The 144,179-nt window shown below is 39.5% G+C and overlaps 6 protein-coding genes and 1 pseudogene across 7 annotated transcripts; 5 read left to right on the top strand and 2 right to left on the bottom strand.

Moving 5' to 3' along the window:
* The first annotated feature begins 37,523 nt into the window (after window positions 1-37,523).
* LOC127430919 (olfactory receptor 14J1-like) lies at window positions 37,524-38,495 on the top strand. The gene has a single exon (XM_051681060.1). The coding sequence runs from the start codon at window positions 37,524-37,526 to the stop codon at window positions 38,493-38,495; it is 972 nt and encodes a 323-aa protein (XP_051537020.1).
* A 31,241-nt stretch (window positions 38,496-69,736) lies between these two features.
* Window positions 69,737-70,639, top strand: or61a1 (odorant receptor, family 61, subfamily A, member 1; the record flags this gene model as incomplete). Its single annotated transcript, XM_051680525.1, has 1 exon — window positions 69,737-70,639. A coding segment is annotated over exon 1 (903 nt), but the record flags the coding sequence as incomplete, so codon positions are not given.
* An 8,552-nt stretch (window positions 70,640-79,191) lies between these two features.
* On the top strand, window positions 79,192-80,299 carry defbl1 (defensin, beta-like 1). The gene is made up of 3 exons (XM_051680526.1): window positions 79,192-79,320; window positions 79,621-79,744; window positions 79,864-80,299. Exons 1-3 carry the CDS (start codon window positions 79,266-79,268, stop codon window positions 79,886-79,888), a joined length of 204 nt encoding a protein of 67 aa, XP_051536486.1. The 5' UTR covers window positions 79,192-79,265; the 3' UTR covers window positions 79,889-80,299.
* Window positions 80,300-83,724: 3,425 nt separating this feature from the next.
* Window positions 83,725-94,590, top strand: LOC127430626 (DNA polymerase delta subunit 3-like). The gene is made up of 12 exons (XM_051680521.1): window positions 83,725-83,863; window positions 84,262-84,317; window positions 84,417-84,519; window positions 84,622-84,661; window positions 84,788-84,920; window positions 85,046-85,295; window positions 85,522-85,594; window positions 85,687-85,864; window positions 88,183-88,295; window positions 88,586-88,674; window positions 93,258-93,336; window positions 94,001-94,590. The coding sequence occupies exons 1-12, from the start codon at window positions 83,807-83,809 to the stop codon at window positions 94,201-94,203; spliced, it is 1,374 nt and encodes a 457-aa protein (XP_051536481.1). The 5' UTR covers window positions 83,725-83,806; the 3' UTR covers window positions 94,204-94,590.
* Window positions 94,591-103,662: 9,072 nt separating this feature from the next.
* LOC127430627 (chordin-like protein 2) lies at window positions 103,663-113,853 on the bottom strand. 2 transcript variants are annotated; one of them, XM_051680522.1, is made up of 11 exons: window positions 113,696-113,853; window positions 113,318-113,430; window positions 112,255-112,348; window positions 111,908-112,053; window positions 111,355-111,448; window positions 111,110-111,174; window positions 110,797-110,965; window positions 110,502-110,690; window positions 109,160-109,336; window positions 108,283-108,375; window positions 103,663-105,399 (listed from the first exon to the last, which is right to left on the bottom strand). In XM_051680522.1, the coding sequence occupies exons 1-11, from the start codon at window positions 113,778-113,780 to the stop codon at window positions 105,266-105,268; spliced, it is 1,359 nt and encodes a 452-aa protein (XP_051536482.1). In that variant the 5' UTR covers window positions 113,781-113,853; the 3' UTR covers window positions 103,663-105,265. The 2 variants fall into 2 exon arrangements, with proteins under 2 accessions (XP_051536482.1, XP_051536483.1); XM_051680523.1 differs by having other exon boundaries at window positions 110,797-110,932.
* Window positions 113,854-114,585: 732 nt separating this feature from the next.
* xrra1 (X-ray radiation resistance associated 1) lies at window positions 114,586-131,241 on the bottom strand. The gene is made up of 18 exons (XM_051680520.1): window positions 131,040-131,241; window positions 130,240-130,353; window positions 129,346-129,500; window positions 129,130-129,201; window positions 128,960-129,032; window positions 127,595-127,692; window positions 126,613-126,761; window positions 126,224-126,328; window positions 125,771-125,943; window positions 125,629-125,678; window positions 125,423-125,554; window positions 125,217-125,310; window positions 117,083-117,201; window positions 116,658-116,924; window positions 116,407-116,554; window positions 115,712-115,827; window positions 115,488-115,593; window positions 114,586-114,923 (listed from the first exon to the last, which is right to left on the bottom strand). The coding sequence occupies exons 1-18, from the start codon at window positions 131,134-131,136 to the stop codon at window positions 114,763-114,765; spliced, it is 2,229 nt and encodes a 742-aa protein (XP_051536480.1). The 5' UTR covers window positions 131,137-131,241; the 3' UTR covers window positions 114,586-114,762.
* A 428-nt stretch (window positions 131,242-131,669) lies between these two features.
* On the top strand, window positions 131,670-142,946 carry LOC127430629 (sialidase-3-like; annotated as a pseudogene).
* Window positions 142,947-144,179: the final 1,233 nt, after the last annotated feature.

Genomic DNA, 144,179 nt, shown 5'->3' with positions numbered 1-144,179 from the left:
GATAAATACCTTAGTCTGATGTTTATTTAAGTTAAACATATGGTTTGGTGCTTTGTAGATTGTTTTCCAATTTGAGGTGAGTAATTTCATAACTCTGTATTATTGGCACAGGGTGGCTCGTCTCGTTTGACGAGTACGTATGAAATCATTTGGAGTTTGTGCCTGGAAGTTGGATTTAAAAGATTTGTAACTATTTTAATTACTACCATTTGCAGTAGTGAGATTAATAAAATGTCTTGTTATATTGATGGCCTGTAATAATTCTTCAGAAAAACTGAAATATTGTGAGTATGAAGCAATGTGCAAAGCAGAATCATCCAGCATAGTTTTAAACCCATTATTTTTTAGACTTGGGTGGAGCGTAAGATTGACAGATTGTTGAACGCTTTTAAAGTCATGTAGCAAATAGGTTCTATGGTCGAACTTGTTAAGGATTTGTAATCCAATGGTTTGAGCAAAAGCAGAGAAGACTTGTCTGTTAGAATAAAAATAATGAAAGGTTTACCTGCGTGAAGCATTTATCCAGGGTGGGAGGAAAGTCGTGTTATAGTCTAAAGTTTGTCGAATAGCTTGCTTCATGGTTATCAGGCTGCGCTGCAAGGCAGACTCTGATGCTGTGAGAAGGTGAGACATGTTTGCGGAATGATTATGAATGGGTTGCGATGCTCTTGTTGATCTGTAATCGGCTCGTGTCTGTTCGGACAGAAGCTGTATATAGCTGTAGAATGGTTGGAGGAGTGGGTGCTGCTGCAGCAGAGTACTCACGCTAAAAATGTCTGCGTTGATTTGAAAAGATGTTTGTAATGACTCCACAAGCAGAAGGGAAGGAGGACACAGGAAAGCAGGTTTTTCCAGACTCAGGTAAGGCTTTTAATCGGCCACTTCAATGCTTTACAGCTTCAAAACTCAGTCTCAGTCTCACGTAGGCACTCAACTCATTAGCTTCACATAGGTAAACACATTAGCTTCATAAACATAAACAAATCAGCCTCCACGATCACTGTAGGCTCTCTCGTGTCAGACTCTCTCTCTCTTTTGGTGGTGGCATGGCTGTTTATATGCCGCTCTCCCCAAGCTCACTGGAATTAGAGACAGGTGTTAGACATAATTTAGCTCAGGTGTAAGTGCCCTCACTGATATCTCTCCGGACAGGTGCTCGACCATGCCCCCGTTGCCACATATCCCCACCACCCGACTCAGGCCAGGGAGCCATCTAGCCTGTCTACCACTCCCCCCCCATTTCTGGAAAGGAAGTCGGCCATCTGCGCCCCCAGTCTGAGGACCACCTTGAATTTAAAGGGCTGGAGAGCCAGATACCAACTGGTGATCCGCACGTTGGTATCCTTCATGTGGTGGAGCCATTGGAGTGGGGCGTGGTCCAAGCAGAGGGTGAAGGCACACCCCAGCAGGTAGTACCGGAGGGTGAGGACCGCCCACTTGATGGCCAGACATTCCTTTTCCATGATGCTGTACTTCGTTTCCCTCAAAGAGAGCTTACGGCTGATGTACAGCACCGGGTGCTCCTCCCCCTCCACCACCTGCGAGAGTACGGCCCCCCAGCCCTATGTCTGAAGCGTCTGTCTGTAAAAGGAAAGGGAGAGAGAAATTAGGTGCATGCAAAAGCGCCCCCCCCCCCCCCGCAAAGTGCGTCTTTAATCTGCTTGAACGCCTGTTGGCACTGCTCCGTCCACTGGACCGGGTCGGGAGCCCCTTTTTTAGTGAGATCAGTCAGCGGGCTGGTGACATCCGAATAATTAGGCACAAACCTCCTGTAATAGCCAGCCAGCCCCAGGAACTGTCTCACCCCCTTTTTGGTCTTGGGTCGCAATCGCCGCAGTCTTGTCAATTTGGAGCAAGTGGAACCCCAGATACCGTACCTCCACCCGCCCAATCACGCACTTCTTGGGGTTTGCTGTGTGCCCCGCCTGCCGCAGTGATCTCAGGACCGCCGTCAGGTGCTGCATGTGCCGCTGCCAATCATTACTGTAAATGATAATGTCATCTAGATAGGCAGCGGTGTAAGCCGAATGCGGTCTGAGGATTCGGTCCATGAGACGCTGAAACGTAGCCGGGGCCCAAAACAAACCGAACAGAAGCGTCACAAATTGGTGCAATCCAAATGGCGTGGAGAAGGCTGTTTTTTCACGGGAAATTGGTGTCAAGAGGATCTGCCAGTAACCCTTTGTCAAATCCAATGTCTAATAAAATTGAGCAGTACCTAACCAATCAAGCAACTCATCAACGTGGGGCATTGGGTACACGTCAAATTTAGACACCGTGTTGACTTTCTATAATCTACACAGAACCGTACAGACCCGTCGCTTTTGGGAACTATAACAACCGGGCTGGACCAATCGCTGTGGTATTCCTCTATTACCCCCATATCAAGCATCACATCCAGTTCTTCCCAAACTATTTTCTTTTTGTGTTCGGGAAAGCGATAGGGTCTGCTTCGTACCACCACTCCCGGTTCGGTCTCGATGTGGTGTTGGGTGAGGTTCATACAACCCGGTAGAGGGGAGAACATGTCTGCAAATTCTTGTTGCAACTTGGCAACCCCTGCGAGCTGATACGGTGAGAGGTGGTCTCCGCAAGTGACCGGGGTGTTATGATTAGGTTTTGTATTCACCTCCGACCCGAGCTCTGCCCTCTCCGGAACTACAATAGCCAACGTCACAAGGACCGCCTCCCTCCATAATTTCAGGAGGTTAAGGTGATATTTTTGATGTGCGCCCCCTCTATCGGTTCGCTTAACCTTATAATCGAGATCCCCCACTCGTCGTGTGACCTCAAAGGGTCCTTGCCACTTGGCGAGTAATTTGGAGCTTGATGCGGGGAGTAATACAAGTACCTTATCTCCCGGTGCAAATTCCCACAGCCGAGTTCCCCTGTCATAGAGTCGGCTCTGTTATTCTTGAGCTTGGAGCAAATTCTCCTGTGTTAGTTGCCCCAAGGTGTGGAGATTTGCTCTAAGATCAAGAACGTATTGAATTTCATTTTTACTGGTTGAAGGTCCCTCCTCCCAAGCTTCGCGTATGACATCCAGCACGCCGCGCGGCCATCGCCCATACAGCAGCTCGAATGGGGAAAAACCCGTGGAGGCTTGCGGGACCTCACGTACTGCAAATAACAGGGGATCAAGCCATTTGTCCCAATTTCTAGCATCCTCATGCACGAACTTACAAATCATATTTTTAAGGGTTTTATTAAATCGCTCCACCAGGCCATCTGTTTGTGGATGGTAAACACTGGTGCGGATTGATTTAATGCCCAATAATTCATAAAGCTTGTGTAGTGTCCGTGACATAAAGGTTGTGCCCTGATCGGTGAGGATTTCTTTCAGAATCCCCACCCGGGAGATTATTTTGAAGAGTGCCTCCACAACACTACGTGCTGAGATGTTGCGCAGAGGCACTGCTTCCGGATATCGCGCTGCATTGTCCATTAGGACCAATACAAAGCGATGTCCGTATGCTGACCATTCTAATGGCCCGACAATGTCCATGCCAATTCTCTCGAAGGGGACCTCGATCAACGGAATGGGGTGCAATGGCACTTTTGGGGCTGCCAGCGGATTCACCAGCTGACGTTCACGGCAAGCCACACACCACCTGCGGACATTGCCGCCAATGCCCGGCCAATAAAACTGGGCTATTAGACAGTTTAGTGTTTTCCTTTCCCCTAGATGACCCGCTATAGGATTATAATGAGCCACCTGGAACACCATTTCCCGGCGGCTCCGCGGTATAAAGAGCTGGGTTGTATCTTCCTTTGTTTGAGCGTCCTGCATCACTCTATACAACCGCTCATTTCTAATTGCGAAATAGGGATATGAAAGTGCGACACTTGGCTGGAATTGTTGACCATTGATCACTCTCACTTTGTTAAAGGCGTGCTTGGGGGTTTCATCTCGCGACTGCTCCAAAGGGAAATCCCCTTCGGGAAATCCCCTGAGGATGGGAGGGGCTGCAGCCTCTCCCCCCCCACGTCATCCTGATGTGGAGCTGATGAAGATGGTCCCGGCTCCGCCTCCCCTGCCAGAGCATCGCACATTTCACATCTCAGCGCTTTTATGCAGGACCCATCTGCACAAATTCCCTTCAATACATTTCTGAATTCAGGCCAGTTAGTCCCCAAAATCAGCAGATGGGTGAGACGGGAACTAACCGCAGCCTCCACTCTATGTTTTGTCCCCCAAAATTTAATCACAAGGGTCACCACAGGGTAACTGTGAATATCCCCATACACACACTTCACCCTCACCCTTTTGGTTGTGCCCAATGCCCCGCATTAAACCAAGCACTGGTGAACCATGGTTTGATTACAACCTGTGACCCCCCTTGATTCTTACCAGTATCCGGTACGCTCCGGCTCGGTCAGGGGCAGCCTGCGGGGCGTCAGGGATCCAGACCACCCTCCCCAGCTCCATCACAGGGCATTGATCCCGGAAGTGCCCCAGATCCCCGAAACCCCAGCAGACCGGCCCAGATGCCACACCCGCACCTGCGTCGGCGGGCACTTCCACCTGAGGGGGAGAGCGGCGGGGAACTGTAGAGGTAGGGGGCGGTGTCCACCTCCTCAGGCGAGGAACTGGCCTTGGTGGCAGAGCTCCCCACCTCCGCGGGGCAGGAACGGGCCCTGGTGAGAGAGCAGAATGAGAGGGATGGGGGAACACACAGGGGGAGGGGGAAGAGAAGGAGAGAGAGGAGGGCTCTTCCACCCTCGGGTACGCCACCAAGTGGTCCTCCACAAGCTGGATGGCTTCCTCCAGCGATGCCGGGCGGTGGCACTGGACCCACTCCGCTATCCCCTGCGGCAGTCGATGAATCAGCTGTTCCAGTACCACCTGGTCGATCACTCCCCCGACGTCATGATTCCCCGCCAGCAGCCATTTCCTGCACACGTCTCGGAGCCGTTGGGAAAAAGCAAACGGCGGTCAGTCTTCCCCAGCTTCAAGGTCCGGAACAGTTGGCGATACTACTACGGGCTACGACCCACCCGCTGCAGGGTGGATTTTTTTAGGTCGTCATAAGCCAGGAGATTAGCCGCCGGTAACTGTTGAGCCGCAAGCTGGGCTTCCCCGGACAGTAGTGGGAGGAGTCCGGCCGCCCACTGGTCACGCGGCCAGCCCCAGATCTCCGCGGTCCTCTCAAACAAATCGAGGAAGGCCTCGGCATCGTCCTCTGCACCCATCTTCAGGAGTGTGGGGGGAGGCAGTTGGCTGTGGTGGTCCGGGGTTGCCGCTTGTTCTCTCTCCTGGCCGAGGAGGCTTCGGATCACGACACCTCACTTTCGAACATTCACACCTCTGCTTGAGCTCATAGGATCTCAAAAAACCATTGTTCCTGGTCTTGGCGAAGCTCAAGCAGGGATTTCTGGTTGGACTGGTGCAGGCTGGCGAGGGACTGGAGGATCTCGGCCACCTGGGAGGACTCCATGGGGCATACTTCGAATTCCCAGGTTTTGGCACCAGTGTAACGACTCCACAAGCAGAAGGGAAGGAGGACACAGGAAAGCGGGTTTTTCCAGACTCAGGTAAGACTTTTAATCGGCCACTTCAATGCTTTACATTTTCACAAACTCATTAGCTTCACATAGGTAAACACATTAGTTTCATAAACATAAACAAATCAGCCTCCACGATGACTGTAGGCTCTCTCATGTCAGACTCTCTCTCTCTTTTGGCGGTGGCGTGGCTGTTTATGTGCCGCTCTCCCCAAGCTCACTGGAATTAGAGACAGGTGTTAGACATAATTTAGCTCAGGTGTAAGCACCCTTACCACTCTCTCTCCGTATGGGTGCTCGACCACGCCCCCGCTGCCACATAGTTGTAATTAGAGAAGCGGTCGTTTGGGAGGGAGTTTGCTTGTTGCATGATTTCCCCTGTGTTCCGAATGGAATAAATAGCACTCCGAAGGGCACTTTGGAGGGAGAAACAATCGTGATAGTCATGTTGGAAAAAATGAAATCACTGGATAGAACACACCCTAAATGAGCTGCATGGTGAGGTAATGAGGCTGACAGGAATCACTTGTCTGGAAGAAGCAGATTAAAACACTGAGGGGGTTGAAATGGTGGTTGAATTAAATAGTTAATCTGGTTTCTCTCACTTTCGAATAAAGCTGTAATGGAACTCGAATGGCATGAAGTCGGAACAGCGCCCATTTGCGGAGGCAGTTCACATGATGGACCGCTCCAGGAGGAAAGTTAAGATAAAAGAAAATATGAGCAGTCATAGGGAGCTTTTTCACATGTATACAGCGCTGGAGCGGTCGGCGTGCAGAGGCGGGCTCACGCAGCTGGCTGCTCCGGGTGAGAAATTTAGATAAGAGAACATATAAGCTGTTGTAGAGAGCTTTTTCACATATATATACAGCACCGAAGCAGCCAGTTTGTGGAAGCAGCTTCACGCAATAATCTGCTTCGGCGAATAGAGATTAGGAAGAAAGACAGAGTAAAAATAACACTTAAAGCTGTCAGTGCTGTAAAACGAATAAGCTGCTGCAGCAGCTTCTGTTGAGAAATGGGATGATTTAGGCAGAAGAGCTGTTCTGATGAAGGCAAATGCTTTGCAGCGAAGTTGCATTCGATGATCCGAGTCACTTGCATGGGTCTGTTCGGCAATGGACGGGGCCAAATGCCGGAAACTGTCAATGCTACGTAGAGGTTAGTTATGGGTCATTCGTGAACGATTCATTCATTTTGAACTAATCTTTTACGTGACTCAGAAGAACGAGTAGTATCAGAGAGTGATTCGTTCATTCTGTGTTGGTTCATTCATGTGCATTGCCCAACCTCCGTTCATTTGTTACGTGAAAACCGCATAGGCGATGTACAGGAAACAGAAATTATTTGTTCTCCTTTCAACTCTTTTGGTCCGAGTTTTTCATTCTTTTGTCACGTGACAGCCGTATATGCTATGCATTGCTCACACAGGAAAAATAAATAATTATTTCACCTCTCGAGTCTTCTAGTCCGAGTCGTTGTTTTTTGTCACATGACAGCCGTATACGCTATGCATTGCTCTGCATTGCTCACATATGGATTGCATCATATCCTGCAACATCTGGACAGACTGGGGAAATATGCAAGGATTTTTGTGTATCTGTCAGTGGATTACCAGCTTTCTGACAGACAGGAAGCAGCTTGTGAGACAGGGGAAATTCACTTCCAGCACCTGCACAATCAGCACTAGTGCCCCCCAGGGATGTGTGCTCTCCCCACTACTCTTCTCCCTCTACACCAATGAATGCATCGCCAAGGACCCCTCTGTCAAGCTCCTGAAGTTTGCAGACGACACCACTGTCATCGGCCAGTTCTACTCAGCAGTCATTGAGTCTATCCTCTGCACTTCTATAACTGTCTGGTTTGGTTCAGCTACGAAATCGGATATCAGAAGACTACAAAGGACAGTTCGGACTGCTGAGAGGATTAGTGGTTGCCCCCTGCCCTCCCTTCAAGAGCTATACACTTCCAGAGTGAGGATAAGGCTGGAAAAATCACTCTGGACTCCACTTGCCCTGCCACTACCTTTTTGAACTGTTGCCTTCTGGCCGTCGCTTCAGAGCTCTGAGCACCAGAACCATTATGCACAGGAACAGTTTTTTCCCCCAGGCTATCCATCTCATGAACAGTTAAAACTGCCCCTTTGAGCAATAATTAATGTGCAATACACAGCTTAGTCTTTTTATATTATCCAACACATCCTACCTCTTATGCCATTACATTCCCTTGCACTGTATATAACCGATTTGTATTTAGATTCGCACTACGTATGTGTATGAATGTATGTGCGTGTCTGTATGTATATGTATGTATATATATTCATATATATGTATATGTATATATATATATATGTGTATGTGTGTATGTATGTGTGTGTGTGTATATATATATATATATATATATATATATATATATATATATATATATATATATATATATATATGTATATATACACAGTATATATTGTCTATTGTGTATTCTATATATATACTTTTTTCTTTTCAATATTTATCTTTTTTTTATTCAATTTAATTATTTTTTAAAAGTCTTGCAGTTGCAGTTTTTGTATTGTTGTGTACTGGAAGCTCCTTTTTTAATTTTATTTATTTATTTATTTATTATTATTATTATTACAGAACAAGAACACTTACAACAAAATATACATACAATGATCATAATGAACTCTGATACAATTATAGTAGCAACAAAAAGTAAAATTATAAAGAAAGAAAAAACAATAACAAATAATAATAATTAACCGAATAAAACCAGGGGATAACTTAAAATGAATTAACAAGAGAAAAGGTTTCAAGTATTCTATACATTCGTTTTGCCTTTTTATTTCTTATATCTTTTAGAGTCTCAATATAATGCATTAGTTCAGTTTTAAATGGTATGATGTTAGGTTTATTGTTTGCCCATTTTTGTTTGTGTATATGGTATTTTCCATACATAATTAACAGATTTATCACCAAATTTTGTTCCAAACTCTTATTCTTAAATAATAAAAATATATCTTTACCAGTTAGTCGAATCTTTAATTTTGTGTGTTTAAGTATTAAATATTCAATATCAATCCAAAAAAGTTGGGTAAACACACATTCAAAGAATAAGTGTTTTATGGATTCTTCCTCTAAGTCACAAAAACACATGTAGTCTTCGTGTCCTTAAAAAATCTTGAGACTACTTGTCTCACTGGGTAAATTAAATGAATAATTTTATATGTGACTTCTTTAACTTTATTGGTGAGACAGTATTTACTAGGTAACTTCCAGACCTTTTTCCATTCAATCTGATTATACAATGAATTCCAATATGGTTTGCATTTAGGTAACGATGTATTTCTGCATATTGTTTTTATAAATAAGTTGTTAAATTTTTTATCTAAAATCTCCACACCATTAATACTTATCTGAGTATTATATACAGAAATACACTCAGAGGATATATCACCCGATAAGAGTTGAATAAGGCCACCAGGAATGGCATCAAAAACTATTGCAAACTCTTTAGTGGTCACCGGAATCTTATAGTAATTAAGGAATTCACAATAATTAAAAAGTTGTCCATTACTCTTAAATAACTGTCTCACCAGTACAATACCTTTATCATACCAGTTTCTAAAAAATAAAGATTTGTTTTTAAACACAATATTCTTGTTATTCCATATTACAGATTTGTGTGGAGAGAAGTTATGTTTATAAATGAGCATCCATAACAAAAAAGTCTGTCTATGAAAACAAGATAGCTTTATCGGAACCTTGTTTACATCAAAATTGCATCTCAAAAAAAATTCCAAACCTCCCAACTTTCCAAAAATCAGGTCAGGGATAATGTTCCATATTTTGTCTTTAAAGCATAAATAATTCATTATCCATTTATTCTTAAATACGCAATTAGCAGTATTAAAATCAAGTACATTCAGACCACCTTCTTCAATTGGATTGCATAGAATCGTCTTTTTTAAATAGTGCGGTCTGTTCTTCCAGATGAAATTAAACAAAACAGTATCTACTTCTTTTATAACTGATTGTGGAACGTCTAATACATGAGCTTTATAAACTAAGCGCGATAACCCTTCAGTTTTAGATAATAATATTCTACCTTTCAATGATAGATCTCTCATTAACCATGAATTTAATTTTTGTTTAATTTTCCCAATAATTGGTGTAAAATTCAAATTATTTCTCTCCTTCTGATCTTTACAGATCTTGATACCTAAATAATCTACCACCTCCTTCACTGGTATACCATGTATGTTATCAAGGTTACAAGTTCTCAAAGGAAACAAAACACATTTTTTGATGTTTAAAAATAAACCAGATACAGATGAGAAAGTATGAAGACAATTAATAGCTTTTTTTATTTCAATTTCATTTTGCAAAAAAAGGGTAGTATCGTCCGCTAATTGGGAGCATTTTATTTCTTTCTTCAAAAGTGTAATACTGCAAAATTTATCTCTTTTAATATGTATGGCCATAGTTTGTGTTACAAGTAAAAAAAGAAAGGGTGAGATTGGGCAGCCCTGTCGTATGCCTCTATTGATTTTAAATCTTGATGTTGTTCCATATGTCAACTTAACTGAACTGTTACAGTCAATAATGACTGTATAAATAAATAATATATAAATAATGTTCGAATAGCTCATTTAAAGAATTCTCCAAAAGCAAAAAAATTTAAGGTCTCCAACATGAAATTATGATCAATAGTATCAAATGCTTTAAAAAAATCAACAAACAAAATAAAACTATTATCTGTAATAAAAATCGTTGTAATCAATTAAATCCAAAATAAGCCTTATATTATTACAAATGTGCTGACCTTTCATAAATCCCGACTGACAATCATCAATAATGGGATCAATACAATCCTTTAGTCTTTCAGCAAATATACTTGCGAAAATTTTTGCATCATTATTAATCCATGTAATCGGGCGCCAATACTCTAAAAGTAATAAATTTTTATTGGGCTTTGGTAATAAAGTTATCAAACCTTGTCTCAGTGAACTTGGTAAATAACCGTATTGTATAGCCTCTCTAAATACAGCTAACAAAAAAGGTGACAACTCGTTTTGGAAATATTTATAAAATTCACTAATTAAACCATCATTCCCGGGTGACTTATTGTCTTTAAGTTTGTTAATACAATGAAGTACTTCATTTAGAGATATCTCTTGGTCACACATTTTCATAGAAGACTCACTTATCCTTTTAGCATCCTCTTTAATAGAATCCAAGAATGACTGTGCATTACTCAATTTGTCATCATAAGAATACAATTTCTCATAAAATTTTGCCACATATCTTGATATTTCCATAATATTTTCTGTTAACTGTCCATTAATATTCAGTTTGACCATAGAAGTGAGTTCTACATTTCTTTTTTCCATGTTAAAAAAATATTTTGTACTTTTTTCTCCTTCCTCTAACCATTTCTTCCTTGATCTAATAAAGGCACCCTTTGCTTTATATTCATATATTTTATCTAAATCTAATTGTAATTGTAATAATTTATTTTTCCCTTCTTGATCTAAATTGCAATTTCCAGAGAGATTTATTATTTCACATATAATTTTTTCTTCATTTTTTTTTTCTCTTCTCTGTTTTGCCATTTCTTTTCCTCTCCTTATGGCTAAAGCTCTTATTTTATATTTCATTAATTCCCAATTTAAACCGAAAGTATTTGTTGAATGTGCCTCATTCCAACAATCTATAATAATATTTTTAACATCCTCTCTGAACTGCTCATTGTTGGGCCTCATGTGTTCAGATAGAAGACAAAGGCAGGCCTAACAGTCATAAAAACATAACTCAAGCCCCCACCTTCTAAGTCGTAAATTTTACTGATAAAAATCACGCCAAAATCAAACAAAGGGAGTCCAAAACAGACTACAGATCCATGAAGCCTTGCCCTCTAAAGGATCGAGCTCTCAACTCCTATTGGATGAGGCACACCACAGAACGTCCCTCAAACATGACATCATCAGGACTTCAGATAATTCTGAAATGCTTCCAGAGTTGCTTCCAGCGACTTAGTTTAGATTCTCATCAATGTTCTATTGATTTTTATAATTAATAATTATCTTTGGTAATTCCAAAATTCTAACGATATCTACATCTTGTTGAAGTTTGCTGGTAAGTTCTGGAAGAACTGCACAACAAATATCTACCACTCGTGCCTTTATGTCTTCGCCTGTTCCACTAGTCCATACAGTCTCAGATTCCATCTTCTTTTGTAACGTTCTACCTCGTTGAGCCTGGCTTCAATCTCCGACATTTTCTTACCATGTGCACCGCTGACCTCATGATTTATCTTCATCTCCTTGAAACACAAGAATAACACGCTATAATATTCTATCTCTGCCCAGACGTAATTTTTCTCATTTTTCATGTCTTCTTTGACGTCTTTTACTTCATTGAAGAGGAATTCTGTCGTTTTCTTCAGAGCTTCAATGCTCACCGTATTTGCCCTTAAGAGTTCCTCTAATCCGTTGACTCTCTTTTTTATACTAAGCTTCACACTTTTCTGTTCTCCTGCTGTGCCTCCCTGAAGATCATATTTTTATTGCACACTCTCCTTTTGTGATGTTTTGTGCTTGTCACATAATATTTTGTATGGATAGTATGTGAATATAATAAACAAAATATTTTAACCTATTTTTATGATTCATGAATTTCAATTTCATATCAAAATACCATCAAATTGAACTGTGAAATGTTTAACAAAATTAAAGCTGCACTTTGTAAGATTTCACGTGGCTTGTTGAGTGCGTTGCCATGGAGACATAGCGTGTGTGGAGGCTTCATGCCATCCATCGTGGCATCCACACTCAGCTCACCACGTGCCCCACCGAAAACAAACCACATTATAGCGACCACGAGGAGGTTACCCCATGTGACTCTACCCTCCCTAGCAACCGGGCCAATTTGGTTGCTTAGGAAGCCTGGCTGGAGTCACTCAGCACGCCCTGGGATTCAAACTAGCGAACTCCAGGGGTGGTAGCCAGCGTCTTTTACCACTGAGCTACCCAGGCCCCCCCACAATTTGCCATCATTGATTAAATACATAAACAATCAGTGTTCAAAACAATGTCCTTAGCTTACACCGATTCATTTCGGTAAGCCTATCCACCTTATTTTGCAACGCGGAATTAAGCAGAGCTGCATTTCCGGCAAATGTGACAAAGTTCCGCTGGCATTGATTGCAGTGTAAATAACTACAAGGTTATAATACCTTAATTTTGTGATATGGGCTTATAAACTCACACAACCACAGGATGTACAGCAGAATTATATGCCAATGTCGGACAATTTTCTAACGTCAGCATTATAGTAAAAGAGTAAATAAATCATTCACTTGTTGCTGTGTGTTGTTATATTGAAAAGACGGTATAAAATCTGCTTCTTACTTTACCGAGATCATGACGATGCAGTCTTTCTTGTCTCCATGTAAACCTCCATTCATATGTATTTGCATAACCTCCGATGATGCCTTTATTCGTTTATTTATTTCCAAATGTGATGTTTTCATAAGCCATGCTGAATGCGAGATCTGCATGTCTGTTTATTATGCTCCACTAAGAAAGAGAGAATGCTCTCTGACAAGAATGGAGAGAATAATGTGCGTTTATTATTTTGTCAAGATGAAACAAGATGCAGTTTTGGTGCAAAGAAAGTTGAAGCAGCATTTTCCCGGCAGCTTTCTGCTCTCTGCTGGTTGTGTAAAATTTGTGGAGGCATGTCAGATGGTGCAGATGACTGTCCAGTCAGCACCTGATTTCATTCATTCTGCCTGTGCACAGTGTGTGATGAAACGATTGCAAAATGCAATAAACGGTAAAACTATATGTGCTCAAAACCAATGAGTTTATGAAAATCGTAATTAATGATAATAATATGCCGACATTTATTGCCAGCCTGTAATATAAAACAGCATAATGTAGTATTTTTGTATAGCTAAAATAGCTGGAAGTGGCTTATACTGGAAGTGGTCCACATTCAAATCAAATCAAATAAAATAAAATCACTTTTATTGTCACACAGCCATATACACAAGTGCAATGGTGTGTGAAATTCTTAGGTGCAGTTCCGATCAACATAGCATTCTTGACAGTGATGAGACATATACCAATTTACAATAACATCAAATTAACACAACACAATTTAAAGTCTAATATACACATAATTACACACAACAATATACAAATAATAACATACACTGTACAGTATACAATACACACAATATAGATACACATTATTCAATAAAAATAAAAAAGGTATATATAGTAGTATATATAGAATGTACAGTAGGTTGTATTGTACTGTATTGACATTCAGGCTGTCTGTTGATAGTAAGTTGTTAAGAGAGAATATAATATAATAATAATATAATTTATGACAGTCCGGTGTGAGATATAAGAGTAATAAAGTGCAGTGCTGATGTATTTTGATCGTGGGAGATCAAGAGTTCAAAAGTCTGATTGCTTGGGGGTAGAAGCTATCATGAAGTCGGCTGGTGCGGGTCCTGATGCTGCGATACCGCCTGCCTGATGGTAGCAGTGAGAACAGCCCATGGCTCGGGTGGCTGGAGTCTCTGATGATCCTCCGAGCTTTTTTCACACACCGCCTGGTATATATGTCCTGGAGGGAGGGAAGTTCACCTCCGATGATGTGTCTGGCAGTTCACACCACCCTTTGCAGTGCTTTGCGGTTGTGGGCTGTGCTATTGCCATACCAGGCGGAGATGCAGCCAGTCAGGATGCTCTCTACAGTGCAGGTGTAGAACCGTGTGAGGATGTGGCGGTTCATTCCAAACTTCCTCAGCCATCTCAGGAAGAAGAGGAGCTGATGAGCCTTCTTCACAACGACTTCAGTGTGGATGGACCATGTGAGTTCCTCAGTGATGTGGACACCCAGGAACTTGAAGCTGCTGACTCTCTCCACTGGTGCTCCATTGATGGTCATGGGACTGTGTTCTCTTTTCTTCTGAAGTCCACCACAAGCTCCTTTGTCTTACTGACATTGAGGGAGAGGTTGTGCTCCTGACACCAGTGTGTCAGAGTGTGCACCTCCTCTCTGTAGGCTGTTTCTTCACTGTCAGTGATCAGACCTACCACCGTCGTGTCATCAGCAAACTTAATGATGGCATTGGAGCTATGTGTTGCCACACAGTCATGTGTGTACAACGAATACAAGAGTGGGCTGAGAACACAGCCCTGTAGGGCTCCAGTGTTGAGGGTCAGTGATGAGGAGATGTTGCTGCCTATTCTAACCACCTGGCATCTGCTTGACAGGAAGTCCAGGATCCAGCTGCACAGCGAGCTGTTTAAGCCCAGAGCCCGGAGTTTCTCATCTAGCTTGGAGGGCACTATGGTGTTGAATGCTAAGCTGTAGTCTACAAACAGCATTCTCACATAAGTGTTCTTTTTTGCCAGGTGGGAGAGAGCAGTGTGTATTGTAGATGCAATGGCATCATCAGTGGAGCGGTTGTTGCGGTAAGCAAACTGCAATGGGTCTAGAGAGAGAGGCAGCACAGAGCAGATGTAATCTCTGATTAGTCTCTCAAAGCATTTGCTGATGATGGGGGTCAGAGCAACAGGACGCCAGTCATTTAAGCAAGTTATTTTTGATTGCTTTGGAACAGGCACAATGGTGGATGTTTTAAAGCATGTGGGGACTACAGACAAAGAGAGGGAAAGGTTGAAAATGTCTGTAAAAACACCAGCCAGCTGGTTCGCGCACGCTCTGATGACGCGGCCCGGAATGCCGTCCGGGCCCGTGGCTTTGCGGATATTCACCCATCGTGAACTAACCTCTGTAGCTTCGGCCGCGAGAGCTCTCTCCGCGAGGGTGGTGTTATTTCCCTCAAATAAAAAATACATAAAAAGTATTTAGCTCATCCGGGAGAGAGGCAGCGGTGTTCATGGCAAAATTTTTATTCCCTTTAAAGTCTGTGATGATGTTAATTCCCTGCCACATGCTTCTAGAGTTGGTGGTGTTAAACTGTCCTTCAATCTTGTTCCTGTACTGGTGTTTTGCTGTTCTGATTGCTTTTTCAGAAGGCATAACTGGCTTGTTTATGCTCCTCCGCATTCCCGGAATTGAAAGCGGAGGTCCGCACATTAAGTGCCGTGCGAACATTGCTATTTATCCATGGCTTCTGGTTTGGATAGATCCATGTTGTTCTGGTCGGAATGACGTCCTCCACGCACTTTTTGATGAAACACATTACGCTATCAGCGTAAAGCTCGATGTCGTCATCAGAGGTGGACTGGAACATCTCCCAGTCCGTGTGATCAAAACAGTCCTGTAGCATAGAGTCTGATTGGTCCGACCAGCACTGGATCGTTCTGAGAGTGGGTGCTTCCTGTTTCAGTTTCTGCCTGTAAGCGGGCAGAAGCAGAATGGAAGAGTGATCCGATTTGCCAAATGGTGGGCGGGGGAGGGATTTGTAGCCATCCCGGAAGGGAGAGTAGCAATGGTCCAAAACCCGGTCCCCTCGTGTGTTGAAACTAATGTGCTGGTGGTATTTTGGTGCGACTGATTTGAAACTGGCTTTATTAAAGTCCCCAGTCACAATGAACGCGGCCTCAGGGTGCGCGGTTTCATGCTCACTTATACTCCCATACAGTTCCTTGATTGCCCGGTCTGTGTCAGCTTGTGGCAGGATGTACACAGCAGTGATAATGACCGCTGTGAATTCCCTCGGTAGCCAGAATGGTCGACACAGAAGCACGAAAAATTCCAGATCAGGAGAGCAGAAAGACTTGATAGAATGTACGTTCCTCTGATCACACCAGGATTTGTTGATCATAAAACATACACCACCACCTCTGCTTTTACCTGAGAGGTCTTTCGCTCTGTCCGCTCGGTGCACGGAGAACCCCGCAGGTTCAGTGGCTGAGTCTGGTATCTCCGCAGACATCCAAGTTTCCGTAAGGCAGATAATGCAGCAGTCCTTCGTCTCTTGTTGGAAAGAGATCTGCGCTTTCAGCTCGCAAAGCTTGTTATCCAGAGACAGAACATTTGCCAGTAGAATACTGGGTAGCGGGGGTTGATTTGCGCGGCGTCTTACTCTGATGAGAACGCCGGCTCTGTTTCCCCTTTTCCTCCTGCATTTCCGCGGCCGGACTGCCCAGACAAAGGGCTCCGCTTGTGTGTTTGTAAACAGCGGGTTGGCATTGAGGAATTTGAAGTCCGGTTTACGGTGTGAAATTGCTGAACCAATGTCCAAAAGTGTTTGTCTGTCGTAGACAATAAGGCAGACAACATTCAAAACATAAGAATTGTGAACAAAACAAACAAAACACTACCATGTTGTGTCGGAGCTCGCAATGCAGCAGCCATACTCAGCACCATCTTGAGTCACGGTTGATAATGGGGGTGCCCTAATTTAGCTATATATAAAAATAATTTTTATTTTGAGCTGTCTGGTCAGATTTGGCATCAAATGGCTGGCTTATGTCATTCTTCTGCATCATGTCGTCATGTCCGTAAACACAGGAAAGAAGTGCCAGCTGTCACCAGCTGAGGACGCATTTCAAGTTAGTCAGTCACTGTCACACAGTTTAGGATGGCATCGCTGCAGTCTGGATGGATGTTTATCTGTTATCCCTTTGGTGAAATTGTTTACCTGCTATAATGCTTGGAATTGGGTACAGTATGTTGTCTGGTAGGGGTAATGCTTTTATGAATCGAATATTACCCGTGTGTTTACCAATCGCGATCCGTTGTCAGGGGAAGTTACGCAACGCAAATTATGATTATTCTGACTAGCATAATCATTTGATTCAAATTCACATGTTCATTTGTTTCGTTGTGTAAGTTGTTCCATAAATGTTGTGGATATATTGATGAATCTCATGAATAAATAGGATGCATTTAAAGCGGTTAATTTTGCTGGTGTTAGCAAGTTCAACTCACTTAGCTCAAGAGAGATCCCACACTGGATTAATGGATTAAATGAATCCATATCTAATATCTTCTATTTACAGATTACAAATTATCCTTCTTCTGTTTATATCTTGCACTGTTAATATCTTGCAGTATATTTCTTATCGTCATATTTTTATCAACGGTATGCTTTAATAAAATAATTTAATAATCTTCATGATGCGCCTTTTTCGTCTCATCTTCGTTATCCTTGACAAAATCAAAAAAACCTTTCATCAACAAACGTTTTCATCACTGATTTCGTTGAGAAGATTAATAATGTAAAAATAATTAAGTCTTACATTGAAATCGAATCAGCAGTATCACGAGTTTCACCTCTTAAATTGATAATACAATGCAAAACAAACATTACTAGTCGATAAAACACTTACAGAATACAGAATATTGTTTTAAAATATACTTGTAACTGGTGGTGATTCAGTCCCCTGTTCTCTATGTATAAGCGCTTTGAGTGTAGTGTCAGAAAAGTGTACAGTTCATTCATTCAAAATATGTAAACTAAGAGTGTTGTTTATCTTCATCAAAGCAAGTAACATTTAATTTTTAAATGTTTAATCATATAACATAATTATGTCAACATGAAAATAGCATGTTATAACTCTGGCTCTGAATATCTTCCAGTCATGATCACACAGGAGATATCCAGGTAACCTTAAATCATGAGATTAATCCGCCAGAGCAGTAGTGTCAAAACACGACTGACGTAATGTATTCTTCCGCAAATTGCTTGCAATTTTAAATTTCAACCACAGATGTCACTAGAGTACGGAGCCCCTAAAGAGCACAAAGCAACGTAGTGCAGCTTTAAATTCATAAAATAAAACCATTTTTCTTTTTTTTTTTTAGTGTGGAGACTCGGGGCTTGTTTCTCCCTTCACATAGCCTGATATGTGTTCTTATTCATTTTATATTATGACTATCTTGCCATTGACACACAAGTGCCAGCTTTATAGGTCACATATAGAGGTTGCACTACAAATATCTGATGGACTGAGTTGTAAAATGTCCATCATGGTCTATTTTTATCCGCCATATTAGTTTATGTTTCCCTGATATGTACTGTAGTATATTTGATGTTGTCTCGATATAGTCAACATTTTCAGTTAAAAATGACAATGTGTGGTGAGCTGGAGTCTGAAGAAACAGGTGTTATATTTAATAATTCGCTGAGTTGGGGAATGTACATTTAAAAGTGTATGGTTATTGATGTTTCTGGTTGAGAGGGACAGTTGCAATCTCACAAACTCACACATACAGCGCGCATGCAGATAGTGAGTGGGCGGGTGAGCGAGAGAGAGAGTGTAAGCAAAATCTTTGAAAGAGTGTGCGCTCTGTCACTCTCATTCAAAATAATCATCACGTAACGACACATAAGCAGGGTTGTGGAGTAACGGAATACATGTAACGGGATTACGTATTTAAAATACAAAATATAAGTAACTGTATTCCACTAGAGTTACAATTTAAATAATTGGTATTTAGAATAAAGTTACATTCAAAAAGTATTTTGATTACTGAAGAGATTACTTTGCATTTTATTGTCATTTGTTTCATTTAATATTTATTCCTTTCAGATGGAAAACATTATACATATACACTACTGGTCAAAAGTTTTGAAACACACTCATTCTTTATTATAATTATTTTTTTTCACATTTTAGAATAATAGTAAAGTCATTAAAACTATGGAATAACATAAATGGAACTATGGGAATTATGTTTTGACTAAACAAAACCCAAAATAAATCAAAACTATATTTTAGCATCTTCAAAGTAGTCACCCTTTGCCTAGAATTTGCAGACATGTACTCTTGACATTTTCTCAATCAACTTCTTGAGGTATCACCCTGGGATGCTTTTTAAACAGTACTGAAGGAGTTCCCATCTATGTTGGGCACTTATTGGCTGCTTTTCTTTATTATTTGGTCCAAGTCAAAAATTACAAAAACTTTTTTTTTTAATTACATTTTAGTTTTATAATGAAATAAATTAATATAGTAGCACAATTATAATTTTGTCTACAAAACTAATTTCAAACATTTAAGCATACGCCTTCAGATCAAAAGATTTTTAAGATCATGAGAAACATTTCAGTCAAGTGTTTCAAAACTTTTGACGGGTAGTGTAAATGATGCGATCCAAAGTGCATTTGAACAGCGGTGAAACACTTTCTTATGATGTGTTACATTCATACGAGCAGACAGAAAAGTATGTTTGAAGTAAGTTTGGAGCACAAGAAATAGAAATAAACCTTGTGTAAATTGTCAGCTTTACGCTAAGCTAAAATGCTATTTCTAGCCATTTTACATGCACGTTACCAGGCACGATCATATTTTTTTATCAAGAAAATTCATGTTAGATCATAATTTCTTTTTTCTAGTAAGATCTTTGATATTAGGGCAAAAATCGTATTCTTGATAATATTTTTGTATTGTTTTCCTGTAATAATATCTAAAAATCCTTAAAACTTTGATTTATCTTGTTTTAGAAACAACACTGCATAAGATATTTAGGTTTTTCAGAGAATGTATTTTTAACATGTGTATTTTGTCTTACTGTACTGACAGAGTTTTTATAGTCAAAACAAGTGAAAAAATTTTCCAGTGCTGAAGAAGTAATCCAAAGTATTTAGAATACGTTACTGATCTTGAGTAATCTAAGGAAATACGTTACAAATGACATTTTACAGCAGGTATTCTGTAATCTGTAATCTGCAGTGGAATACATTTCAAAAGTAACCCTCCCAACCCTGCACATAAGCATGTAAAAACTACTGTGCGATAACAACCGTCTAACTGTACATTATTCCTTACGTATCAAATACACAGAATGTATGAATGTCCCAACTGTAGAGAGCATATAAATATGAAGACAAAGCTAAATCCCAGACATTTTAGCCAATTCTGAAATTCCATCCGGACGCTTTTTTCAGGTCCGAACAAGAGGACATGTCAGAGGAAAAGAGGATGTATGGTCACCCTTAAAAATGGAGAATGTTGTATAAACAATCTGTTGGAAAAGTTTAAGCAAAATCAGACTTGACGTTGTGAAATGCAATGTATATGTAATTATGGCATATCATGGCTCAGATAAAGCAATGGTGACACCGCTATCCACGACAGCTCAGAACCCATCTGTTTCTCACCCACACCTATCATATTGCTTTTGAATATATGAATTTAACCCTAGTCGTATGAATTGATTTTATGCTACCATTATGTGCTTTTTTGAGCTTCAAATTTCTGACCAGCATTGTATGGACCTACAGAGCTGAAATATTCTTCTAAAACTCTCTGCTGAAGAAAGTCGTACACATCTGGAATGGCATGAGGGTGAGTAAATGATGAGATAACTTTCATTTTTGGGTGAAATATCCCTTTTAGTAAATATTTTAAACATAAGGGGTGTAACAGTTCGATTTTCTGATTTAGATCAGTTCTGTTGCCACTATGATTGTCAACTTACAAACACCACGAGTGTTCAACATCATATACACCAGAGATGTGTTCAAAAACAAGAGTGATATATTCAAAATTAGCACCACAAGTCCTTCAGTGAAAAGTCTTAAAGATTTGTTCACCCCTTTAGCATTTTGCTTCAAAGTAACCCAGATCACTAAAAAGCATTTATGTGAAGCCGTCTCAACGCCGTCACTGCTGGAAATTATTTCCTGTATTATTTTTCTGTAAATACTGTTGTCATGACGAGTATATATCTCTGATGAGCTATTCAAGAGATTGGAAAGTTTCGCACCGTGTTGATTTACTCTCAAGTGAGATTGCGAGCGCGCATGTAGCCTACTGTGTGAACGCTCGCGCAGACTGACCGCCACTCTCATAACATCAGCCATGCTCTGATAGTATTTTTTGTTTTGTTTGTTTTTTTTTATTTGTAACATCCTCTTGCAGTTGAATACCCTCTCTAACGTGATTCAGCAATGTAGAGGACTAGCGTAAATTCTCATAAAAATGGACACCTCATACAGATTCATACAGATTTGATAGGCTGCTGACAAATATATTTCTGATGATTATATCATAACGCGGGCCGCAAAAGATCGTGTTGAGTAGCGCTGGTCTAATCTTTGGATTAAATATCAAGGCAGTGCGTAAAGAGTTTTTTCATCATGCATTCCAACAAGAGTAAATGTTTATCAAAACTCAAAGCTTAAAAAAGGCATAAAACCTAATTAGTTACTGATACAGTATATGCACATCCATTGCTAAGACAAATTGGCTTTATCAATAAACTTTTAAAATGTGCAAGAAATAATGTTTGACAATTGTATTTCTTGTGTGATAAATGTAAAACAGTCACATTACATAATACACTACAGTACAGTGCATAATGCCAAACATTTTTACTTTCAAACTTTCACTTTTCGAGTACCCACTGATTGAATGTCTTGTTAAGACCCTTTAATATCTTTTACTTAAGATTTTTTTGGACTTTGGATTTTTACATCTCATTTATGTTGTTTGTCTAAATTACTAACAGCAACAGTAATTGTAGCATAAGATTTTATGAGATTTTGACCAACCTGGGCCTGTTATCACTGGCATTTTGATACCATGCTTCAAGCATAGCAAACAATGTTAGAACCCTGTTACTACAGATCTAAATGACTTTTTCTTTTCTCCTATTTAAGGATTTTTTTTGTGTATGCTATTTGCAGCTGCTTCTGGCAGACATTTGATCCCATGTTTCCAGTAATACAACAAAATAGAACACTGCATGTTTAAAGTAATAAGTAGCATTTGACTAATGCATTAGGTATTTAATGTTATAAGGTACATACAATTTTAGGGTTACAAAAACAGTCAAACAACTTATGCTGTATTTTACATGTTTTTAACAGCTTTTCCTCACAGAAGCTTCTTTAACAAAGAGGGAATTTTGTTGATGCCTCATGATGCCTGATCTGTGTTCTGTATCTTCATTTATTTTATGTTATCATGGTATCGTTTAGAAATTGAATGGTAAATAAACAGTTTCTTTGCTTTTAATTACATTTTTCAAGAGTTTTTATGTTAGGTAAAAGAGGAAGTGTCTGTCTAAAATGCTGGGGAATAAATCACTCATTGCCAGTCCAAGGGAGTCACATGCCACTTGAAATGTTTAATATAATTTTTTCCCAAAACACTTTACTTGCATAGCACTCTTTTTAAAAAATAAAATAAATAACACTAAAAGAGTTGTCAAAATGTCAAAGCTGCTCTTGTCCGTACAACACAATGATCTGGCTGTCAATTGCAATTTTCCGTTTCAACAGCCTTGGACACGAAGGAGCTGATGAATGCTGATCTCCTGGAAGCACCGATAGGGTTTTCGCAATCTGGAACATGCAGATATACAGCCCTTATTTCACCGCAAGTTTCTTTATCTGGAACACGCAGATCCATGAAACTTGAAGAGAAGGTTTTCTCACCAGAGCTAAACCTTGTCGCTGTAGTTACCTCCCTGGTATAGGGATTCCAAACTTAGCATTGCAATAGTCTCTTGTAGTGATACATGGTACTTGGTCGATCTTCTGCTCTCTCTCGGATAGAGGGTAAGAACATTGGATGATCTGTTACATCTCCTACCACTCAGGATGGAGTTTCAGAATATTGATGTGATCTGTTATTGTCTCTCTCATGGAGTGAGACCAGAATGGAGAAGTGTTAAAGAAGGTTATCCTGTTAACAGCAATCTGGACGGGGACTCAGGACAAAGGTGTGGCTGTTGTTAGGATGCTTTATACCCTCGTGATGAGAAGGATATTTCAGATTGGCACCTTCCTGTTTCCATGTTCTGAATGGGTGTTAAGATCAGATGTGGGACCCAAAGTGTGGCTATGCATTGTTCCTTTTTAAACCTCTTAAAAAATACTCTTGGCATTTTTCTTACGATATAGAGACCAAACATGATATAGAAAGATTAAATATCACGTACGCATAACAGTTCAATTTGTGTTTACTATTATGTTAATCAAACAACTGCAATTTACATAAATTGTTCTGTGAACAAACATGGAGTGGATGTGTTGCAGTTGGTGACCATGTTAGGAGTAAAAAGTATGTATATTTCTGTCTTTCTTTGTGGCTTTTTTGTTCAGCTTTTTCCACATGGTAAGTTAATATTGCTTGGAGAGGTCTTGAATAATTTTTATGGTCCTTCTCATCTAGAAGGCAAACCTTAGGATGGGGGGTATGAGGGGTTGCTAAGAAACCACAGATGGACCAATGAGAAGTCTTTTCCAAAGTGTTGGAAGGTCCAGGGCCTTACTTTCTAAAGAATCTGGTAGTTGTCCAAGCAGCTTATCTGATGGCTGTGCTTGGCATTTGTTTGTGTTGGACCTGCCACACTGTTAAAAATTTTCCCGTAAAAAAACAGTAAAAAACTGGCAGCAGGGTTGCCAGCAAGTTACTGTAAAATTAACAGTATCTTGCTGTAGCTGAAATTTACTGTTTGCTACTGTTTTTGCAAATACAGCATAAAGCTGTTATTTTAATACCTTTACAGTAAAATACTGACAAAAGGATTAGCAGTTAATTACTGTTTATTTGCACTTTTTCACAAGAGGTATATTTGCAGGATTTTACTGTAAACTACAGTAAAAATACACTACATGCTACTGTATAAGCTATTGAGTAATGGACTGCTAGCAAAAAGGACTACAATGTGTTTACTTTTTTCTAAACCTTGTGATTTAATAAATTATTCCTTAGTCTTGCAATAAAAAATACCATGTTTTAATAGTGTTTTAATAGTGTATAAATGTAGCCTTTGAAATAGTGACTTAAACATTTGAGACAAATAATACAGCTTCAAAGTGTCTTTTCAAAACGCTCTCTTTATTTGCAAAACCCCATTCTTGTAAAACAGCTGTACAAAATTATAAGGCAATTGGTAAAACAAAGCCCAAAGCTGATTTGGGTAAATAAACTTACATTTCAGCCATATAAATAATAAATACATATTATAACAAATAATAACAAATCTCTGTCTGTCCAAACACTGAACTCTGGACACAAACACTCAGTAAATAACTGAGAAAGTGGCTGAATGAATGACTAAAACAGTGTGTGTGAGAGTCTGAGAAAGTGTTTGTGTGAGTTTGTGTGTGTGTTAGTGTCTGAGAAAGTGTTTATGTGAGTTTGTGTGTGTGTGTGTGTGTGTGTGAGTGTCTGAGAAAGTGTTTGTGTGAGTTTGTGTGTGTGTGCGAGTGTTTGTGTGTGAGTGTGTTTGTGTGAGTTTGTGTGTATTGAGTGTGTGTGAGAGAGAGTGTGTGTTGAGTGTGTGTTGAGTGTGTGTGTGTGTGTGTGTGTGTGAGAGAGTGTTTGTGTGTGTTGAGTGTGTGTGTGAGACTGTTTGTGTGTGTGTGAGAGTGTTTGTGTGAGTTTGTGTGTGTTGAGTGTGTGTGTGAGAGAGTGTTTGTGTGAGTTTGTGTGTGTTGAGTGTTTGTGTGTGAGAGAGAGTGTTTGTATGTGTGAGAGAGTGTTTGTGTGTGTGTGTGTGTGTGAGAGAGAGTGTTTATGTGAGTTTGTGTGTATTGAGTGTGTGTGTGTGTGAGTGTTTGTGTGTGTGTGTGTGTGTGTGTGTGAGAGAGAGAGAGTGTTTGTGTGAGTTTGTGTGTACTGAATGTGTGTGTGAGAGAGTGTTTGTGTGTGTGTGAGAGAGTGTTTGTGTGTGTGTGTGAGAGTGCTTGTGTGAGTTTGTGTGTGTTGAGTGTGTTTGAGAGAGTGTTTGTGTGAGTTTATGTGGGTTGAGTGTGTGTGAGAGTGTTTGTGTGAGTTTGTGTGTGTTGAGTGTGTGTTTGTGTGTGTGTGAGAGAGAGTGTTTATGTGAGTTTGTGTGTATTGAGTGTGTGTGAGTGTGAGTGTGTGTGAGAGAGAGAGTGTTTATGTGAGTTTGTGTGTATTGAGTGTGTGTGTGTGTGAGTGTGTGTGTGTGAGAGAGAGAGTGTGTTTGTGTGAGTTTGTGTGTACTGAGTGTGTGTGTGAGAGAGTGTTTGTGTGTGTGAGTGTGTGAGTTTGTGTGTGTTGAGTGTGTTTGAGAGAGTGTTTGTGTGAGTTTGTGTGGGTTGAGTGTGTGTGAGAGTGTTTGTGTGAGTTTGTGTGTGTTGAGTGTGTTTGAGAGAGTGTTTGTGTGAGTTTGTGTGGGTTGAGTGTGTGTGAGAGTGTTTGTGTGAGTTTGTGTGTGTTGAGTGTGTGTTTGTGTGTGTGAGAGAGAGAGTGTTTGTGTGAGTTTGTGTGTTTGTGAGAGATAGTGTTCGTATGTGAGTGTTTGTGTGAGTTTGAGTGAGTGTGTGTGTGTGAATGACTGCGTTCACTGACTTATATGAAGTCCCACTCAAAGTCCATTAGTTTCTTTAGTAGACTGGAGACACGAGGGTTGACTGATGTCATCTTTTTCTGGGCGACTTTCCCCATACGCTTTGACAGGACTTTGCCTCGTCCAACCTTGGTGCCTCTCTCAGGATTTATTCCGATGAAACGCCTGAAAAACAAATGTGTGTATTCATAATTAGTGTCAGGAGAGCTTTCTTAAAGTAATAGATCACCCAAATATAAAAATTCAATCATAATTTACTCACCTTAATGCCATGCCAGATGTGTATAAGTTTCTATCATCATCAGAACACAAACGTTGCCTGTCATTTTTAACGCGCTACAGAGACAACAATGGAACATCATTTAAATAAAATTTGCAACGTTGTTTGAAGGCTGCACTTCGCAGAATAAAAAGAAGTTACGTTTTTATGAATCTCACCCTGTAATATGGAAGATCCATTTCAGAAATCCAGCTGCACTCGGTGTCACAGTTACAGCTGGTTTCCCACTGAAACAAGTGTTTAAAAAGTTAGATACAATTCCAGTATCACCAATGTTTTCAGATTAAAAGAGAAGGAATATCATGCATCCCTGCATAAAACTTAACATTATCAGCTGTACAGCTGCGTTTCCCAAAAGCGTTGTATACTTCGACTTCATCGTAAGTAGATTGTAGAAAGTACTGTCACCAATGGTTTCTACAACCTATTTAAGCTTACAATGCTTTTGCGATTTGCAGCCCAGATCTGAACGTTAAAGTTGTTAATGGTATCTGACCACACTGACCACCTGAGAGGTGTTTCTGCACTGTTTTGTGTGTCAGCTCAGACTCCAATCTCAAATCTGACATGCAAATTAACAAATTAACCCAAATCCAGTGCATTATTCAATGTGACAACAAATCACTTAAAGAAAACAATTTTAGTAAAAGAAACAAAGATCTTGGGCTTAAAGACAGAAATATAACGTTACAAACAGCTTATTTAGTTGATATTGGGATCTGATGGCAGGTAGGCTACCAAAATCATCACAGCACAATATGAGTTGAACATAAATGTAATGTTTTATGGCTATGCTAAAAAGCAAAGCAAAAGGGTACTCACCTATTAATTCAGAAGATGAAGATGGGTGAAAAAAATCACCCCTTAAACACGTGTGGGCTCACTGTAGTCTTGTGTTCCCAAAATGCAATGCAAAAAATACTGTAAAGTACTGTTTTCTTTCCTTTGAGCAATCAATACTGTAAAATACCCTAATATTATGTCTAAGTCATTTAACCAACCAAAATTAACAGTAATATACTGCATTTAAAAATAACAGGATTATACTGTTGATATTTTGAAGTAAATTAACAGCAATTTTTAAGAGTACATGATCCAATCAAAATAGAGCCACTCTTCTTTGCCTTGACAGTTAGGGAGGGGCTCTGCCATAAACTGGCTCCTGGAATGTCATCTGGTCTGACTGTTCACCACACTCAGAAACCTGATCACGTCCACATGAATTTTCATCCTTTGTAGTGGATGGAAAAAGCTTTGATATGGCTTTGCCTTCTTGCTGTCCATGGTTCACCACATGGAGATGGAGGCAACAGAAAGTGCATCCTGTTTGTTTTCTGTATTTTACAAAAGCACAACATTTTTATTTTTATTGTGAGTGGACACAAATAAAAGTAGACCCTTTACAGTTATGAATAATGTCTTCCTCTTATCTGTATGACCATAAATGGAGTATTTTAAGCCATTGCCGTTGATATAAGAAAAAAAAACAAGTGATCGCGCCTCCATCGCAAGCCAGAAATAAAAGTGTGTCTTCTTGTGTTTCTCCGCACTCATGCTACAGTTCAGCCGACAGTATGTCTTTTTCTTCACTGGGCAAACCAGACTCTGCCCAGATCACACCCAATTTTGGTTAACCAGACTCAAGCCATTGTTCAGCCAAATTAATCCCTATCTTTGCTTTGTTTCTTTTGGTTGACCGGGACTCACACCAGACTTCAGCCAAATGCTATTTCACACAAAGGCGTTACAATTCACTGCCAGAACGAAACCAGAAGTACCAAAAGTACGCCAGATTTGGCCCACCTTTTGTTGCTATCTGGGGTCTTTGAAAATCATATCTTGATAGACTGGGCTCCTTTCACCACTGTCAGTTGAGAAAACACCCAGCTCCTGATCTGTGGATCCGTTGATTTAATTGTGACTGTACAAGTGTAAATGTAACTTGGTTTGTATGGTGTGTAATGTAACTGGTTTGTCATAAATCTACAATACTAGAAACCAAGATTTTTTTTAAATGTTTGCGGTGACACAACATTGTCCATTATTTGTCCCAGTTTTCATAAATAATTAAAATTAGATTTTTTTATGCCAGAAAATGTGAAACATGCCCAAGTGTGCCATGCACTAATTTCTGAAGGAACTTACAGACGGTGACTGAGTGACACTAGCAGAATGAATCCTCATTTTCACCTCACAATAATGGTAAAATATAATTCTTATTTGATTTATTATTATTGATACTCCTAAATTACTTAAATTAAAGGTGCACTCAGCGATTCCTGAGAAACACTGTTGATATTCGAACTCAACTGCCAAAACAAACACACCCCTCCCTTCAGTGCTCCTTTGGAAGCTCCGACCCTCAAATTCATGCAAGCGAGACGGTTTTAGGCTCAACATCTCCAGACACTCACAACTCTCCTGCTGCTAAATCTAACATCACAACAACAGCATATATGGGTTCTGTGAAACATAGCAAAATTTACGTTACCCACCTATCGAGAAGAAAAAGAGCAACTTCTGCATCTGTCTTCAAGCCTTTTACCTCTCGGAGGTCTCTCCACCGCTGAAAAGCCCCGCCGATGTTGACGCGGCTCCTAGCCCTTGACTTATCATATTCCATCTTTTTTAGTTTATATTCGTCTGACATTTTTCTCTATTTCTCAGCCATTTGTCCTCCTTGGAGTTTAGAAAGTTTGCATCAGCCAGATTTGCCGTCGCTCTTCTCCTCTCACTCTGCCCCCACCCCCCATCCTGTGCAGGTGCAAGAACCACCCCCTGATGCTCATTGGCTGGAGTAGTGTTGTGTGGATCGGTCTGTTCCACTTTGTTTTTGTCCCAATTACAGAGCCAGGGCTGTGTATAAATCAGGGCTGGATTGGTAATCTGGCATACCGGGCATTTTCCTGGTGGGCCAATGCACTTTGGGGCCGATCAGGGGCAGACTGGCTATTGGGAGAACCGAGCAGGCCGCGAAATGGGCCGAATGGGCCGCAATAAACTGAAATGAGCTGCCGCGTTATGCAGAACAGGGCCACAAAACGGCGCCGCGATATGCTGAAGGGGGCAGCGATATGCAGAAAAGGACAGCGACCCTTTTGAGATAGTTTCTATGTAAAATCCCAGGCCGATTTCTCTTCCCAGTCCACCCCTGGTACAAATACTAGATTTTTTTCAGCCCACCCACAGAATGGACAGCTAGCAGACTGTGAGGAGATGTTTGCAGAATTTGACAAAAGTGTATTGTATTAGAATTACTGAGTGCACCTTTAAGTCATCTTTTATTTTAAAACTAAACCATTGCTAGAGGTTAATTAATATGCATGCAGTTAAATGCACTTAGTTTTGCCAGTATTTATCTAATACTACATGGATCAAACAGTTATAAAGTTATTACATGGACGCTATGTGGAGAAATATCTTTGTCCATTTTATTATGCTGCGCCTGTGACAAGCAGCCCTCCCACAATGTTTTAAATACACAAGCCATACTGATAAATGATAGTAATAACAGAAAAAAAAAAAAAAAAAAACAATTCAATAAGACATTTATTAACTTATGTGTAAGAGCTACATCTTATTTACACTATACATTTCAGCCATGGTGAGCACTTTTTAAATTAAAAAATGTGTCTATTATTGAGCCTAACATCTTACTCTTTCCTTACAACTCATTAAAATATCAAAATGACTCATTTTAATCTATATATATATATATAATTATTCTGTGAATTTTTGCTAGGGATTCTGATAGGGATTCTTGGGGAGTCGTATGTACTTCTGATGTAATTCATCATGGTTACTGGTGTAACCTCCGTTCCCTGATGGAGGGAACGAGACGTTGGTGTCGATGTAGTGACACTAGGGGTCACTCTTGGGAGCCCGAGACACCTCTGGTCTTGATAAAAGGCCAATGAAAATTGGCGAGTGGTATTTGCATGCCACTCTCCTGGACATACGGGTATAAAAGGAGCTGGTATGCAACCACTCATTCAGGTTTTATGCTGAGGAGCCGATATAAGGTCCGGACATTTCAGCGGGTAGTTCAGCGTTGTGGCAGGAGGGACACAACGTCTCGTTCCTTCCATCAGGGAACGGAGGTTACACCAGTAACCATGACATTCCCTATCTGTCACTCACTCGACTTTGGTGTCGATGTAGTGACACTAGGGGTCCCTATTCAAAATGCCACAAGGCTGAACTGTGTTACGTGAACTGGTGGTGTGTGGTGTGCAGACTTGCTGTGTGCTTCATAGCCAGCACACCAGGTCGACACGTAACCTTCCCCAACACAGTTATGAGTGTCGAACGGCCCTTTTTGGGGACAAGTCTACTACCCAAAGATAGAGACAGGCTTAACCCAGTCATGGCCTCTTTTCCCTTACTCTTTTTCCACTCCCTAAAAAAGAAGGGGGATTATCCAACTGGGCCGCCAGGTCTAGTCGGGGGGTGTCCCTCCCAAGGGGAAGACACCGCGGAGACCACACCTCGCCCAAAGAGAGGGGGGGGGGGTATTTAAGTGGACGAATACGTCACATGGTCTTTTCAACCATGTGGAGAGCCTTCAAGGTAGATCCTGCCCAATGGGGGAGGAGTTACTACAAACATGGAGACAGGGGCAGAGGGGCTCTGCCCATGGAAGACGCAGTTTGCCAGCAGGGAAACAAACTAGCGGAAGATATAGATCGCATGGGGTTAGCCTTACAGGGAACCTCCACATGCAGAGCACCTACCCCAGAACAGGGCTCTTAGTTAGCGTGTGTACTGGGCCGGCAGTGAGTCTCTCCTAAAACTTGACTGCCACAGGGCTCGGAGGAAGTCAACCAGGGAACAAAGTTTGTGAACACTACTGGGAATTAATGGTGCACGTCTTCAGCTCAAGGGAGGTGGAAGGCGCTATGTGCAAGCAATACACCCGGCCAGCTATCCCGGGCTTATCCGCTTGTGTTGCGTGCCACTACCTGGGATGAAACCGGTTCCACCCGGAGGTTGTAGAACCTTGCACAGGTGTTGGGTGTTGCCCAGCCCGCTGCTCTGCAAATGTCTGTTAGAGAGGCACCCCTGGCCAGGGCCCAGGGAGCCTTTACACCCCTGGTAGAATGGGCTGGTGGCCCTCCCGGGGGCGGCATGTCCTAGGTGACATATGCCATAGTTATGGCGTCAATGAGCCAGTGGGCGATCCTCTGCTTGGAGACAGCGCTTCCTTTCCGCTGTGCACCAAAGCAGATAAAGAGCTGCTCAGAGATTCTAAAGCTCTGCGTGCGATCCAAATAGATGCGTAAAGCACGCACCAGACACAGCGACGACAGGGCTGGGTCTGCCTCCTCCTGGAGCAGCGCTTGCAGGTTCACCACCTAGTCCCTAAAGGGGTGGTGGGAACCTTGGACGCATAGCCCGGTCAGGGTCTCAGGATCACGTGAGAGTAACCTGGACTGAACTCCAGGCACATTTCGCTGACAGAGAATGCTTGCAGGTCACCTACCCTCTTGATGGAAGTGAGCGCAGTCAGGAGGGCAGTCTTCAAGGAGAGTGCCTTAAGTTCGGCTGACTGCAAAGGCTCAAAAGGGCTCTCTGTAGACCCTGAAGAACTACAGAGGTCCGATGAGGGAACGAGGTGCGGTCTGGAGGGATTCAGCCTCCTGGCGCCTCTTAGGAACCTGATGATCAGGTCGTGCTTCCCTAAGGACTTACCGTCGACTGCGTCATGGTGTGCTGCTATGGCAGCAACGTACACCTTCAAGGTGGAAGGGGACAGCCTCCCTTCCAACCTCTCTTGCAGGAAGGAAAGCACTGATCTGACTGCGCATCTCTGGGGGTCTTCCCAATGGGAAGAACACCACTTAGCGAACAGACGCCACTTAAAGGCATACAGGCGCCTTGTAGAGGGGGCCCTAGCCTGTGTGATCATGTCTAACACTGCAGGTGAGAGACAGCTTAGGTCTTCCGCGTCCTGTCCAGGGGCCAGACATGGAGATTCCAGAGGTCTGGGCACGGGTGCCAGATGGTGCCCCTTCCCTGAGAAAGAAGGTCCTTCCTCAGGGGAATTCGCCAGAGGGGAGCTGTCGCGAGGAGCGTGAGGTCTGAGCACCACGTCTGGGCGGGCCAGTAGGGTGCTACCAGGACGACCTGCTCCTCGTCCTCCCTGACATTGCACAGGGTCTGTGCAAGCAGGCTCACGGGGGAAACGCATATTTGCGCATGCATACCAGAGCGGGCAGTGGGGAGGATTCTTGGGAGGTGAACAGGTGCACCTGTGCCTGTCGAATCGACTCCAAATCAGCTGGACCACCTGAGGGTGGAGTCTCCACTCTCCCCTGAGGGTAACCTGTCGTGACAGCGTGTCCGCTGTAGTGTTGAGGTTGCCCGGGATGTGAGTGCTTGCAGCGACTTGAAGTGCTGCTGACTCCAGAGGAGGAGACGGAGGGCGAGTTGTGACATACAGCGAGAGCGCAAACCACCTTGGCAGTTGACATATGCTACCGTTGTTGTGTTGTCTGTCTGAACTAACACATGCTTGCCCTGGATCAATGGCCGAAACCTCCGCAGGGCGAGCAGAATTGCCAACAACTCGAGGCAGTTGATGTGCCAATGCAGTCGCGGACCCGTCCAGAGGCCGGCGGCTGCGTGCCCATTGCAAACAGCGCCCCAGCCCGTTTTGGAGGCGTCTGTCGTGACCACGACGCGCCTGGGGACCAGTTCTAGAGGAACACCTGCCCGTAGGAACGAGAGGTCGGTCCAAGGGCTGAAAAGACGGTGACAGACCGACGTAATGGCCATGTGGTGTGTCCCGTGGCGCCATGGCCGTCTCGGGACTCGAATCTGGAGCCAGTGCTGAAGCGGCCTCATATGCATCAACCCGAGTGGGGTGGCCACTGCCGAGGATGCCATATGCCCCAGGAGCCTCTGAAAACGTTTCAGTGGAACCGCTGTTCCCTGTTTGAATGCCTTCAAACAGGCCAGCACCGACTGGGCGCGCTTGTTCATAAGGCGCGCCGTCAAGGAGACTGAGTCCAACTCCAAACCGAGAAAAGAGATGCTCTGAACCGGGAGGAGCTTGCTCTTTTCCCAGTTGACCCGAAGCCCTAGTCAGCTGAGGTGTGAGAGCACCAGGTCCCTGTGTGCTCATAACACGTCTCGAGAGTGAGCTAGGATTAGCCAGTCATCGAGATAGTTGAGAACGCTATTGCCCACCTCCCTTAACGGGGCAAGGGCAGCCTCTGTGACCTTCGTAAAGACGCGAGGAGACAGGGACAGGCCGAAAGGGAGGACTTTGTACTGATACGCCTGACCCTCGAATGCGAACTGCAGGAAGGGTCTGTGTCGAGGAAGGATCGAGGTGTGGAAGTACGCATCCTTCAGGTCTACCACTGCCAACCAATCTTGATGCCGGACGCTCGCCAGAATGCGCTTTTGCATCAGCATATTGAACGGGAGACTGTGTAAAGCCTAGTTCAGAACTCACAGGTCCAAGATTGGCCTCAACCCACCGCCTTTTTTTGGTACGATGATGTAGGGGCTTAAAAACCCCTTCTTCATCTCGGCTGGATGGACAGGTTCTATCGCGCCCTCCCGTAGGAGGGTAGCGATCTCCGTGCAAGGTAGCAGCGTTTTCGTCTTTCACCAAGGTGAAGTGGACACCGCTGAGCCTGGGCGGATGCCTGGCGAAGTGAATCATGCAGCCGAGTCGGACGGTCCAGACCAGCCCTTGCGATGGACTGGAAAGCGCAAGCTGGAGCAAAGGGAAAAAGTCATCGGACGTACCGGCAGGTGGGGCCTCGCGGCGGGGCAGAGCTCGAGGTGCCACACTACGTCGTGGCCATGCTGAGTCTAAGGACATCAAAGCACTTACCTGGCTCCTTGTGACCAACCCCGGAACAGCCTGGGACGGGGGAGGAAGAGGCCTGTCCTGGTGACCCGTGGAGACTGTCGCATCAGGGGCGGATTTGTGCCACAGCTGGGCGCTCAGGGGCGGGAGACCGCCGCTGGAGCGCCAAACCTGCCAAATAGAGTGGTGGACGGTGGTCGTGATGATGGCCATACACACCGGATACGTGACCCAGGGAACAAGGAAACCACTCTTGCTGAGCTCTTGAGAACTGCAGCCACTTGGGCATGCAGCGAATTAAATGCAAAAGGTAACAAAAACATGGAGATCTGCTTACCAGCTCCAGAGCAGCGGGTTTCATTGTCCCTGGCTCAAGGGTGCTTTGAAGCCTTTCATGGGTTCTGGGCGGCCGCGAGATGGGTGGCGTCTGCTTCCTGCGGTGGGCTGCACGCCGGGGCCGGGCCCGGGCCGAAGGGGCAGCTGTGGCGGAGCCGGTGCAGTCACCGCAGGGGGACGCCCTTGGCGATGAGTAGACGGGGTGCGGGATCTTGAGCCGTGCCGGGGCAGGATATGCCGGCTAGCATCCATCTACTGCTCTACCATCGAAAACTGCTGGGCAAAGTCCTCGACGGTGTCACTGAATAGGCCTGCCTGGGGAATGGGGGCAGCAAGGAATCGTGTCTTGTCAGCCTCACCCATCTCGACCAGGTTGAGCCAAAGGTGGCGCTCCTGGACCACTAGTGTGGCCATCGTCCGCCCGAGAGACCGCGCCGTGACCTCCGTCACTCGGAGAGTGAGGTCAGTCACCGAGCGCAGTTCCTGCATCAATCCCGGGGTGGAACTACCCTCGTGCAGTTCCTTTAGTGCCTTGGCGGACTTTCAGGAGAGCCATGGCGTGCAGGGCGGAGGCGGCTTGTCCAGCGGCACCGTAGGCCTTGGCCATCAGAGACGACGTAAACCTACATGCCTTGGACGGGGGCTTTGGGCACCCGCGCCAGGTGGTGGCGCTCTGCGGGCATAGGTGCACCGCGAGCGCCTTTATCCACCAGGGTATTGCCGAATAGCCCTTGGCCACCCCACCATCGAGGGTAGTGAGGGCGGGGAAGCTGAAAAGATCGGGACCGGGCTGTAAAAATTCCCTCCCACGACCTTGTCAGCTCTTCATGCACTTCCGTGAAGAAAGGAATGGGGGCGGGGCGTGGCTTTGAGTGGCGCCGTGAGCCCAGGAACCAATCACCGAGCCGCGAGGATTCAGGGAAGAGTAGTGAGTTCCACTTTAGCCGACGCTCGCGGCTGCCCGGGAAAGCATGTCGTCATCTCCGCGTCAACCTGTGACTGGGCAATCGACCCCGAAGGGAGGAGCCCAGCTGAGGCTTCTGACTGGACGAGCCTGCTCTCCGATGCTGCGCTCGAGAGCTCATCACTTTCGCGGGCTCCAAATAAGAGGTCGAACTCGCCGTGAGACGAGCCGGCGGACTCACCCGGAAACCCGGCGGAGGCGGTCCCATTGGGGTCCCCAAATCGCCCCCAGTGCTAGCCACGCTGGCCTCATACCCGTGGATAAAAGGATCGAGGCGTTCTCTGCAGTGCACCAGTGCAGAGGAGGGAGAAGCCGTCAGATCCAGCAGAGGAGAATGAACAGTAGTATTCAGCTCAGTGAGCATGACCGTTCGGCTCCGAAGAGAAAATCTGAATGAGTGGTTGCATACCAGCTCCTTTTATACCCGTATGACTGGGGGAGTGGCACCACTCGCCAATTTTCATTGGCCTTCTGTCAAGACCAGAGGTGTCTCGGGCTCCCAAGAGTGACCCCTAGTGTCACTACATCGACACCAACGTCGAGTGAGTGACAGATAGGGAAATTCAGTTTAAACGGAGTAGACAATCCCGTGCTTTCACGGCTACCAAGATTTTCGCTCAGAGCCAAAAAGAAGATCAAAAGAGCTGAGCAATAACATACTGTTTGCGAACATTTAGACACCAGCCATGATTCAGGAGGAGGCATTTAGAGGTACATTTCAGAGGACGCTCAAGACGTCCTGTAAAACATCAACTAATTACATTAAAATGTGTTATCAATGACTTCATGCCTCATTCTATAAGTAGAATTTACATAAGATCAGTTAAAGAAGTTGCATTAACCAGCTGATCATTATTTAAAGTAATATATATGCAGTAGATAATGTGTAATTTGTAGTATAACTTATGCATTTATGGCACTAATGGGCTAACACGGTATACGCAGCCATAATATGCGCTGCTTACACCGTTATTGTAATTTATGATGCACTGTTACTAATGTCTCTACACGAATGATCGTACAGATGAAGGTAAGTTTGCAACAGCTCACTAATAACTCTGCATGGCGGTGTGTTCACGTTGACTGATCTTAACTGACTGAATGGTATTTAGCTGTCGGCCTCAAGTAGATGGAGCTCCAGGTCACACCCAGCGGTGACATGGACCAATGGCAGTAAGAATGTGTTAAACCATCGGTAAAAAGTTTTCCTGAAAGTTCGCCTTAGCGAGCTGTTAGGAACCACCAAAACAAACTCAAAAAGGTCTTCTTTTTGGCCAGATTTGGTTCTAAATGATGTCACAACAGTTTGTTCTTCCATTTCATAGGAAGTGTACAGAGGCCTTTATGGTGCCTTAAGAATCAAAGTAATTTATACAGTATATACATATATATTTCTCTATACAGTATATATGTTTTCATGCCTTAAATGTGATTTTATTGTCAATGTACATATTCTTGTCTTATATGTGTGTAAATAGGATATACTGTAGCCACAGGACTCTATCCTAAAATGTGAATATATACCAGACTTGTGTTTTTATGTATAAATATGTAAAACTACCTCATGATTTGCCTAGTGTTTTTCAGATTTTTTTTAAGTTCTCCACTGACATTCACTTTTATTTCACAAGACACTCTAAGGACTTACATCTTCCGTACTATCGGACATCCCAAATCAATATTCACTGAAATACAGAGGACCTTCTCTTTGGAACAATCTACCCTCATTATTACAATCTGCATCTACATTATCTTTATTTAAAAAACATCTGAAAAGGACTCTAATTAACAAAGATTCATAACATTTTATTGATTTCATTGTTATGGATTTCAATTTTGGAGATTTTACTTCTATAGAATTTTTTACATTTCTATGAATATTGTATTTCTGCTTAGATCTCAAACAGAAATTCTTATGTAAACGGTACTTCTATCATCTTTGTATTGCAGCTTAGACTTGAAACTGAAGATGCACATTTTTTTTTTTTTTTTTATAGGGGAGGTATCTCTATAAGCCATTTTGGCTTCAACCCTCTCCTGTACAGTGTTCCCCAATGTTACACAAAAAAGTATAAAACCAACCACAGTCTTGTCACTTTCAGTTATAACACACCCAGCTCCTGATCTGTGGATATGTTGAATTGCTTTTTTACCTGACTGTGATCTATCACTGTTGTTCTGACTATGACTGCCTTATTTCCTGCAGCAACAATAACAACTGTATCTTAATGACAAGTCTACTTTATTTACACTTTGGAGTTAAATTTGATTCATATTGTCTTGTGTTCCATTTGTACAGCAAATATTTCTTAGTTTTGTGTGATTTGAGGGACCATCTATACCACGATGGATAACATTTCTTATCCTGTGAAACTGACTCTTATGGTGCCCAAAGAATCAAAGTCATATCGGCATATCTATTTTATTTGTTGTCTTGCCTTATACGTGCTTATATTGTCAATTAATATTCGCCTTGTTATGGTCATAATCATGGAGAAAGCTCTTCATGAACCAATGTACATATTCTTGAGTCATCTGTGTATAAATGGGGTTTTTGGAGCCTCAGGATTCTACCCGAAATTTTTGTCTGATATAATGCTAGATTCATATGTGATCTCCTCTCACATGTGTGCTCTCCAAACATATGTTATCTACAGCTCTTTATTTTGTGAAATTTCAATTTTAACAGTGATGTCTTATGATAGATATGTAGCCATATGCAGACCTTTAGACTATCATTCCAAATTAACTACATTCAACTGTTGTAGATTAATTATTTTATCCTGGATTGTACCCAACTGCTTTGTGGTTCCAGGAGCCCTGTTATCAATCTTGAGGCCATTTTGCAAATATCACATTGATAAATTATACTGTGATAACTGGTCAATTGTAAAGCTTTCTTGTGCATCATCTTTTGTTAATAATGTATTTGGATATGTCATTACTGTCACATTTGTTAGCTGTGCAGTTATTATTGTAGTGTCCTATATTAAACTGATCGCTGCATGTAAAGCATCTTTAGAGAATAGAAGGAAATTCTGGCAAACATGTTTGCCACATATATTTTCACTCATAAATTTCACTTTTGCTATGCTTTTTGATGGCTTGTATAGCAAATATGGTGTAAATGACATTCCAGAGAGCCTTCGTAATTTCTTGGCTTTAGAACTGGTTATTGTCCCACCTGTTTTTAATCCTCTAATCTATGGATTAAATATTAAGGCAGTGCGCAAAAGAGTTTTCCCTTCATGTGCTGCACCAAGAGTAAATGTTTCTCAAAACTCAAAGCTCAAAGCTCGCAAAAGGCGTAAAACTTAATTAGGTGTAAAACATGTAAAAAAAAAAATTGCAATGGCAGTTGGGTTTAAAAATGAATTTATAATGTATTTATAATGTTTTCGCAAGCATATTTCTGGTGTGATACAGTATATGTACAAACGTTCAGAAGGACGTAAAAGATTGAGTTACATTTGGCATAGTAGTGTCTAGATAAAAAACTTCTCTGATGATTTGTAATGGCTTACACTTGACAACATACTGACTTAAATGGGTATTTGTTTCTCATGTATGTTTTTTGTCTAAATTATCAAAATTAACAGGATTTACGGTACAGCATATGATCTGTTGTGTATCTAACAACTCTCTAAGCATGTTACAGTATTATCACTGGTATATGATCCCATGTTTTCAGTTTTACACTAAAATGTTAGAAGACTGCACATATAAATAACTAGGCTACCACTTGACTAATGCATTGTGTAAATAAAGTTTCTTGGGGTTACAGAATGTGGAATGGGTGTAAGGCAGAGCTTAAAAAGAACAATGCAACAACTTTAGCTGTATTTTATTTGTATTTCACAGCTTTTCCTTGCTTAAAGAAAGCTTTAACATTTGGGGATGTTGCTGATGCCACATGATGACCATTTTCTGTTAAAGTCTTAATTTCTTTTACGACTCATGTTATTTTGAATAAAAATGGTAAATTAACGTTTCTTTTCTATTCTAATTCAAGTCCAATCACACATTGTATTTTGATGACAGTATGTTCAATTTAAGTTAGCAATATCTGCAGTATGTTCAGTATGTGGGGGCATTAAAGGGATAGAAATTTCATTTTTGGGTGGACTTTCATCTATTACTCACCCTCATACCATCAAATCAATCAAATCAAATCACTTTATTGTCACACAGCCATATACACAAGTGCAATGGTGTGTGAAATTCTTGGGTGCAGTTCCGATCAACATAGCAGTTGTGACAGTGATGAGACATATACCAATTTACAATAACATCAAATTAACACAACACAATTTAAACATCTTTTATACACATAATTACACACAACAGTATACAAATAATAACATACACTGTACAATATACAATACACACTATATAGATACACATTATTCAATAAAAATAAAAAATAAAAATATAAATATATAAAAAAGTATATATAGTAGTATATATAGAATGTACAGTATTGTACTGTATTGACATTCAGGCTGTCGGTTGATAGTCAGTTGTTAAGAGAGAATATAATATAATAATAATATAATTTATGACAGTCCGGTGTGAGATATAAGAGTAAGGGTAATAAAGTGCAGTGCTGATGTATTTTGATCATGGGAGATCAAGAGTTCAAAAGTCTGATTGCTTGGGGGAAGAAGCTGTCATGGAGACGGCTGGTGCAGGTCCTGATGCTGCGATACCGCCTGCCTGATGGTAGCAGTGAGAACAGCCCATGGCTCGGGTGGCTGGAGTCTCTGATGATCCTCCGAGCTTTTTTCACACACCGCCTTGTATATTTTTCCTGGAGGGAGGGAAGCTCACCTCCGATGATGTGTTTGGCAGTTCGCACCACCCTTTGCAGTGCTTTGCGGTTGTGGGCGGTGCTATTGCTGTACCAGGTGGAGATGCAGCCAGTCAGGATGCTCTCTACAGTGCAGGTGTAGAACCGTGTGAGGATGTGGCGGTTCATTCCAAACTTCCTCAGCCGTCTCAGGAAGAAGAGGCGCTGATGAGCCTTCTTCACAACGACTTCAGTGTGGATGGACCATGTGAGTTCCTCAGTGATGTGGACACCCAGGAACTTGAAGCTGCTGACTCTCTCCACTGGTTCTCCATTGATGGTCATGGGACTGTGTTCTCTGTCCTTTCTTCTGAAGTCCACCACAAGCTCCTTTGTCTTACTGACGTTGAGGGAGAGGTTGTGCTCCTGACACCAGTGTGTCAGAGTGTGCACCTCCTCTCTGTAGGCTGCTTCATCATTGTCAGTGATCAGACCTACCACCGTCGTGTCATCAGCAAACTTAATGATGGCATTGGAGCTATGTGTTGCCACACAGTCATGTGTGTACAGGGAATACAAGTAGTGGGCTGAGAACACAGCCCTGTGGGGCTCCAGTGTTGAGGGTCAGTGATGAGGAGATGTTGCTTCCTATTCTAACCACCTGGCGTCTGCTTGACAGGAAGTCCAGGATCCAGCTGCACAGGGAGCTGTTTAAGCCCAGAGCCCGGAGTTTCTCATCTAGCTTGGAGGGCACTATGGTGTTGAATGCTGAGCTGTAGTCTACAAACAGCATTCTCACATAAGTGTTCTTTTTTTCAGGTGGGAGAGAGCAGTGTGTAATGTAGATGCAATGGCATCATCAGTGGAGCGGTTGTTGCAGTAAGCAAACTGCAATGGGTCTAGAGAGAGAGGCAGCACAGAGCAGATGTAATCTCTGATTAGTCTCTCAAAGCATTTGCTGATGATGGGGGTCAGAGCAACAGGACGCCAGTCATTTAAGCAAGTTATTTTTGATTGCTTTGGAACAGGCACAATGGTGGATGTTTTAAATCATGTGGGGACTACAGACAAAGAGAAGGAAAGGTTGAAAATGTCTGTAAAAACACCAGCCAGCTGGTTCCCGCACGCTCTGATGACGCGGTCTGGAATGACGTCTGGACCGGCGGCTTTGCGGATATTCACCCGTCGGAAGGATCAGGTTACATCCGCGACAGAGATGGAGAGTGAACTAACCTCTGTAGCTTCGGCCGCGAGAGCTCTCTCCATGAGGTCGGTGTTATTTCCCTCAAAACGAGCATAAAAAGTATTTAGCTCATCCGGGAGAGAGGCAGCGGTGTTCATGGTGGAGTTTTTATTCCCTTTAAAGTCCGTGATGATGTTAATTCCCTGCCACATGCTTCTAGAGTTGGTGGTGTTAAACTGTCCTTCAATCTTGCACCTGTACTGGCGTTTTGCTGTTCTGATAGTTTTTCGGAGGGCACAACTGGCTTGTTTATGCTCCTCCGCGTTCCCGGAATTAAAAGCGGAGGTCCGCACATTAAGTGCCGCGCGAACATCGTTATTTATCCATGGTTTCTGGTTCGGATAGATCTGTATTGTTCTGGTCGGAACCACGTCCTCCACGCACTTTTTGATGAAACACATTACGCTATCAGCGTAAAGCTCGATGTCGTCATCAGAGGCGGACCGGAACATCTCCCAGTCCATGTGATCAAAACAGTCCTGTAGCGTAGAGTCTGACTGGTCCGACCAGCACTGGATCGTTCTGAGAGTGGGTGCTTCCTGTTTCAGTTTCTGCCTGTAAGCGGGCGGAAGCAGAATGGAAGAGTGATCCGATTTGCCAAATGGTGGGCGGGGGAGGGATTTGTAGCCATCCCGGAAGGGAGAGTAGCAATGGTCCAAAACCCGGTCCCCTCGTGTGTTGAAACTAATGTGCTGGTGATATTTTGGTGTGACTGATTTTAAACTGGCTTTATTAAAGTCCCCGGTCAATGAACGCGGCCTCAGAGTGCGCGGTTTCCTGCTCACTTATAATCCCAGATGTGTATGATTTATAATCCCAGATGTAGATGTGTATGACACATCCCAGATGTGTATGACTTTCTTTCTTCTGCAGAATACAAACGAAGATTTTTAAAAGAATATTTCAGCTCTGTTGGTCCTCTCAATGCAAGCGAATGGTGACCAGAACTTTGAAGTCCCAAAAGGCAGTATAAAAGTAATCTATAAGACTCCAGTGGTTAAATTAATATCTTCTGAAGAGATATGATAGGTTTGGGTGAGAAACAGATCAATATTTTAGTCCTTTTTTAACTGTAAATCTACACTTTCACTTCCTGGTGTGGAAGTGACTTTCACATTCAGCCACCTACTGGTTGGGGCTGGTCAAAGGTGGAGATGGATAGTAAAAAAGGACTTAAATATTGATCTGTTTGTCATCCACACCTATTTTATTGGTTCAGAAGATATGGATTTAACCACTGGAGTCATATGGATTACTTTTATGCTTACTTTATGTAATTCTTGGACCTTCTGAGTTCTGGTCACCATTCATGCATTATATGTACCTACAGAGCTGAGATACTCATCTAAAAATCTTCATTTGTGTTCTGCAGAAAAAAAGTCATACACATCTGGGATGGCATGAGGGTAAGTAAATGATGAGAGAATTTTCATTTTTGGGTGAACTATCCCTTTAAGACAAGTGATAGAAGTGATGATGTGGACAAGAAGTCGACCAGATGAAGTCAACTGACCTGTTTCAGTAGGTGTATTCGACTTCATGCAGCGCTGCGCAGACCGATCGGTGCCGACTTGAACCAGCGCCACTGCCGTGTCATCGTTAAGTATGCCATCATAGTACCGCGAGAGCGATTCAAGAGCAGCTGCCTAGCACAGCCTCTGCAGTTGCTCCAGAGCGGCAGCACAAGCTCTGAATGATGACACAGCTTATTCACGATTGGCCAGACTTACAACGTTACAACGGTTACATGTGTTTCAAGGGCTGCATTAGCAATTGCACACTTCACATACTACTCTTACTACTTCTGCTATGTCAGTCTATGGCAGAAATAAGAGTAGTATATTAGTAGTATAGTAGTATAAACCTGCCATTACCAGTTTGGCAAAAACTCCTTGTATACAAGGACTTTCTCCTTGTATACCAGGAGGTACTGTATTAGGCAGCACATAACCTTTTCAAATGAACATACTGGTTATTTTATGTAAAATTCAAACCTCTGTCTATCTGAATTCCACTTCATCTATAATAAAGATGCAAACATTGCTTGATCTTCCATGACTGCAATGGCAAATCGAGAAGCAGTTCAATTCGAACACACCTAGTGTCTTCTTTTCTCCACAGCCGCCATATTTGTGACCATTAGCAGGAGGAAACAATGTCGGTGAATGGAAAAACATCCAGAAAACAATATCAAGAAAAAAGATGGTTTTGGCAAGATGGCAAGCTAGGCACACGTTTCGCTGAGCTCTGGCATATTTTGATATTGTATTATTTGCATTTTTCTCATCTACCACCCAAAGAAAATAAGTAGCCAACTTAAAAAGTTAGTATTGCTCCTTTTTTGCCAATTTAATTAATGTGTTACTGGTCAATTGTAAAGCTGTCCTGTGCATCATCTTTTTATAATAATGTCTTTGGATATGTAATTACTGTCACATTTTGTTGCTTTTCAGTTTGTATCATAGTGTCCTCATAAGGAAGATGCAGTCGAGGTACGATCCATGTGCAAAGCTTTAATAGACAAACTCGTAGTCAGATACAGGCAGGGGTCACACCAGAAGAGCAACAGGACAGGCGAACAGAATCCAATACAAAAGGCAAAGGGAGAATCAATAAACAGGCAGGGTCATAAACAATGTAGCAAAACAAACAGTGGAAAACGCTTGGAATCGCAGACTATAGAAGAACTGATGAGACTTCGCAGAGAACTGTAAGGGAAGACTGGTATATATAGCAAAATTCTTGATGAACAGGTGTGTGTGATCATGAAGATAGTGATGCTGGGATTTGTTGTTCAGTATGCTGAAGAAGTGGATCTTGTAACAGAAAGAGCAAAAGGGACAGGAACAGCTGATGGTGTGACATTACCCCCCCATTCCATCCCCCTGGCGAGTAGGGGGTCTACCAGGAGGTCTGGGAGCTGGACATGGAGGATGGCTTTGATGGAATTATTTTATTCCGTCATGGAATTCCGTGATTGGCGCCATTCTTCCAATGCCACTTTCATGGTGAGCAGTTCGTGGTTGCCAACATCGTAGTTCTGTTCGGCTGGATTGAGCTTTCTGGAGAATAATGCACAGGGGTGCATCCTTGGTGGATCACCTTGACGCTGTGAGAGGATGGCCCCCACACCCAGATTGGAGGCATCAACTTCAACAATGAAGGGTTTCTGAGGGTCAGGATGTCTTAGGATGGGGGCAGAGGTAAAGCACTCCTTGAGGTTCTTAAAGGTGGCTGTGGCCTCACTAATCCAAGTGAGAAGTTTAGGTTTACCTTTGAGCAGTGAAGTGAGAGGGCTTGCTATCATGCTGAAGTTTCAGATAAAACGTCAATAAAAATTGGCAAAGCATAAAAAGCATTGGAGCTCCTTGATGCTTGTAGGTAGAGGCCAGTTCAGCACCGCATCGATCTTGTCTTGTTCCATGGTGGCACCCTCGTCACTCAGCACATAACCCAGGAAAGAGACAACATTGATGTGAAAGACACATTTCTCAGGTTTGGCATATAGGTGATTCTCAAGGAGACGAGAGAGTACTAAACGTACCTGTTGTATGTGGGTATCCAGAGAGGAGGAGTAGATTAGGATATCGTCGATGTAGACAATTACACACTTATTGAGAAGGTCACGGAACAGCTCATTCATGAAAGCCTGAAACACTGAAGGGGGGTTGGCTAGTCCATACGGCATGACCCTGTATTCATAATGACCAGTGGTTGTGAGGAAAGCAGTTTTCCATTCATCTCCCTCTTTGATACGAATGAGGTTGTAAGCATGTCTCAAATCCAGTTTGGTGAAGATGCGAGCCTCACAGAGCTGTTCTAAAACTGTAGGTACTAGAGGAAGAGGATATGGGAATTTAACGGTGATTGCATTGAGGCCCCGATAATTGATACAAGGTCAGAGACCACGATCCTTCATTTCAACGAAGAAGAATCCAGCTGTGGTGGGAGATGTAGATGGTTGAATAAACCCCATCTGAAGAGCCTCTTCAACATAGGTTTCCATGGCCTTTGTTTCAGGCAAGGAAAGTGGGTATACCTGGCTCTTCAGTGGCTGTGTACCTGGAAGGAGGTTGATGGAACAATCACAGGAGTGATGGGGGGAGGGGGGTTGGGGGCTAAGAGTGGTAGCTTTCTGTTTATCAAAGACTGCATGAAGGTCGTGGTAGCAGGAGGGTATTTGGAAGAGGGGATTCTGGTCTTGAGGTTGTACCTTAATCAACAGTAGATTAACTGGTGTAGTAGGTGAGATGCGTTCAGAATGGCGGTTCAGACTCCACTTGATTATCTCCCCGTCAGGCCAGAAAATGCTAGAGTCGTTTTGCAAGCCAAGGATATACCAGAATTAATTGTTTCTTAGGCATGTGGGTGACAAGACACTGGAGAGTTTCGGAGTGTAATGCACCAACTTGTAATGTGAACGATTGAGTGATCTTCTGAATAGAGCTGGAGGTCAGCGGTCGGCCATCTGTTGCTGTAACAGATACAGGGGGAACACAGGGAATGGCTGCAATAGACAGGTGGTTGACAATCTGTGAATCAATGAAATTACCCACTGCCCCTGAGTCTATGAGAGCTAAGGCTTCTAGATGAGTGTGAGCAGTAATGAGCATCACTGGAGTAAGTAAGCTTCTACTGGAAATGTAGTTAGAAGAAAGTTCACTCACCGAAGTAGTTGGGGGTCAGGCTGGACATGTAGGGCAGGATGAGATGAAGTGGCCATACTCTCCACAGTACAAACATAGGTTATGCCTCATCCGACGGTTTCTTTCCTTTCCGGACAGACGTGTATAACCCAACTGCATAGATTTGGGGATAGACGCGGGCGGTGCTGTGGGTAGAGCCATCGAAGCATGTGGAGTATGACTTTGACTGAGATTATCCAGCCATATAGAGAGAAGGATGAGTTGGTCAAGAGTTAAATCTTGATCATGACTAGCAATTTCCGTTTGGAGGGAGTGAGATAAACCATTTTGGTAAAGAGTATGGAGAGGGACATCTGGCCAGCCAGTTTGTGCCACAAGGGTGCGGAAGTTGAGGGCATATTCAGCTGGGGTGGATTTACCCTGCTTAATATGGGTCATTTTGATTTCTGGCATTTGTCCATCTTTGGGGTGTAAAAACACATCCCTAAATCTGGACTTGAACACAGTGATCGAATCACGCAGTTCAACATTATGATTCCAGACTGCAGTGGCCCATTCTAGCGCTTTACCAGATAATAAGCCCACAATAAATGCAACTTTGGATATGTTGGTGGGAAATGCCTGTGGTAATAGTGCCATATAAATTTCACACTGGAGAAGAAAGCCTTCGCACTGACCTGGATCACCGTGATTTTTATCTGGAAGTGTGAGCCGCAGTGAGTGAGAAGCAGCTGATGTCATCGTGGGCATCGCACAACCGGCGGCTCTTCCATCCGGTGTCGGTGTGGAGTTGGTGGGCTAGCGGTTGAAGCTCCCATATGAGAACGGAGAAATCCCACCACCTCATCCATGACAGTGGACAGTTTTTCAAGCTGTTGATAATGTTCAGCGAGGAGAGATTTCTGAGATTCTTAATGAACAGATGATGAACAGGCGTGTGTGATCATGAAGAGACTGATGCTGGGATTTGTAGTTCAGTAAGCTAGAGAAGTGGATGGAACAGCTGATGACGTGACAGTCCTATTATAAATTGATCGCTGCATGTAAAGCATCTTTAGAGAATAGAAGGAAATTCTGGCAAACATGTTTGCCACATATATTTTCACTCATCAGTTTCACTTTTGTTATGCTCTTTGAGAACATGTATAGCAGATAAGGTACAAATTACATTCCAGAGAGCTTATGCAATTTGTTGGCTTTAGAATTGGAAACAGTCCCACTTGTTTTTAATCCTCTATGAATTAAATATTAAGGCAGTCCGCAAAAGAGCTTTTCCTTCATGTTTTGCACCAAGAGTACATGCTTTTCAAAACTCAAGGCTCAAAGCTTAAAAAAAGGAGTAAAACTCAGTGCCCAAAGTCATGAGCCAGTACACTGTACCGGCAACAATGACAAAATTATGTCACAGTACTGGCAGCAACTGTTGTGTACTGGCAACTTTTCTGTGGTGGTGGTATTGTCCCCCTGGATGAAGAAAAGCTAATTTCAAATCACTCATTGTATCTGATTTAATGACTGTATATTCAATATTCTAAGTTAGCTACAGTATATGTCTCTGAAATATGTTCAGTATGTGGCAAAAAAATGTCAGTGCTTGGCAAAAGCCTTCCCACTGACTTTTTTAAACAATAAAGAGATATTGCTAATTTTTTGTTAAATGTCCATTTCTTTTATGGGTCTCACATTATTGTTAAGACATTGAATGGTCTTTGCTTTTTTATTCAAGGTCACTTGTATCTGATTTGATTAGTTTATGTTCAATTTAAGTTAGCAATTGGTCTCTGCAAAAAGTTCAAGTAGCACCCCAAGGCAACTGATACAAGCGATGTGCAAAACTAAGTAGACTAGATGGATACAAAGATAGGGTTAATCTCATTTAGCTAACATCTATAGGAATAAGCAGTTTTGCTGAGATATGCGAGGTAGAATCATTGTACAGCAGAAGCAGTCACATTTTAATAGCATAACTATGTGTTCAATTTCACACTTTAGAATATATACTATGATCTCTTTCAAATATACTTTATAAAGGCATTTTTAACAGTGACTTGAATAATTTATGATATTAAAACTTTACTGAATGAGTCAAGTTTTAGTGAACATTTGTGAATTTATTACAGTGTCAAATAACTTTGTCCAAACAATTAAGTTACTTTTAAAAGTGTAAGAAAACCTGTACTACTATATAGTACTATACTATATATGTAGTTTACTTTAGAGAAAAAGCATGCAGGCCCAACAGCAGATCTAGACATTCCACAGATGTGAGACAAGTATGGGGCTCAGCTAAACTATTAATGATTGCAGAGCATCTGAAGAATACATCTCAATTCAACCTGCCCCTGATTATCACATGATCATGTAGTTTGACCAAACTTATTATTCTCATATGCTGTGTAACATTTTCATCGTTCAGTGGTAAGAAGCTAAACTTAGAGCTAGAGCTGGGCCTGGTTGGGAGGGTTACTTTTAAAATGTATTCCACTACAGATTACAGAAAACATGCTGGAAAATGTAATTTGTAACATAATCCGTTAGATTAGTTAAAGTCAGTAACATATACTAAATACTTTGGATTACTTCTTCAGCACAGATTTTTTTCACTTATTTTGATTTAAACAAGTTTATTACAAGTGAGAAAATCTCCCAGTTCAGTAAAACAAAATACACTTATATTAAAAATACATTCTGTGAAAAAAGCCTAAATATGGTAAGCAGTGTTGCTTTTAAAACAGGATAAAGTAAATGTATCTTGTTTGAAGTATTTTTTGTTATTTTTACATAAAAACAATACAAAAACAATCTCTTCAAGAATGAGATTTTTGCAGTGTATCTTTACTCTAATATCAAAGTTCTTACTAAAAAAAAACAAATATATGGTCTAACGTGGAATTTCTTGATAGAAAAAATGTTGTGCCTGGTTACAGGTGCATGCAAAAGGGCTAGAAATAGCATTTTAACTTAGCATAAAGCTAAATGTTCACATGACAATTTACTCTTATTTACAATTTAAGGGGCAGTGGTAGCTCAGCAGTTAAGGCTCTGGGTTACTGATCAGAAGGTCAGGGGTTCAAGCCCCAGCACTGCCAAGATGCCACTGTTGGGCCCTTGAGCAAGGCCCTTGACCCTATCTGCTCCAGGGGTGCTGTATCATGGCTGACCCTGCACTCTGACCCCAGCCTAGCTGGAATATGTGAAAAAGAAGAATTTCACTGTATATGTGCAAATGTATAGTGTGTGATAAATAAAGAAGAAATTATTATTTTTACTCAGACTTAACTATTTCTGCTGCTCTAACATAGATAAGTGTGTTTCAAACTTAGGCAACTTCAAAACCCCACAGAGAGTACACAACAAAATAATTTTCTGATTGTATAAGGATTCTCTCTATTATTGACCTGTTTCAGTGACGTCACTTTTTCCTCGCAGATGCTATATTTGTTACCATCAGCACGAGGAAGCAATGGCGGTGTATGGAAAAACACCCATAAAACGATATCAAGAAAAACATTAAAAAAATACCTTTTGATCCATACCAAGTCCCAGGAAAAGTGTATACAGGTCTGAAGTCAGCACAAATATTTCTAAATTTGACTTTCACTTATATTTAAATATTTTCTATCCATAATTCAATTCCGTACACCGGCGAGTCTGATGTGTGACCGACGAGTACACACACACCAAGCAGTACATCACCCTAAACATCTCTAAATCAGAAGTAACAAATATTTTGTGTTGTTTTCTGGTCTGATTTGGTCACAATATTACAAAATGTCTGTGATGATCCCGTCTGTATAAATATAAGAGCAGCTTTTAACTCTGAATACACAGAAAGCAACTGAGGAATTTTAGTGCACATTGTAGTCTGGTGGTCTGTGCTTCATGTTCTTATGATGTGTTGTTTATTGACTAACATTAAAATATACACATTAAATAGGGTATAAAGGACTGTATATTGACATTATAGTGCTTTTTATATATTTCAATGTGTTACAATTATGACATACCTTTATACAGTCTTGGTGTTATTTATTTTAATATAGCTTTATTTTTCCCAATTGTGATACAGAAAATATGCATGACATTACAACAGACATTTCTTTTATAAAAAAAGAAACTAGAAAACCAAGAACCCCAAAAAACAAAACAAAATACAAAAACAAAACAAAAAACATATGCAATCAAAACACACCGTACAGCGTGGATATTACATACATATATGAAAATTGCTGTACCAATCATTAGCGTAGGACCATAAGAATGGTATTGTAATTAATTTGTAGTAAGGGAGGGTAAACAGTCCAGAAAAGAGCCCCAAACTTTTTCAAAAGTCTCTGGTGTTTTCCTAACGCTAAAAAGGATTTTCTCAGGAGTGCTGTATGAAATAATTTTGTTGATCCAATGCCTTCTTGATGGGGGTTGTACAGACTTCCAGTTCAATAATCTAATTTTTTCCACAGCAGTTCCAGCCAGAAGCGTGAAATACTTTTTATGATGAGAAGAGTCCAATAAATCCGTATCAACCAATAACCAAATTCTAGTATCATCACTTATGCAGGAACCTATAACCTTTGAAGATACATCAATTATATATTTCCAAAAGTAATTTAATACAAGGCAATCCCTAAGCATGTGAAGTAAATCACCTTCAGATGGTGAAGTCCCACTCTACAGGGTCATATGTACAGGCAAGATCTCTTTCCCATTTCTGTTTCAAGGTTATGCTGTCAATGGCTTAAAATGATTTGTTACTGTACTGTAGATTACAGAAGTAATTCCTCTTGGGGATGACATACTCTTGTTAAACATAATGCTTTCAGGCGTCAACAGTGCTGGAATATCTGGAAATATCTGGGGAGTGATCTCTTTCACCCAATGTCTGATTTGCAGATATTTAAAGAAATTATGTTTTGGAATTTTATATGTCTGAGATAGCAGATCAAAATTCATTAAGGAATCATTAGCGTACAGGTCCCCCACCACCTTTATACTTTTACTTGTCCATGCCTTTAGGGTACTATCAGCAATACCAACAGGTATAGTGGGTGTGTGTCTGAGCGGAGTTACACTAAGGCCAAGTAATTGATGCGATTCCAACCAAGCAGAGAAAGTATGAAGTATCACAGGATTCTTAGTGAATTTAGACAAGCTTCCTTTTGACCTCAAAAAGGGAACAACCCTTAGTGGAATGGAATTCAACTCCCACTGTTCTACTGATGTCCAGCCAATATCAGCCCTATCAGAGTGCAACCAGATCCATACTGGGTGAAATTGTGAAGCTAAATAGTAGTGTCTAAAATTAGGGAGGTTCAACCCACCTTTATTATATGGTGCTTTAAGTTTGAGAACTTTCACTCTAGGGTTTTTACCTTTCCAAAGAAAGCAGGAGAGCATCTTATTAAGTTCCTTAAAATAAGACTTAGGAATTTTCAAGGGGAGACATTGAAACTTATGCATATATTTAGGTAAGATGTTAATTTTAATAACATTGATTCTTCCAATTAATGATAAGGGTGATTCTTTCCATTTTTGCGTATCTCCTTTTACTCTGTCAAGTAGTGTGGAATAATTGTTCCCTATCTGTCACTCACTCGACGTTGTGTCGATGTAGTGACACCAGGGGTCACTCTTGGGAGCCTGAAACACATTCTTTGATAAAAGGCCAATGAAAATTGGCGAGTGGTATTTGCATGCCATATGGGTATAAAAGGAGCTGGTATGCAACCACTCATTCAGATTTTCTCTTCGGAGCCGAACGGTCATGCTCATTGAGCTGAATTCTCATGACTGTTCATTCACCTCTGCTGGATCTGACGGCGCATTTCAGCAGTTTCTCCCTCCTCTGCAGTGGTGCACTGCAGAGAACACCCCTGGGCGCTTCGGCAGAAAAAAGAGACGCGTCTTTTTAAAGATGACTTTCCAATTGTGTGTTATTCCTGGTTGCGGTCGTTACCTCTCAACTTCAGACGGTCACGATCACTGTCTTTCGTAAGAAAGCAAGCCACCCCAGCGGCTCCCCGCCTCAGTCCTTCTACCTATGGTTTGAGGCCAGCGTGGCTAGCACTGGGGGCGATTTGGAGACTCCAATGGGATCGCCTCCGCCGGGTATCCCCCCACAGACCTCCCATTCCCCAGCATGCTCGTCTGCTTGTCCAGTCAGATGCAGAAGCCTCAGCTGGGCTCCCCCCTTCGGGGTCGATTGCCCAGTCACAGGCTGATGCAGAGATGATGTACATGCTTTCCCGGGCGGCCGCGAGCATTGGGCTGGAGTGGAACCCTCCACTCTCCCCTGAACCCTCGTGGCTCGATAATTGGTCCCTGGGCTCGAGGCGCCGCTCAAAGCAGCCACGCCCTGCTCCGGTGCCTTTCTTCCCGGAAGTGCACGAGGAGCTGACAAAATCGTGGGAGGCACCTTTTACTGCCCGGTCCCGATTTCTCAGTTCCCCCGCCCTCACTGCTCTCGATGGCGGGACGGCCATGGGCTACACGGCAATTCCCCCGGTGGATAAGGTGCTCGCGGTGCACCTATGCCCGCAGAGCGCCGCCACTTGGCGCGGACACCCAAAGCTCCCGTCCAAGCCCTGTAGGAACACGTTGTCCCTGACGGCCAAAGCCTACAGCGCTGCTGGACAAGCTGCCTCTGCCCTGCACGCCATGGCTCTCCTGCAGGTCCACCAAGCCAAGGCGCTAAAAGAACTGCACAAGGGTAGTTCCACCCCAGATCTGATGCAGGAACTGCGCTCGGCGACCGACCTCGCTTTCCGAGCGACGAAGGTCACGGCGCGGTCTCTCGGGCGAACGATGTCCACATTAGTGGTCCAGGAGCGCCACCTTTGGCCCAACCTGGCCGAGATGGGTGAGGCCAACAAGACATGGTTCCTTGCTGCCCCCATCTCCCAGGCTGGCCTATTCGGCGACACCGTCGAGGACTTTGCCTAGCAGTTCTCGACAGTGAAGCAGCAGATGGAGGCTATCCGGCATATCCTGCCCCGGCGTGGCTCAAGATCCCGCACCCTGTCTGCTCGTCACCAAGGGCGTCCCCTTGCGGTGACTGCACTGGCTCCGCCGCAGCCCGCCCCTTCGGCCCGGCCCCGTCATGGAACCCACCGCAGGAAGCAGACGCCACCCGTCTCACAGCCGGCTGCTAAGAACCCACGAAGGTCGTCAAAGCGCCCCTGAGACGGGCGACCCAGGGTCGATGAAACCAACTGCATTGGAGCTGGTAGTAAGACCACTCCATCCCCCGGTGGAGGGCCAGGTGGAGAATCTTTTGTTGCCTTTTTCTTTGATTTTGCCGCATGCCCAAGTGTCTGCGGTACCCAACAGTTCAGCAAAAGTGCGGTTTCCTCCTTCCCTGGGTCACATACCCAGTATGCACGGTCGACATCACGACGGGTTTTTCCTTGCAGGATTGGTGCTCCAGCGGTGGTCTCCCCGCCCCTGCGCGCCCAGCTGTGGCACACATCCACCCCCGATGTGACAGTCTCCACAGGTTGCGAGGACAGGCCTCTTCCTCCCCCATCCCAGGCTGTTCCGGGGGTGGTCACAAGGAGCCAGGTAAGTGCTTCAATGTCCCTAGACTCACCATGGCCACAACATGGTGTGGCACCTCAAGTTCCGCCCCGCCGCAAGGCCCCACCTGCCGGTACGTCCGACGACGTTGTCCCTTTGGTCCCCCTTGCACGGAACTTGGATGCATGGCTTGCGCTTTCCAATCCATCGCAATGGCTGGTCCGGACCGTCCGACTCGGCTACGTGATTCAGTTCGCCAGGTGTCCGCCCAGGTTCAGCGGTATCCACTTCACTTTGGTGAAGGATGAAAACGCTGCTACCTTGCACGTGGAGATTGCTACCCTCCTACGGAAGGGTGCGATAGAACCTGTCCCTCCGGCCGAGATGAAGAAGGGGTTTTACAGCCCCTACTTCATCGTACCGAAAAAAGGCGGTGGGTTGTGGCCAATCTTGGACCTGCGAGTACTGAACCGGGCTTTACACAGACTCCTGTTTAAGATGCTGACGCAAAAACACATTCTGGCGACTGTCCGGCATCAAGATTGGTTTGCGGCGGTAGACCTGAAGGACGCGTACTTTCACGTCTCGATTCTACCTCGACACAGACCCTTCCTGCGGTTTGCATTCGAGGGTCAGGCATGAGGGTCGTTGTATGTCACAACTCACTCGCTGTCTCCTCCTCTGGAGTCGGCAGCACTTCAAGTCGCTGCGAGCCACTCACATCCCGGGCGACCTCAACACTACAGCGGACGCGCTGTCACAGCAGGTTACCCTCAGGGGAGAGTGGAGACTCCACCCTCAGGTGGTCCAGCTGATTTGGAGTCGATTCGGACAGGCACAGGTAGACCTGTTCGCCTCCCACTGCCCGCTCTGGTACGCCTTGACCGAGGCACCCCTCGGCATAGACGTGCTGGCACACAGTTGGCCTCCTGGCCTACGCAAATATGCGTGTCCCCCAGTGAGCCTACTTGCACAGACTCTGTGCAAGTCAGGGAGGATGAGGAGCAGGTCGTCCTGGTAGCACCCTACTGGCCCAGCATGATGTGGTTCTCGGACCTCACGCTCCTCGCGACAGCCCCCCCTGGCGAATTCCCCTGAGGAAGGACCTTCTTTCTCAGGGATGGGGCACCATCTGGCACCTGCGACCAGACCTCTGGAATCTCCATGTCTGGCTCCTGGATGGGACGCAGAAGACCTAAGCGATCTATCACCCGCGATGGTAGACACGATCCCTTAGGCTAGGGCCCCCTCTACGAGGCGCCTGTATGCCTTTAAGTGGTGTCTGTTCACTAAGTGGTGTTCTTTCCGACGGGAAGACCCCCAGAGATGTGCAGTCGGATCAGTGCTTTCCTTCCAGCAGGAGAGGTTGGAAGGGCGGCTGTCCCCTTCCACCTTGAAGGTGTACGTTGCTGCTATAGCAGCACACCACAACAAAGTGGACGGTAAGTCCTTAGGGAAGCACGACATGATCATCAGGTTCCTGAGAAGCGTCAGGAGGCTGAATCCCTCCAGACCGTGCCTCGTTCCCTCATGGGACCTCTCTGTAGTTCTTCAGGGTCTACAGAGAGCCCCTTTGAGCCTTTGCAGTCAGCTGAACTCAAGGCACTCTCCTTGAAAAGCGCCCTCCTGACTGCGCTCACTTCCATCAAGAGGGTAGGAGACCTGTAAGCGTTCTCTGTCAGCGAAACGTGCCTGGAGTTCAGTCTGGGCTACTCTCACATGATCTTGAGACCCCGACCGGGCTACGTGCCCAAGGTTCCCATGACCCCTTTTAGGGACCAGGTGGTGAACCTGCGAGTGCTGCCCCAGGAGGAGTCAGACCCAGCCCTGTCGTTGCTGTGTCTGGTGCGCACTTTACGCATCTATTTGGATCACACACAGAGCTTTAGGATCTCTGAGCAGCTCTTTGTCTGCTTTGGTGCACAGCGGAAAGGAAGCGCTGTCTCCAAGCAGAGGATCGCCCACTGGCTCATTGACGCCATAGCTATGGCATATCACGCCCAGGATGTGCCACCCCTGGTAGGGCTACGAGCCCATTCTACCAGGGGTGTAGCGGCCTCCTGGGCCCTGGCCAGGGGTGCCCCTCTAACAGTCATTTGCAGAGCAGTGCGCTGGGCAACACCCAACACCTTTGCAAGGTTCTACAACCTCCGGGTGGAACCAGTTTCGTCCCAGGTAGTGGCACGCAATACAAGTGGATAAGCCCGGGATAGCCGGCCGGGTGTATCGCTTGCACATATCGCCTTTCACCTCCTCTGAGCTGAAGACGTGCGCCATTAATTCCCAGTAGTGTTCACAAACTATGTTCCCTGGTTGACTTCTTCCGAGCCCTGTGGCAGTTGAGTTTTCGGAGAGACTCGCTGCCGGCCCAGTACACGTGCTAACTAAGAGCCATGTTCTAGGGTAGGTGCTCCACATGTGGCGGTTCCCTGTAAGGTAAGCCCATGCGATGTATATCTCCCGCTAATTCGTTTCCCTGTTGGCAAACTGCGTCTTCCTTGGGCAGAGCCCCCTCTGCCACAGTCTCCATGCTTGTAGTAACTCCTCCCCCGTTGGGTAGGATCTACCATGAGACTCTCCACATGGTCGGCAAGACCATGTGACATATTTTTCCACTTAAATATCCCCCACCTCTCTTTGGGCGAGGTGTGGTCTCCGCGGTGTCCTCCTCTTGGGAGGGACAACTCCGACTAGACCTGGCGGCCCAGTTGGATAATCCCCCTTGTTTTTTTTAGGGAATGGAAAAAAGAAGGGGAAAAGAGGACATGACTGGGTTAGCCTGTCTCCATCTTTTGGGTAGTCGACTTGTCCCCAAAGGGCCGTTCGAAACTCATAACTATATTGGGGGAGGTTACGTGTTGGCCTGGTGCGCTGGCTACGAGGCACACAGTTGTCTGCCTGTCACACACCGCCAGTTCACGTAACACAGTTCAGCCAGTTGCGGCGTTTTGTATAGGGACCCCTGATGTCACTACATTGACACAACGTGGTATTTAGACAGATGGCGAGGCTTTTTAGGTCAGGTGGAATCTGTTATCTCTGATCCAGTTCGTTTCCTGGCTTCCATGGCTGCAGCACGCAGTGTTGTTTGCCTGCAAACTTGTTCAAATCGGGCAACCCGGCAGTGTCGAAATACTATTGGTTGTGAGTAGTGGGCGGGATCACAAAGGCCAAAACATAAACAGAAATTCTGGCCTGGAATGGAAACTTAGCATGTTTCCTAATTCTCTAACGACTTATTATGGTCATTTTATGGTTTAGTACAGTAAAAATATTACATATAGCACCTTTAAGTACATGAAATAAGGGGGAATAGAAAATTGTGGATTGGTCAAATATATTAACAGATCATTGGCATAAAGGGATAATTTATGTTCTATAATGTCAAATTTAATGCCATTTATTGCAGAATGGGACCTTATTGCAATAGCAAGGGGTTCGATATAGGACAGTCTTGCCTGCAACCTCTTGACAGTGTAAAACTGCTTGACATAACACCATTAGTGAGTAATTGTGCTTTAGGACGATTACATTAAAAAAAACCAAAAAAAAACATATCCAATAAACTTAAAGCCAACACTCATGGCTTCTAAGGTTGCAAAAAGAAAACTGGGCTTGATTCTGTCTAATGCCTTTTCGGCATCCATAAACACGGGTATGGGCCTCTGAGTGATATTAATTATATGAAGAAGCCTTCTAATATTATCAGAACATTGTCTATTCTTAATAAAGCCCATCTGATCTGAATGTATTACATTGGATATAACAGTTTCCCATCTAAGAGCAAGCAATTTGGTCAAAATTGTATAATCAGCATTGAGGAGACTTAACAGCCTACACGACCCACATTTCCGCCAGTCTTTATAGTAGTATAAGTAGTATTATTGCTGTCAATTCTAGAGAATGTGGAAGCGCTCCTCTCTCAAACGATTCTTTAATCATGTTTATTAGGGGAGGTAGCAATATATTTGAAAATACCTTAAAATACTCTATTGGGAAGCCATCTGGGCCAGGGGCCTTGTTGTTTCCTAGTGCATTAATAGCTTGGAGGACCTCATTCTCAGTTATGAGTTCAGTAATTTATTGTCTTCATCATCGATCTTGGGAAGCTGTATTTTAATTAAACATTTTTTAGCACCAACATTTGGTTTGTATAAATTTTCATAAAAATCCCTAAATAAAGTATTAATTTTCTTAGGTTCTATTATTTTTCTACCATTATTCATTTGAATGGAGTGAATGTGTCGATCAGATTCTTCTTTTTTAATTTGCCATGACAACAGCCTGCTAGTTTTCTCTCCAAATTCATAATAATGATATTTTGTCCTTGCCACGATAGATTCGGCTTTCTGAGTGCACAGATTATTATATAAAACCCATTTCTGAATAAGTTGTGTCAAACATTCCTCCTTGTTAGTCAAAGAATGCTCTAATTCCAGTGATCTTATTTATTTTTCTAATTTTGTTAATACAGCCCTGTTTTCTTTCTGTTTATGTGCCCCATATGAAAAAATATTTTCTCTAATGAATGCTTTAAGTGTCTCCCAGATGCTTGAATATGAGGCCGAATTAATGTTAGCTTCTAGAAAAATCTGTATCTGAGTGGTCATGAATTTAATCAAATCTGGATCTTTGAGCATATAAGTTTTAAATCTCCAATTTTTTGAGTGGGGCAGAGCAGTTAATGGCTCCAACATCAGTCTGACAGGGTTATGATCGGAGATAGATGCAGGAAGATAAGTACAATCCTTTACTTGATAAACTATAGATTGTGATGTTAAAAAGAAATCTATTCTTGAATAAACATTATGTACATTTGAGTAAAAGGAGTAGTCAATTTGGTTTGGATAAAGAGTCTGCCATATTTCATACAGCCCCAGGTCAGTCATTCCCTGACTCAGAGTAGTTGCTGCTTTTGACTTTAAAGATTTCTGTGAGGACCAGTCCTTATAAGGGTTTAAGACTAGATTAAAGTCACCTCCAGTAATATAATTTCCCTCGACAGCAGCTAATCATAACAGCAATTTACTAAAAAATTCAGGATCACCATGGTTTGGTTCATATAAATTTACCAGAGTTATACGTTCTTTATTCAACTCGCATTCTACAAGCACATATCTACCTATATTATCAGAGTCTGAGTCATCTTTCATATATTGTATATTTTTTCAATAACATTGGAAATTGTAAAACATTTTAAAACTAAAAACTTTTACAATTTTAAAAATTAACAAATTTTATAACATAAAATTCCGAGCAACAATTGTCCATCTTACCTTCCAGAGTTTTTTTTGCAGTGCTCGCAGGTGAAATGAGGTGCCCAGGGTTTGTCTTGATCACCGACAGTCATGCCGAAATATGCCTTGTAGGCCTCACACATCTTAGCAGATGCTTCTACGGAGTACTTTTTCGCTCTTATTTTGATAAATTGGCCGCAGACACAGCAAAATGCGTCTGCCGGATGCTTGCAGACTCTTGATGCCATCTCAGAAAAATGCAGATATGTATCCACTTCCAGGCAGCTGGAACTAAACTGAACTGGTGGGCTTAAGGCCCCTGTATTTATGCTACTATTTATATTACTGGAAAGTTCTAGAAAGTTCTAGAAGTTACTCCAAGTTTACTCAGCAGTGAATCTATCTGGAATGTTCTGGAAAATAGGTACATTTCAAAATATCACTGTCCTGGCCACAAAAGCAAAGTTTGTGGGGAATAATAGCTATTTTCTATACTTTTGAGGCATAAGCAATTAGGAAATAACACTTACTACCCAGAAACCAAAAAATAAATAAAAATGTGTTACACGGTGTTAACATTCTGTTCTCATGTCACCATTGCCCTCTGCTGGGGTGATCTTTTGTCCCACTCCATGCCCTATGGATAATTTTACTCTTTAATGATGAGCATTTTTTGTTACGTTTTACAAGTTAAGCAACTGTTTTGCATAAGTCCTGAAAGTAATAATAATAAATTTAAACCTAACTTTTTATGATTCAGGCTTTGTTCAAAGTTTTGTGAGAGTAAAGAATCATTAATTCAGTAATGTAAATCAAACCAAATCCTTACACCCTTTATCATTTCAGTTTTTTTGAAAAATCATATTTTAATAAAAAAATACAGGAAATAAAATTGCATTTTTATCCAATTAATCGATTAATCGTAGAAATAATAGATTAATCGATTATCAAAATAATCGTTAGTTGCAGCCCTAGAGTATTGCCAATTGTATTTTACGTCCTTTTTGACGCAAAATGCGTTCTGCCATAAACAATACTGACATTAAATTAGATAGCAGTCCAAAAAATTCTTCCAATAAGGAAAATTAATGAGGATTACTGACAAATAATGAAGCTAGCAAGAGGAGCTCACTAGCACACGTCTCACCTCGTCGCCTGCATCACGTGACTCCCTTGGTGTTATGAATTTAACATCGTCCTATGTGCCTTTCCAGTTTTATTGTATCTGACTCGAATATGTTATAAATTTTTTAGACACGTGTAATGACTATACATGTCTGAATAAATGAGCAAAAACTAACAAATCTTTTATCCCTGCTCTCCCCTTTCATCTCTGCTTGACTTGGGCGAAATTGATTGTGTGTCGCAAAGAAAAATACGATTTTGGCTATTGTAAGTAACAGCGGAGCACATTCAAGGTATTTAGAAATTTGGTTCAAAATATGGCGCCATGGTTATTCAGTCATCGTACGTATCACACGTTGTACATGACGTCATATCCACCTTTCCACTTATAACAGTGTCAAAGCACCCTCCGTCAGCTTGTATGAATGTAAAACATTACAAGAAAGTGTTTCACTGCTGTTCAAACGCTTTCTTTTGATCACATAATTTATATGGACAAATGTTTTCTAACTTAACTGACTAAATATTAAATGAAACAACTGACAATAAAATGTAATTGCTTCAGTAATCAAACTACTTTTTTAATGTAAGTGGAATGAAGTTACAAATATTTTGTATTTTAAATACATAATCCTGTTACATGTATTCTGTTACTCCCCAACCCTGGGAATATGTAATCAGATTACAAAAATGTAGTACTTTTTCTTGTACAACATTACATTTTAGAATATACATAATCAGATTACAATTACTTTGTCATGTATTACATGATTACATTATTGATTACATACAAATCAGCCAACAGCAATAACTAGCGTAAAATTTACTGATTAGGCCTATGCTTCTAAATTTTAAAACATTGTGACCTGATCTGTACCATCAGATTTTAAGCCCGAACCAGACCTGAACCCGAAATCACAATCTTTTTTTATAATTTCTTCTCCAACCAAGTATTGTAGCAATAGGCTGTATTTTATGTAAGTATCATAGGCAACATTCGGAACAGTACAGTAAAACAAATCACTGGATTACTGTTTATGAAGTGCCGAAACTTTGCTTGGTGCCATACACTGGGCCACATGATTCCAGATTGTAACAGTCACATGAAGTCCTCTTTGCAGCATAAACTTCTTCAGAATGTGAAATCTTTGACACCTGTGCTAAAAACAAGCAAGACAGCTGACTGAACAAATTTATCTTTACCTTACAAAAAATAAATCTGTTGGAGATCTTGGTATTGATAAAGCTGGATAATAAAAATCTGACCCCTATTCCTAATTTCAGTTCGGTTAAAATAAAAAAAATATATAAGCATGTTCTTATTTTCTTTTATATTGGGATAAAAGTTTGGTTTTTCATGACTTCAGGCGCTTTTGTTTTACACAGCAGCTGACAAATAGCAAGTTTCTGTTTGAATTTGTTTACTAATGTTAAATGAAAGGGGTGTTAATTGGTCTGAAATGCGTTTAAAATTAATTATTAGATTTTCATCAATATGTGCAAAGAGTAATCCAAAAGTAATTGAATAAAATGACCTAAAACAGATTACGAGAATGTAAAGGATTACTAAAATCTAAAAGATTACGTTACTGTTTACAATTTAAGTCATATAATTTGTGTCCAACACCAGATTCAATTTCATCACACGGGAAGTCGTCGGCATGCTTTCAAATGTTCCAGGCACCATAATGCCATAATTGTCAGCAGCCTTATCACCTTGAAGCTCTAGACCAGTTGTCCACTGAAGCTAAGCAGGGTTGAGCCTGGTCAGTACATGGAAGGGAACTAAGGTTGCTGCAAGAAGAGGTTAATGAGGTCAGCAGGGGGTGCTCACTCTGCAATCTGTATGGGTCCTAACGCCTCAGTATAGTGTCGGGGACTCTGTACTGTAAAAAGCCACCGTCTTTCGCGATGTTAATCCAAGGTCCTGACTCCCTGTGGTCATTAAACATTCCACGGCAATTCTCGTAAAGAGTAGGGGTGTAACCCTGGTCTCCTGGTCAAATTCCCCACATGGCCCTTATCGAGCATGGCCTCCTAATCATCCCCATACATGAATTGGCTCTGTCACTCCACTCTCTTCTCTCCATCAATAGCTGGTGTGTGGTGAGCGTACTAGCACGCTATAGCTGCTGTCGCATCATCCAGGTGGATGCTGCACACTGGTGGTGCTTGAGGAGAGTCCCCTGTTCACCATGTAAAGTGCTTTGAGTGAAGTGTCAGAAAAGTGCTATATAAGTGTAACGTTCATTCATTCATTCAATGCAGAGTTACTGACTAGGGCCAGCTCCCACCACCTTTTGCATCAGTTCAAGCTGGTTTACCTTCTCCTGTGGTGTAACCGGAATTGGTTATCACCAGCAGTGTGGGAGACCTGTGGTCTCATTTATAAAAAGTACGTATGATCGGATTTGATCCTAAATTACATGGATTTGATTCTACGTCAAAAGTGTGGAACAAATCAGGATTTATAAAGACAGAAACTGATGTGAAAATGTTCTTATGCGTACGTCAACTGACAAGCATGGGTATGAAAATTTTTGTGCTTATGCTCTGATGTGCCAGTGCACACTGACTTGATTTTTTTATTTTTAGTGATGCAAATCTAAATCAGTGACTGACTGAATATTTTAGTAAATGTGTGAGCATGTTTACATGTACAAGAATGTTCTGAAAAGACTCAGAATGTGGTGTTATAGATTATGCTTAATATATATGTTTTATTTTGGAAATCTGCTGTAACAGACTGTTTATTTAGCCCTAACTGCACATTTCCATAATAAATTAATTTTAAGACCGATGAGATAACAGGCAGGTGTAATATACAGTATGTAATATGTTCAGCACATTTTTGGAGCAAGGAGGAGGAGAGATAGTTAAACATAGCTAAATCAGTTTACAGATTTAAAAAGCACAGGAACAGTCTCATAAAACTTGCCTACTTTTTTTTTTTTCCAATTAATCCTTCAGCCTCTTGTCTGCTTTTGTTGAGGACATGAATAAAAACAAATGATTTGACTAAAATGCAGCATAATCAATGGCAAGAGCGAACAGTGGGAAAATAATGCGCATGTACTGTATTTTATACAGAACACAATTGTAATGTAGCTAAGCTAAGCATATTTCATTATATGTAAACAAGCATTCAAACCTCTTTTTGGAATAAAGGTTTAGCAAGAACATGGACATTGGTTAAAGAAAAGAACAAACCATGGTTTACAGCAAAACTCGGGCAGTTTCGTCAGGACAAAGAGGATGCTAACAGAAGTGGGGATAAAATCTTGTGTAATCAGGCCAAAACCACTCTGACAAAGGAGATTAGAGCAGCTCAAAGAAGCTACTTTAAAAAGCTAGAAAACAAGTTTTCAGCTAACGACCCTGCATCAGTGTGGAGTGGCCTGAAAGACATTACCATCTACAAGACACCATTCCCCAACACTGTAGGGAATCAACAACTGGCTGACGACCTGAATGTGTTTTACTATAGATTTGAAAAGCCCAGCCTCAAACCCCACACCTGCTCTGAACTTCACTTCACACAAACACTAACACCTCCTGCAACCCCCCTCTTCCCCCCTCCTGCTACTCAACCTGCCTTAAGATCTGTGAAGAAGATGTGTGCCAGGTCTTCCAGAAACAAAAGACAAGGAAAGCACAGGGCCCAGATGGTGTTTCACCCACTTGCCTAAAAGCCTGTGCTAACCAGCTGGACCCCATCTTCACACAGATATTCAACACATCACTGGAGCACTGTGAAGTTCCCAGCTGCTTCAAATGCTCCACCATCATCCCTGTTCCAAAGAAACCCAAGACTGCAGGACTTAATAACTACAGACCTGTCGCCCTGACATCTGTGGTCATGAAGTCATTTAAGAGACTGGTGTTGGCCAACCTGAAGGACATCACTGGACCCTTTCTGGATTCCCTGCAGTTTTCCTATCAAGATAACAGGTAAGTAAGTAAATGTATTTATATAGCATCTTTCAAGAACAGACGTCACAAAGTGCTTAATAATAAAATACTAAAAAACAAATAAGAAACAGAGTAACAGACATTAAATGCAGACAACCAGATAAAAACATGAAACAAGACAAACAATATTTAACCAAAAGCAAGTCTAAACAAGTGGATCTTTAGCTGCTTTTTGAAAATGCTTTTTAAGTCCAATGGGAAAGAGTTCCAAAGTTTGGAGCTACAACCTCAAAAGTACAGTCTTTTTTTGTCTTGGGCCTAGAGTGAGGAAAATCCAGCAAACCCCGATCAGAGGACCTCAGTAGCTCTTTAATATAGGCAGGTGCCTGACCATGCAAGGCTCTAAACAAAATCACAAGAATCTTAAACTGTAAAGAAATCAGGACTGGTGTTACATGAGACCTTCTAGATGACTTGGTCAGAAGCTTAGCAGCATTTTGGACCACTTGTAAGTGGTTCAATTGTGTATTGCTAAGACAGATGAAGAGGTAATTACAATAGTCAATGCAGGAGAAAATAAATGCATGTGTAATCATCTCCATCTCAGCTATGGACACAACTTGCCTGAGTTTAGCAATATTCCACAGCTGGTAAAAACAGGAGTGAACCAAGCCATTTACATGCTGATCAAGACTCAAACCCTGGACCATAGAGACACCTAGATTACGGAGTGTAGTTTTAACAGAAGAAGATAAAAAGCTAAGACTTTCCATCACTTTCGTGACAATGCCAGCAGGGGCAGGAATCTGGACTTCTGTTTTGTCAGTATTTAGCTGTAGAAAATTATCTGCCATCTAATCTTTTATAGGGGTGATGCAATTCAAAAGAACAGACGGTTTTTAAACATTTTTAGGCTTAAAATAAATGTACAATTGAATATCATCTGCATAACAGTGGTAAGAGATACCTTTAAAATTACTTATCATTTTCCCTAGAGGAAGCAAATATTATGCAAATAGAATTGGGCCCAGAACAGTACCTTGTGGAACATCACGAGACAGAGATTCAGCTGATGAGGCACAATTATGAACAGTAACTGAGAAAGTCCTGTCTGTTAAATATGAACCACTCCAGGGCTGTTCCAGACAATACCCACCACTGCCTGAGTCTCTCAACTAATATACCGTGTTTTACAGAATCAAAAGCGGCACCAAGATCTAAAAGTACCAATACAGAACATTCTCCTGAATCACCCTGCATTAACAGTTCATTCAAGACTCAGTTTCTGTTGAATGCAGCTGACAAAAACCAGTCTGAAACTTATCCAAAATGTTGTGTTCATCCAAAACAGCTGTAAGCTGGTTAGCAACCACTTTTTCTAAGACCTTACCTATAAAAGGTAACTTAGAAATAGGCCTGTTATTTTGGGGCAAGGAAGGACAGCTGCTTGTTTGAAATAGGCTGAGACATGGCCAGATGTCAACAAGTTATTGATTATATAGAGCCCAGAAGGACCAACAGAATCAATGATATTTTAAAACAAAGCAGTGTCTACAATGCCAAGGGGGCAAGAGGATGTTTTCAATGTGCTAAACAGTTTGGTGCATCTTGTAGTGATATTGTAGAAAAACTCTCCAGGATTGTTGGCCGGGAAGGGCACAGTATTTTGGGGGAAAAAGATGGAATGATGTTTGCTCGTATGTCATTTATCTTACCAACAAAGAGAGAGAGAGAAAATTGTTGTACTCATCAACTGACGAAATTGGAGCAGCGAGTGATGCAGGAGAGACAATGTTACTAATGGTATCAAACAAGATTTTGGGATTACATCTACTATTTGACACAAGGTTAGAAAAATATATAATTCTGGCATCCTTAACCATGTTATTAAAATCCATTAAAAGTTATTTTAAATACTGATAGTGGACTTGAAGTTGGGTGGATTCCCACAAATGCTCAATTTTGCGACAAGTTCGTTTTAAAGAATGAATACTATTGTCCATCCAGGGGGAGGGATTTTTATGAGGATCCATTCTAGTCTTTATAGGAGCAACTTTATCCAGGACTGAAAGGCAGTGCACATTAAAAGCTTGTATTTGAGAATCAACAACAGTATTTGACATAATAACAGGACTACTATAAAAAGTATAATAAGTATAATAAAATTAATTTCTTGATGACAAGGTAAAATATCCAAATTAAAAAACAGGTCAAATATAACACAATTATGATCTGAAATAAAAAGATCCTCAGAAAAATAGAATCAATATTTAAACTAGACACCATTAAAGAGTAAAAACAAGGTCCAAAGTATGCCCTCTGATGTGTGTAGGGCCAGTTACATGTTGAGTATGATTAAAAGACTCAGTGATATTAACAAAGCTAGAAGCAAATTTATCAGAAACATCATCCATATGGATGTTAAAGTCACCCAGAATCACAAATCTAGATAGCTTGATAATAGATGACAAAGAAATCATAATTAATTTAAAAAGGAGCCGTTTGGGCTGGTGGGACTGTAAATTAAAATACCATAAAAGTGATTAATACATCCAACTTTAATCATCTGCAGTTCAAAAGAAGAGAAAGACCCAGTGCTCACCAACTGACAAGAAAAACGGCTTCTGAACATGGCAGCAAGTCCTCCACCACAGCCTGAGATTCTAGGCAGGCTGATAAACATATAATCCTTTGGGCACAGCTCGACGAGTATTCCATATTCCTCTGTCTGGTTTCAGTTACCAAAACATTTCTAAGTTAGACTGAATGATATCATTCAGCACAAAAGTTTTGTTAGTTATTGAGCGAGCATTTACCAGCGCCATCCTAAGAGGTCTAGAGTCACCGGGAGAACTGCGGCGAAAAGTACGTAGTTGACAGGGATTCACTCTGCTGCACAAGTAAACTCCACAAGAGTATCGGGAATACAGAATGGAGACAGGAGGATCTGACATTTCCAACCATGGACAAAGGGAAGTCAATCCACGGAGCAACAGGACAAGGCAAGATTCATCTGAAACGATCTGCAGCATTTTTCTACGACACCTCGCTTCCAGAGCCACCTCAGCTTCACCTGGATTCCGACCCTTCTCCCTCTCTTCTTCCGGTGTCTGCAGGAACTTTGGTAGTGGAAACCGCCGCAGGCATCACTGGCCGCAGGCATCACTGGCTGCAGGCAAAAATGGGGCCAGCAAAGATTGTGAAACATCTGCCCATGGAGATAAAACATTATGATCCACCATAGACGATCTAATGTATAAAAGAATCTGGCGATCATACACCCAAGCAGCAAGTCTATTGTTAACAAGCAGAAGAAATAACAGAGCAACACACAGGACAAATTGGACATAACGAGGTAAGCAGGCAGCGGCAAAGCCAAACACATGCACCATCTTGCACTGCATCATCATCGACTATACATTATCCCACAGGTCTGTGGATGATGCAGTCAAAATGGGACTGCATTACATATTGCAACATCTAGATAGACCAGGGACTTATGCAAGGATCCTATTTGTGGACTTCAGTTCGGCTTTCAACACCATCATCCCTGCTCTCCTATGGAATAAATTAACCCACCTCTCGGTTCCTACCTCTATCTGTCAGTGGATCACCAGCTTTCTGACAGATAGGCAGTAATTAGTGAGATTGGGGAAATTCACTTCCAGCACTGGTGCCCCCCAGGGATGTGTGCTCTCCCCACCCGGTACACAAATGACTGCACAGCCAAGGACCCCTCTGTCAAGCTCCTGAAGTTTGCAGATGACACGGCCTCATCCAAGATGATGACGAGTCTGCATACAGAAGGGAGGTTGATTGGCTGGCTCACTGGTGCAGTCAAAACAACCTGAAACTGAACACGATCAAAACAGTGGAGATGACAGTGGACTTTAGGAGGAACATCCCAGCATCGACCCCGCTCACCAATCTAAACAGCACTGTGGCTGCAGTGGAGTCATTCAGGTTCCTGGGCACTACCATCTCACAGGATCTGAAGTGGTAGATCCACATTGACTCCATTGTGAAAAAGGCCCAGCAGAGATTGTACTTCCTTCGCCAGCTGAGGAAGTTCAAGCTGCCACAGGTGCTGCTGATCCAGTTCTACTCTGCAGTCATTGAGTCTGTCCTCTGCTATTCAATAACTGTCTGGTTTGGTTCAGCTACCAAGTCAGACATCAGAAGAATTCAAAGGATAGTCCAGACTTCTGAGCGGATTATTGATTCTCACCTTCCCACCCTCCAAGAACTGTAAACCTCCGGAGTGAGGAAGAAGGTTGGAAAATCACTTTGGACCCCATTCACCCAGCACACTACCTTTTATGACTGTTGCCTTCTGGCAGAGCACCAGAACATTCAGGCACAAGAACAGTTTCTTCCCTCAGGCCATTCACCTTATGAACAGTTAAACCGGCCCCCAATACTCTCCATTTTGGCAGTACAATCATGTGCATATTCAACTATTCATTCATATTCCATTTATATTTATTTGACATATCCTCCCTCTTCTGCACAATACATTAAATCACCTTGCACATAACTGTATATCTGTATATAACATATTTGAACAACATTGTTGCCCTACTGTAGTTTCCTCTATATATTTATCTGTTGTATCTTATTGCACTGTTTATGTATATATGTTTATATGTATATTTCAAATGTTTGTATGTATGTGTTGTATATGTACATTATTCTCTTTGCACTGGAAGCTTTTGTCACCATGACTAATTCCTTGTGTGTGTAAGCATACTTGGCAATAAAGCTCACTCTGATTCTGATTCTGATACAGTAAACATGGTCAATTAATGTATTTATTATTGATAATGAACATGAATAACTGATGATGAGTTGTTGAATACGCTGCAATGTATGAGCAGACACTGGCAGCTGCACTCACTTTTTTAGAAAATCTTGGTCAACCGCACAAGAACATTCCATATAAATGATTAAATGAATGAATGAATAACTTGCGCATGCGCTTTTATTATATTCTGTCTCACCATATTAGGATGTTTGTGGGCGTTCTTTAGGCATGTGCATGTTCACATGCACATGTTTTTAAGTTTAATAGTGATTTATAAAGTGGGATGCATTTAGGAACATTTCTTTGTGAGATAGTTAAACATAGCTAGTGGGATTCATTTAGGAACATTTCTTTGTGCGTACAGACGTTTTATAAATCGTTTGTAGGAACATTCATGAAATTGTCCTATGTTCACATTTTTACGAACATCTTTATAAATGAGGTCCCTGGGTTCTTGTCATGCATTGAAACTAGGAAGTAATACCGTTCACATAATCAATGACTAGTGAAATTCAGAGGTTCCATTTTCCCTCTAAGATTGCATTTTTACTCCACTGATGATTAAGTTTAGGGTTGGGGTTTGGAGGTAGAGTTAATAATGCATTGCACCTCTCTTACATCCTTTACAGCTTAAAACAGCTTGCTTGACCACTCACTTTTGGTGCCCATCTGTGGGCATTTTACCCAGAAACGAGCTCACATGTGGCGTTATGTTGAAAAGCACTTCCTGCTTTGGCCACTGGGGGCAGTGCTTTGATTTGTGTAATGCATAGAGGCCATAGTTAAAAACATCAGAAGCGCTGCAAGACAATAGTAATGGGGTGACATCACCTTTTGGAGCTCAAATTTGCAGACTTAAAGCATGTATGCCCTAATTATAAAAGGACCAATAACCAACCCCTCCTCCCAGCTCCCCCCCCCCTTTTTGTTATAAAAAGATTGTGCAAATAATTCAGTCAGGGGTTCTAGGAAGTCTCCTTCAGAGTCACAGTTGTACAGGAAGGACTTTCCAGAGCACCTCAGAATCTCTTACATTCCCAATTGTTCTGTCAGGTACAAACTGTTGCAATTCTGTTGGAGTGCTTTAGTTGTTTTCTCATCAAATTAATTTCTTGCTTTAAGCTCCTTTGATGTGCTGCATTTCAACTTGAAGGTTGATAGTTTGACTCTATGAATGTACGTATGTTTATACAAAAAGGAAAATAATATGAGAAAATGGGATATGAGTATTGATTATGATTGTATTTTTCCTAATATGCTTTTCATTTGTTTCTGGTCTGTATTAGTTGGAATGGACAACATCACCTCCTTCTTGTTCTCTCTCACAGCTCTAAACGACTCCAACAGGTCTGGCAGGATTACTGTATTTTCCTTTGCCCTCCCAGGCTATTTTCTGACTGTTTTTGTCAATTCAGTCTTGATTTTTATAATTGTTTTGGAGAAAGTTCTTCACCAGCCCATGTACATTTTTGTGTGCAATTTATGTATAAATGGATTATATGGGGCCACAGGATTTTATCCACCCTTTCTGTATTATTTACTTATTGAAACCAATGTAATCTCTCTGGGAGAATGTGCCATCCAAAGTTTTGCCATGTTTACCTATGCAATAGGTGAGTTTACTAATCTGAGTGTAATGGCATTTGATAGGTACTTAGCAATATGTAAACCTCTGTACTACCATACTGTTATGACATCTATCACTGTTTGGAGGCTGCTGACTTTTATTTGGATGTTTCCATGCTGTACTGCAATACTGATACTACTGATGGCACTCAGGTTTCCATTTTGCATGAACCAGATAGACAAATTGTACTGTGAAACCTGGGACTTGGAGAGACTGTCATGCAGAGTGGACATTGCTCAGTTTGTGATCAATGGAATTTTAACATGCTCTGTTAATGTTCTGGTGTGGTTTATATTTTTTTCTTACATAAAAATAATCATTGCTTGTAAGCACTCGGTTCAAAATCACAAGAAGTTCATGACTACATGCCTGCCACATTTGATAGCGTTTTTAAACTATGTGCTGTGGTCACTTTTTAATAGCTTGTATGCACGGTTTGGTGGTGGCAGTATGCCGCAGGCTTTTAAAAATTTCATTTCAGTTTCCTTTGTGGTTATTCCACCACTGGTCAATCCCATAATATATGGGATTGTACTAACTCCTATCAGGACTAAGGCAAAGTATATGTTCCAAAGATTAAGATCAAAACATAAAACATTTATAATAACTGACTGATTATTGTTTATTAAATAAATACACAGCAGATGTGGCAAGTGGGGGCTGCATGCTTCCTGATAATTTATGATTAACATACAAATAAATACTATGAGTTTGTGATGAATTATTATTGATATTATATAATACATCATATACTGTATAAACTGTATAGTATCAACACTATTGATATTAAATTGCTAAATAATTAGAAATTAAACAAATGCATACATATCAATACAATAAACAAAAAACTGCGGTGCAAATATCATTTTACACAGACATACAGTACTTGCTGTACACTCACATTAATATTTGCATTTTCACTGTTCCCTTGATGTTTGGGCATTGCTGCTCATTTTGTAAAATGAACACATTAAAGACAGAAACTTAATTAGAAATCACCATGTTCCTTTGATCCTTACCCAGAAAATACAGGCAATTAGCCAAATTGTGTGTGTGTGTGTGTGTGTGTGTGTGTTTTAGCAAGATTCTGAGCATATGTTAATGAAAGATGTTCTTTGTTTATAAAAGCAAAACATAAGGTAGATTTCTGTGGAAGAAAGTAATTGTCCATGTCTGGCACTGACTGTATGTAGTAATGCAAGTTCAAACTTTGTTTTCTTATCTACTGTGTATACTGTATATAAATGTTGTACATGCTAATTGTGGCCTAACAGAATATAGAACATATCATCAGGGCATAAAGATACCAATTTAAAAGCAAAATTATTAATCATAAATGTGTTACTTTACAAAGTTATCTTAGTTTACAAAGCATGGTCAATTTAAATCATCAGAGCATTACAACAAAGCTGTAGCCATTATTTAGAAGCTAGTGTGTGAAGCAATTGGTTGCTTCTGTGGTTGTGCTCAAACAAAGGCAACAGACAAAGGTCTATGAGACAAAAAAATTGCATTCATAGTATTGATGGTTGGCAATTCTCGGAAAACAAATTGGTATTTAAAAGAACCCCAGAGAACTTTCTTGCCAATTCTTTCTTGTCAAACCAGTTCTTGCCAATTACAAAAAGGCAAATTTTTGGTCCTAGTTTTAAAATTAACCTGCAATTTAACCTGCAAATTTGTGACCTTAAGGAGCTATTTTTACTTTTTTTTATTTTTTATTTTTTTTTTATTTTTTTTGGTCTAACCTTTTGTAATCAGGTTTATTCAGTGATAATAATAATATTTTTCAATTGAATTAAACCAGCAAATGTAGATGAAGCATATTTTTTTAGGTTAACATGTACCTAATCTAGGACCTAATCAGTGTACCTAATCTAATCCTTAAATTAGTTTCGTTGATGTACCGTGTAACCTATAATGCATTAAGGTTGTTTATGACATGATGCAATCAAAGTGAGGTGCTCCAAAAGCATCCATCTGATGCATGTGTACACTGATGCATCCTTAGAAAAGCCCTTATGATAAATCTATCTTGGATAGACTGATGTATTCAATTGCAAAATGGATTGCTGTGGCCTGGCCAATAATAGGTTAATGTTCAATAATGTGGAAATAAATAATATATTATTGCCATCCCTTCATGTTCACAGACTCTTAGTTTGACACTGTCATGGACTTTTATGTTGTAGATTGTCCCCACACTACAATTCCCAGCAGGCACCATCATCATGGTATTCACCTGTTTCTTAGCAGCATTCACCTGTCATCAGTAGCGGATCCTGGCAAAGGCGATATAGGCAGCCACCTAGGGCAGCAATGTTCTCTGGGGCAGCACGACAGGGTACCTAGCGTTGCAAGCCTTGTCTGTCCCAGAGCTAGCGTTGCAAGCCTCGTCTGTCCCAGAACCACGGGGGGGAGAGACACTCTGGTTCCAGTGGTCTCCAGCTCCCTTCAACGGAGACCACTTTCTCTCTAGCCTCTGTGGTCCTGGAGATCTCCTTCATCGAGCCTCCCATGGCTCCGCCGCTCGAGCCTACCATGGCTCCGCCTTCCGAGCCTCCCACAGCAGTGCTTACAGCCATCCGGGAGAGGAGGAGGAGAAGAAGTGCTCTTACTTCCCTATCACTGCCTGTGCTCATGACCACGGAGGTCATTCCCCTGTCACTGCCAGTGCCTATGGCCACGGAGGCCGTTCCCACATCACTGCCCGTGCCCAAGGCCACGAAGGCCGTTCTTCTGTCACTGCCCATGTTTACGACCACAGAAGTCGTTTCCCTGTCACCACCAGTGCCCACGGCCATGGAGGCCATTTCCCAGTCGCTACCAGTCCTCCTGACCACGATGACTCCGCCCTCGGAGTCTTCCACGACTCTGCCCTCTGAGCCTTCCACGACTCTGCCCTCTGAGTCTTCCATGACTCCGCCCTCTGAGTCTTCCACGACTCCACCCACTCTTCCAGAGATTCCCCCTCCAGCGGCTCGGTCCGCCTCTTCTGAAACTCTTCCTCCAGTGGTTCCGCCCGCTCCTTCTCCCAAGACTCCGTCCGCCTCTTCTGGTAATCCTCCTCCAATGTCTCCTGAGCCGCCTACTACTCCAACCCCTGTGGCTCCACCTCCAGAGACTCAATTCCCTGAGCCTGCTGTGGATCCATCCAATTTGTCTCCTGCAGCACTTTCTCCTGAGCCACCTACTGCTCCAAACCCTGTGGCTCTGCCTCCAGAGACTTAATTCCCTGAGCCTGCTGTGACTCCACCCACTCCACCTCCTGCAGCGCATTCTCCTGAGCTGCCTACTACTCCACCCCCTGCGGCTCCATCTCCAGAGTCTAAATTCCCTAAACCTCCTGTGCTCCACCTCTGGCTCCTCCTCCTGTGACTCAAACCTCTGCCCCTCCTGCGGCTCCGCCCACTCCACCTTCAGCTCCTCCTCCTTAGACTCAACTCCCTGAACTAACTGAGGCTCTGCCCTCTGGGTTTTCATCAGCAGCGGCTCTGCATCCTGTGGCTTCGCCCCCTGACCCCCTGCCAGTTCCATCCTGGTGTCCTGATCCTCAGCCAGTTGCCTTCCTGGAGCCATCTCCCAAACCACCGGACCCTGTACCCATCTGGACCCCTCTCCCTTCCTGGAGGTTCCTCCCTGGCCTCCTGATTGTACGCCAGCTCCGCCTTGGCCTTACAACTATCTGTCTTTGGGCTTCATTTTTATGTTAACTTTTTTCAGTGTACAGTTATCAGGGTTCCTTTAGAATCACAGAAGTATAAGTCAACTAATAGTATAAACTGCTAAGTTCAAGCTTGCATTCTATAATTATTCCTAAATAAAAGACTGTTGTATCATTAGTATGTTACATATCTGTCTGTATATAAAGTTGGCTCATGCAGTTGAAACAACACTGAAGGGTTTGACCCCTTGAAGCTCATAGAGTCTGACATTACTTTTGCGCTTCCAGGTTACCTTCTGAATGTTGTCCTTAATGCCATCTTAATCATGATTCTTGCTTTTGAGAAAGCCCTGCATGAACCTATGTATATTTTCTTGTGTAATCTGTGTTAAAGGGATAGTTCACCCAAAAATGAAAATGATCTAATAATTTTCTCACCCTCATGCCATCCTAGATGTGTTTCTTTCTTTTGCAAAACACAAACGAAGATTTTTAAAAGAAAATTTCAGCTCTGTTGGTCCTCACAAGTCACTTCCACTTTCACATTCAGCCACCTACTGGTTGGGGCTGGTCAAAGGTGGAGATTGATAGTAAAAAAGGACTTATATCTGTTTTTCACCCACACCTATCTTATTTCTTCAGAAGATATGGATTTAACCACTGGAGTCTTATAGATTACTTGTATGCCTCCTATATGTCATTTTTGGACCTTCTGAGTACTGGTCACCATTCACTTGTATTGTGAGGACCAACAGAGCTGAGATTTTCTTCTAAAAGTTTTAATTTGTGTTCTTCAGAAGAAAGAAAGTCATACACATCTGGGATAACATGAGGGTGAGCAAATGGTGAGATAATTTTAATTTTTGGGTGAAATATCCATTTAATGATTTGTGTGGAACCACAGGTTTTTATCCAAGGGCTTTGTCATATTTGTTCATGGAAACCAATTTGATTTCACTTGAAGAATGCATTGTGCAAAGTGTTGTCATCCTCATCTATGGAATTGGTGAATTCACAAATTGATGTGTCATGGCATTTGATAGGTACATAGTAATATGCCAACTTTTACATTATGATAGTATTATGTCACCTTTAACTGTACTATGGCTGATTAATTTTATTTGGGTATTTCCTTGTTGTACAAGACTAATGGCAATTTTATTGGCTTTTAAACACCCTATTTGCAGACATAGCGTAAATAAATTTTGTGTGAAAACCTGTCCTTGCAGAATCTTAGATATAACACCAATTCCGAAAAAGTTGGGACAGTATGCAAAATGCTAATAAAAACAAAAAGGAGTGATTTGTAAATTATATTCATCCTTTGCTATGTTGAAGGCACTACAACTAAACAGTATATGATGTGAATTTGATTGTTTTTTTTTTAAAATGTACAGATAACTGCAACACACTCCAAAAAAGTTGGGACAGTTGTTACCCCTGTGAAACATCACCATTTCTTCTAATAACACTTATTAACCATTTAGGCACTGAAGACACAAGTTTAAGTTTAAAAAGTGGAATTTTCCCCCATCCATCCATTACGCAGGTCTTCAGCTGCACAATTGTACGGGGTCTTCGTTGCTGTATTGTGCGCTTCATAATGCACCACACATTCTCAATTGGAGATGGTCAGGACTGAAGGCAGGCCAATCTAGCACCTGCACTATCTGCTTATTCGGCCAGAATGTGGTTTAAAGTTGTCCTGCCGAAAATTACGGGACCTTCCTGGAAAAGATGGTGCTGGATGGCAGTATATGCTGCTCCAAATTTTTACATATCTGTCTGCATTAATGGTGGCCTCACAAATAGGTGAGTTACCCATGCCACGGGCACTGACACATCCCTGGCCCATACAGACACTGGCATTTGGACCTGACGCTGATAACAGCTTGGATGGTCCTTTTCCTCTTTGGCCCGGAGAACACAACGGCTTTGTTTTTCATAAAATATTTAAAATGTGGACTCATCAGACCAAAAAACAAGGTTTCACTGTTCTACTTTCCATCTAAGATGAGACAGAGCCCAGAGAAGTCAGCAGAGCTTCTGGACAGTGTTGATGTAGGGCTTCTGCTTTGCATAGTAAAGTCTTAACTTGCATCTGTGGATGCAGTGGCGAATGGTGTTGACTAACACAGGTTTACTAAATTAATCCTAAACCCATGTTCATGATATCCATTACAGATGAATGATGTTTTTTAAGACAGTGAATATCTGAGGGATCAGAGATCATACGCATTCAGAAGTGGTTTTCGTCTTGCCCTTTCCGCACCAAGATTTGACCAGATTCTTTGAGTGAAATGCCCCAAATCCTTCCAATTTGTCTTTGGGGAACATTGTTCTCAAAGTGCTGGATTGTTTGCTGAAGCATCTGTTGGCAAATTGAAAAGTCTCAAATGATCCTTGCTCTTGAAGGACTAGGCTGTTTTTGGAGGCTCCTTATATACAATGACACAATTGCCTCACCAACATCTCCTGTTTCACATTGCCTTGTTATTTTAACTCGGCAAATTATTATTAGTCTTAAATTGCCCCTGTCTCAACTTTTTTGGAGCATGTTGCAATCATCTGATTTGAAATTACTGTACATTAAAAACAACAACAACAACAACAACAAAAACAATGAAATTCACAAGGTGAAACATCATATAATGTTTAGTTGTAGTGCTTTCAATATGGCAAAGGGTGAATATAATGTACAAATCACCCCTTTTTGATTTTATTAACATTTATCATACTTTCCCAACTTTTTCGGAATTGGGGTTGTACAAGCTAGACATTTTTAAGGTCTGTTCAATGGGTCGATGTTTGTCCTGCTAACTATTTTGGCTGGTTTTGTAATATTTCCTATTTGAAAATTATTCTAGCTTGCAGAAAATCAAAATTAAATCAAGACTAAATCAAAAGTTCTTTAGCACATATATGCCACACTAGATTTCCTTTCTGAACTACATAGCCTGTGCACCTTTTGATTCTCTCCATGCAGAATTTAGAGGAAAACCATTGCCTCACAGATTAAATCCTTTTTTTCCCCTGTTATTTTCCTGACTATCCCCCTTTTTGTAAATCCTATATATGGTATAAAATTAGGTCCTGTTGAGGCAAATATATTGTATGTTTTCCAAAGTATAAGAATGAATAGCTTGTCTCATAACTTGTAGAACATTGTGTAAGTGTTGTGTTCAATTACATGCATTCAAGGCACATGACGACATGATGTGCATGGGCTGTTTTGTGATTAGATTTTTTTTATTTTTTTTTACGTCAATATTTTGTCTAATTTAGAGCTACTGTGTTTTGTGTCCTGATGCATTAGCCAACTTTCTGCAAAATGTGCAAACAATGACACTATCAAAAGTGAAAATGAAAAGTTTTATTTTGAGAGGATTATTCTTTGCTGCATTAATGCAATGATTAGTTCACATTATGCATAATGATATAGGATAAACTTAAATATAGGAATATTTGAACTTTAAGCTGTGGTATCAGTGTTGGATTTAATAGGCCTGGGAGACAAATATGTATATCTATACTATAAGTGCATGCAATACGTCTGTTTGCAGTTGGGGGAGAATATGTTTGAAGGTTCGCATTTGACTCTGCAAATGATATGATCTTTATGGCTATTAAGGACAATGAAGACCAAAACATGCCTTTTTCTCATACAGAGCACCTTTTAGGGATTTTATGAACATACATGCTTGAGAAAGCTGATATAAATGTGAATATTTGGTGCCATCTTCTGATAACAAGTTATAACTGCTACTCTGCACATCTGTAAGATTCACACTGGCAAGCATAATTTTAAAGCTATATATCTAGCATTAACTTATTTTATTTGTTCTTCCTGTGTTGATATTTTAAGCAGTTAACAAAGCTCCAAACCCTGTGGCTCTGCCTCCAGAGACTTAATTCCCTGAGCCTGCTGTGACTCCGCCCACTCCACCTCCTACAGCGCATTCTCCTGAGCTGCCTACTACTCCACCCCCTGCGGCTCCATCTCCAGAGTCTAAATTCCCTAAACCTCCTGTGCTCCACCTCTGGCTCCTCCTCCTGTGACTCAAACCTCTGCCCCTCCTGCGGCTCCGCCCACTCCACCTATACAAAGATATAGATACCCTTCCAGTATATCAAAGTGTTCCAACTAATGTCCCATTGTCAGAGATTTTTATATTAAAACAAGATGATGCTCTGAAATATACTTCAAAATCAATATGTGGATAGATCTTAAATATGCACTACACACAATGTAACATGCATTTTACTGCAGCATTCTATAAAGAAGGATGAGATAAATTCCTACAGAAATAAGAACTGCTAGAATCAGCTAATGTTGGACTGCATCTGCCAAACGGGATGTTACTTAGTACTGACTGAACTGCTCAAACGGTTCACAATGTGAATGTGACTGATAGAGTGTCCAAACATTCAAATTTCACAAACAACATTTACTGCATTTTTAATTGTTTAAATAAGTAATCGTAACAAATTGTAATTGGGTTTTAAAGGTTTCAGAAATAAGTTTACTATAATGTTCAGGGCAGTTAGCTTTTATTAACATTTACACATTTGGCAGATGTTTTTACCCAAAATAGCTAATAGCTAAGTTTACACTTTATTATATTGTGTTTCCTGAGTATCAAACCCATGACCTTGTGTTGTTAGTGTGTTGTTGTGTGCTAAACCCATAGGAACATAGTTTGCCTGTGAAGAACATAATTTGACACATTCCCTGAACCATCATTTATTTTCATACCTAAAAAAACAAACCAAAGCATAGGAAAAAAAAAAAAACTTTTATAATTATTATTAATTGGAAATAAGTATGTGTTAATATATGTTAATTGCATTTTTTTTTATACCAAATCAAGAGAAGGAGAAACATATTACTCAGTGAGCAATGGCTGTCAGTTTTCTGCATAATGACTTTTGTGAACAACACAGATTTTTAGTTTAGGTTCCGCCCTGTTTCATTGTTTAAGATTAAATATATTTAGCCACAATGATCATAATGACTCATTACATCCATACTTAGACCATGTTAATGAGCAATTAAATGACTGTCCTGTTAAAGTATATCCTAGTTACAATAAGCTATATAGGTAGTTCTAAATTGTATTCTTAGAAATGCATGATCCTGCATGGAATGGAATCCAAAAAGCCATCTTTCAGTGAGAATTCTAAAGATTTTTAAGATAACAAAAAAGTACAGCCGTCAGGACAAGCATGTGTCTCAGATCAGGTGATGATTTTCTTTCATATGTTGATAATTTGCTGTAGCCTAAATCTCGTGATGGTACTCTGTTATGAATGACTCTTGCATTTTAGGTATTTTCTGATTACACCAAATGGGATTAAGAACAGTATGTCCATTCATTCAGCTACATAATTAAATTTTTTACTTACAGTCTTATTAGAGTAACTTTAATTGAGTCACTCCTCCTTCTATAGTGACTTGGAAAATAAGACCCAGCCTGACCAGAATACTGTGCCAAAGTATCAGGAGTATCACCATCCGAAGAAACCAATATGAAACCTCAGATTGTACTTGCCTTGGTTCTTCTGGTCATTTTAGGATTGCACTGTAAGTTTTGTGTGTTTGCATTTGATGATAGATTTCCTTTTATAATATGCATGTGCTTGTGTAAACCTGAAACCTTTCTTTGTATCACATCCATGGGACAAAAATGCAAAAATAGACAGTTTTATTGTGATGTTAGTGGAAGTGACAGTAATATTCTGGAATTTCATTGGACAGAAGAACATTTTCTGCATACATCAGCTTGTATATTCTGCTCCAACCACTTTAGGCTTATTTTGCTAGATTGCTTTCATCTGTCAGTGTTGGTCTGTATGAAGTCAAAATATTTGTTTTTGGTTTTAGGCAAAGAGGCTGAGGCTATATCATTTCCCTGGAGCTGTGCAAGCCTCAGTGGAGTTTGCCGACAAGGAGTGTGCCTTCCATCAGAGCTTTACTTTGGACCCTTAGGATGCGGCAAGGGATTTCTGTAAGTTCCGATATACATTTAGGCCTAAGAATTATAACATAGCAATAGTCTGTCATGTCCATTATATATACTGAGTAACTTATTTAAATACATTAATATTTTTGTATGGTTCTTTGCAGATGCTGTGTATCACATTTTCTTTGAGAAGTAAAAACATATGAGGCAGCACCAACCGAGTCCACCATGTGAATCCAATCTGTTCTGTCATAATTCAGTTTTTTTTTTTTTTTTTTTTTTTTTTTTAACTCAACCCGTGCTTAAATGTTTGATTTAAGTTATGTGCATGGAGATATGTGTCAGAGATGCCTTTGTGAAATCTGCATAGATATTCTGCAAGGTTAATCTATTTTTAAATACTTGTATGTGTTTATAACACTGTTTGTCATCTAATACAGTAGCATCAGTTGTGTGTACAAGGATTTTGATTAGACCATCATGGTTAAGGAACAATACTGTTCATGACTTACAGAAGATATGTCTACAGACATGATAATAAATACATATTGTCTGTACATTTAATTGCACTAATGGAGCAATAAAACTAACTGACCATTGTTTACCTCTCTGTCAATTTGTAAAACCAAGCCTTTAAAACCTAATTCTTGAAGATATTTTAAGAAAACTTCATGTGTTTGTGATATAGGATCACCTGAAAGCTTGTATGAAAAAAAAAAAAAAGAAAAAAAAAGACATTCAAGCCTGCTGGGGAAAATAATAATAATAATATATTTTTTTTATAATAATAATAATAGTATATATATATATATATACAGGTGCTGGTCATATAATTAGAATATCATCAAAAAGTTGATTTATTTCACTAATTCCATTCAAAAAGTGAAACTTGTATATTATATTCATTCATTACACACAGACTGATATATTTCAAATGTTTATTTCTTTTAATTTTGATGATTATAACTGACAACTAAGGAAAATCCCAAATTCAGTATCTCAGAAAATTAGAATATTGTGAAAAGGTTCAACATTGAAGACACCTGGTGCCACACTCTAATCAGCTAATTAACTCAAAACACCTGCAAAGGCCTTTAAATAGTCTCTCAGTCTAGTTCTGTATGCTACACAATCATGGGGAAGATTGCTGACTTGACAGTTGTCCAAAAGACGACCATTGACACGTTGCACAAGGAGGGCAAGACACAAAAGGTCATTGCAAAAGAGGCTGGCTGTTCACAGAGCTCTGTGTCCAAGCACATTAATAGAGAGGCGAAGGGAAGGAAAAGATGTGGTAGAAAAAAGTGTACAAGCAATAGGGATAACTGCACCCTGCAGAGGATTGTGAAACAAAACCCATTCAAAAATGTGGGGGAGAACCACTACGCACAGACGTATGCAAGACATGGGTTTCAGCTGTCGCATTCCTTGTGTCAAGCCACTCTTGAACAACAGACAGCGTCTGAAGCGTCTCGCCTGGGCTAAAGACAAAAAGGACTGGACTGCTGCTGAGTGGTCCAAAGTTATGTTCTCTGATGAAAGTAAATTTTGCATTTCCTTTGGAAATCAGGGTCCCAGAGTCTGGAGGAAGAGAGGAGAGGCACACAATCCACGTTGCTTGAGGTCCAGTGTAAAGTTTCCACAGTCAGTGATGGTTTGGGGTGCCATGTCATCTGCTGGTGTTGGTCCACTGTGTTTTCTGAGGTCCAAGGTCAACGCAGCCGTATACCAGGAAGTTTTAGAGCACTTCATGCTTCCTGCTGCTGACCAACTTTATGGAGATGCAGATTTCATTTTCCAACAGGACTTGGCACCTGCACACAGTGCCAAAGCAACCAGTATCTGGTTTAAGGACCATGGTATCCCTGTTCTTAATTGGCCAGCAAACTCGCCTGACCTTAACCCCATAGAAAATCTATGGGGTATTGTGAAGAGGAAGATGCGATATGCCAGACCCAACAATGCAGAAGAGCTGAAGGCCACTATCAGAGCAACCTGGGCTCTCATAACACCTGAGCAGTGCCACAGACTGATCGACTCCATGCCACGCCGCATTGCTGCAGTAATTCAGGCAAAAGGAGCCCCAACTAAGTATTGAGTGCTGTACATGCTCATACTTTTCATGTTCATACTTTTCAGTTGGCCAAGATTTCTAAAAATCCTTTCTTTGTATTGGTCTTAAGTAATATTCTAATTTTCTGAGATACTGAATTTGGGATTTTCCTTAGTTGTCAGTTATAATCATCAAAATTAAAAGAAATAAACATTTGAAATATATCAGTCTGTGTGTAATGAATGAATGTAATATACAAGTTTCACTTTTTGAATGGAATTAGTGAAATAAATCAACTTTTTGATGATATTCTAATTATATGACCAGCACCTGTATGTATATATACATACACTGGTGGCCAAAAGTTTGAAATAATGTAGAGATTTTGCTCTTATAGAAAGAAATTGGTACTTTTATTCACCAAAGTGGCATTCAACTGATCACAATACATAGTCAGGACATTAATAACATGAAAAATTACTATTACAATTTGAAAATAATGTTCAGAACTTCTTAAACTACTTGAAAGAGTTCTCATCAAAAAATCCTCCACGTGCAGCAATGACAGCTTTGCAGATCCTTGGCATTCTAGCTGTCAGTTTGTCCAGATACTCAGGTGACATTTCACCCCACGCTTCCTGTAGCACTTGCCATAGATGTGGCTGTCTTGTCGGTCACTTCTCGTTTACCATAACACCAGAGATTTAAGATCCATAACACTCTTTTCCAATTATCTGTTGTCCAGTCTGTGTTTCTTTGCAATTCTTCCCATAAGGCCTGCACCCCTGAGTCTTCTCTTTACTGTCGTACATGAAACTGGTGTTGAGTAGGTAGAATTCAATGAAGCTGTCAGCTGAGGACATGTGAGGCATCTATTTCTCAAACTAGAGACTCTGATGTACTTATCCTCTTGTTTAGTTGTACATCTGGCCTTCCACATCTCTTTCTGTCCTTGTTAGAGCCAGTTGTCCTTTGACTTTGAAGACTGTAGTGTACACCTTTGTATGAAATCTTCATATTTTTTAATATTTTTGGCAATTTCAAGCATTGTATAGCCTTCATTCCTCAAAACAATGATTGACTGATGAGTATCTAGAGAAAGCGGTTTCTTTTTTTGCCATTTTTGACCTAATATTGACCTTAAGACATGCCAGTCTATTGCATACTGTGGCAACTCAAAAACAAACACAAAGACAATGTTAAGCTTCATTTAATGAACCAAATAGCTTTTTTTTTAATTTTTTTTTTTTTTATGTGATTTTCTAGTACCAAATTAGCAATTTAGCATGATTACTCAAGGATAAGGTGTTGGAGTGATGGCTGCTGGAAATGGGGCCTGTCAAAATTTGATCAAAAATGACTTTTTTCAAATAGTGATGGTGCTGTTTTTTTACATCAGTAATGTCCTGATTATACTTTGTGATCAGTTGAATGCCACTTTGGTGAATTAAAGTACCAATTTCCTTCCGTAACAGCAAAATCTGCACATTATTCCAAACTTTTGGCTGCCAGTATATATATAAATAAATAACTAAAACCAGCCTAAGCTCCTTAGCTAGCTGTAGCTGGATTAAGCTGTCTCCCAGCCTGACCAGTTTAAAAGTTCCCAAAACCCCTCTAAAACCAAACACCTAACCAGCTAAAACCAGACAACCAGCATAATAATAATAATAATAATAATAAATAAATAAATAAATAAAAGTACAAAAGTATTAAGTATTAATGTAAATTAAAGTATTAAAACCTAAGAAAATAAAATATCTCATTCCTAATTTCAACTGGAATTGAAAACAACTGTGGAAAGAATACGGAACTTCTGTGTTGTATACATAAAGAATAACTCATCTGACCTTGGAGCTCCACTACTTGCACTAACTAACACGTACAAAAAATGGTGGAGATTGTTTTGTGAAGTGACATGACCAAGGAGCTCAAAACTCGCGCCATTATTTGACGCTGTAACCCACATTACCGGAAGTAAATACAGCTCCAGAGCAGTTCCCGCGTTTGGTGAGAAGCAAAAGCGTGAAACTGGGTTAGCTGGAATTCCCGTAATGGATGACCTGTATTTAGACAACATAGACGAATTCGTTAATGACCAAAATAAAATCGTAAGTTGCTCTTTACAATATCGTTTTTGCAACTAAAAAGTGAGATGATTGATAAGATATTAAGCTAGCTTACATGTGACTATGTGCAACAACGTATAATGTTTACTTGCCTATGTTTTATATTCGTAACGTATGTGATGTTAAATGGCAACTTATTTTGGGATATCAAGCAGAAAATAATGTCTTCTATGTTTGTAGATAAAACAGCATAGCTCATATCCAAGCTGATAGACTGAACATTAGATAAAGCTGTTCTGCCATGACACATTATTTACATTCGTATTTATTATTTTAACTGACGCTTTTTATTAAATTAATTGCAGTGCATTCAAAGAATACGTGTTCCCTGTGTACGAGTATGTACAAGTAAAGTCAATATTTATGTTTTAATTTTCTAGGTCACCTACAAATGGCTCAGTTTAACTCTTGGGGTCCATGTGAACACAGCCAAACAGTAAGTCCTGCCCTTTTTAAATTAATGTCAGTTTAAATGTATTCAAGCAATTGGTCCTGGTGTGTTGACCGCATCAGTTTTCATGTGGTATCCTTGCAGAATGTTGTATCATTACTTGGAGCAGAAGCGCAAGGAAAGTTCAAAGACTCCCCTTCACGCCACCTACCTCGTATCTGGCAAGTGTGTGGAGAACGGTAGCATGGTAAGTATGGAGATCCACCACCGAGGACTGTTAATAGTAATAAGTGATGTGTGGACACACAAATTTAAGATCATGCTGTTTAAGGTTTCCCTTTCCTTTCAGTGCCATAAAGTGTCAGTAGTCCGAGAGGATAAGCTTGAGGGTAAGACTACCTTTTTTGGTCTATGGGTTTGAAAATAGCATGTTCTAAATAAATATATTTTCAGCTTCTGTCTGTTTACTCTGATCTAACATGTATGATGATTAACAAACCCTTTTTTGTAAACAGATGTAAAAGCAAAGATGGATGTGACCGTCAGTGTGCATGTGTACAGTTTGCAGAGAGCAGAACTTAAGGATAGTGCTCCACTCTACAGTACAGATTATGATGCTGTTAAGGAGAACCTGAAAAACTGCAGCAAGTATGTGATCTGCACGGATCACGACAGAAAGCGCATGATGTATCATTATTTAGTGATTGCATGCACAATATGGACTATCCCTCTGAAAAGGTACTGAAACATCACATTCCTCCTCTTGTCTTCAGGTACAGTGCCATACGCTGTGCTGCAGCCGTCCCTATGTCATCTGCAGTGCTGCAGAGAGCTCAGGATTTAACCACTCCAGCCCAAAAGGAGATCAGTAAACCTGGCTTGAGTGAAAATTCTTCTGCTACCTCCAAACCCAGTACTAAACAGTCATCAGGCATCATGGGCATGTTTGCAAGCAAAAATGCTGCTAAGAGCCAAGAATCCAGCAAAGAAGTGAAAACGGAGCAGAAAGATGATTCGTCTCTAGTAAGTGTGTAACTTAGAGGTTCTCAACCCTTTTTGGTCCACGGCCCATAGTTTTGGTTCCAAAATTCTTGCAAGCACACAAAATATTATTTTAAGATACCATAAATGAGATGCAGTTCATAGAAATCTCCTGTGGCCCCATGTTTGACAACTTATGGTATAACTTAGTTTTTTATTGTACATGGTACTCAAGATAGTTTTTCAATTCTTTTGTCATTTGTTTTAGGTTGAAACATCAAAAAACAAGCCATCCTCCAAAGCAAACCCAATGAGTAACTTTTTTGGAAAGTCTGCTCAAAGTAAGTATTATTCTCTGTTTTAACTGTCTGTTACAAAATTGAAGCAACACATGCAAAGTTCAAACATAACATTCTTACTGTGTGAAATTTAGAAAAGAGTGATGAAAAACCCAATAAAAGCATCAAAGAAGAGATAGATGGAGGCTCGACCACATCCACTACTGTGAGTATGAAACAGTCACAGCCATCTCCCAAACCTGAGTGTGGCATTAAGGAGGAACAACCCAAGGTGTCCAACTCTCTGAAGGAAGAAACACAAGATACTCGCAAGTAAGATGTATAACGTTTTATTTTCCTTTTGTATTTCTCATTATGTTAACAAAAGAGCAGGGCAGAAGTGCTCGCTTTTTTAAGTTGATGCAAAATTAAGATTTTTACTTGTCCTGCCTGTATTTTTACTGGCCCCACCACCACTTCTATTTTTAGCAACATATTTGTATTTATTTATTTTTTTAAAATATCACACAAAAAAATTATTACAATTTACAAAAAATAATTAGGTTTTGATCATTAATAGCTGGAAATTTGCAAATTCAAATTTATTTATTTATTCATTTTAATTCATAAATGCAGTTTTGCTGGAAATGATGGCATGCATTGGTTCCTAATGATCTCAAATCATTTTTGCAATTTCAACACATATTTGGTGATCAGAATTCATTCAGAATTAAACCAGCAGACAGCAACAAAATGTTTAAAGCATCACATAAAACCATAATTTTTTTTTATTCTGCAAGACATAAAAACACATGTACAGTGCATCCGGAAAGTATTCACAGTGCTTCACTTTTTCCACATTTTGTTATGTTACAGCCTTATTCCAAAATTGATTAAATTCATTATTTTCCTCAAAATTCTACAAACAATACTCCATAATGACAACGTGAAAAGTTTGTTTGAAATCTTTGCAAATTTATTAAAAATAAAAAATGAAAAAAAACCACATGTACATAAGTATTCACAGCCTTTGCCATGACACTCAAAATTGAGCTCAGGTGCATCCTGTTACCACTGATCATCCTTGAGATGTTTCTACAACTTGATTGGAGCCCACCTGTGGTAAATTCAGTTGATTGGACATGATTTGGAAAGGCACACACCTGTCTATATAAGGTCCCACAGTTAACAGTGCATGTCAGAGCACAAACCAAGCCATGAAGTCCAAGGAATTGTCTGTAGACCTCTGAGACAGGATTGTATCGAGGCACAGATCTGCGGAAGAGTACAGAAAATTTTTTGCAGCATTGAAGGTCCCAATGAGCACAGAGGCCTCCATCCATAAATGGAAGAAGTTTGGAACCACCAGGACTCTTCCTAGAGCTGGCTGCCTGGCCAAACTGAACGATCGGGGGAGAAGGGCCTTAGTCAGGGAGGTGACCAAGAACCCGATGGTCACTATGACAGAGCTCCAGCATTTCTCTGTGGAGAGAGGAGAATCTTCCAGAAGAACAACCATCTCTGCAGCACTCCACCAATCAGGCCTGTATGGTAGAGTGGCCAGACGGAAGCCACTCCTCAGTAAAAGGCACATGACAGCCCGCCTGGAGTTTGCCAAAAGGCACCTGAAGGACTCTCAGACCATGAGAAACAAAGATTGAACTCTTTGGCCTGAACAGCAAGCGTCATGTCTGGAGGAAATCAGACACTGCTCATCACCTGGCCAATACCATCCCTACAGTGAAGCATGGTGGTGGCAGCATCATGCTGTGGGGATGTTTTTCAGCGGCAGGAACTGGGAGACTAGTCAGGATCGAGGGAAAGTTGAATGCAACAATGTACAGAGACATCCTTGATGAAAACCTGCTCCAGAGCGCTGTGGACCTCAGACTGGGGCGAAGGTTCATCTTCCAACAGGACAACGACCCTAAGCACACAGCCAAGATAACAAAGGAGTGGCTCCGGGACAACTCTGTGAATGTCCTTGAGTGGCCCAGCCAGAGCCCAGACTTGAACCCGATTGAACATCTCTGGAGAGATCTGAAAATGGCTGTGCACCGACGCTCCCCATTCAACCTGATGGAGCTTGAGAGGTCCTGCAAAGAAAAATGGGAGAAACTGCCCAAAAATAGGTGTGCCAAGCTTGTAGCATCATACTCAAAAAGACTTGAGGCTGTAATTGGTGCCAAAGGTGCTTCAACAAAGTATTGAGCAAAGGCTGTGAATACTTATGTGTTTTTTTTTGTTGTTGTTTTTTATTTTTAATAAATTTGCAAAGATTTCAAACAGACTTCTTTCACGTTGTCATTATGGGGTATTGTTTGTAGAATTTTGAGGAAAATAATTAATTTAATACATTTTGGAATAAGGCTGTAACATAACAAAATGTGGAAAAAGTGAAGCACTGTGAATACTTTCCGGATGCACTGTACTTGATCAAAAAATGTTGACCCTATTGGGCAACCCTGCCCCGAACTCTCACGCTGGCCCGGAGCCATCTGGCCAATTATTGTCGAGCCCTGTGATGTTACAACTGCTCAAAGTGTGATGCAGTCCCATTGTTTATGTCAGGGGTTTGTCATTATCATTAGTATATCATTACTCCCCTCGTTAATCATGAGCTGATCTAAATGTTTGTCTCCTCTGATAAGTAAAACAAAGCGCTCTGAGCCTTTGGACAGTGAAGATGAGAAAATGGAAAGCCAACAGAAGAAGAGACGGAGGATAAAGAAGCCCCAGGCAGACAGCAGTGATGATGATGACGGTAGGAAAGAGATGGGGGAGAAAAAAAAGTTTGTGTCATGCTTTGCAGGTTTGAAGCAATCCAGATGAGGCACTCAGTGACCCAAAATGAAGAAAAACAAAGAAATGGTTCCCCCTCTGGGCAGAGCACTGAATGAAATATCAAAATTGCTCTGACAAACAAAAGCTAATTGATAACATTCATTGTGTTTTCCTCTATTTTCCCTCCCGTGCTCTCTCTCTCTCTCTCTCTCTCTGTATTAATACATACATACAGTATATGTTATCTCTTTGCTCACTCTTCTCTTCCAGTTGTTCCAGATTCTCCACCCCCTGTGCCTAATGTGTGTACTCCCAGCCCAGAAGATCAAGTGAAGAGAGAGCCTGTTTCACACCAAGAAGTAAGTCACCAACCCTTTATTAATTGTTAACTTTAGGGTTCCCACAGTCATGAAAATCCAGGAAATCTGAAAATAAATAGCTTCTACTCGAGATGTACATATTTGTAAAAATTTTTTGCGTTACTTAATTTTCATTAATGTGTATAACACAAAATAGGTATGTAAACTTTCAGACATTTTCATAATCGATCGTCGTGGAAATTAACGATCAGTTAATCGATTAATCATTAACGTTAATATCGCAAAACACGTGGAGGGCTCCAAATAATAATGTGCATGTAGCCTGCTGTTTAAATATAATTTAAATTAATACACTTAAGAAATGCACGTGTTGGCATTTTCCTCTTAAAATATTCCTTGTTCAATGTATTTAAATACATTTAGGCTATGTTTAGTTCGAATTTGGCAATTGTTTAATTACTGTAAATGAAATACTGTTAGAAGTAACTTCTATCTTAAGATACTTAAGGTATAGCTATAATTTAAAAACATATTTGAGTTCATTAAATCTTCACATTGTGGATTGTGGGATATTTCGGATCTTTGGACTTTTTTTTAAAATTAGAAATCAAGTCAAATCTTAACACGCTGCGTAAACACAGTACATAACATATGCTACTGCTTCTCTGGTGGTAGTGTGATGTCAGCTGAATGTACCTTGTGCTTTCCCGGTGATCGCTGACTTAATTGTAGGTTGGGATGAAACGAGGAGATCAACAGTGCTTGTTGTCATGTTGTATTTTAACACACTATCACGGTGTGTGTTAATTTATAGAGAACCGCTCCAACATTGTTTACATTGAGCCGCTTCATCTCTAATCTGTGTGGCTGAGGCTTCTTCTGTGATTTGGATAATAAGTACCATGCAGTGCGCAAGCACCCTTTAGCGGCAGGTGACTTTATAGACAGCCTATTCAAAGTCTGCTGTCATGATTACTGCACATTTGTCCTGAAATTAAGTAATTGACGATCGATAAGCTTAAACAATCAAATTATTAATGACAATTAATCTATTTCCGATTAATCATTAACATCCATTAACACAAAATATCAGTTTTAAGGTGAACTTAGAGAGTTACATAAATTAAATGAATAATTGTGATTTCCTTGAACTTTAGCTTACAAATCCATAAGATTAAGATTTTAAGTACTGTATTTTCCAGACTATAAGCTGCGTTTTTTTATTTTTTTTATTTTTTTTTTTTTCCATCATCTTCATGGTCCTACAACTTATAGTCAGAAGCGACTTATATGCATAATTTATATGCATAATTTATACGTAATTGATGATGGTTGTTTAAACGCGCACACACCAAAACACATTTGCTTACACACAAACAGATGAAAACATCCGTTATGAGATGGTAATAGCGTTTTAAAGTTGCCTATTCAGAGTATTTTGCATTTACAAATTATTTTATGAAGCCTGTTTTAATATTTTGTCCATCATAACATTATTGTCCTAACAAATTCTTGACCGCTGTCAAACGCAATTCCTCACATGCCCATAAAAAAAACTTTACATCACACTTTTAGTAAGTGAACCGGATAATTGGTGCACAGCAAACAGGGTTTCAAATATCAGAAATATTCACAGATAGACAGTCGCTAACGTTAATGAATAGAATACAACAGGCATTTTGTGTTACTCATGGACTAAAAGCTGTTTATTTGTATGCATAATTACATTGGAAAGATGTGGCTTATTTGCCACATATATTTTTCATGAAACACAAACATTATATGAAAATCTGTTATAGACGATTGCTTAAAGCAGATTCTCTCGATTAAAATAAGCCCGAAACACTGATATATGCGTAAATCCTGATGGAATGTCCACGGAGGGAATCGTGAATCGTACTGCTGAACATTAAAAGGAAGTCGGGCGGCCGCATGCAACCTCTGTCAGTGTTACTTATATCAAAGTCTTTCTAGCAAGTCAGTCCACTGTCGGCCATCTTTGGAACGCTGTCATGTCGGGAGGCTTCCAGTCATGCCAGTTCAGCTCCTATCTGCTTGAATGGAGAAAGACCAAAATCTCAGCAACGGTTGGTCAGGGGGGCCTGAGTAGCTCAGTGAGTATTGACGCTGACTACCACCCCTGGAGTCACGAGTTTGAATCCAGGGCATGATGAGTGACTCCAGCCAGATCTTCTAAGCAACCAAATTGGCCCGGTTGCTAGGGAGGGTAGAGTCACATGGGGTAACCTCCTCGTGGTCACGATTAGTGGTTCTCCTTCTCAATGGGGCACATGGTAAGTTGTGCGTGGATTGCGGTGAATAGCATGAGCCTCCACATGCTGTGAGTCTCCATGGTGTCATGCCACGAAGACCTAGTAAGCAGTGGAAATTGGGCATGCCAAATTGGGGAAAAAAAGGGAATTAAAACAAATAAAAAAAACAATGGTTGGTCAAGATTACGATCAAAGAACATATTTCAAATCGGCAATGAAGTCTGACAATACTGGTATCATAAATTGTGATTCTTTACCTCATATTATGCTAAAAAACAAAATTTTCCCGGCTTGTATAGCTAATGCGCATGCGCGTTCTAGAGTTGACAGACAGGTGATGTCTGTATCTAAAAGGTGATTGACTCTTTTAACTGTAAGGCGGGACTTCCTTTCTACATCTGTTGACCACTGGGTGCTCAGAGCTCCTTGGTTGAGCATTCCAATTTCTCCCATTCATTTTAATAGAAGTGGCACGTCTCTGTTAAATAATCTCAGCTTATATACAGATGCGATTTATTTGTTTTTTTTTCTCTCAACAGAGTGATTTTGACCAAGTGTGACTTTATTTCCAGAAAATATGGTACTACTAACTCAAACAGTCAAGTACAAAACTGAGGCTGCGGGTAATACCCATAAGCCCTTGCACTTGAATAATTTAAGCATTTTTATGTGATCAAAAGAAAACTTATATGGGCATTTAAGGGTGCTTTCACACTAGCACTTTTGGTGCGCATCCGGGGTCGAATGACGTCAAAGTTCGGTTCGTTTGGATAATGTGAATGCTGTTTTCCAAACTCGGGTGCGCACCCGCGAACCGCACCCAGGTCCGCTTGAAAAGGTGGTCTGGGGTACGGTTCCTGTAAACTTCGGGGGGGGGGGAGGAAACGAACTCTGGTAGTGTGAAAGCACCCTAATTAGTTTTTAAAGATTTTGTTGTTTTACTGTAAATAACTGTTCTGTGTGAAATCACCTAGTGGTCTACTTGAATACTGTTCAATCTATGTAATTTCTCCTTGCACATATGAATATGCAGAGCTGAAGTGCCGCTTTATCTCCACCTCTTTGGGGAATCAAGTTTAATGCCTGACCTCAATTATTATTTTCTTTAGAGCCAAGTAAAATAAGTAGAAACAGGGATCTAAATGTTAATTTGAAACAACTTGTTATTAGTTGTTGAATATTACCTGTGTGACATACATTAAGTAAATAAAGTTAAATGAACTGATATATTTGCGTATATCTAACAAAAGGTTTTCTAGTTGTGCTGACATAAAATGACTAAGTTGAATTTACTTAAAAGGTGTGATGCAATAATGTATATATTTTAAGTAAATCCAAAAATGTTTTGTTTCAGAATCTTAAGTCATAGGAAATGTCCATATTGAATATTTATTTTTCTTGATATGCTCTGCTCATTTTTTATCAGCTAGAAATTGTGCTTTGTGAGTGCAAACTCCATAAAATCATGTAAAAGTAATGGTAATTAATTGGGAAGCCTGTAACTTTCTCTTTCTACGCTCCCACAGTTACTATAGGATATGCATACTATAGGATAAACACACACACAAACAGCAGGAATTTTTTCCCAGCAGAATTTTAAGGATAGATTTTGAGGGGCAAATTACCAACACGCGCTCTGCTCTCATGACCTTGTCAACTTTTATCAAATATACAAGCCATTCATTTAGACAAATATCTCACTGTATTTTTGCAAGTGTGTCAAAAATATGACCCTGTAGTACAGATGAGGTCATGTGTGTGTCACATGTGCATCTCCATCTAGAGTTAACTGCCATATAATCAGTCTCAGTCTAGTTTATTTTTTTTCTCCCAATTTGGAATGCCCAATTCCCAATGTGCTTTTAAGTCCTCGTGGTCGCGTAGTGATTCGCCTCAGTCCGGGTGGCGGAGGACAAATCCCAGTTGCCTCCGCGTCTGAGACCATCAACCTTATCACGTGGTTTGTTGAGCGCGTTGCCACGGAGACATAGAATCCACCGCGGCAACCACGCTCAACTCACCATGCGCCCCACCGAGAACAAACCACATTATAGCGACCACGAGGAGTTTACCCCATGTGACTCTACCCTCCCTAGCAACCGGGCCAGTTTGGTTGCTTAGGAGACCTGGCTGGAGTCACTCAGCACGCCCTGGGATTCGATCTAGTGAGCTAGCGAACTCCAGGGGTGGTATCCAGCTTATTTTACCACTGAGCTACCCAGGCCCCCTATACCAACATTCTTGTGCGCTCAACACAGAAACAGACACCCCAGTCAGAATCATGTGTTTGTATGTGGCATATTTGTATATTTTCTTAATTGCCATTGATTGTGGATTTGCCTTGTTCAGGAAAGCTCTGAGGTCAAGAGGAGGAAAAGGAGGCGTGTTTTGAAGTCCCGCACATTTGTTGATGAAGAAGGCTCCTTTGGTAGGCAACATTTAATTTAATTTCCTCATGGCCTCCCTCCCTCTCAAGCCACATGTACTTTCTTATGGATCACCAAGGTCATTATTATAAATGCTAAAGATTTTGTACATTTAAAATGTGTTTGTGCTTGTATATTAAATAGTCTCTACATGCATGGCTGTAGTAAATTTACGCTCTGGCACACGATTTAAAAACATTTATATGTGCTGAAAGAAACGCTTAAATCGAAGTCATATGATCGACATACTGAGTGCTTTGATGCTATTTGTGAAACATGTCTGTTCTTTTCAGATTATTTTGACCTTTATGATCATGTGGTAGTAGTCTTTGTATTCAAAGACCAAAAAGCAGGATTGATTGTGCGCCATAAAAGTTATTAATATGACTTGTGTGCTAGATTCCAAGTCTTCTAAAGCCATACAATAGCTCCTTTGAGAACAGACTGAAATGTACGTCATAATTTACAGAAAATCTTGATATCTGGTTCTGAATAAGAACTAGTTCTCGGTTCCCAACCCTAAAGGCAAGGCTCTTCAAGTTGCTTCAGGAAGAGTGCCTCCTAGAGTTGACAAGTAACCAAAAGCAGTGGCTTTGGAAGGAAATAACCATTGTGCTTCTTGACTGTGATTCACAAAGTTAATAACTCATGTGTCTGTTTTCCTAGTTACAGAGAAGGTTTATGTGAGTGAGTCTTACTCTGAGAGTGAAGAGTCTGAACCCAACAGTCAAGCCAAGGACTCAAGCTCACTCAAGCAGTCATTTGGAAAAAGAGAAGGCGAGAAAAAAGAAAAGAGTCAGAAGAAGACCACTGCAGCTAACAAAACAACAAAACAGCCATCCATCATGGGATTTTTTCAGAAGAAATGAATTTAGCCATTCATTAACTTTTAAGCAATTAGTTCTCAATAGTGACCTACTCGCATTGTTTCCCATGAACCACAGATTATAAGCAGGATATATATCATCTTTCACTGAAAGGCTCTTCAAAGATGAGACCAGAGTAAATTTCTGCTACATTGACATCCTTTTGTGCCCATTCTCTTCATATGAAAATGTAATATGCTGAACTTCAGTCCTGGGCCTGATGTGATGGTCTGTTGTAGTCTGTAAATGTAGTGGTCTTTCCTCGCAAATTTGTGTTACTTAACTGCTTTGTGGAATCAATTTTCAAAAGATTGTGAAATGTTTTTTGTCAATGCTTATGACCATTTTTACAATTCTTCTGAATAATAAATCAAACATTGTAATATTTTTCCTCTTGTTTGTACGGATTTTCCTTTAAAAGAAATGTTCGCTTGCCAGTTTTAGCCAGGAATTCTGGAATTTTTTTGGCTTTCATTAGTTATTAAGCCAAGTCCATTTTAAAAAGCTGTTATTGAATAACAGAAAATTGTACATTTCAAAAATAATTATTTCTCCTGCTGTCTTGTTTAGCAAGTAATGAGTTTTTGCTGAACATAAGTCGTTTTCTCCTTTGCCCTTCATATTTCTACATGACCACAGTTGCATTGATCTTGGAGATTTTGATTTATCAAAATAAAAAAAACTTGTTGTGTGGAATGGCATGCTTCTGGAAATGCATATCAAGATCTGTCCAAGCTCTTCTGATCTGGTGCCACATACATGAAATTGAGCATTTTGTTCCAAAGCATTTCTGAGAAGGAAAAGCTACTAACCTTGGGTTTCAGTGTATGCTTTTAAAGTCAGCATTTCTCAAGAGTAGACTGTGCCTTATTTTACTGTAAAACATTTATATTGTGCTTTCAAACCTGAGGTCCGGATAAGAAATTTTCGGACTTTTGTCCCATTTCCTAGGTTGGTACAGTAAAATATTCTGAAAGTGTTCTACATTGATGCTTACCTAACAATAATTATTTTATCCAACTGCATGCTGTGAAGGAAAGCAATTTTGTTTTGTTTGTTTTGCAGTTAGGTATTTGCTAGTAGTTTCCTTTGCATACCCCTTGCAGGTCTCTCTCTGAGCACTCAGACATAGACTGGGGTGAGGCGCCTGTCCTGGATAATTTATCAAACCGATGTTTGAAATTGCAGGCGCCTCCTTGTCTCTGAGAAAATCTTTTGCTTGATTGCATAGCTATCATTGGAAAAATTAGCCATGCTTTTGTCTCGACAATGATACAGTGTGAGTTATTGTTTCCAGGTTCACCTTAAAGTCTTCCAAGGTGCACTTGTTCAGGTACCCGTTGGTAATTGTAATCCTTATGATTTATGGAAACAAATGGAAAAAGATTTTATGTGAACCTATAAAATACAATTATAAGAATGGGACATTACCTGCGACAGGTTGAGAAATGTCCTACCTGATCTCTCCCTTTGAGAATACTGTATTATTGGATTGATGGTGAAATTGTGTTCACAGAATAGAATCTGGAGGGTGATAAAGGAATGTTCCAGGTTCAGTACAAGTTAAACCAGAGATTATTTAGAGAGACGGGCCACTTCTATTTAAATAAATGGGAGTAATTGGAATGCCTAACCATGAAGCTCTAGCACCCAATGGTCAACGGATGTAGAAAGTAAGTACCGCCTTTCAGGTTAAAGGCCCAATCACCTTTTACATGTGCATTAGCTATACAAGCCGGGAAAATTGCGTTTTAGCGTAATATGAGGTCAAGAAGCACAATTTCTGATCCCAATATTATCATATTTGATTGATTATTTGAAAAATGTTCTTTGAAAGTAATCTTGACTGACCGTTTTTTTAGATTTCGGTGTCCCCCCATTCAAGTAGATAGAAGCCACACTGGCATGACTGGAAATAGCCTCCTGAGAGCGTTCCAAAAATGGTCGACAGTGGACTGACTTTGGTTAAACAAAAAAACAAAAAAAGCATTTGTGACATGATTTTCGACTCGTCCCTCGTTTATTTAAACATTAAAATACACACTGTTTCAAAAGTATGGCCAAAACATGTAAACATTCAACATGATTTTAGTGTGATATAATATTGGATTTACCACCTGTACCTCCTATAAAGGGTTCACTAACATTACGTCATAATAACAAAGTTGTACATAACACAGATAAGGTCACACTAAATTCATGTTCATGTACCATGTATGTATATTGTTTTTGTCTTGTAGCTATACTTTTGAAACGGTATGTATTTTAATGTTTATAGTCTAGCTCTATTCACCTCAATTACAAGTGCTTTACTGTAACTGTGATTTTTGCCTTTTTTAATAAACAAGGAGGTGAAATTATTATTATTGTTTTTTATAAAATCTTTTGTGTGTGTGCTTATCAACATTGTCATAAATGCTGTTGACTGAGCTTAACTTATATTGAACCCAAAACATTCCTGTTACAGCTTCATCATCTGGTGAGGTGGGTTATTACACAACACTCTCATCTTAAACTGCAAAGAATACCACAAAAACTGGTTTCTTTTAAATCCAAAATTACAGTAGTTTTATTAAGTTTTAAATACATTAAAAAAAAAATCTAATGCCCAATTGTAAAATTGTATAATAGCTAAAATTCCTGAACTAAAATTCAATTTGACGAATAAGGCCGTTTGTGCTGTAGCTTTTCACGTCTTCCTGTATTTTTCTCTTCATCTATTTGATTTAAGGGTTTTGGCCACTGTACGATTTCAGTTATATACTTCTTGCGTAGCTTCTCAGATGTGGAATGCATTTGTCAGCCCAGGTGGAATAAATCAATAGGCATTTTCAAAATATATCAAGTGAACCCACATTATTAAATTCAAACTGGCCTTGGGCACTTCATAAAGCCAATGAATGTGAAGCGCTTTATGTTTTGCTACAGTGTCAGCTTGTCTTTCCTCCTCGTATAAAAACATACACAACTGACTAAATCAGCTCTTTCTGAAAGGGCTTTTGGAGTTTCTGCCAACAAAAAAGGACCCTCTAAATCTAGTTCTCAGTTTAAATGTATTCTTTAGAGAGATATGTTACTCATGTTTCTAACATTTTTCCCTATCCCATTTCCCCTAACTATTTTTTTCCCCCAATGCCCTTTTTCAAATAATATCTGCTCATTACTGAATATTCACATCGAATTAGTTACCTATGTGACCCCTCATCCCTTCCCTTTTGCACATTAACCCTGATGTGGTACCTTTTGAGTGTTTGAAGTATTCTTCTGAATAACTAAAACTAACATAAGTAACATTTCCCACAAGGACGAATTTGTGACTGTTGGTGTACAATTAGTCACGGTGTTTGTAATTTTTCTTTTGAAATGTTTTATAGACTATCATGAAAGTTTATTTAGTGTAAAACAATTAGTACTAAAAACGTCTTTTAAGTGAGGACAAAGAATTCTCCTCGAGGGCATATGAGAGTTTTACTTTGTAGATTAATGGCAACAATCACATCAAACACCAATAACTCAGCAGTGATTTATTTATATAATTCTCCTCACTGTTCTCATGCAGAGATGTTAAAGAATAAATCATTTTGCATTAATTGAAAGCAGACATTTTACACATGGTCGTCTGACTGGGTAATATAACCGTGTTTGGCTGGAGAAATGCTGTTCTTTGTCAGAAAAGAAAAATATGCAAGACATGATTGGAAAAGGTGGAGCATGCATCACCTTTCTGGGATTTGATGTTTTAGAGACTACTTAGTGTGTGTGATGCCTCACATCTGGACCTGTCTTTGAAATCAAGCTTAAAAATATTGTGTTATGCTTTACAAAACTGGAGTATGTTTTTTATTGCTCTCTTTACGAATATTATTAAATGCAATGAAACACTATACCTGTGCTGAGGTTGGCATGAATACAAGCCAATACAAGTCCTGATTATCTCTAAAACACCAAGCCCCATTATTCATCATTGTCACATTAGTTAACAGGCCATACGACATACATCCATCATTCGTTGATGTGGCATTCACTTCTGGCTTAATTACTGTTTTTCATGGCAGAGGTTTCTCGGTCTGTTCTCTCTCAATTTAGTGCCTTTTTGGAGTAAAGTTTAGAAGTGCTGGTTTTGACAAAGCCAACATACTTGTATTATTTAGACTTGTGCTAGGGTTTTTTCAAAATGTCTAAACCAACTGTAACTCATCCTAGATCTTTCAAGCTACCTCCACCAAACTCAGCACAGACCTTCAGACTGTTCTGACTCGGGTTGCTATGACTTTCTGAATCCTTACTGGTTTCAGTGTGGGATGAGAACTTGGGTTTCCCACACTGCTGACACAACGTGCTTCCAGTCGCACCACAAAGGAAGGTGTAAACACTTTAACCGATGCAAAAATGTCTGATGGGTGATGGCGCTTGTCCGTAACTCAGCATAATGGGGCTGATATTTGGGTAGTGGAAAATTCGGAAGCAACTTCAAATTTCCAACTTCCCGTGTGATCATGTTGATAGTTTTATGTAGTAGTGCTGCCAAAGTTAAAGGGAAACTTCACCCAAACATCACTTACTCACCCTCATGCCATTCAAGATATGTATGGATGAAGATTTTTAGAAGAATCTCTCAACTCTGTAGGTCCTTACAATGCAAGTGAATTGGGGCCAGAACTTTGAATCTCCAAAAGTCACATTAAGCAATTATAAAAGTAATCCAAAAGACTCCAGTGGTTTAATCCATGTCTTCAAAAGAGATATGATAGGTGTGGGTGTGAAGCAGATCAATATTTGGTCCTCTTTTTTTTTATTTTTTTTTTACAAGAAATCTCCACCTTTAAGCAGCCCCAAGGTGGCGATATCCACGAATAATGCAAATCACCAAAAAAAAAAAAAAAAAAAAAGAAAAAAGAAAAATGTGGAAGTGAAAGTGGAGATTTATTTTAAAAATGGACTTAAATGTTGATCTGTTTCATACCCACAACTATCATATCACTTCAGAAGACATGGATTAAACCAATGGAGTCTTAAGGATTTATTTTATGCTGACTTCATGTGATTTTTGGAGATTCAAAGCAAGGCTATTATAGTTTTGGGTTTTTAAATTAATTTTAATTTTTATTTAGTTTTCAATTTCAAATGATTTAGTTTAGTTTCAGTTATTTTACCAACTGTGTTTTTCAATTAATTTTAGTTTTTGTTTTTGTCTATCAATATATTTTATTTTTTATTTTTTAATTCTATTTCCGTTAACACAGATGAGTAAATGACTTGGCAGGTGACAACTTTGTGTAGGCTAATGTTCTTTAAATGAAACTATTCCTATTCAAATTTCTGGCCACCATTCACTTGCATTGTATGGGGTTGAGATATTCTTCTAAAAACCTTCATTTGTGTTCTGCAGAAGAAAGTCATCTTTCTTTTTGGGTGAACTGTCCCTTTAAGGCATTAACTGACCTTATTTAAATATGTTAAACTGCATTATTATAGTGCCATTTTCATGTTAAAATTTTTATTTTAAGATTTGTTCATGAAAGGCAACTCAGGATTGTCAGTTTTTGCAGCATGATTCAGATAATTTGCTGAAATTATCAGAGGCAGCTTAATTAAGCAGAGAGGGAGGGTGTGAAAAGCAGCGCATTTAGAAGATTTCTGAAGTATTTTGATGGTGCATTCATTCAGAGGTTACATGAACACCTCAATCAGCTATATAAGCAAACACGTCCATCAGAGTTAATTACCTTAACACAGTTTAGCTCTCTTTAAATCAAGAGCCTTTCATTTGTAATCCTTCAGTTGCTTGGAGACTGTGAATCTGGCACTGTGCAGAGCAGCAATTTAGAGGCAGAAACTTTACATATTCAGTTTTCTCACCTTGCCTTCACCCAGGACATCCTACCATGCAGCATTTTTCTGACGTGCAGTCCTTGTTTAACAAACAGAAGGTGTCCAAATGTATTTAATTTTTCGTATTTTTAACTATATATTAGTTGTTGTTACCTAAATGGCACTTGGTTTGACATTTTGTTATCTAATGCAATGACATTCATACAGTTTTAAGTGTGGCTTAATTGTCCAAATACTTTTTGGGGCCACTGTACAAGTAAAATACAGCAAATGACACTAGCTGATTTTCAAATACTTCAAAAACGTAGCAGTGATATAACAGTCTAGCTCCATTCACACTTTAACACGCGCTATTACAATGGGAAACAAGACGGGAACACTCACACAGAGAACTGACCCATTCAACTGATTTATACCCACTGACTGCCCCCAGCTGTTCAAATTGCCAGAGCCAAGACTAAGCATGCATAGCTGAATACTATTTAGAGGGAATTCAAAACCTTAAAAACGAAGAGACCATGTAGGTGCCAAATGTTATATGTTTAAAAACAATTTGTGCTCCAGCAGCATGTGTTCAACTTCAGAGAACTAAAATAATTTAAAACTCCATTAAATCAACTCAACAATATATAATAATTAATAAAAGAATGAAAAAAAAAAAAAAAAACGAGACCTTGTTCATAACTCAATTGTCGCTCCTACACAGTAAAGAGATTAAATGGAGACTTTTGTTCAGGTCTCCTGCTTCTCAGATGTTCTCCAGTAATATAACATGGGTCTCCTCTAGAGTTTCAGAAGAGATCTCAATGATGCCTCAAACTGTGCTCAGATTTGCCAAGATAAAGCCTGCAATCAAAAGTCAGAATTTCAATGTGTATTCTCATTTGCTCATCAAGTTCTTCCAAGATCAAATAATCTGAGCTTCAGTATGCTTTACCCATAATTTTATAGCTCAATACCCTTACTACAATATATGTCAAATTCCAATCCTAAGGAATTATAAGAGAAACATCTGAGGCAAAGCTGATACTTAAAGGGCCATGGCATGCCTTTATTTATTATTTTAATATGTTCCTTGAGGTTCACTTATAATATTAGAAAGTTTTTTTTTGTTCAAAATACAGTCCTAACTTTGTATATCATTATTATTTTCCAGCCTCATTCTGACCCTCTGTCAGAAACGCTTGGTTTTGGTGCTGCTTCTCGTTTAAGGCTTGACAGTAAACACACATTGTTATGATTGGCGCTCTGCTCTCTCCTTGCCATTTCAGTGCTCACAGCTACTGGGTGGGGCTACAGAACTGATAAGGTAAAGTAGGCATTGATGTGTTGTTGTGAAGGTGGTCAGATGCAAATGTTTACCACAGTGTGACATCACAATGTGGAGGAAGTGGAGAATGAGTCTTTTTGGCAGCTTGGTATCAATAAAAGCTTTTTTTTTTTAACCTCATATTGTTCCAAACCCATATGACTTTTGTTCCTCTATGGAACCCTAAAATAAATGTTAGGTAGAATAACAGCCCCAGTCACCTTACTTTCATCTTTTTTTCCATTCAATGAAAGTGAATGGTGACTTAGGCTGTCATTCTGCCTAACATCTTTTGTGTTCCACAGAAGCAAGTTATAGGTTTGGAATAGCATGAGGGTGAGTAAACGATGACAGAATTGTAATTTTTGTTTGAACTATCCCTTTAAGTTTCCTGGGTTATGAAAGAGCAACGTTTGAGCAATAAAATTATTATCTGGGTTAATAAGGGTATTGACATTACAAATGGCTCTCTTTGTAAAAAAAACAATGGTGAGAGTATGGATCAATCCCAATGTCCAACTATCCTTTTAAACTAACATACATAAAGGGAGAAAACGAAATAGGAGCATAGCCCAAAATCCCCTTTGTCTCCCTCCAAGCCACTCGAAGAGGACAAATTGACAGAAACTGTTAGATCCAACAGCCAGCGGAAATAATTCACAGCTTCATTGTGTGACTATTAAGGTCTGCAACTGAGGGGCTTCTGTTTCAAAATATTTTGTCAGGCCTTCAGTGAGAGATGAGCAGCACCGTCTGGCACTATGTGTGAGGCCAACACAATGACTTATTTGAAAGAAGAGGAAAGTGGGCTTTTGGGATCTGGAGAGAGTGGATGTTGGTCACAACTCCATGAACTGACCCATTCTGGGTTTGGCGGCCACTCTCAGTTCACTGCCTTGAGCATGACTGAAGAACAAAAGAGGATTATTTCACACCTGGTGATCTAAACAAGCCTGTTGACAGCCTGTGATGTACCACAACAGGTTTCTACTAATTTATCCCACAATGTATTATTCATTTCTGTCAAAGTAAACATCCCAGATGTCTCCCTCTCAGTTAGTGTCGATGATTGTGTGAATTAATGACCTGGTTTTGTATGTTGATGTTCGATACCTTAAAAGGATAGTTCATCCAAAAATTACAATTCTGTTATTTATTCACTCTAATGTAATTTCAAACTTATATGACTTTGTTTCTTCTGTTGATTACAAAATGTGAATGTTTGTAGAATATTCTGGCCACTTTTTTTCTTCTAATAAAAGTGAATGAGGACTTAGACTAGGGATGGGAATCGAGAACTGGTTCTTGTTCAAAACCAGTTAAATTTTCCTAAAAATACTTGAATCAAATGATTTTCATGACTTTCGGTTCCATTCATGGTTCTCGAATGGCATTCTTCTGAACACCATTCTAAAATACTCTGACAATGAGCAAGACCATGACTGAATCAGCAGCACGAAATATACAGTGCAATCAGTCTAGTCTGATTTCTAAATGACTGATGAACCCACAGCGCAAAGCATACAGCACGACCAGTGTAGCCCGATTCCCAAATAATTGACTCTTAAGGCCATGATATTCTGTACGAAATCGAATACGAACAGTGACGTCATTTAGAACAAAATCTGGCCAAAACGAAAGTGTTTTTTAGTTTGTTTTGGTGGTTCGTAACAGCTTGCCAGCACAATCTTTCAGGATAACTTCGTACAGGCTGTTAAAAAACCTTCTTACTGCCACTGGTCCACGTCATCTGTAGGTGTGACCTGGAGCTCCACTGCTATGTCAAGTTACATTGTTCAGTCAGTTAAGATCTGTCAACATGAACACACAGGTGTGCAAAGTTATTAGTGAGCTGGTGCAAACTTACCTACATCTGTATGATCGTTTGCATAGAGACATTTTCTGAGAATATGTCATGCAATTTGTTTTGTTTAACTAGTCTACAAAAGAAATCAAATCTACTCAAGTATTTATAAGTGCCCATTCACTCTGTTGTTTGATATGCTGCTTCACTCATGTGCTATCTGCAGCTGATAGTCATTCACACATCTGCCAAAAGTAAGATATGTCTACAGTATCATAATTTTTTTGTCTGTATTCTGCCAGAGACTATTTAGCAGAGACAGGCCACTTCTGCCCATTGCAACTATAGTGGTATACGCTATAGCGTGTTGCATTCATGGCCCTAATGCGCTATGCAAACATGACAAATTACACATTATCTACTGGATACATATTACTTTAAATCATCATCAAAACAGCTTCTATAACTGATCTAGTGTGAATTCTACTCAAGGAATGAGTCATGATATCATTGATAACACATTTTATTGTCACATTAATTAAGGTTTTACATGTAGTGTAAAAATGCCCCTCTAAACAGTGTCGCCAGTGTCTGAATGTTCACAAACAGTGTGCTGTTGCTCAGCTGTTTCAAACTTCTTTTTGGCTCTGAGGGAAGAACCACTTTGCCGTGAGTACACCGGGACCTTTATGAGTCAGTTCTTTTGAATCTACACTGCAAAACAATGCTACCTCCCAAACGAATGACTCTTAACTGCCGATTCATTTTAGTGAATGCAAATCACTGAAACTTAAAAAGTCTTCTAAAAAATGTAGTTATTTCGAGAAGTAAATTCAATAAGAATTGCATTTACTATTTCCAAAAAAATCTTCCTCAAAAGTCCTCAAAAAAATCATTAATTGGAACAGTTAAGGAACTGGAATCGATAAATTCCTTAAAATTCCCTTCCCTAACTTAGACTCTCAAGCTTTGAAATTACAAAAAAGTACCATAAATGTAGTCCATATGACTTTTTATACTAGTTTTCATACTACATGATACTGATTGTGTGAGGAACAGACTGAAATTTAAGTTAAGAGTGGCCAGGATTGTCATTATAACTTTTGAGAAAACCAGCAATAGAATTGTAACTTGTGCTGTCACATTAAATTGTAAAAACTGCAATGTCATATTGGTTAGTGTCACACCAGGACATTAGCCCAATATATTTTTTTATCATTTTAAGTGCATAGGAATTATACATGACCAGATCAACTTACATACATGCTACATGCATGCCAATGCAAAACATTTTCTGCAGACAAACATTCTATTAAAGCTATATTCAAAGAAAAGTATGTTTGCTGCTTTAAATGTACAATAAATAGTGTATTTTTAGTTTATTCATGATACATATATGACTGATGTGTAACTAAGTACAGTGGAAAAAAGGTGGCCTATGTCAACTTTATAAAAGCATTCTGGCCATTAAGCTGTTTTCATCCTATGCTTCTCCTTTTATGTACATGCAGTGGAAGCTTGCTAGAACAACATACAGCATTCCTTTAACTGAACATTCTGTCATCATTTACTCACCCTCATGCTGTTCAAAACCTGAATGACTTTCTTTCTTCCATGAAACACAAAAGGCAGAATGTTAGGGACTGAGAGCTCCAGTCACAATTTACTTTCATTGCTTCTTTTTCAATATAATAAAAGTGAAAAGTGATGAAGATTTTCAGTTTTTTGGAAACTATCCCTTTAATGATGAGGATTGCTTTACACCCTTTCTTCCTGGAGAACGCCTACAATTTTGGCCCACTTAGTAGCCTACTGAGACATTTGAATGTTTACACTCACTTTCCCTTACATAGGCGCATTTTTCAGCAATGACTGACCTCAGCCCGATTCAAGGCCTCTGAAGAAAGCAAGGTCTTACAAAGAATTCTGAGATGTCAAACTCAAAGACTTGTGCTGAACTGACTCATAGTAATAAATGAGATCTTTAGACTACCTGCTGCCAGCATCTGGTTTTGTACTACATGCATATTGTGTGAGTGTGTGGGGGTGAGTGTGTTCTTCAGGTAAAAAAATGGGTGTCAGAGACTGGGATGGCACAGTGTTAGAGAGCAGGGAGGAGACTAAGACCTGCAAAGACTGTCTAGCTGTTCAGGGTTTAAGTACTTCACTACTTCCTTTATTCCATCTTCACAGATCCTAATCTTACTCAAGTCCTTCTGCTTGTCCTCCTCTTCTTTAAACTTCCTCCAAGTGTCTGTGCAAAAACATAGAATAAGGTATAAAAAAAAAATAGACCAGGAAAAAGGTGAAATATGTAATGACTGCCACTAGCATCACCTAATGGAATTTTGGAACACCAAATAATTACTGTTTTCAAACAGTTTTCTCAAACACTCCCCCCATCTGCCATTGTTTGGATAAAAAGATAGTTCTGCCACAAATGCACGCCATTGGTTGAATCACTGGACTCAGTCTACAAATGGTTTACTTATAGTTGTCTCTGCATATTAAGTGTGGATAGGATAAATTATTGTAACATTGAAAAAAAATAACACACTTCACCTATGTTAGGTGCAGCAGTTCTGGGTTCCACTTAATGTCAGGTGTCTTTAACTACTCTGTACTAACATTAAATTACATACAATAAAATGTATGTATTGTGTAACTGATGATGTTCTGCAAAATTATCACAAGATTCACATTTGCTGCCAATGAGGTTGAGGTACGGGTAGGTTGAGGAATACATTAGGGGTAGGGTTAGGGGTAAGGTTAACAGCGTATCTACATATCTAATTAAATGCAGGTACTTCAAATGTAAGTACAGTACAACACATATGTTCATAACAAGTACATTGTATCAAATACTTAATACATAGTAGTTAAAGACACCTAATATAAAGTGGGTCCCAGATTTGTTTCTACCAAATCTGTTTTAAGCTGAAACACAGCAAACACACACAGGATGAATAAAGAGTGACTGACTGAAATAGTTAGAAAGAGAATGTGTAAACAGGAAATCAGAAATCTTCCCTTTATTTATTATAGATGTTAAATTTCCTTTGGTCTCCTCCACTGTCTTATATTTCCTGACAGACGAAAATGTTTTGAGCTCAAACATTTAGAGTTGTCCCACGCAGAATCTCAGCTTTCAGAACTGTTTTAATCATACTGTTGGTTGACATAGAGGAGCACATTTTCCTTTTACTCACTATATGACAGGGCCGGAGTGGGATTCATATTCAACCCGGGAATTTATTGTCCAAGTCAACCCCCCAATAAAAAAAAATGCAATAATTTGAAAATTATTTAAGCTCTCCATGCCTTTATACCACATGTGGCATTCACTTAGATTTTCATTTTCTGACATAAGACTTCATTGCATCTGTTGTAAAAATATTATGAATCTTAAAGGGATAGTTCATGCAAAAATTTTAATTCTCTCATCATTTATTCACCCTCATGCCATCCCAGATGTGTATGATTTTCTTTCTCCTGCAGAACACAAACAAATTTTTTTAGAAAAATATCTTAACTCTGTTGATCCTTTCAATGCAAGTGAATGAGAAGCAGTGAGAAACAGATCAATATATAAGTCCTTTTTTACTATAAATCACCACTTTCACTTTTCTAAGGGCTCTTCTCTCCTAACAGTTCTTTTTGGTGATTTAAATTCTTCGTGCATATCGCCACCTACTGGGCACGGAGGAGAATTTATAGGGGGAAAAAAGTACTTAAATATTGATCTGTTTCTCACCCACAACTATAATATTGCTTCTTAAGAAATTGATTTAACCACTGGAGTCATAGAGATTACTTTTATGCTGCCTTTATGTGATTTTTGGAGCTTCAAAGGTCTGGCCACCTTTCACTTGTATGGAAAGGACCTACCGAGGTGAGATATATTGATCTAAAAATCTTTGTTTGTGTTCTGCAGAAGAAAGAAAGTCATACACATCTGGGATGGCATGAGGGTGAGAAAATGATGAGATAATTTTTACTTTTGGGCGAACTGTCAAGTTTATTTTAAAGTCTACCTAGGCCAATAATAACACTATAGAACTGTAACTGTGCATAAATATTTCAAGATGTACAGACTCACAATTCAAATTGTCTGTGCTTTGTATTTTAGATCATTAATATGGCAACAGATCCAATGAAAACATGTGCAGCAATGAAATGCTCAGGAAACAATGAAGGTTGAGTGATTGTCTTTACATTTTTACATGCCATTTAAGAAAAATGTCATTTACCAACAATAAACTTGGAAGGTAAATGTTATGGACAGTGGCAATATGGTTACTGTTACTTTAAGAGTGTTTTCGTGCATGATACAATATTAAAGGCACTCTGCGCAGTTTGTTTCGCTGAGTTTAATCTTTTGAGATCTGTAAAGTCACATTATTTTTGTACTGTGTCGTGCTGTTGCATCTGTATTCATTTACTTTAAGTATTCTTTAATTGTGTGACAATAAACAATATTGTTATTATTCTGCAGTGCTAGGAATGAGGATTTCAAAGATTAACTGACTGAGATAGTGAGACTACAGTCAGTATTAAACTTGTAATGATCTTGTACCTGAAGCATTTTCATTCATCCAACAAATAGTTGGATGAATGAACTATTTCCCCCCACTGTCAAGTGAAGCGTTGTGATGGCGCAACAGCTAGTGTGTCTCTCACAGCCCGCTTTTTCTTTTTTATGGGTGTGACAAGATAAAATACAGTAGAGACTGCATTCACTATAATACGGAATGCAATTCTGATCCCTTAAATATCAGATGAAATAGATGGTTGGCAACTGTTATGCGACACATGATGAAAGATTATTAATAAAACATTCGGACCTACCGGCCTAATTTTTGACCAGCCCACCGGGAATTCTCCAGATCCCCCCGATTAGCCACTCCGGCCCTACTATGCGACCAATAAGAGGATCTCCATCTTAATCTATTGAATTGAGTTATCTGTCTGAGTATTCAATTCAAACTCAATTTGAACTGTATCAAAATATGCAGTGGAGTTTTTAGATGATGCTGTACTGTGTATTGTATGACTCCCTGTTTCATAATGCAAACTTATCCTAATGAAAACAAATGCATTGAAATAAAAAGAACTGCAGGCTTATGACTAGACATACCCTCATCTAATGTGGTCAGTAAGATGTAATTTTCAGGATGTTCTATGAGGTCTTTCTTTTGAACATCACCTGATTCCATTAGATGCAAAACACCTGCAAGGAATAGAAGACAGTTTCAAAGAAATCATACTGTTTCAATAGACAAAGGTTATAATAATTTTAGCAACCTTATTGACAATAAAAGCTTTAACAAAGATATAGACTTTAAGCTGAAGTGTGTAATTTCTGTGCCACTAGAGTCATCAAACCGAATTACAAAAATAAACATTGTTTTCAATTTTGTTTTTTTACAAATACACCCCCCATATTCCACTGGTCGAACAAACAGATAGTCCGCCCAAAACTCACACCATTGGAGTCAATGTATCTGTATCGGGCTGGATGGGTCACTCAAACATACAGAGCAATACACTTTTCGGGGTAAATCAGTATACAAATGGTTTACTTAAACTGTAGTTGTCTATGCATAATAAGCTGGGATAAGAGAAATATTTTAACATCTAAACAATTAAAAATGAAAAAGCAAAACATATTGAGATATTCAGGGTACCCAAACCTACTAAGGGACCTATACTAAAAACAGTAATTATCTGTAATAGTATGAGCAAGTTGCTGCTTCACAGACAAATGGTTAACAAACACATACTGTTAGCATATCAAACCATTGAACTTCATCCACTCTACTTAGTGTTAATTGATCTGTACCAGTGAGAAATGATTTTTTGCCAATATATATATATATTGTGAAAGACATTTCTCTCTTTTTTCTGTTTCAACACCCAACTACTGTATGTGAGTTCCAGGGCTGCAATAACCGTAGTATCTATGATCTTTATGGATTTACTTAAACTTCTTAAAAGGAAAATTGCAACATTACCTTCAATTGTTTTCCAGACTTGCACCTCAACCTCTGTGGCTCCCTGTCTCTCGATGGCAATCATCCGCACTTTGTCCTCTGACTGAGTGGCAGATGAGGATTCAACTTTATATACCAGGAGACTGCTATTGTCCTGGCCAAGGTAGCACTCTGTCCTATTGCTCTCTGCTTTGAGCTCTGTCAATGCAAGTTAAAAGTGACACACTGATGAGTCAATGACATAACACACATTTCTTTCCCCTCAGATCTATTAATTTATTTAAAAATACATAAAAAATGCAATTCACACAAAACCAATACTTGAATAGACCTCGTCTATGACGCAAAAGTCATTTTGGGGGTTAAAGTCATAAATATCATGTAGTGTGTGTAACTGTCCAGAGACAGCAAAAACAATTCTAAATCTCATTAAAAGTTGAAATTCTTGAAAAAGACATGTTTGCATGAGTAGTGCAGGGTAACCTTTTATTTCTTTAAAAAAAAAAAAAAGCAGTGAAACAATTCTGATTTAAAATAGGATGTGTAACAAAAAAAAAAAAACATTTTTATCCACCAAATCAAATCATGCAAAGTAACCAACATGTCCAGTAGGTAGCCATTTTTTTGTCATGTAACAAGTCTGATTCATATATATATATATATATATAGACATTTTTATGAAAAGGCACATTTTGTTCATGTCATTTGGTGTAACCTGAGAAAACCTTTAATATTCATGACTAAAAAAATCTTATTTGTAAAAAATATATGGTATTATTTTTATTTATTTATTTATTTATTGTAGAAAATGCTATAAATGTTTATTTGTATTTGTATTTTTTTATTGTGAAACCAACATGGACATAAAGAATATTTTTCTACAAACTTTACACATGTTTTTTTTTTTAATGATTTTGTTTAAATATTCATCAATTTGGACAACCTTATTTGTCAATGACCCATGTGCTGACAGATGGGATCTAAACTCTCTTAAATCTCCTCCCTTTTTGATAAGGGCCCAAGTTCATATAAAGCAAACCTGATGAATGAATTTAAATATTTTCAACATGATATTTGCTGAAAATGCCAGCATACGGTGTGTTCTGGATGCTGGTGTGCTGGTGTACTTGCCAGGCTTCTTAACTAGCTTAAGCAGAAAAACTTCCGTGATCAACCAGCCTCAACAGAGAGACCATGCTGGTCGACCAGCTTGGTTGACAAAGTTTTACTGGTAGACAGAATAGCTGTGCTGGTCCAGCAGCTTGACCAGCACCAAACTAGCATTAACCAGCACTGACCAGCGTAGAAATTGAAGCTGGTTTTAAGATGGTCTTTTCAGCAGGCATATCACATATCAGCATACCTGGACAAATCTTGCAGCACTTCCCGTCTGTCTTTATGGGATGTTGGCATGGATACTGGCTGGGACATGTGATGCGCCTGCATTCTTGAAAACCGTCCCTGCAGGTGCACAGAATGCACTCCAAAACCTTCCCCAGCACCGGGTGCCACACGTCACCATGGGAATAGGTCTTGCCGCTGTACACGCAAGCTTAGACAAAGTCAGAAACTCTTTGAGAGGATATGATTTGTGGTGTTTTTGAAAAAGCTAATTATGTTGACATCTCTGTTGAGAGTATGCTTAAAAACAATCTTACCTCTCTGATGTTTGCGCTGTAGAAGAATCTTAACAGTAGTCTCTGCTGCTTCTTTAAGGTGTAGCGTCTGTAGGTTGAGGCCTCTCGGAGAGCTCCGCAGTGTTGATGGTGTGGCCCTAACTGAGCAACCCCTGACCTGTTCCCCAGCACAGTGATCCACAGAATGCCTCTTGTGTTTCAGGACAAACAGCTAACATTGTGACTCTTGACTTGTTTAAAAATCATCTTATTATAGTGATAACATGCAGCACAGCATGAATGGATTAAAACCTATGATGGTTTTAATGCATTGCTGATTACTGTAAATACGTACAGCTCCTCTGTTCAGTTGATGTCCTCCATCCCCAAATGATGCAGAATTTATGTCAGTTGTGCCCTCTGTTTAAAAAGGGACAATGTTATTTTAGTCAACATGATAATAAGTTAAGGAATTATACCTGAGAGTAGAATACAGCCACTAACAACCACTCAATTTCGTTTCAGCCTAAAATAAATTTGAGTATTCTGAGTAACAAATAAAATAGGCTAAAATTCTCTAAACCAGAAAATAAATTGCACCTTTGCACACCAAGCAGCATGCGTCTGGAACTGAAACTGGTGAGGAACATGTAATGGGCTGACATGTTTTCAATGCACAGAATATATTTCCATTCTAAAATGAAAAAAAAAAAAAAAAAAAAATACAAAAAATAACATTGAGAAGAACATTCAACATCTACTGACAACCTTGTCAATGGAAAGTGTACATTTTTATTTATTTTAGTGAATTGAGTAAACAATTGTAAAATAACTGTTCTTTTAAATTAATTAAATTCTTTACATCATATTTGCTATCATTAAATTGTATTAGCCTATATATCTGCATTCAATCTGCACCTTGCTTGCTCTCTAGATACTGATATCGGCTTTGGCCTTTAAAACTCATATCGGTCAACCATGAATCGCAACATGAAAACAAACGCAAGAAACACTTTCCCAACACTAAAATATTTCAAAACAGCAAATAGGGAGAATTGGAATGGTCAGGATTTTTCCAAGTTGTTACTGGTGCAGATCCTCGTGTTCACAAGGGTAACAAGAATTAATAATAAAAACAAAATGCATGACTTACAGAGCAAGTGCACATGACACATTGGTTGGACTGACGTAATGGTAAGAGTTCATGGTTGGCAAATGTTTCCCCTGTTTGGTATATGCTTCCATTATGCCAACAGGTTTTAATGGGTGCCCGCAGACCAGCAGGAGTTCTGTGCTCATCTGTAGTTATGAAAATAGCCATAAGTGCACCAATCAGAGGTCCAAACAATGGTATATTGGACTTCAACTGCATCAGTGAGATGTCTAATTCTGGAGGTATAATGCTATCCAAATATCATGGTTGAGTCATACAGTATCTAGTTTTGAATCCCAACAACAACTACCTTGAGGTAATTAGACATGAGAGGTGTTAAAGTTTACCTGTACAACGAGGGCAGCACTGCTGTGAGTGAGTCACTGGATTTTCACATCGCAGAACAGGGCATTTGATGGGGTTGCATTTCACATGACCAGACTACAAGTTACAAGGTTTACATGAGTGTAAATGTGATGATCACACTGACACAAGGTAGACACTAACACTTATGTGTTTCTCATTAATCTGTCAAGAAAATGTCCTGAAAATCAAAAGAAAAAAATCAAAAGAAACAAATAAGAAATTAAATTTTGCATCTAGAAAATGAAGCCTATTTTAAGATTTTTTACAATGTTACTTTTTTCATGACAGTTACGGACATTTTACCCCCGTGTTAATTTTCATTAACACAGTGCGAAAAAGATGGTCATTATATTCTCATTATCGTAACGTGACAAAAAAAGATACATTATTCCAGCTGTACATGGCAATACTAACTTTGCACTGCCTTTCATGTTCACAGATTTTAATTTAGAATGTCACTGTACAACAGCAACTTTTTACTATAATACAGCAGGGAAAGAAAGACTGTTCACCATCACAAAATGCGAATAGTAAAAGTAAAATGTCCGGACGCGTTACGATAATAACTGGGGAGTGCTTAATTGTCCTGAAAATAATGTAAAAATGCAACAAAATAAATAAATAAATAAATGCAAAAATACACACACACACACACACACACACACACACACACACACACACACACACACACAAATACATAAATAAAATGCAAAAAAATGCACGCACACACACACACAAAAAATGCACACACACACTCAAATAAATAAATACAAATAAATAAATAATAATAAATAAAAAAACATCTAATGATCCCAAATGCAGATTTCATTTTCTTTATGCAAAATAAAGAAGGGAGGCTGACGCGCGCGCGCGCATACACCCACACGCGCAACTGAAGAAAGCGAATACAGTTTAACTTTGGTAAAATTACAGTATTATAGCTTAAAGACAATTCATGGGTCATTAGCCGCTAACCAAAACTACAAATCTTATAGCTCAATAAAACTTTAAACAGTAACTTATGCTTGAAATGTGTGTACGTACTTCAGTGCAAGTACAACGCATGCAGAACACGAATCCAAAGGGCTCCAAATAGGGATGCCAGCTATCTCCTGGCCTGTAAGTCTTCTCTTTAAAAGTGCAAAAGACGCCAGACACTGCATGCAACACAAAGACACTCGTGTATGACATGTCATATATTTTTTGAGAATCGATATTCGTGGATAAATCATTCTGAAAATAATTCTAAAAGTAAAGCCTAATTTAATCAAGCTAAAACATCGTTGTTGAAAGGCTCAGATTGTACTGTATAACTTCATCACACAACATTTTTAAGACAGTTTAACGCTGACAGAATAATGCATCTAAGTGCCCGTCCCGTTTACCAATAAAATAATCTTTGATGTATGGGGAGTCACTTACTTTTTCCAGGTCGAATTGCCTCCATTTCACCCTGAACAAAACATCGCACCGTGAACAAAGTGAAAAAGTGTTTCAAGTAGGTCATCCTTTTCTTCCTATTCCTGAAAACTGTGGACAGGATTTTCTTCACAAACTTCTCCGCACGTTAGAAGTACGACACCAACTTGGTAACTTCTGTGGGAGTCTCTGTATCGCGTCTTATGTTTTATCAAAAGCGCCTCCTACAGGAAAATGAACTTGACCGCTGTATTTCACAAAGATATCATTATTCTTTAGCAATAATTTTATCGACTAAAATGCACAATGAATTTGTACCGATTTAAATGGTTATTTATTTACAAATGAGTGGTTGACATGCTCTATCTAAAACTAATTTCAGTAGCATTTCATTATTTTATAAGATTTATGCATTCATATTTTATGATTTCATATTAATTGAGACACAACATGGCATGTTAATACTTCTAAAAATTCATTTGACACCGCAAAATATTTAAGTGCAAAAAATACAGACTTCTATTCTACTATAGATAGGGGAAACCGGGGTAGTTTGTCACACTTTTTACTCCAGTGAACAGGCCTATTTCTGGGGATAGGTTAATTTTTGAATGTCCATTTCTGTATACACACACACCTTAAAGTCTTGACTAAAAACAAGCTATTGAACATTTTCACCGTCATTTCGCCCAGGAAAAAAGATTCAGTTCATTGAACACACGTTGAACTTTTGTGACAACATTCCCCAATAGGCATTAACCTAAAACAAATTTCATGTTATTTGGTCACACTCTCCACTTTTAGATGAATAAATCTTTCTTCAAGGGAATACCCTCTAATGCACATAATCAAAATAAATTTGACACAAACACAATACAGCAAAAAATTTGGTTAATAAGACAAATACTATTTATTTGCAATCAAAACAAAACAAAAAAAATCACAGTTTCTCTTTTGCCATCTTGATAACATATACTGGTCTTTTTAAACAGTGTTTTGTTGCAAAATCCAAGAAATGTAAACTGTAACAAACTGATTCATGAAAAAAGAAGCAGAATGTAAAGCACCTGCTAGTTCAGATTATTCCAGGTCTTCTCAGTCTCAAGCTGTGCTGCTTGTTCCACTGTTTTAAGATGGGTCATCCTGTATCTCCTCTTCATGTCCTTCAGCAAAGTCAGTGCTTCCTCATATTCTCTCTTACAAGCATCATTCCTTTTGTTGAGGACATAATCTGAATAGAGAATATATAAAGCTTTACAACAGTGAGTACTTGGAAAAGGTCATGGCATAAAAACGTCAGAAGAAAACGGAATGAATGCTGCAACTTTACGTATAAAATACAGTATTATTCTATAGCTATAAAAAGTGGCTTGGAGTTTCCCAAGATGGAACATCCACAATAAGTCCACCGAGGCTCATGAATGCCGCACAGCCAAACACAATAGCGATACACTACTGTGAAGTGTTGAAATAATAGGGGAACAGCTGCAGAGCCAAACAGAGCATTTCCAAGTAAACAGAGTGCTGCACAACCACTATTACATCTCTGCAGTATGCTAGTTAGTTGGCCTGTATATCTTGAAAAATATGTTAGTTTGTGCTAGTTACTGGTCAAATGTATTTACTGCTCAGTTGGAAAATATTTCGTGCTGTCATTAATGCTGAAGTACTTAGAGTACTTAATTACACTGGATTCCACCCTTTTGGAATGAGTCTTTTAATTAAGTAGGCCTATGCGGCTAAGGACATTTTAAAACAAATCCTGCATTAAAATGAGATAGGTTGTTCTTGTTACCTAAGGGAGCTTTGCTGATTGTTTTGGTCTCCTTTATTTGGGTGAGGATTTCCTCAACTTTTTCTCCTTTTGTCTTCTTTGGTCCCAGAGGTGGCAAATTTCTAATCTGCAAAAAGAATGTTTCTGCTATGTTAGTAATGATGGACAACTCAGCATTCAGTAAATGCAATTCGTACCTTACTGGGTTTAGAGCTTAATTGTGCACATGATTAATGACCTCTGACCTTTTTCTTTCTTTCAGTGTACGGTTTCTGAGGACGGTCAAGATTCGCTTTTGAATCTCTGTACACAAGCAGATTCTTGAGTGTGTGCTCCAAAACACTAACGGCATGCTGAATTCCTATGTCATGAAAATCTTGTAATTACAACACAAGCAAATAGCATTAATTCAAGCAAAGCTGTAGAGCTGTTCAGTTTTTAGTCCTAAAACCCGGAAGAGAATTGAGCAAAGGGTTCCTTCCGGAATTTTCCTTAGGGTTTTTGGAAAAGAGATTTTCAATTAATGAGAAAAATAAAGTCTCTGGTTACTTTACATTACTTGAAGATACTTTTATATTTTGTTCTACAATATAAATGACAAACATACATAAAAAACACAGTCATACCTCAAACATGAATATTGAAACCACTGTTTTTTTATGTAAATTGCTAGCAAGTTGCTACATAAGGACTGCAATGATTGTCCATATCTTAAATCCTTGTGGTAGTTATAGCCATTATTTAGCAATTTACATCACAGTTTCAGTATTCCCATTTGAGGTGTGAGCGAACACCACTTTTCTAAAAACCCATTGGAAATTCCTGCAGGAACCTATGCTGAAATAGTTTTCCGGGTTGGCCTATAAAGTGACGTCATGACTGAAAAACTCTATAGGTCAAAAAGTGTACACCAGGTTTAAAAAAAAAAAAACAATCTTACCAGAAAACATTTCTAGCTCAGGTGTTTCATCAAGTAAGATTTCATAGCCAGTGAGTTTCTTTGGACATACTTTACAGTTTTTTTTCATCATCAGGCTGGTTTCATCATGTTGTTCTTCCTGACACTCAGATTCATGTAGACCATGAACCTGAAAAATTAAATAAAATAAAAATGTTTTTTAACAAATATCTCCTACAAGTCTTCATAAAGAGTAAAGCATAGACTTATGACTTTAAGTGCAATAAAATTACCTCTGTCACAAAGAACGACTCTGCATTTTGATTAGCCTCACAGGATAGGTCTGCACTCGCCATTTCTAAGTGCTCATCGCCTATGGCAATGTCATCCTCTTCTTCAATGCTTGTTTGAGACGAGAAGCCAAATACATGAGTTGATCCATACTCTGGGGGTCGAGGACTATCTTCTCGAGTATGTTTCTCTATGCAGAGCTGTTCAGAAGTTTGTCGATTCGCCATGATCAAAGGAACATTTGGTACTTCTGGAATTTTAGTTTTCACCTGAAAAATGCAAGTTGCAGAAAAATAAAATTATGCTTGAGATAGTAAATTGCTTCTTAAAAGACTTTCTATGAAAACGACCAAGAATTTGTGAGCTAAACTGTACTAACTATGATATATAAAACTAATATTCTAATAACATATTGCATTTGTGCCACCTTTCGTTCACGATGGAAAGGGAGTGTAATATGTGGCTTAACAAGATCAGTTGTCTTTTTGCGTTTTATCTTAATACCCAGTTTGTCTTGGAGAAAACAGGTCAATATGGGGGGATCACCTGTATTGAAAAATAACAGAGAGAGAGAGAGAATTTTATTTTGAATTTTCAAAAACATTTACAAATATTCTATAAACAATGGTTCACAATAAATAGGGTGATAAATTCAAAATAGTTAAAATATTACAAACAATGCACAAAGATAAGTTCATCATTCACAACAGAGCACAAAGCTCCTCTGTGACACCATATACTTTCAAAGATTACAAGATTGTTCATTGTTTTATAAAAACGAATGTCCACTAAAATTCTGGATTTGATCATAACAGTAAATACACTTACAACCTCATGATCACCTCTCTGTTCAATCTGGTTCTTTCTACTGATATATATGGACATTTTTGCTTTACCCAAGAGTTCAACAATTGACATTCACCACGTCTTCTTTGAACATATTTAAAACTCAAAATAAAAATCTGTACTGAAAATCTTAATTAAAACAATAAAAAAAGACTCAAACAAAGGCATTAACCTAAAACAGTGCATAAAACAATGGGAAACAGTCTCTCTTTCAAAACAAAAAGGACATTCTTGGCTTATACCAGGATTTAATACAGAAATTAAAGCATTTACAGCAATTATCCCATGTAAAACGCTCCACTGAATATCAGCCGATCTTTTGGTTAATGGTGGCTTATATAAGTGCTCTCCACTCTGGTCTGACATCCTCACTTAGTCCCAGTACAACACGCCATGGTGTATCAATTATATTGTGTAACCCTTTTTTGTTAAACGTTTTCACACAAGCCACGTACAACTGTTTACCACTGACATAATTAAAATCTAAACATATGTTTTTAGATTCCCAAAAAATTCCTGAATGATCATTTAGATTTGGAGATAGAAACAGTGTAGAAAAACGGTCCTTATCATTGGGAAAGACAGTTCCCTCACAGTAATCAGTGAGCTTACCAGTTTTCACAGTTGTGAGAGCAGATTGCAGTCTCTGTCATATTTGAGTGACAGTTTGTACAGATTTCATTCTTAAATGTATAGCCACTTCTTCAACATTTCTGAATCCAGACCTCGATAAATTAATCAACCTTTGTAAAGTTGTAATTCCAGATATTAGGAAGAATTCAGTCAGTGTTTTACTCGCACTCACTGTATCCAGGCGTGCACCATTTATCAGCTGTTCTTCCAAAAAACCAAAAATACAGAGTATTTGATCTCAGTCCTTTTTACATAAAAAACTCCATACATTAAAAAGGTTGTGGTAAAAAATAGGTAAGCAAGAAGTGTCAATCTTAAGGGGGTCCATCAAAACAAGGTTTTGTCCAAATCCACCCCTTGAAAATACTTCAATATAACACTGGTCACAGGTCTTCAGCTCAAATCCTCTGAACCTGTGAGAAATCTTTGTAGAAATTGCAAACGAAAGGCAGCAGTCCTGCTTTGCAAGTGTACAAGGCCCAACCCACCTTCTTCTTTTGGTAAGTACAAAATATTATGTACCACCCAATGAAATTTACCCCCCCCCCCCCAAAAAAAAATTGATTGTATTTTTGCCAATTAATAGGATGGTGTGTCAACACAAGTCAACTGATGCCACAGGAAAGATGCCACAAGGTTATTTATGACCTCTGTATTACATTGCTGGTACAAACCACTTCCATCTGTCTAAACGCCCTTTTATTTTCTTCCCAATTTTTCTGAACAATGGCTTCATCCCCCAAATACACTCCCAAATACTTTATCCCATCTCTTTTCCAGATTAAGCCACCAGAGAGATCTGGTGCTCTGTCCTTCCACTTTCCAACCAAAACTGCTTCACTTTTTCTCCAATTAATTTTTTGCAGAAGAGATATGTTCAAATTCTTTTGATACATTTATTAATGTCTGCACATCATCCTGCCCCTTAATCATTACAACTACATCATCAGCATAAGATGATCAATTAAAAGCATTTTCACATTTTGGTATTGTTAATCCTTGTAATTCTGTTCTCAACGTGTGTAGAAAGGGTTCTATTTCTAATGCATAAAGCATACCTGACAAAGAGCATCCTCGTCTAATTCCATGGCCAACTTTAAAAGGAGCACATAAGCAACCATTAATCTTCAACACACTCTCAATGTCACAATATAGAGTTTTAATTTTGTTACTAAAATCAGAGCTAAAACCAAAAACACTCAAAATTTCCAAAAATATTGACGTTCAATGCGATCAAAAGCTTTCTCTTGATCTATGGAGATCAAGCCAGGTTTCAGACTATGCACTTTGGATATTTCAAACAAATCTCTAACTGATAAAATGTTATCAAATATTGACCTGCCAGGCACACAATAGGACTGATCAGGATGGACTGACTTCTACCAAAACCCTTCCTAGTCTTGTGGCTAGCACTTTCGAGAGTAATTTATAATCACAGCAAAGCAAAGCAAAGACATGGGTCGCCAACTTTTTATATCAGTTTAGTCACCCTTTTTTGGCAAAGGAGTGAGTATCGCTCTTTGACAGCTCAATGGTAAACACCCTTCAAGTAAACTACTATGAAGGACTGCCAGCAGATCCTCTCCTATGATGGATCAATAAGACTTATCAAACTCAAATGGAAGTCCGTCAATTCCAGAGACTTTTCCACACTCCATGTTTTGAAAAGCTTTATGTAACTCTCCCAGAACTATAGGCTTATTAAGTGCTACATTATAATTTTCAGAAATTTTATAGTTAATTCTCCAAAAAAGTGTTGTTCAACAAAATGATCTTTTTTGGACTCACTCTTATATAGTTTTACAAAAACATATGCTGCTCTTTTGCATATTTCATTCGGGTCTGAAAGAAAAAAAAGATTTTAAAATATTAATTAAGTGCTGTTGACCATTTTTCTTTTCTAACCCAAAGAAAAATTTGGATGGGGCATCCATCTGATTTAAATTTTGAAAGTGTGATCTTATCAGTGCTCCCTGTGCCTTCAACCCCAGCAGGTCAGATAAAGCTGATTTTTTTGGACTTAAAAGTATCAACATGGTCTTAATTTCCATTGGACTGTGCCAAATCCTGGAGTCTCATAATTTCAGCCTCTAAAAATCGTGTAGATCTTGCCAAATCTTTGGTCACATTATGAGTGTATTGTTGACACAACTGTATTGTTTGTGTTTTCCCAAAGTCCCACCACTTTTGTAATGAAAGGAAATTATTCTTCTCTATTTTAAAATTCTCCCAAAAACCTTCCAAAATGTCTTTAAACTGTACATCATTTATCAAAGTTTGGTTTAAGAGAGTTAAGAGTAATTATACACCCTTCTAAGCTGTGATCTGAAAATCCAACAAGATAATTTTTTTATTTATTTTTTTTAAACCCAGTTGATGTTTAAAAACATAAAACCTGTCTAACCTTGCTAATGATAGTAAATTATCATGAGCATGTACCCATGTATATTGTTTTGAATCTTTATGAAAGTTTATCCATACATCACGTAACTCATTAACATGTGTTTCAATTAGTTGAATGAGTCATCTGCAAGAGGGCATATGTGGCTCGATGTGATTCCTGTCTATATTTTTTTTTCTGCACAGTTAAAATCTCTGCCAAGAAAAAGATAATCTTCACTATTACATCCTTCAAAAGTTGCATGAAGTGTATCTAAAAAACTCATTATTTGTGATGGAAAAGTTGAGGCATAACAACACATAAAAACAAAGATATAATTTTCAAACTCTACAACAACTTCCAGAAGTCTTCCTTTTAGGACCTCCTCCATTTTAACTGAACAAGGAACAACACTTTTAGCAAACAAAATAGCAACACCTCCACTAAGGTAAGTGTTATGGCTTAAGAATGATCAACCGTCCCATTCTTTAATCCACTCAGCATTTTTGTCATTGCTGTGTGTTTCTTGCACAAATAACACATCAATTAATTTCTGTCTCATTAACTCATATATACCCTCTCTTTTTTTCTCCACATCCCTGGCTCCATTCACATTTAGAGAAGCAATGCAAATTTAATCCATTTCATAGAAAGAAAGTAACCATAAAACACAGAAAAGGAGACAGCCAACAAAAGGCCAAGAGACTAAGCTGCTTCACTATCACTGTTACTCAGCTGGTTTTGTACCTTGGTGACAATCTTCTTCAAACGATACACCTCTTTGTCTGTGAAACGTCCTTCACTCATGGGAATATTAGTGACTTCAACATCTGGAAAATAATCAACAATTTGTACACCTTTTTTTTTTTCTTTGTCTCCCCAATTTGGAATGCCCAATTCCCAATGCGCTCGAAGTCCTTGTGGTGGCGTAGTGAGTCGCCTCAATCTGGGTGGCGGAGGATGAATCTCCGTTGCCTCCGTGTCTGAAAACATCAATCCATGCATCTTATCACGTGGCTTGTTGACTTTTCTACAGTGCTTAAGAACAAAACAATTGCACTGTTCATTCTTGAGGCAGCCAAAACACATTTATGGCCGACCACATCTCCAAGAGCTATTGAATTCTTCTACATTCCCCGCAGACACTACCGACGCGTGAGTGAATCCAAACCACCACCGTGGCTGTGAGCCAACATGCTCTCCAGTGAACACTGGTTATTAACACCCTAATCTCCGATAAACTTTGTTCAACCTAACTATAGTATCCAAAGTTATTAACAATACCATACAACATAGAAAAGAAAATTAGAAAAAAGAAACCACAGCAGGCACAATTCACTCACAGAGAGATAGAGAGTGAGAGAGAGAGAGAGAGAGAGAGAGAGCGCGAGAGAGAGAGAATTTTGTCATAGTTATTTGAAATGAAAATAAGATGAAGACCCTCACGTTATGTAAAGGCTTGTTATAAAATGTTTGGTATATATATAGGCCTAATTAAATTATAAAGAATAATGAATAATAAAACTATAATCAATTCATGTTTCTCTTTAAAATATTCTGTTGTAAGAAACGAACACCTTAGTAGGCCTGTCACGATAACTACTTTTGTTGGACAAAATATTGTCCCAGAAATAATTGCGATAAAGGATTTTATTGTCATTTTAAAACCATTTTATGCCACTGATATAATGATAACATAATAGCATAATAATGCAATTGCAGCCTTTCAAAGAGCAATGAACTTTTAATTCTTAAGAATACTCAGACATTGGAATTGGAATGTCAAACAAAATTTAAGTTGGGAAGGTCCCTCTCCATCTCCAACTGCAGTTTTTGTTCCCAGATCGGAAAACTGGATGGGATGGTTATATTTTAGATGAGTTTTTAGGTTAGTTGTATTGCCACTTTTCGTTGCCACTGTTTTTAAACAAAGTCGACATACTGGCTCATTCACATTAATGGGCTCTCATTCAGCTTAAAGCCAAAATGTTCCCACACCGGAGCTGTGGAATGCGGCTTTGAAACCAAGTCCATTTGGACATATTCTTCCAAACTTTCTGCCTGAAATTATGCAGTCGTCGGGAAAAACACCTATTAAAACACAGGGCTCGACATTAAGCATTGTGATGTGCTTGTCCTTTGGACAAGTAAATTGGTCATTCACTTGTCCGAATAAAAAAAGTTGCTTGTCCAGACAGAAAAATTAAATTTTTTGTTTTGTTTTGCTAAAAAACAAACAGCTAAAATTAGCAGTAAAAATGGCTGTTTAATCTTAACAAAATGCATTAAAATTCTAACGAATCCTGAAAAAGTACCCTGTTTATTTAATACGGTATGTGGGTAGTTGACAAATAACATTACTGTGAACTTTTATCAAGACTTAAGATTTATCATCATATGAAAATTAATCAACAGCCCCACACCTTTACACCTAACATGTCCTCTCTAGAAACATGTCTTACATCCCTGAAAAAACATAGAGACATTTGGCATGTCCCAGCAGGATATCAAATGTCAGATGGAACAACCCACCATAAAAATCATAATATTCATGACATAAAAATGTATAGTATTTTTTTTTATTACTTTTACCTAAAAAAAAATTCTATTTAAATAATAAAATATTTGTAAAAAATTGAATCAGGTGTAAGGAAAATAGGATACTACTTTTTACTTGATGGTTGTACAACCTGACATTTTAGTTATTGAATAACATATTCGGATGAAGTCAAAATGTTTGGTATGTTCAAAACCACGTGAAACCAATTTAGAGTATAGTATTACAGTTCTAAGACTTTTATTTTTTTTAGATTTCCATTTTCATTATGGAGAACCTTATTTTTGACTGACCCATTTATTTTAAAGACAGATAATATATTTTCATTTTATGTATATTGTTAATAATACTATAGTGTTTATATTACTATTTTATTTTTATGTTTGTATATTATTACATATTAAAATTGGCTGATTCACATGCAGAGAATGCCTGTATAGGTCAGAAAGAGCTCCAGAGAGATGGAGATGAGAGATGTAACTGGTGTTTAAAAGTTTTTCTTCATCCTGCAGCAGGTAGCATTACACAAAGCATTTTTGCTATTTCTGCAGTTCTTATCAAAGGTGTTGTATAATGACTTATGCCGGAGCACCACGATATGAAAGGCTGCAAACCTGGATCACTCCGACGTTATGCGCTTGCATCTTTGACAGCTTTGTTGTTTATAAATAGGCAGGATAGTTTTATCGCATCGCTCTCTTAACACAGGCGCAGTACAATGACATTCACATGTCGACAAAAATGTGTCCACTTCACGCACTCACACCAAATTCAACAAGCGCTGCTGCACGAGAGAGGGAGAGGGAGAAGGACGTACAAAAGCGGAGTTGAAAATGTTGGTGACATTCATTCTTATGTAAACAGACAAACATGTAAACACAATGGGCAATATCGAGGTCAGTAAAAATTATCGAGGTCATGTCCATATCGTACTATAAGTCGATAACGTAATTAACGTGACAGGCCTATCCCTTAGTCACAAATGCACTATGTTTCATCCACAAGAACGTGAAGTTCAATTAGGCCCTACCATTAAAGTAAATTACTGTATAGCAACATGGAGTAATATACGCATCAGATACTATTAAATATAAAACTATACTTTTTTTGTTTTTGTTTAATGTTTATTGAAGAAAAGTAGGTTTGTTTAGGAGCAGCTGAGAAAGTGCATGATAGTCTATCTATGGAAGCATTGTTTGATTACTTTTTATTCAATGTATCTGTAAATGTATTTGCAAAAAGGTTGTGTATACTGCACATTAACATTACACGATAGTTAACATGAACTAAGAACGAACAATACTTTTACAGCATTTTTAAATCTTGGCTTATGTTAATTTCGACATATACAAATAATTTTTTTATAATAAAATGAAGTAATGTAACATCATTTAGAACTGACATGAACTAACAATAAACAATAGTGTGATTATAAATTAACATTAAAGGGATAGTTTCCCCCAAAACATGAACATTATCTCATCAGTTACTCACCCTCATGCCATCCCAGAAGTGTATGACTTTCTTTCTTCTGCAGAACGCAAATGGAGATTTTAAGAATATCTCAGCTGTGTTGGTCCTTACAATGCAAGTTAATGGTGACCAGACCTTTAAAGTTCCAAAAATCACATGAAGACAGCATAAAAGTAATCCATACGAATCCAGTGGTTAAATCCTTTTTTTTTTTAATACTATAAATCTACACTTTCACTTTCACTTTGAGAATATAAAATAAAGTGAAAGTAAAAGTGGAGATTTATATATATATATATATATATATATATATATATATATATATATATATATATATATATATATATATATATATATATATATAAAAAGACTTAAATATTGATCTATTTCTCACCCACACCTATCATATCACTTCTGAATATATGGATTGAACCACTGGAGTCGTATGGATTACTTTTATGCTGCCTTTTTGTGCTTCAAAGTTTAGGCTACCATTCACTTGCATTGTAAGGACCAACAAAGCTGAGATATTCTTCTAAAAAATCTTTGTTTGTGTTCTGCAGATGAAAGAAAGTCATACACATTTAGGATGGGGAGGATTCATTTAAGTCAGTTTAATGTCCTAACAATGAGCATTTAAAATACTGTCTGTCTGAGAGTCAGCAAACTTACCACTTCTCTGTGTTGTCAAGGGGTTTGAGTGAATAACAAGCTCACTGAGCTTTGGAAACAATGCCACAGGCAACAATGCTTCTTCCTCAGCTATCTATGGAAAAAAAAGCAAAGAGTCCTGTTGTCAATGACTTCATTCTACTGTCTGTGTTCGTAGCAAATCAAACGCTTCTTTTCCAAAAGCAGAGAGCAGACAATAAACAAACCTCATTGTTGGCCAAATTCAGATGACGAAGTTCTGGGAAAGGTAGGCAGAAATCTTCAGAGCATCCATCCTCCTTTGTCTGATCAAAGTATTTTGAGGGATCTGAATGTGTCGTAAGACATACTTTGTTCTCCTATTCGAGACATGTTAATTAATATGAATACTGCAGTCTACATAGGAGAATAGAAACAAGAGACCAGATCTTACATCGTATGTTCTTTCGCTAGACTTTTGCTGGCTCATCAGAATTTCAGGGTCTACTTGGCAGGGACAGGAAATAAATGTACACATAAATAATTTGTTTTCCAAACCTAAAATTGTCCTTCCTTTTAAAATTAATTATACCAACACTTTATCCTCTTGCCATTCAATGTGACCTCCTGAACAGGGGAAGCGATGCTCTCAGACCTCTGTTTGATGCTGTGTGCTATCATGCTTGTCTGAGCATCTTGTAGTGTTGCCATCTGTTCTAAGAATGGGACCCCTGAGATGTAATTTCCTTGTAGGTTTAGATGGTGAAGCCTAAATGCAGAGTTACGAAAGAATAAATCATTATTCTTTTGCATTTTACCCATTTATTAAAGTTTAAACTTTTTAAAAAACAAGACATGGTTCCCTAATTACTAAACATTAACAGCAACAACTCTGGTATTTTCCTTTGGACTATAGTATTGTTTAATTACAATTTCAGAACAATTTAACAATGTTGTGTTTGTGCCACAAGGAGGCAGTCTCACAAAAGTAGAATGCAATACTCTACACTGAATTGAATGTCACAAGACAAGTTCTTGATAATACTAACCTTTTTAAATTAGCAAGGCTCAAAAACACTCCAGGGGAAGATAATTTGTTGTCATCAAGCATCAAAACCTCCAGAGTTTTAAATAGTAAGACACACTGGTGTGTGCTGTTAAAAAAGAAAATGTTATGTGAATGGGTAACTTCAAACATCAAAACCAATATAAAGTTTATGTAGTGCAACTGTAAAAGCTGGATTCTAATCGTCCAATAAGTTTTCATATATTTAGGGGAAAATACTTTTATATTAGTTAAAATAGGCAAGACTGGTTAACATTAAAACCACTCTGGTAATAGACTGTTTTCTTCTAAAATATAAGCACAGCATTTCTAAAGATATTTACGATTCAGATAAACTCATTAAAGAATGAAACTAAAGCAATACATATTTACGTTTCTTCAGGACAGGTACAAGGGCCAGCCATATTGAGTGGAAGCATCTGCAGTTGGTTTCCAGTTAGATGAAGATCCTTCAGACGTGGTAACAGGCCTAGATTCAATATACTTTCACCTGTTATTTTATTGAAGGACAAGTCCAACACCTGAAACAAATGAAACACTTAAAGAAATAGTTCACCCAAAAATTTCAACTCTCTCATCATTTACTCACCCTAGTTCCATCTCAGATGTGAATGACTTTCTTTCTTCTGCAGAACACAAACAAATATTTTTAGAAGAATAACTCCGCTCTATAGATCCATTCAGTGCAAGTGAATGGTGGCCAAAACTCTGAAGCTCCAAACTGCACAGAAAGGCAGCATAAAAGTAATCAAGAAGACTTCTGTGGTTAAAACCATGTCTTCTGAAGTGATCTAATTAGTTTTAGATGAGAACAGACCAAAATATAACTCTTTTTTTCACTAGAAATCTTTACATCAGCAGTCTCCTTGGGGATCCATTTAGCACTCTGTGCATAAGTCAAATACTAGGAAATGTAGTAGAGCTTGAATCCATAATCGTTCCTAGAGACTGCAATGGCAAGGTTGAAAAAAGGTGTTATAATTTGGTCTGTTCTCACCCAAAACCGATTAGATTGCTTCAGAAGACATGGATTAAACCACTAGAGTAGTATGGATTACTTGTATGCTGCCTTTATGCACTTCTTGGAGTTTCAGAGTTTTAGTAACCATTCACTTGCATTTTAAGGACCTACAAAGCTGAGAGTTTTTTCTAAAAATCTTAATTTGTGTTCTGCAGAAAAAAGTCAAACACATCTGGCATGGCATGAGGGTGAGTAAATGATGAGAAACTATTTTCATTTTTGGGTGAACTATTCCTTTAAAATGTATTTAATCATCTCAATATTTTCAATAACTTCTGCTTCAAGCCTTCAAGAGCAGAATATGATCACAGCCCAATATAAAAGCAGACTAACCTCCAGTTTTTGGAAATCTTCAGCATGAACCTCCAAAGTTTGAAGACCATTCAGTGACAGTTCCAATTCCCTCAATGCAGGAAACCTGCTAAAATTTTCTACAAAAATATAATAATAATTATAATAATAATAATAATAATATATATATATATAATATATATATATATATATACACATACACTGGCAGCCAAAAGTTTGGAATAATGTACAGATTTTGGTCCTATGGAAAGAAATTGGTACTTTTATTCACCAAAGTGGCATTCAGCTGGTCACAATATATAGTCAGGACATTAATAACATGAAAAATGACTATTACAATTTGAAAAAAAAATTCAGAACTTCTTAAACTACTTCAAAGAAAAATCCTCCACATGCAGCAATGACAGCTTTGCAGATCCTTGGCATTCTAGCTGTCAGTTTGTCCAGATACTCAGGTGACATTTCACCCCACGCTTCCTGTAGCACTTGCTATAGATGTCTTGTCAGGCACTTCTCACGCACCTTACAGTCTAGCTGATCCCACAAAAGCTCAATGGGGTTAAGATCCATAACACTCTTTTCCAATTATCTGTTGTCCAATGTCTGTGTTTCTTTGCCCACTCTAACATTTTCTTTTTGTTTTTCTGTTTCAAAAGTGGCTTTTTCTTTGCAATTCTTCCCATAAGGCCTGCACCCCTGAGTCTTCTCTTTACTTTTGTACATGAAACTGGTGTTGAGCGGGTAGAATTCAATGAAGCTGTCAGCTGAGGACATGTGAGGCATCTATTTCTCAAACTAGAGACACTGATGTACTTATCCTCTTGTTTTGTTGTACATGTGGCCTTCCACATCTCTTTCTGTCTTTGTTAGAGACAGTTGTCCTTTGTCTTTGAAGACTTTAGTGTACACCTTTGTATGAAATCTTCAGTTTTTTTGGCAATTTCAAGTATTATATAGCCTTCATTCCTCAAAACAATGATTGACTGACGAGTTTCTAGAGAAAGCGGTTTCTTTTTTGACATTTTTGACCTAATATTGACATTAAGACATGCCAGTCTATTGCATACTGTGGTAACTCAAAAACAAACACAAAGACAATGTTAAGCTTCATTTCACAAACCAAATAGCTTTCAGCAGTGTTTGATATAATGGCAAGTGATTGTCTAGTACCAAATTAGCAATTTAGCACAATTACTCAAGGATAAGGTGTTGTAGTGATGGCTGCTGGAAATGGGGCCTGTCTAGATTTGACCAAAAATAACTTTTTTTCAAATAGTGATGGTGCTGTTTTTCACATCAGTGATGTCCTGACTATACTTTGTGATCAACTGAATCCCAGTTTGGTGAATTAAAGTACCAATTTCCATATAGTATATATGTATTTACCTAAAGTTAAACTGTTATCAGAGGCATTTATGTAAGCAATATTATCAAAGTTTTCCAAACCCTCATGTTTGACCTATGAAAGAAAGAAAGAAAGAAAGAAAGTTAGTTTGTGATTAATGTAATTACATTAATAAAACTGACAAATGAGCTCTTTTTTGCACGAGGCTTACCGTTTGCAAACCCTGGTCACTGATGTGAACAGAACAGAGGTCAGAGGGCTTTTCTACACAATGAAGCTTAATCTGAGGTATAGTGGAAGAGATTTTCAATGTCATTGTCACATTTGAAATTATTAAATGAACTTGATTAAAATGAATGCTCCATTGTTTAGTAGCAAAGACTGACCTAGTTAATACTGATGCTTTCAAATGTTTAAGCATTCTTACCAGAAGTTGTGCATCTAAAGTATTGCTAGCACTTGCAGGCCTTCCCTGTTCATGTTTCTTAGAGTGCACTTCAAAACTCGACCCTGAAGCTTTTTTCCTTTTTGATATCCTCTCCTCCAGTGTTTTTCTGTGTGCTACAAGCCAGTACCCTGCCCCTTTAAGAATAAATAAAAAGGTCAAGGTGCAGTGTTAAATAAATTTGCCTTTATTAAAGGAATGTTCTGGATTCAATAAAAGTTACACTCAATCAGCAGTATTTGTAGCATAAAATTGATTACCTCAAATTAATTTAAACTCATCCCTCCTTTTCTTTAAAAATAAAAAGAGGAAAAAATCTAGTTTACAGTGAGGCACTTACAAAAGTGAATGCGTGCCACTTTTTTATGTTAAAATTCTGATTGTTTCAAAAGTTTAGCCACAAGACGTAAATAATCTAATATGTTAACATGATTTTAGTGTGATAAAATTGCTAACTAACCTTTTCTGTGTAAAGTTATAGCCAATTTTACATCTCCGTTGCCATGACAATGCAATGTCAACAAAACCTAAAACCCTACAATGACTGTAAAAATTACAATTTAAACAACTTAAAAGCTCTAATAATCCACAAGTTTTAACAGAAGAATTAGTGTAAGTGCTTTTATAAAATAAGCTTCACATTTCTACTTTTAAACTCTCCAAAAATGGGCCCCATTCACTTCCATTGTAAGTGCCTCACTGTAACTTCAGTTTTGCGTTTTTTAAATAAAAGGAGGGACGAGTCTAAATGAATTTTTAAGGTAATCAATATTATGCCACAAATGCTGTCGATTGATCTTAACTTGTATTGAACCCGGAATATTCCTTTAATGTTACATTCTAAGAATTCAGAAGCGTTTGTGCCACAATAGCTACCTTCGTTTCTTGGAAGAAAGAATGATCTTATTGGGAAACAATGTGAAGGGTAACTTTCTCCATCATCAAGTTTGTAAATCCCCAATCCTGCCATTTCTTTCAATGAGTGTTCACCTAGACTTCAATAAGATGTGGGCAATTAGGCTATAACAGAACAAAAGAAAGGCTAATGAAAACACTGTTAGTTTGAGAAGCTCTCTTTCTGCAGACAGACATAAAAGTTTTTATAGATTTAGATAGCTCTAGGCTAGGTTAAAGACAGATCAGACGTTAACAGGTGCAACACTTACTCTGCTAAACTTAAGTTACAGTAAACAAAACGTTAGGCACCTAAAAGAGATTGTGTAATTTAATAACTCTAAAAAGATTAAGTTACTCAAGAAAAGTAATTTACATTAACTGCAACCCAGCATATGCAGCCGAATATTTTCACAAACGTGACCTGTCGCCTGTTACATGTATCCTAGCAACAGTTGAGCAATTTGGGAAATGTAGTACTTTCAATATGTTTAACGAGTCTGTTGACATTCTAACTCAATGGATGCAATTAGAAAAGGGTGAATTAGAAAGAACGTATTATTCAAGACCCCGCTACTTTAATACAAGCGAAGTTTACAACTAGAACCGACCTTTTTAGGTCGGGACTACATATCCCACAATGCATTTGCACAATACGCAACGATTTCGTTTGCTCAGCCAGAGCTATTTTACTAAGTGAAACTACAATGTTAGCAACAAAATGCATAACACTGGAAGCTGTTGCACATGCCAGTGATTTTGTAGCCGCTGCATTTTGATACCGTCGATAATCCGCTTTGGAACGCGTTCGTCTAAGGCTGTGTCTGGTTTGGAAGGATGCGACCTCCGAAGGTCGCATTTGCCGGCCGCATACGTCATCGAGGCTGTCTCGTTTCAGAAAAGCGAGTAGGACACTTCGAATGCAGCACTCGAATGCGACCTTCTTTCACGGGAATTCGGAGGATGCTGAGGCGTATCCTTCGTGGGCACTCATAACCCACAATTCTTTGCTTCAACGGAAATGTCTAAAAAATAAAAAATAAAATAAAAAAAAATGACGCCAATTTGCCGGTAAATATGATGTTCAAACACAAGGAATGTTAATTCCCAAGTTGAAGTATCTCAGTAGATGGGTGCAGAGTATATAGTATGTATTATTATATTAATATATAATTAAAATAAAGTATTAGACTAAAAGTGCACCTGTAAAATCTATTTTCTTTTCTCTTTACATCATTATAACTCTCCTAAAATTTACCTCACACATTCCCGTCTAAAGGGACTTTGTTCTCTTCTCACTCAAAGCGCTCGCACTTGTTAAAGAGTGGCGTGCTGTCATAGCAACCATGATACGTTCCGTTTCCGTTTGTGCTACGAAGGCCATCTCGTTTATACGAGACTTATTTAAAGGAGGACACTCTGTATACTGCAGCCTTCAAAGGACGCGGCCTACCTAGCATGCAGCCTTCGAAACGAGACACAGCCTAACGCTTGAGAAGTCAGCAGCACAAACACAAAACTTTACTGTGCTGTAAATATAATTAACAAAATGAAAGGTAAGTGGCTTGTTTGAAGTTGCTACTGTCGGTGTTGTTTTAACTAATCGGATTAGCTATTAGCGAATGAAAGCAGTATCGCTGGACAATAGTGAACCCATGTGATTGATGCATCCAGAATTTATTTAAAATCATTCTTGACACCGTTTCAAAGCTTGTCATGCTCCCAGCATATTTTTTCCAGGTGGAGAAAACGGATCATTCAACAATATCTCCCCTTGAAACTTATTGTGTTTGATAGTGTATTGCTAAACATTTTTATGGTTGTATATTTAAAGTTACCTCTTTTATTGGAGTATTTCTTGGTAATACCTGATTTATACTTAAAATTACCTTAAACCAGAAGACACTATGGATTTTTTTCCTTGACATGTCAGTCAGCATGAGAGCCCTGAGCCTGGCTGGGGACCACTTCATTTTTTGGTAAGTGTAAAATAATGAGGTGCTACAAAAGGGTTTGATATGTATGCTGTATTGTCTGGCTTTTATTGCAAGTCTATTGCACATTCTATTGCATGTTCATGTAAAAGCAGGTCAATGTTAATTAACTTTAACTAATTATCTAATTCTATTGCATGTTCATGTAAAAGCAGGTCAATGTTAATTAACTTTAACTAATTATCTAATAATTTGTATTAGTACATGTAAGTTCATTCATTTTTAACAATTTACCTCATTTGACATGAAAAAACTGGAAAAAGGTATTAAAGTGCATCACTGGTGACTGGCATGCATGCTGTTTCTAGAAAGTGGGCCAAGAGCAGGCCTTCATTTTTAAATCACTCTGGGATTTTAAGGTAATTCACTTTTAACGTTGTTGTTGTGTTTATAAATATATTGTGCTCACATACACAAGGAATTTTTTGTTGATAGGAGAAACAAGCAAGTGCACACAGAACATTACAGTGAGACACAGAATATAAAACAAGGTAAGAGTAGAAATAGACAAAAAAAAAAAAAATACATATATATACTATATATACATATATATATATATATATATATATATATATATATATATATATATATATATATAGGACATATAACAGAATGGCGTATGTACAGTGCATCCGGAAAGTATTCACAGTGCTTCACTTTTTCCACATTTTGTTATGTTACAGCCTTAGTCCAGAATTTTACAAACAATACCCCATAATGACAACATGAAAGAAGTTTGTTTGAAATCTTTGCAAATTTATAAATAAAAAAAAAAAAAAAAACGGAAAAAAATAAAATAAAATGTACATAAGTATTCACAGCCTTTGCTCAATATTTTGTTGAAGCACCTTTGACACCAATTACAGCCTCAAGTCTTTTTGAGTATGATGCTACAAGCTTGGCACACCTATTTTTGGGCAGTTTTTCCCATTCTTCTTTGCAGGACCTCTCAAGCTCCATCAGGTTGGATAGGGAGCGTCGGTGCACAGCCATTTTCAGATCTCTCCAGAGATGTCCAATCGGGTTCAAGTCTGGGCTCTGGCTGGGCCACTCAAGGACATTCACAGAGTTGTTCCATGGCCACTCCTTTGTTATCTTGGCTGTGTGCTTAGGGTCGTTGTCCTGTTGGAAGATGAACCTTTGCCCCAGTCTGAGGTCCAGAGCGCTCTGGAGCAGGTTTTCATCGAGGATGTCTCTGTACATTGCTGCATTAATCTTTCTTTTGATCCTGACTAGTCTTCCAGTTCCTGCTGCTGAAAAACATCCCCACAGCATGATGCTGCCACCACCATGCTTCACTGTAGGGATGGTATTGGGCAGGTGATGAGCTGTGCCTGGTTTCCTCCAGACATGACACTTGCCATTCAGGCCAAAGAGTTCAATCTTTGTTTCTCATGGTCTGAGAGTCCTTCAGGTGCCTTTTGGCAAACTCCAGGCAGGCTGTCATGTGCCTTTTACGGAGGAGTGGCTTCCGTCTGGCCATTCTACCATACAGGCCTGATTGGTGGAGTGCTGCAGAGATGGTTGTTCTTCTGGAAGGTTCTCCTCTCTCCACATAGAAATGCTGGAGCTCTGTCAGAGTGACCATCGGGTTCTTGGTCACCTCCCTGACTAAGGCCCTTCTCCCCCGATCGCTCAGTTTGGCCGGGCGGCCAGCTCTAGGAAGAGGATGGTGGTTCCAAACTTCTTCTGTTTACGGATGATGGAGGCAACTGTGCTCATTGGGACCTTCAATGCTGCAGAAATTTTTCTGTACCCTTCCCCAGATCTGTGCCTCAATACAATCCTGTCTCGGAGGTCTACAGACAATTCCTTGGACTTCATGGAGTGGTTTGTGCTCTGACATGCACTGTTAACTGTGGGACCTTATATAAACAGGTGTGTGCCTTTCCAAATCATGTCCAATCAACTGAATTTACTACAAGTGGACTCCAATCAAGTTGTAGAAACATCTCAAGGATGATCAGTGGTAACAGGATGCACCTGAGCTCAATTTTGAGTGTCATGGCAAAGGCTGTGAATACTTATGTACATGTGATTTTTTTTTTTTTCATAAATTTGCAAAGATTTCAAACAAACTTCTTTCACGTTGTCATTATGGGGTATTGTTTGTAGAATTTTGAGGAAAATAATGAATTTAATCCATTTGGGAATAAGGCTGTAACATAACAAAATGTGGAAAAAGTGAAGCACTGTGAATACTTTCCGGATGCACTGTACATGTGCAAGTGGTAATATATTTGCAATGTAGGGGTATGTACAGTTATTGAATTAAATATGAGTGAATTTGCATATGTAAATGACATATTTATACATTATTGCACTATGGGAGTCCTGAAGGCAGTTTAATTGTTCATGTGGTAAATGGTCTGAGGGTAAAAACTGTTCTTGTGCCTAGTTGTCCTGGTGCTCAGTGCTCTGTAGCGCCGGCCAGAGGGCAACAGTTCAAAGAGGGAGTAGACAGAGTGTGGGGTTCAGAGTGATTCTACCTGCACATTTCCTCACTCTGGAGACATACAGGTCTTGGAGGGTGGGCAGGGGGACACCAATAATCCTCTCAGTAGTCCTGACTGTCCGTTATAGTTTCCTTCTGTCTGATTTGGTGGCTGAACCAAACCAGACAGGTATAGATGTACACAGAACAGGCTCAATGACAGCTGAGTAGAACTAAGTCAGCAGCTCCAGTGGCAGATTGAACTTCCTCAGCTGGTGAAGGAAGTACAACCTCTGCTGAGCCTTCTTCACAATGGAGTCTATGTGGGTGTCCCACTTCAGGTTCTGAGAGATGGTAGAGCCCAGGAACCTGAATGACTCCACTGCTGCCACAGTGCAGTTCAGGATGGTGAGGGGGGGTGCAGGGGAATTTCTCCTGAAGTCCACTATCATCTCCACTGTTTTGAGCGTTTTCAGCTCAAGGTTGTTGTGTCCACAGCAGACAGCCAGCTGTTCAACCTTCCGTCTGTATGCAGACTCGTCACCGTCACGGATGAGGCCAATGACCGTGGTGTTGTCTACAAACTTCAGGAGCTTGACAGAGGGGTCCTTTGCAGTGCAGTCATTCATGTACAGGGAGAAGAGCAATGGAGAGAGAATGCATCCCTGAGGAGAGTTAGAATAGTGAGGGTCCCGGATGTGATTTTCCCCGGTCTCACTAGCTGCTGCCTATCTGTCAGAAAGCTGTTGATCCACCAACAGATTGTGGTTGGCACAGAGTAGCATTGGCACATGCTGCTATATCTAGTAGCATCTACAGTGCCACATGCCACAAGATATAGCAGCAGGTGCCAATGGCACCAGAATGTAAAATGCCATAACGAAAAATGTGTGGCACGTCTGGTAGTGAAGATACATGCTGTGACGAGGAGGAGGGCAGGGCCGGGCCATGACTATGCATGCCCGGCCCCCAATCAGGCTAATCAGCAGAGGAGAGGGATAAGTGCATCGAGATGTGGCAGTTCGAGAGAGAGAGAGAGCTACAGGCAGCTGCCATGTATGCGTTTACGTTTGTGTGTCTTTGTGTTTAAGTTTATTAAAAACATTACTTTGATGCTTCGTCCGGTTCTCGCCTCCTCCTCTCCATTGAATCCTGTTACATTGCTGCCAAAGCCTGGGAAGGAGGAGGGATGCGCTGCTGTAGAGTCCATGCCACTACCATCCACCCCAAAGGAGCAGCCGTGACCATCCGCTGGGGGATGGAGGAGTTGCTACCGGCCGCCTGGACGCAGAGGAGTAATATTTTTTTCATCCTGTAATCACATTATGAAGGACAGCCTTTTGGTTTTAGATGGCATCTCTACAATCCTGTTTATACAGAATTGTGAGGTGCCAGTTCATATATGTCCAGGACACTTGTGATTTCAACTGATTTCAAATGTAATTCCAGACAAAGGACAAAAGGTGCCACTGTATAATGTTGTCATATTCCACAGTGCTAGTCTACAAATAATCTAAGCCAGACCTGAATAAATTCTTGATGGCAATTGTCCTTTTTCTGTATTTAAATTTGACAGTTGTAGCCACCACTCTACATAGACTCAGAAGAATAGAATCACAATATCACCTCTTAAAGGTGCACTCAGTAATTCTATTTCTATTCTGCAAATATCTCCTCACAGTCTGCTAGCTGTCCGTTCTATGGGTGGGCTGAAAAAAAAATCTAGTATTTGTACACAGCCCTGGCTCTGTAAATGGGACAAAAACAAACTGGATCAGACCGATCCACACAGCACTACTCCAGCCAATCAGCAACAGGGGGTGGTTCTTGCACATGCACAGGATTGGGGGTTGGGGCAGAGCGAGAGGGAAATTAATTACAAGAGCGACGGCAAATCTGGCTGATGCAAACTTTCTAAACTCCAAGGAAGACAAATGGCTGAGAAACAGACCAAAAGAAAAAGGTCAGATGAATATAAACTAAAAAAGGATTATAAGTCGAGGGATAGGAGCCGCGTCAACATCGGCGAGGCTTTTCAGCAGTGGAGAGACCTCAGAGAGGTAAAAGACTTGAAGATGGATGCAGAAGTTGCTCTTTTTCTTCTTGATAGGTGGATAACATAAATTTTGCTATGTTTCACAGAACCCATACATGCTGTTGTTGTGATGTTAGATTTAGTAGCAGGAGAGTTGTGAGTGTCTGGAGCTGGTGTGCGTAAAACCGTCTCACGTGCATGAATTTGGGGGGGCGAAGCTTCCAAAGGAGCACTGAAGGGAGGGGTGTGTTTGTTTTGGCAGTTGAGTTCGAATAACAACAGTGTTTCTCAGGAATCACTGAGTGCACCTTTTAACCACACAAATATAATGAAAATTTAAGCAGTTTAAATAGTTAAGCTGTCAGAGCACAGTGACCATTTTCAAAATAAAACACCTATGTTGTTTAAGCAAAGTAATAAAAAACCAAAATGGGTTATTAAATGACAGTGGCTTTATTACAAGAAAACAATACATTACATGCATAACGCGTATTACAGCGGAATACGAGACAGACTTAATCTGCAGTGTAAAACAATCCTTTTTGCTTATCTATTCAATTTAGGTGCGGGTAGCCTGCTAAAACCTAATGTCTGGGTGCAACGTGCTTATGTCTGTGCGATCACTACCGTTGACTAAACCAGCACGTATCATTGACAGTGTCTACAATATGCCTTAAAATACAGTGGCATGTATCAGTCGACAGGCACATGCCTCTATCGATTGGAAATGCCACCGGATGTGCCACAAAATCCAGTGGGATGTGCCACAAAATCCAGTGGCATGTGCCACAACTTTCAGCGGCCTGTGCAAGAGGCACCAAAACGTAATATGCCGTACCACTAAATGTTCACCACTTAATATTTTGACCGCCTGTCTGCTAATCTTCAACATGTTTTACACAAACAATCATTTTGGAATGAACTATGTGGAGTTTACTACGATAAAATTGCTAGGTATCAGTTTATGGCTCTCCCCATTCATTTGTAGGTATCCGCAAACGGTGACTTACTGTCGTAACACGCTTGTTGACCGTTTACGCTCTCTACCATGGTAAAACCCCGGAGGCTGTAATATAGGTATAAAAAAATCTCTGGCACTGCTATCTGCAGCAGAGGAAGCTGTTGAGCTGAATGGGGAGCTGCAAATCAGTAACATGAAATCTGCATACTTAAGGATTTTCCGTTGAGAGTAAAGGATGAATGGAAGGTAAGTGTAAAGACTGTATGTTCAGAGATTATATATAACAGTGACTCAAGATTTCGCTTTTGTATGTGCAACATTAGGCCTGTTAAATAGGCCAGTGCTATGTTGTACATTAGGACATCCTACTTTTGCATTATTTTAACTGTCTATATCTGTATCTGTGTAAACTCACCTAGACAGAACGTTTTAGCTTTTTTTAATGAATTTATAAGATTAACATATTTACGATAAAGGAAATCGGTTGAGACCATATTTTTTGTAGACATTTCAAAATCCATAGAGGATGTATTTAATGAGTGTATTCATGTATAGATATCTGTGCATAAATACACCACATGCATTTCGACACACAAATAGCGAGTCACATGTTAAAGGGCGAAATGAACTGAATTGCAACGTGTCATCAATATGTGTTATGTTTTTATTTTTATTTTATTTTATTGAGCATAATCAAAGTAACAATATAATAACAGGCAACAATAATGAGTAACTCTAAGATACAAATAAAATATTCATATTCATAGTGCTTAATAATGGACAAACATATTCCATTTTTCATTAGCCTAAGTGACTGCATTAAAGAGACCAGATCGTTAAAAGCCTTGTAAGATGGAAGAGATTTAGACATTCTACATTTGTGAATATTGAATTTGCCAAATTATAAGGTTTAATATATTGTAAATACATTTATCTTCATTTTTAACGTAATGTCTTTAACAGACAGCATTATATTAATATATATTTTTTAAATCTGTAAACTTAGAAAAATATTAGTGGGGTAGATTTTGTGTAAAATCTTTAAATACATTTCTCTCACTTATTTTGAAATACAAATTTGTAGGGCAACAGACAGACCTTTTTCAATTAACCTTACTCAGAATGGAGTTCCAATAATATTGACAATATTAACTTTCTTTTTGTGGTGAAACACTTGTCTGATATCTTTGTTAGTGCATCTTTGGTCAAATATATCCTTGCTTCTGACAAGGAAATGATAGTTTTTTTCTACGGTCAGTAAATGATAAAAAATGATGTTATTAGTATGACATAAAATGATAATTTGAGTACATTTTAGATGTTGGATCAAATCACTTAAGTAAATGATCCCATGTTCTAGCCAGTTCTCCCAAAAAATACATTTGTTCTTAATGGTTATCAAATCTTTATTACAAATGTTCATTCTGTGAGGAGAAAAATTGTGAACAAAGCCCAATTTCCAGGCAAGAAGACCTTGCTCATGAAATCTAGCTAATTTTATGGGTAATTTAGAGGGCATAAGGTTACAGGTTAAAAGAAATTGAAGACCACCAGCTTTCTTAAAAATATTCTAGGGCATAAAACAAGAAATTGTTTAATTTCTTTAATCTTCTGTAATTACCCTTCAAAGTATTCGTGTTCTCATAATCAGTCATATACAACCCTCCTTCACATTTTTTTCCAGCTTTAACAGCTTTTTTTAAGATGGTGATATTTATTTTTCCAACAAAAATTAGCGAACAGTTTGTTAAATTCTTTGCAAGTGGAGTCTGGAATGAATAACAAAACACCTGGGAAAATAAATCGAGATAAACCTTCTGCCTTAGACAAAAGGGCTCTCCCTAAAATTGACAAGTCTCTCCGTAACCATTTAGTTATGTTTCCTTATTTATCCAGGAACGATTGACAAAATGACGTCAGAGGGCTGCCCAGAACCTCACCGAGCTCATCCTGCATGAACAGCAATATTCAAACAGGAGAAAAATGGGAAAACCTACAGAATTCCAGCTCTTACCTACACCAGTGATGGTCAGACCTTCCTTGCCTTTGCAGAGGAGCGCAGCGCTTCACGTGACAGTGATACAAACTTGTTGGTCGTGAGGAGGGGATCACTCCAAAATGGATCCCTCCAAGTAATGCATGCCTTACTAGATAATAAAGCTGTTGTTTTTATATTTAATATTTAATTTAATAATTTCCATTCATTTTGTCCAGTTAAAGGCATACTTTAACAAGTATAGTGGCACATACCCAATTTAAAGGGATAGTTCACCCAAAAAAATGACAGTTCAGTATTATGCCGTCTCAGACTAGTATGACTTTATTTTTTCTGTGGAACACAAACAAAGATATTTTGAAGGATGTATGATGTGTGTTTGTCCATACAAAGTAAGTAAAAACTTTGAAGCTCCAAAAAGGACTTAAAAGATGCATACGATCAAACCAGTGCAATCTGCATTTGCTCTGCTGTCTAGCAGCGGAGAGGCACTGAAGCATTTGTCATAATGAATCAGCTGATCAAATAGTCTTTTCAACATCACAATATCTTTATTTTTTATGTTACCGACATTTAAATAATCACCAAATAAAAGTATAAAGCCGTTACCATCGGCGCTGACTGTTTTGATGCAGCGCTGCAGCGATGTTTTCTGATGTCAAACAAAGAATATATAAACTAGTCAGTCCACTTGGGCGTTCTCCCATTCCTTTTGTCGCTCATTCTCACCACTTCCTGTACTAGGAAAGTGGAAGGGCTTTGTTTTTAGAATCTTCTATGACGAACTCAGAATCCCATGCTGCATTGCAATTTAAACAGTATGGCGGCACACATACCCGCCAATAGCTTTCACGATTGCATTGTATCAGTCATTATCAGTCATTATAAATATCTTAAAAACCACATTGTATGTTTGATAATATAAAATCTGAACTCCAGTGCATCTGCTGTGAAGTGTACGGTGACATTATTTTAAATAAAGCATGCATTAAAGAACTCACGCTAGGCGATCCGTCAGTATAGGAGAAACTCATGTGCGAAAGGGTTGGGTGAGAAACAGATTACATGGATTAAAACAAGTCATATGGATTACTTTTATGCTGCCTTTATGTCCTTTTTGTAGCTTAAAAGTTTTGAACCCCATTGACTTGCGTTGTATGGACAAAAACATATACTTCCTTCAAAATAGCTTTGTGTCCCGAAAGTCTTATGAATTGAGACAGCATAAAGTATATGATGACAGACTTTTCATTTTGGGGTGAACTATCCCTTTAAAAAATTATAGTATCATTGTTTTCAGTGGTCTCCTGCTCAAATGCTCTCTTCTGCCTGCTTGCCGGACCATTGCTGTATGAATCCTTGTCCAGTCTATGAGAAGAAATCCAAAACTGTCTTTCTTGTCTTCATCTGCATATTGGGTAATACCACAGAGTGTAGCCAGATTTGTACAGGTAGGAACCAAGCTTGGCTGTGCTACATCACTAGTACAGACTATGGCAAGAGCTGGAGCATGGTAGCAGATTTAACTAAAAATGTTATAGGAGATGAGATAGGCAAATGGGCTACTTTTGCAGTTGGACCAGGACATGGCATTCAGATGAAAAATGGAAGACTAATCATTCCAGCTTATGTTTATTACATACATTATAGGTGTTAGCCATTCCATTTTCCATTCAGAGTTTGGCCTCAGGCTTTATCATTCTTTAGTGGGGGGGGAGTCCATATTAAATCTTGTGAGTGTCAGATGGCTGAGATCATAGACCATGCTGATCAGAGTCATTTGTACTGCAATGCCCATAGTTCAAGTGGCTTCAGAGTAGAGGCTTTAAGTAGAAGCAACGGAGCAGCTTTTGACAGCATCATTTTGCTTGGAAATTTGTGGAGGGCTGTCAAGATAGCGTGCTGAGCTTGCCTGTACCGAAGCCATCAGAGGAAGATGACAAGAAACAAAATTATCGCTCAACACAGTCAGACTCAAAGACTTGGTTACTCTATTGCCATCCAAAAATAAAAAATAAAAAAAACACTAAGAGAGAGGATCTAGGAGTTTACTTGAATAAATCCCCCATGAATGCTTCTTGTTGGGACCAGCCATGTATCATCCATAAGGATCCCAGTGGATACTCTGACTTGACGCAGTGTGAGGAGCACTTTGCTTGCCTTGGAGCATGGTGAGAAAAGTGAGATTGAGGCGATAGCATTCGTGCAATTTAAACTCAGTGATGTCATGGATGCTAGTGATAAAAGAGTAAATTAACTTTATTAAGTTCACATTGTTTGTTAAATTTGCTTCTAGATTAGGATTTTGATCTTAAAACGGGTGAAAAAAATACAGTTGCATTTTAAATAAGGATAAATTGCAATTATTTGAAATAGAAACATGACTTTAAAGCATGAACCTATTATAAAAAACCTATATTATAAAATTAAGCAGTTATCGTGGTTTGATTATGCCTGTATTGCTACAGGTTTGGTAAGGTTAAGACCCTATGCATTGCCATGAAGTTATTTATTGAAAAAAAGAAGCATTTTCAGAATTATTGCCCATAGTTGTAGCATGGTGGTCACTCCTTATTTTTACATAGTTATGTCTTTTAGCAGTTTGTGAGCATTCACTGGAATATTAAACTCAAGGCCCAAATTGTGAATTCTGAAATTAACAGTTAACATACAGATTATACTGTACTTCCTTCAACTTTCATACCTGGGTTTATTTATATACATATGTGCATTATATATTTGTTTTGGTAAAAAACATTGCCTGACCACTCCATATCAATGTATGCACCATATTATTGAAACAAAAACAAACCATTTTCTCCATACTTTTACCGATCACTTGAATGTAATGTTGGTCTGTGCAGTAAGGGTTTGCATTATCAGTGGATGGCCAGGACAATATTTTCATTTTGATTAATGTAATTTGGTTCAATTACAAAAAGGGAAAAAAATTACTAAGTAAATATCTAAATAGACAATAGATATTTCTTTATACCACCTGCTACTGTCTTAGGGAGTACCCAAAAGTTGTTTTAATGTGGCATTTGCATACCACTTTGGTGTATAATTTTATTGTAAATAGCTGTGTTGCATCTGTAATTACCACTGTTGTAATTAATTTAAACATGGTTTAGTCCAGATGAATGCTGTTTTCATGTAGTATATGCCGTGTGCCAAAAGAGCCTCATAACTTGTGGCTGCCTTTCACAATTATAGTGCCATTTTAACTGCACTGTTAACTGTTTCTATTAAATTTCTGCAATTATTGATTCAGTGTCTTTTTTTCCCCTGTTATTAAAGAAACTGTTACATTTTGACTCTAGAAAACACATGTAACCTTTGTGTGCTATGTTGTCTCAATACAAATGGCTGTGTTATATAGGGAGTCCAGACGTCACGGTTTGAAGAGGTGTGTCCTGGTGTCAGTTATCTAAAATATATAATTATGTCCTGGTTTCAGCGAGTAGGCTCACTGTTTTTTTTTTATTTTTTATTTTTTATTTTTTTTAATTAAACCTCCTCATTGTCCTTCTAGCTATTATCTCAGATATCGTTTGCAGAGAGAAGCAATTTCATTGCGTCTTTCAGTAAATCAGCTGAAATGTATCTGGTTGCCATGACAATGACGTCATGCGCTTGGTTGTCCTGTCAGTCAGCATAAGTTAGAAATGGCCAAATAAAAATGCGCTTTCAACAACGAGCTGAAAGAAGCCGATCCATTTCTTTCCGTGACACGTGTATGGCAAGCCGTTTTAGCTTTTATTCATTCGCAGTATTTTCACTAGTTAGAATTCTAATTCTTGATATCAAGAATGTATTTTTCACTAGTGGAAATGCCAATTGTTGATATCAATAATTACATTTCCACTAGTAAAAATGTGAATTATTGATATCAAATATGACGTTGTCACTCGCAGAAATCACATTCTTGATATCAAAAATGGGATTTCAACTAGTAAAAACCATATTTTTTTATATCTATAATTGAATTTTCACTAGTAAAGTTTCACACCGATATGTCATTCACTCTTATTCAAAACGCAATTATTGATATCAAAAATTTGTTTCTTACTAGTTGAAAGTCTAATTTCACATATCAACAATTATTTTCTTACTAGTAAAAATGTAATTTTTGATATCAAGAATGTAATTTCTACTAGTGGAAATGCCAATTTTTGATATCAACAACTGAATTCCAACTAGTAAAAATGTTCATTTTTGATATCAGTAATTCGGTTTTCACTAATGACACTTTTAATTTCTGATATCTGTAATGTAATTGTTACTAGTAAGAAAGTCTTGTTAGATATCATTAATTAACTCCAAATTATTGATATCTGAAATCCACTTCCAGATATCAGAAATACCAAATGTAACATGTTGAAATTCAGTTACTGATATCAAAACTTACATTTTCATTAGCTGTAATTCAATTGTAGATATCAAGTATGAACATTTTACTAGTAACAATGTAATTATTGATATCAGTAAAGGGAGCTCTA

This window comes from Myxocyprinus asiaticus, chromosome 40 (assembly GCF_019703515.2).
Source record: "Myxocyprinus asiaticus isolate MX2 ecotype Aquarium Trade chromosome 40, UBuf_Myxa_2, whole genome shotgun sequence".
NCBI classification, from domain to species: domain Eukaryota; kingdom Metazoa; phylum Chordata; class Actinopteri; order Cypriniformes; family Catostomidae; genus Myxocyprinus; species Myxocyprinus asiaticus.
The sequence above is the reverse complement of the archived record's forward strand: the minus strand, read 5'-3'. Positions and strand labels throughout refer to the sequence as shown.

Bases quoted from the DNA above. Each gene is read 5' to 3' on its own strand.
- LOC127430626 (XM_051680521.1), top strand. From the start codon at position 83,807: ATGGATGACCTGTATTTAGACAACATAGACGAATTCGTTAATGACCAA. The intron at 84,662-84,787 runs GTAAGACTACCT...TTTTGTAAACAG, and splicing joins CCGAGAGGATAAGCTTGAGG to ATGTAAAAGCAAAGATGGAT. The intron at 85,865-88,182 runs GTAAGATGTATA...TCCTCTGATAAG, and splicing joins GAAACACAAGATACTCGCAA to TAAAACAAAGCGCTCTGAGC.
- xrra1 (XM_051680520.1), bottom strand. From the start codon at position 131,136: ATGACGTATGCGGCCGGCAAATGCGACCTTCGGAGGTCGCATCCTTCC. The intron at 125,944-126,223 runs GTTAGTATTATC...CTCTGCATTTAG, and splicing joins AGCCTTGCTAATTTAAAAAG to GCTTCACCATCTAAACCTAC. The intron at 114,924-115,487 runs GTAACAAGAACA...TTCTCTATTCAG, and splicing joins AATCAGCAAAGCTCCCTTAG to ATTATGTCCTCAACAAAAGG.
- defbl1 (XM_051680526.1), top strand. From the start codon at position 79,266: ATGAAACCTCAGATTGTACTTGCCTTGGTTCTTCTGGTCATTTTAGGA. The intron at 79,321-79,620 runs GTAAGTTTTGTG...TTTTGGTTTTAG, and splicing joins GGTCATTTTAGGATTGCACT to GCAAAGAGGCTGAGGCTATA. The intron at 79,745-79,863 runs GTAAGTTCCGAT...GGTTCTTTGCAG, and splicing joins GGATGCGGCAAGGGATTTCT to ATGCTGTGTATCACATTTTC.
- LOC127430627 (XM_051680522.1), bottom strand. From the start codon at position 113,780: ATGACCTACTTGAAACACTTTTTCACTTTGTTCACGGTGCGATGTTTT. The intron at 111,449-111,907 runs GTAAGTCATGCA...TTTTCATTTTAG, and splicing joins GTGTCATGTGCACTTGCTCT to AATGGAAATATATTCTGTGC. The intron at 110,691-110,796 runs GTAAGATTGTTT...ACTTTGTCTAAG, and splicing joins ACAGCGCAAACATCAGAGAG to CTTGCGTGTACAGCGGCAAG.
- LOC127430919 (XM_051681060.1), top strand. From the start codon at position 37,524: ATGGATAACATTTCTTATCCTGTGAAACTGACTCTTATGGTGCCCAAA.